At 40.2% G+C, this 144,179-nt stretch overlaps 2 protein-coding genes across 8 annotated transcripts; both read right to left on the bottom strand.

The window, feature by feature from the left end:
• Positions 1–5,711: 5,711 nt before the first annotated feature.
• Positions 5,712–38,203, bottom strand: mtnr1aa (melatonin receptor 1A a). The gene is made up of 2 exons (XM_010729290.3): positions 37,702–38,203; positions 5,712–7,255 (listed from the first exon to the last, which is right to left on the bottom strand). The coding sequence occupies exons 1-2, from the start codon at positions 37,883–37,885 to the stop codon at positions 6,387–6,389; spliced, it is 1,053 nt and encodes a 350-aa protein (XP_010727592.1). The 5' UTR covers positions 37,886–38,203; the 3' UTR covers positions 5,712–6,386.
• Positions 38,204–47,193: 8,990 nt separating this feature from the next.
• fat1a (FAT atypical cadherin 1a) lies at positions 47,194–118,385 on the bottom strand. Of its 7 annotated transcripts, XR_002042903.2 has the most exons (31): positions 116,373–116,573; positions 111,577–114,866; positions 100,360–100,674; positions 89,389–89,450; positions 83,716–84,045; positions 82,406–82,622; positions 81,225–81,293; positions 80,480–80,619; positions 73,292–73,567; positions 72,844–73,054; positions 68,149–72,222; positions 67,326–67,522; positions 67,062–67,215; positions 65,628–65,861; positions 62,021–62,407; positions 61,364–61,578; positions 60,227–60,364; positions 59,888–60,031; positions 58,189–58,386; positions 56,966–57,562; positions 56,541–56,763; positions 56,325–56,456; positions 56,060–56,217; positions 54,788–55,256; positions 54,015–54,168; positions 53,552–53,662; positions 52,768–53,408; positions 51,648–51,785; positions 51,299–51,361; positions 49,793–49,828; positions 48,796–48,831 (listed from the first exon to the last, which is right to left on the bottom strand). XR_002042903.2 is itself a non-coding variant. In XM_019274902.2 (30 exons), the coding sequence occupies exons 2-30, from the start codon at positions 114,836–114,838 to the stop codon at positions 48,152–48,154; spliced, it is 13,962 nt and encodes a 4,653-aa protein (XP_019130447.2). In that variant the 5' UTR covers positions 114,839–114,866; positions 118,022–118,385; the 3' UTR covers positions 47,194–48,151. The 7 variants fall into 7 exon arrangements, 6 of the variants coding, with proteins under 6 accessions (XP_019130447.2, XP_019130446.2, XP_010727561.3 ...); XM_019274902.2 differs by lacking the exons at positions 51,299–51,361; positions 116,373–116,573 and adding an exon at positions 118,022–118,385 and having other exon boundaries at positions 47,194–48,831; XM_019274901.2 differs by lacking the exon at positions 51,299–51,361 and having other exon boundaries at positions 47,194–48,831; positions 116,373–116,566.
• Positions 118,386–144,179: the final 25,794 nt, after the last annotated feature.

Here is a 144,179-nt window from a genome sequence, read left to right on the forward strand (position 1 = left end):
GAATCCTGCATTGGACGGCTAATTTACTGCGTGTCGCTCCCCCTCTCTCTTCCCCCTGCTTCCTGTCTATCTTCAGCTGTACTATCAATAAATAATCTTTAAAATATATATATATATGATCCACTTCCACCAAAATAATTGAAGTAGTTGGTGGCGTGGGACTTAGTGCTGTCATGCGTTTCTCATGTGAGGTCGTAGCCAGAGCATAAAGTTAGTGTGAGAATAGACATACACGGTGCAAAGTAGGAATGGTAGAAGCACTGCTCACCCAATTTAACATAAGTGTAGCAATAAATGATTTAAAATCTGTTGTTTTATGGTAGAAACCTGACATAATTTTGCTTTAAGCTGCTAAATGCTGCAATGTGTTCATCAACTAGTTTCTAATTTTGTCAGGAAAGATGATTGATGAGAGTGATGTGAGTGAACCAAACCAATAAAGCTATACGCTGTGCTATTAGGGTGACTGGCTAACTTCCCATTTTTTAATTTTAGTTCAGAGTTTGGGTTAAATTCTGACCTCCTGACATCTTGATGTAAATATCAAAATATAGAAAAAATTAGATGTTGTTTATTAAGAGAGCAGGTTTACATGTGCTTACATTTGTGCTACAAATGTAAGCAACAACAGAAGTGGACCCATAAAGAGGTCAGAAAATAATTGAACAGTGAAAAACATATGCTCTTTAGAATAATCATTCATCCAAAGCACTTCACTCTGCCATGGATGTATACATGTTTAATTCTTGCAGTGTTGTTGAAAAGCTGTGGCTGTTTATCTATACAAAGCCGCAAAATACATATGTACTGAAGAAGTGTTTGTGTTGTCAGCCTAAAATTAAATCTTTGTTTACATTTACACAGCCTTTGTTTTGTTATGGCTTTAATAGTAATTACAATGCTGAAACATTAATTGATTAATTAATCTTTGTCATTTGCTCTCACGATCATAGGCTGAGTGTCTCAGTTGAGTTGCTCTTTTTTCCCCGTCATAAAAATGTTCCACTTAAAGCAACATTATGTAACTTTACTACCTTAAAATAACTGTTTCACAATCATTGTGATGCTACACAGGGTGAAGGGTGACTGTGATTCCCACTCTGTGCTCTGCACATCTGTTTTGGGAAGTATGGCACTAAGTTACACACCACCACCAACTGTGAGACAGAGGGAGACGTCAAACAAGTGGTGTATATCGAGAAGAGAAGGAGACCAAAAACCGATCATTAAAGTACACAAGAGGAATGGGAGTCATGCTCGGTGACCTCTCCTTGTCATGACACTTTTAACACACACATTTGGGGTAGGATTCTAACCAAAGGAGCATTGTACTTGAGATAAAAGATGACCGGAAGGAATTGATTGGGTTAAAAAAAGTAATGCATTTTGTAGAAGGTAACCGGAAACCTCAATATGTTCTGAATAATCGATCATTATTTCAGCTGAAATGTGCTGTGAGTGGTGAAGTAAAAAAAAAAATCATTTTCAGCATGCATTTGTTATTCTCTTTGTCTTTCTTCTTCTTCTATTGGTCCTCTCAATTCACCTCTTTTTCTCCCTCTACGTTCTGAAGAAGTCCACACCATTCTTGTGTGGTCAAGCAGAAACCAGAGTTGACATGCTCCACTGGGAAATGTGGTAAAAGGTAGGTGAAAACAACTTCCATTATTGGATGAAAGCTGGAGATAGCAAGAGGAAACGACCAAGATAAAATGACTGAATGAGGTGGGAAGCGAAGCTGCTGCTCTTGGCAGGTAGAATGGAATAGATATACAGTCACAAAGAAGTGAAAAAGTAATTGTTCGCACACTGTGTGGATTGTTGTCGTGCTGCTGAATATTTTGAAAAGAATTTAGCATAAAAGTGGAGGATGGATGGTTTAAGTGCAATATGAAAATTCTTCTCAGTGATGTTACATCCTTTGTATGGTCTCATTCTATATGGAACTCTCCATCTCTTTTCAACACATACATTTATCATGCCATTTTATGTAACTCCACCGATAGTGGGCTCATTATGATCTTCTTTCTGCTGTCTTTCTCAAACTATGGATTGCAGTGTTTCCTATAGCAGGCTTCAAGGGCTCTGTGGAAATTTCAGGGGCAGCTCTGAATCCCTGGTGCATTATGTCTCTGTGAGAGGAAAATGGCAGGACAGAGCTGCATTATCCACCATCTTTGCAATTTTAGTCATATTTCATTGAGACTTAGAGCCAACTAAAACAAACAATGAAGACAGAGTGGCACCGCCCAGGCCAAGATGATAGCAAGCTCCTTTACAGAATATCCATTACAGTGTGACTGAGTTGCAAGACAATGTTCACCAGTGACAGAAAATTCAGACAAATTAAACAATAAATGTACAAAAAATGTTCAATGTTTATTCCTAACATGGAAAACAAGAATGTGCTGGATTTGTGTTATATTTTCTTGTATTGTTTTTTTCATTTATCCATTAAATTCCATAAAGGTCTACTAATCCGTATTTTTAGATTATATATATATAAGATAGCTCTAGATAATATATAAGATACTATCGATCTACTTATATATTCTAGCTATAATCTTATCTCTACTAGATGCAGAGAATTCTATATATTCCGCTTATTTTTGTTGTTTCTGCTGTTCACCTGTTGGTTCGGGGTGTGTCTTACTGGGTCACTTTTATCAGTCTTGTGTCCAACAGGAGCAAGCAGCTTGAGTGATTAATGAATTTACATTCATCAGGTGGACAGAAATAGGACTCTAAATAATGGTGCTCTGTGTCTGCTGGATGTGTACATAGGCAACTGCTTGCTATCACATTCACTTCCTAAGATTATGCAATGTTGTGTTTGTTTGTTGCACTGCCCCCCAGTGCCATATCCAGAAATCTAAAATCCCAGTGTGTAATAGTATTAATAAGCATGTTTTCATCAGTTTTTGTTAGCTTGGAACAAAAACTTAAATCTACAGAGGAAGTGGGTCCTTTCCCACGAAATCCTCTATGTTGCACCACCATGTTTCTTTGGATCGTGCCTTTCACATTTTCACAAGTTTCGTGGCTACCGTAGCTTCTCCTACATGCTTTGAAGGAAAGGGTCAGGCGAAGGGTATTCAGCTGGTTGCTATCTGAAACACCAAATGCTAGCTGCGAGTCAATCCTACACAATAGACATTTAATGTAGTTTTAAAGTTTAAAATTTGAACAATTAGACGGAGAACTGATTGTAACATTAAGCAATTCACATGCAACACTGTCTCTGTCCAGTTTGTGGCAAGTGGGCAAATTTATTGGCTAGTAGACTTGATTTTGATTTTACATCGATGACCTTGGTGTCTAGCTGGCTTTAGCCATCGCATTGGTAAGCATTGGCTATATCGCTACATGGCCTAGCTATGGCAAAATGCTTCTGGAGAAAGCCCAATAAGTGTGATGTGGTTGATAAATAAGGTCAAAAAAGGGGGATTGATGCGGTGGAGGATGAAGGACAAGCAAGTAATAAAGATAACGTTTATCAGCCAGTGGCAGCTAACGTTTTCGTGAGAAACAAGTGGAAGCAAGGAGGTAAAGATCATTCATCATCTTCGTGGGGTGTTGACATGAAAAGTGACCGCACACTCGGTGTCTGTTCATCTTTTCTTTCAATGGCCTTATAAATGTATAATCTATCGTATTATTGTGATTGAGTTGTTTTTGTTTCAGTGTGTTCAGTTGAAAATACAAATATGAAATGATTTTTGTCGTGACAAAAATGTTACAAGGAAAGGTTCAGAAAAGTTTCACTCACAAAGATTCACTCCCTAGGCTTTTCTAAAACCTTTTAACCACATCCCATGGCGTTCTTCTGCAAATGGAACTTGCTCAGGTATCCTTAGGTGACCTACATTTAAGTATGAAACTTACATTGTTTGGATAGACGTTGTTGTGTATGCCTGGAAACAGCAACAATCCCCATAATTACCAAGTAAATCTTGAGCTCAGAATATTTTTTTTTTTCAAAAGCACTGTATGTGTTCTCAAAGCCAAGTAGATATAAAAACATATTTTTCACTCACTCTTGTGTATGTAGTCATGAAGCGTACACTTTCTATACGGTTCAACAAGACTCCCCTCCAGGGGTGAAATTTACTTGTCTGAAAGCCTAGTGAATAGATATTCTGTAGACGTGTTCAGTGTATGAGAGAGTGAGTCTTTTATTTTTCTGCCAACACCATTTTCCAAGAAATTGATATTTGTCCTGCAAAAGTTCACATTGCAGAACATTGCTGAAGCTATTGTGGGCTTTGCTGTGTTTTGCTTTTTCGGAGAATATGCTCTGCTGGAACTTTGATCTATGGCGTCGTGGGAGTGAAGGACACATTCTATTTTCTTTTCTTGGTATTTAATTAATAATGGAACAAAAGGCCATTGGTCATATAACACCTGACGTTTCTCTTCTATTGTGTGGTTTATCCTTGCTTATAAAAATCTTTGGGCACAGATTACAGTATAACTCTGTTTGGGGGCAGTGCAAATCCCTGGGATTTTTACATTTGCTCATCCCCAACCCATTCAGTCCTTTCCTACCACACACAGCTCTTGGGATTAAACAGATAGAGAAGGGGGCAGGGAGTGTGCTGGGAGCTGGCTCTTTCAGCTCTTGCTTTGAGGATGATGGTCAGTGGCCGTTATGTAAGTGGATTTCAAATGCATAGTTGAGCCATTCCTCTTTGATACCATGATGTCTTTGTGTTCCACTAACCCATGTATGCAACATACAAGCAAATGCTAATGTACTGTCTGCTATACAATGTCTGCCTCCTATGCGCTGCAGAGTCCTTCACATCTTGTCCTGCCTACATACACTTTTTATACGCTTTTAAATTTGTCAGCCATACAGACATAGGATACAGATAGAAAATGCCTGACAGAGAGTATAAACCATATCATATTCATTGGTTGTGTTCCTCTTTGGATAAAATCTAATTACTCAGGTAGATTTGTAGCAGAGCTGTTATAGCTGATCCTTGGCAAACATGAATCCAGAGCTTCGTCCAAACATAATTTAAATGTGCTCACAATCATTCTCTTAAACAAATGGGGAAAAAAAAGAAAAAGAAAAACTATTCAAATACGCTTTGTTGCCAGTTTATTAGGTACACCCAGTGTACACCTAGTGGATAGACTTTAAACCCCAAGATAACACCACAAATACTACACACCCAGAATTAGTCAAAGAGAATGTCTTTACTCATGGAGGTGTTATTGTCAGCATATTCTAGTCTGGAGACACAGATGCCTGTTTACACAGATTGCAACGTCAACGGCAATCTATCTATTATATCTATGAAGGCAGCAATAGGTCTCTTCCACCCTGGCCACCACAGTGTTGAGATAGACTTGCACCTAGTCAAAGACAAACAACTAATACTGCTGAGGACCTCAAGGCCCACACGTCATCTCGTGTAACCTAAGGATAGAAAATTCCATAACACATAGATTTGGATTTCATCCCTGTTAAGCTTCTGTATAATACTAAGATCTCAGCAATTGCTCTGGGGGAGTTCATTGTTATGATAATAGGAAGGAATGATGTTCACGAAAAAGTTCTATAGCAGAGGTATTGAATACATTTACAGAATGCATTACAGAAACTTGCATTTGTGAGTAAATTGGACACAGGACTAGAAGAGATTCTCCATCAATATCAGTTTTTATTTTGCATATTAACAATTCCTGATATCCATGCATACAGTATAATGAGCTCACAATGTGAGACAGCGAGAGAGAGACAGCGAGAGAGAGAGAAAGAGAGAGAGAGAGAGAGAGAGACTAAAATATATATTCCACTTAATGTATTGCAGGATATAATAAGACAGCAGCATCCCACGTTGCTTGCACTCAATTAGTGTTACAGTGTCACAAATGAGGCTATTAAAATTAATTTAGACTTCATTTATAAACTTCTGGTTATACTTTAAACCCGAGTTTTGTAGAAATTTTTTATTGGCCTGATAAAATTTTGTCTTCATTTAACTGGAACCTGATATTTCTTACTATATAACTACATGACATTTCATACAAAATAAATACTTTACCTATATAATGCATGATACATTTATATAATCACTGTAAACATGAAAACAAAACAGACATCATATATTTACTGTACTACAAGTACTGCAGAGTCAAACAAAAGTGCATGATAAAAGACAAAGATAATATGCACCCCTGGTTTTACTGTGATTGTTCAGAGGTAAGATAGCACCATATGACAGTCTGTGGACAGGTCTGAGAATAGAAGCTGTTTTAATATTTATATTTGGTATTTTTCTGACTCAGCTCTTTTTTCCTTTTTCTTGTTTTTTAACTCTCGGTCACAGCATATCCGTTCATGTCCATTCTCTATTCCTCTGAGTTCTGGTTCAGACAGAGTCCACCTTAACCTGGTTATTGTTGGTCATGAGTGGTGACGGTTTACTCTTGAGCCTCTCCCCTGCATCGTTGGAGCTGTCCTGGAAGAAGATGCGTGCCGTGCACACTGACACTACAATGCGCTTGTATTCACGCCGGAAGTTCTGGTTCAGCACACCATACACAATGGCATTAAGGCAGCTGTTGAAGTAGGCCATGAAGTAGCTGGCCACAAATAACCACTCTGGGATGAGGGGAACCACCACCTCTGGTTTGATCGCTACAGCCAGACCAATGAAGTTGAGCGGTGCCCAGCAAACAGCAAAGAGCACAAACACCACAAACATGGTGACAAAGTTTCTAACGTCATGTGGCGTTAGCTTGGGACGATTGTCTGGCTTCACTCGTCTCCTCACCTGTATGACCAGTATCCAAATGCGCAGGTAGCAGTAGGTGACAATCATAATTGGTAGAATAAAGTGAAAGAAAACCACTGCGATAGTGTACGCTGAGCTGGCTGACTGTTCAAATGTGCAGGAATAGACTCGTGGGTCATACTGAAGTGAACCCACAAACAGGTTAGGCACGATGGCCACCACAGTCAGTGCCCAGATAAGCATCACATAGCAGACAGAGTTTTTGTCACTGTATAGTTTATCATACTTGAGGCTGTGACAGATATAACAGTATCTGTTGATGGCTATGCCGGTGATGTTGAAGATGGAGCCGATGACGCTGACACCCATGAGGAAGCCGCTGATCTGGCAGTGAGCATAACCCAGGTTCCAGCCATTGTGGAAGATGGACGTGAGGACCAGAGGGTACGGGTAGATGGCCACAACAAGGTCTGCCACAGCCAGGCTTACCACAAAGATGTTCCCTACAGACAAAACACACACCCACAGAAGAGACAAAGGAGGACACATGAGTCATTGACGCAGAGCAGATTGGTCATCCAAATGAACAAGAGAAAGAGCGTGAGTGAAAAAAATTCAGAAACATTTTGGAATTGTCTAAAAAAGTCTTTATATTTTTGCTCCAGTTCCAGTTTTGTTCCAGTATGGAGAAATCTATCGTTTAAAAAAGCACAGAATAAGTAACAACTTACAAAAGACAGAAAAACATTATGCAATGTCACCCAGGTCACTGCCATCCATCATCCTTTATTCAAGACAGAAACTCCTAATTGGGCAATGAAGTGGAGTTGTAAGCAGAGAACAATAACATAACCTTTACAAATATACAAACTTTCATACCATTCCATGTGATGAATCAATGTTCAAGGCTCTTCATTCTCACAAAGCAGTAACATTCAAGCAAAAGCCGGCTGGTAGGAAGGACAATTCTTTTGAAAATCCAAAATTCGATGGTATTCTTTGAAAAATGCCAGTAAAAAATGCCAGTAATTTAAGTGTGCACGATCTGTAAATATGCTAAAAACATGCAAAAACACCCACAAGTCCTTCAGAGACATCCATTTGTTTTCGTCGCTACTTTGTTGCATAACCTGCGGGGAAAGAGCCTCAAGGCTCAAGGACGAGAGAACGCATGTGCAAAATGTTTTTATCGTTTGTGTGTTCGTGCAGATATGCGCTTGTGTGAATGTAAACATAGTGTTCAGCTCGCATTCAATTGTCACCTTTTTATGTTGGTGGATAATGAAAGGGGGGTGTTTCCTGTCATAAAATAATGCATATTCTAATTGCCAGCAAGGTCACCACATTGCGTGTTCAAAGCAAACATGATCTGCAGCCTGGGCGGTAATGAAGGGCACACAAATGTATTCTTTGTCCTCAAACTCTTGGGAAAATTAGCCATGGCCTGTTTGAGAACACATGTTGCATGCAAAGAGGCGATAGTCAGTGACTGTGATCTTCAGGCTCTTAATTGAAATACATGACATGCGGTCAAAAGAGCCAAAAGAACAAATATCTCACTGTTTTATGTCTCCAGTTTTCCTAAAATATGCCTTTTAACATTACTGTTGAGTGGCCTGTCATGGGAGTGTTGGTGTCTCATGCATCTAGCCACACACACACAGCATTTTCACAGCTGTCACTTACATATTAGTGGAATGTGTTGTTTATATAGTAGTAAGCACCACATCATGATACCTAATGACAAGTCCAGACTCAGTTTTGCTTGTGTGACAACACTCTGTCACAGATGATAAAATACATTTAGTGCATGTCAGATGGCGACTAAGCGCATCGTATATCTCTACAATCACTGCAGTGCAAGAGGCAATTTCATTTCAGCGCTGACGTTTGCTCTGTCAGTATCAGACACACTCCCCAGACCTGCAGGCAGACCTGTCAGTCTCACCTGAGCATTAGACGTACACTACTAAACAGCCCAGTGGGCTGTTATCTCCAGTAGAACATACCAACCATTCCACTGCCAGGGATCATATGTGGCTATTAATTAAGTTTCGTCCTTGTATATCCGTCATTCAGCCGCCCTCTATATGGAATTAGTTGCACCTGCTGCTGTCACAAGATCCCATGGCCGCTAGAGAGCTAGCTTAGTGTGTGAGTGATTGTGTGTGTGCTGAGGACCTTGAGAGCCCTTTTCAACAGGAACATCTTTAAGAGTTATGATTTTATGATTAGATTAAGGTTAGTATGATTCATGCTAGGTAAAGGTTCTGAAGTGTTTTTAACATCCAGCAGATACATAGTAACAATATAACAAGTATCCATGTGTTTTCATCCACTTGAAAGAAATCCAAATTTTTTTGCTACTTTTTACTATGTTTATGATCTCCACAAACTTCAGAAAAGAACATGTTTGGGACACTATTTTCCCCAGCTAGTTGCACACTCTGTCTGCCATATATTACTAAATACGTAGAGTAAAGCAAGTTTCTGAAAAAAGCTTCTTGCTGTGATAGGAAAGAGAATGCTGAGTAAAGTAGCAGCCAGAACCAAAACAACAAGCTCAAAAATGTTAAAATACACCACAGAGCTTACCTGCAGAGTCAGGTAATCATTTGGGTGTGACCCCTTATTATAGCACTAATAATAATTGTTAACAAATACTAATTTATATTAGTTAAATAATATATTAGTGTAGCAAATGTGTTCAGTATGTCAGAGGTGGCATCAAACTTTCTCGTTGTCAAAACCTTTTATTACTCGTCGAAAACAACTCGATCACTCTGTATAAGGGCATGAAGATCAACAGAGATACTGTATGGACAATTCTCATGCCACACGAAAGCAGATGAATGATTTTTACGTCCTTGCTACTACATACCTCCCCCATAACATTAGCTGCCTCTGGCTGATAAACGTTATCAGTATTACTTGCTTGTCCTTCATCGCCGACCGCATAATTCCCTCATTTTTCACCTCGCTTATCAACCACAATATCAATTATTGAAATTTCTAAAGAAAAAAACAACAACTTTGGATACACTCAACTGCTGTGACGGTTTGCAATAGCTGGGCTATATAGTGATGTAGCCTACCAATGTGATGGCTAAAGCCAGCTAGACAACAAGGTCATGCATGTGAGATCATCTCGCCACCAACTGGACAGAGAGGTCTACTGTTACCGTCAGCGTTATGTGAATCACTTAATGTTACGGTAGACTGTCCTCAGTGATAATTCATGACAAGGATGGACAGCACTCAGATTTTTCCATCATTGTTAAAGAAATTCAGTCAATGATGGAAAATATTCAGTTAATCCAACCTCTGGTGTCTACTTGTGTTAAGTGTATTGTGGGGACTTGCCTCTCATTTGATCCCCACAAGATAAACCTTGGGGTTGGGGGTGTAGTGATTATAGTTAAGGCTAGACTAGGTCCTCCTAAGTGACAAAAACAAGTGGATATGTGGCTGCAGTTAGTCAGGCTCCATGCAGAGTGCAAAATGAGAACATGTTTTCCATGTTCAAAGAAGGTGTTGAGACAATGTGTAAACATTCATCTTTAAAGGGGCTCGGTTTTGCTCCCTTGGCTATTCTTTACTGTAACAACCCTGCTACAAGATTTTAAACTCAAGTCACTCAGTATTAACAGCCTTGACCTTGACAAGGTCATGTGGTGAAAGGCCTGAAGGCAGCTGGCTCTTTTGGCTGTTAGACTCTCTCACTCACTGTCTCTGTCACTGTGACTTGTGGTGTGATTGACGTGTCACTCGGAGTTTTCATTTTGCTTGAGGAGAGATATGGCCTGCTGCCATGTCCCTTTTTTGCGATCCCACACTTTAAACCAATTTCTTTTAGGATTTAGGTAGTTAGTAAAGCCCGTCCGAGCATGTTTTGCCACCGTAGCGCACAATGAATTTTGACACACACTGACAAGCTGAAAACATACACAGTTCATTGTGACAACTCAGTACAGCTCAACTTTTTTTCACAATTGATGGTTTGCCAATGATTGGTTGGCGACTATCACAAACAAATGTTTTAGGATTGTTTTTCAGGCATGCAGGCATCCCATCCAAGTCAAAATGTTGGCGGTAATAACACCTCTGAGTCTGTAACATGAATTAGGATTTTGTCCAGTTGTATAGAGCGCAGTTACTCTGGGTTCAGTCAAACTGAAAGTGAAGCATCTGTGAGTGGCTATGGTGAAGTCTTCCCACAGATTTTCCAAAGGGATTTAAGACCTGGCCTTTACTGGGTCACTTTTTTTCCTGAAGCCACTTCAGTGATATGGAAGGGCTGTGATTTGATATGCAGCTTAGTTTCAAGTGCAGTCAGAGGAGACTATGTTATTCTTAAATCATTTGCTTGTACTTCTTCATTGACTACTTCCACCTAATTAATTAAGCTCACCCCTCTTGAACCTTCTCCATTCACAAAGTTAGCTATTTCTATTTAATTAAAATCAGGTAAAATTCAAGAGGTTACCCCTATTGGTTTACTTCCAATCAAATAAGTGTAATACTTTTCACTCATTATATGCATGCAGAAGCCCCCCACTCCCACACCCACTCAGCTGCTCCAGCAACTCTATCTCACAATGCTGACCTCCCCCAACAGACACCAACATAAACACTGACCAATTACATGGTTATTCCCCATGATTGGAGGATTGAAGCCCTGAATTAAGTCTAAGCCAAGAACTGATCTATGCTTAATCAGTGACTCTTTGGGTTCATATATATATAGCAAAGTCAGGAGGGATTGTCTATCACTGTCACCATAGCAAAATGTTTCACATTTGGCTGCATTCATTTTTCCTCCAACCTCACAAGTCCCCTGTTCCTCTGTGCTAAAATGAACACCCACAGCATGAGACTGCCACCTTCATGCTTTACAGAAGGGATGTTGTTGGACTGCTGGTGAGCTGTCTCCAGATTGTTTTGGATTAAAGCCAAACAGTTACATTCTTCATTGCATCAGACCGATGATTTGCTCTTGGCATCACGCTGTTTTTCCACCAGCGACGTCTTTCAGTACCCTGACATGTCACCCAACAACACTCTTGTCATTCAAAATGTGCTCTCGCAGCAAAGAAAGCTCTGTCAGTGGTCCTTGAATGCATTGTCACCTCTCTGACCGAGGCCCTCGTTGATCAGTTGTTCAGTTTGATTGCAGGTAAACAACTTGCAGATTAATATAGAATATGGTATGGTAAATCTTTTTTTGATGTTTTAACACAGAAATGTTCATATATTGTTGAACTACTACTATATTTTCCTGAAAGCCCACCACACAAAACGTTGTTTGATATCACATCCCAGATCTATACAATTCTCTGAATTCTCCCAGTTACTATATATATATATATATATATATATGTATATATATTCTGAAGGTCTTTTTACAATCTTTATGAATTCAGTCAAAATGTATTCATTTTCACATGTTCCACTTTCCTACAAAAAATAATCAAATTCAGAACCTGTATATCAAGATGAGATGAACTTAAATAAAATGACAAGCACAACAAATCATTCCTAGATAATGTGTAATCAATTTAATTTTCAGCAACTCACTCTAAAACTAATACTTTAACCTAACCATTGACCTGACTAAACGTGTTTTGAGTGCCTTATTGGTTTATTTCTGGCAGAATATCAGAAAACCCACTGGCAGTCTGTCTACCAACTGTTACAGGTTATTGCACTGTTGAATGTTCAGTAAGATTATGACGCCTTTCTTAAACAGGAACAAACAGGTTCAGCCTAGACACACTGTGTCCCCACTGCTCTAATCAGCTACTGTAGGCATTCATTACCCTGCAGTCAAAAGTCAAGTCTAACTACATACCTTGTCAGGGGAAGTTACTGAGGTCAGAGCTGAATGTGCAGAAAAAGCATGTGAAGACCTTTTGTCCACCGCCCTTGGCAGAGAAGCGTTTATTTTAATGTATGTTAATGTGTGAAAAACCACCCCAGGAATATGAATACATTTCAATACGTCAAGTATATATGTTAATTCGGATAATAATGACACTACATGTAAAATTAAATGCATATCGCATGTTATAAATTTCAATTATAAACTCTATTTTCATGGTATGCAAAGATGTGTGGGTACTTCCCTGACTCTGAAAGGAAAGTTGTTGATATTTGCCTGAAAAGTTGTTGAAATCCTAATTCTGATTTTAGTGCAAACGCATGAAGTCATTCCCTCTGTCTCCATCAGTAAGGACAAACTAAACACAAACTAAGAATGTAAAATGTACAACAATTACAAAATAATGTTAAAAAAAAGGAAATCAATACTTTTAACTGCTCAGTTTCCAAACAGAAGATGCAATTAGCTGCTAAAGTTCATCAAATCTCTACAGCCTTCAAAAGGCGGAAGGGCAGATATGGATTTTACACCCGTGTAAACTGCATAACCCGATATCACACAGTGAAAAATCAAAGATTCAAAACTCACCATTTTCTCATTCTGGTTCCCATCCACTCTCCCTTCCTCTTCTATGAAACTATTTTTAGCATATAGGAAACTTAATCAATCTTTAAAATGTAACTTTTAGATCTCTACAAACATAAATTCATCTTTACTTGGTAATTTGGGAGGTTTATTTGTAATGCTACATATTCACATATTGCCTCTCTGAACCTTGAAGAAGAAAATTATTTTCCTACTTGGACATTTATCTCCATTTGGTAAGCCATTTTCATCATGCACCACTGTGACTGACAGTCGTTTAAATGATACCACACCCATCGGATTTTGAGTTCGCTTTGTTGGAGCATCTTTCGCATACTGCCACACATTTTTGAACAAAAATTGCAGATACACTTGGTTACACATTTGATAACCTTCCCCCATGATCCAGCGCTTCGCGTTGGTCTTTGCCACCATTTATCTTTAAAATGCTTCACCTTTTCGCACCTTTTCTTTCCCTCTAAAAGAAAATCATTCTTCTTGTGAATTTTCTCTCATCATTACTGCACTCCTGACCGCTCATGCATGATTCAGTGATCAGTAACTGTGCCAACAAATTTAAAAATGTCTTGAATAAAGATGAATGAGAGGATTTTTTTTGTGTGTCCATGTGTTAGTGAGGTCTTGTGGAAATCTCTCAAAATATCTCCACTATGACAGGGAAGAGAAAAAAAATAGGATTATTATGGCACTCCATCCAGAGCTAGAATGACAGCACCCGGGTATACACACAGATATGTGACAAAATGCACGCAAAACAACAGTGATGTTGGTACTTTACTTGAACTATATTAGTAATAATCCAAAGAGAAGGAGAAACAGAGAGAGAGAGTGGTAGAGAAAGGAAGAGACCAATAAAAACAGAGAGAGAAAAAGAGAGAGATAGAGGCAGCCCCATGAAGAAGCGGAGTGATTATGTCCCAGGGTCACTATTGGATTTGCGGATATTGTGTTTATGAATGAAGTCCATGACAAGCGTGGATGATGAGATTCTCGGCAGGTTTAATCTCCTCACTTCTCTTACTGAAGCTATTTCAAGGGTCTTGGATGAGTACAAAACCATACCAACCGTATAGTACATTAATAATAAAACATGGATGCTGCAAGACAAAATCTGTCAACAGCTTTCGCCGTTACTTTATAGAGAATTTGTTTTCATCTGCTGAGAGGACAGTGATAAAGGAAGTGCTTTCGACATGGATTTAGGTAGAAGTGGTTTATTCCTACCCTGGTGTGGCAAAGGAAAGAAGGGATTTACAAACTGACCTCAAATGTCCTCTCTGCTAGGGAAGTACCAACCAAAAACCACAGAGTGAAAAGCAGCATTATGCACTGCCAAGCTGATTCTAGCATCACAAAAACAGCCTGGTACAAGTAGCCTGAAGCCTATTTAAATGTCAGAATCAAGTTTTAATCACAACAGTTAACACAAACACTGGCAGTTGCTTAAAATGCTTGAATGGCCATGGCCACACAATGTTTTTTTTGTGTGTTTGTAATTCAAGGTTACTTCCTGACTCATGACGTCCACGAATGTTTCTTACTATGGGTCCCGTGTAATTTCCTTATCAGATTGGGAAAATTTCCCATTGGGTAGGAGATTTATTGGAGATACTCTCAGTTTAATACACAATGTCCTTTGTCCAGTATAAATTTTGAAACAGTGGTCCATATTCTTTTATCAACAAGAGAAGAATTTTGCTAAAAGCTACACATTTCAGATCTTAAGTAGTCTTTTGTCTGTGTTTTACTTAAGGAAAGATTAATGAATCCCTGTTCTTCTACGCAGTGTCCTGATGTCCTGAGGGATATTTTAACATCTGAGATCCACTGTGGTTTGACGCCTAACCGGCCAACCTCATCAAACGTTTAAAAAAAAGAAAAAAGAAAAAACAGTCTCAATCTCAAATTTCTGTGGCCTCTTTCTTCCACTGCCATGGTAATTTTTGAGGATCATGTGTTGTGAAAATACCTGTCCGCCACATTTACTTTCTGTAGTTAGGGAGCAGAGATGACAAAACACCACGGGTGGTGTCACACTGGATGTCAGCCAGGCCCCCACAGCTGGTGGCCTGACACAGTCTGACAGGTCCAGTCACGTCTTCCAGATAAAGCCCCCTAGACAAGTTGTCCAATGTCATGTTGTCAATCTGATTACACAGTCTTCATGTGTCATAAACTTGTGGCAAAACAGGATGAAAAAATTAACCTGTTTGTCAGACCAGGCAAAAAAAAAAAGAAAAAAAGAAACTACATTTGCAACTGTGTAGAAACACCAGTATTGTCATCTTTAGTGATAGATGTACAAACATTTATTTTTTCATCACACTAATCTCGATGAGCATCAGGTCAATGTGTGGGGGATACTGTACTTTTAGATTCCCCGAGGAGCTGGGGGTTGGGTGAACCATGTGGCCACAGCTCTTGTAGCTGCTGGTGCTGCAAAGATTTACAGTACTCCAGCTGCTCCCCACTGAGCCACACTGTGTGGTTTAGCTACAGCATCTGTTATGAACTAGAGACATTTTGTATGAGTTATATGCAATATTGCATATTCATCCAAGATTACAAGAGGACATAAACTAGGACAAAGCCTATAAATCCCCATCTGAAGCTAAGTGCTAAGGTATTTCTGTCATTCGGGTTAGGTTTAGGGTTACGTGGCAGGTGCAGGTTATTTTGCTGACACAAGTATTCAGAGTGACTTTCACCCCTTTCATACCAAGGTGAATGACGTAGAACTCGTATTTCCCCCATTTCTATAAGACTGCCATTGCAGATTAATCCCTGGTCGTCACTGTTCAGAGAGACTGTGACGTATTAGTTACGTAATTAAACCGTAACCCAGTAATTCTACTCCTTTTGTACATCTGTCTGAAGTTGTAATCTAAACAGATGAGCTATATGGCATTTTGCACTCCTCTTGTGTGCTGATGGGCATTTTGATTATTGGAATATAAGTTAATCAAAGTAAAAGCTGCCTCAATTTTTATCTGCTGTAAACAGGAATCTACAGCCATGCTTATCTGTGAGCTAAATGCCAATGTCAGCATGCTAACATGAACCACTGACAATGCTAACATACTGATATTAAGCAGGTAGAACCATGTTCACAATCCATCCAATAAACATTTAGTTCAAACCCCCCAAATGTCAAACTAAGAAAGGTCAAAAGATCACTAAAGTAATAAGGACTCTTCCCCCGGGGCATCAGGAGTGTCTGCACCAGATTTTACGACAATCCATCTGATATTTGTTGAAATATTTCTGTCTGGACCACAGTGGTGCACAGTGTCTTCCCAAAGTAATGCCGCTAAAACCTTCTAAGAAGCGAGGAAGCATATTAGATTCAACAGCACAGATGGAAGTATTCCTGAAAGGGATGAGGCTGGTTGTTAGTTTTGTAAACTTTAGCTGCTTTAAGGTAATATAGAATAGAATAGAATAGAATAGAATAGAATAGAATAGAATAGAATAGAATAGAATAGATGCTTTATTGATCCCTCAAGGGAAATTATTTTTTTCACTCAGGTTTTTTACATGCATTTTTTTCCCTGAAGTCCCCAAGGACTGAGCTACTGCCGCCCCACCACAAATTACTATGAAACTATGGAACTGAGGCAGCAGAAGAACTATGAATTAATTTTACCACATTACCACCAAGTTTAGGATTAGTGCAACTAAGGCTGCATATAAAATAAAATAAAAAAAATAAAATAATTACAACAAATTACATATTAGGTCTAATATGTAAGAACTTAAATTTTTTGGAAACAACCCTACTGGTGTTGGCTGATTACAGGGTAATATGACTATAACTGGGTCATCCACAGCAATTTTCCACATTTTCATAAAATGACTACATTTTACAGAGTCAGTATTGTGTTTGTGAGGCTTAGCTTCTATTTGGAGGCATGTTTTTTTTAACATATCACGACAGAGCACCATTTCTGAAAGCTAAATTCTAAAAAGATGATTGTTGCAAAACAGACCTTTACACATACAAACACAAAAACATGTACACAACATTGCAACCGCCAAAATAAAGCAGTTCTGTATGATTTTTTATTTTTTTTATTTTTTACCTGTGCTTCAAAAATACAAAGAACAAAACCAAAGCACAGCACGTTTGAACACAACGCAGACAAATGATCTGCTGAAAACTGAAAAATCTGTTCTTACCCCACCTGTCCTCCTTGCAAAAAGGTACCTTTTAACCCCCCTTCCACCTGCCTCAGTGTTCAACAGGTGATTCTAGTCTGAGTGTAGCTGTCTGAAAGGCAGACCAGTGCAGAGCACAGCAGGGGACTGATGGGTTGACCCAGATAATGGGAGACAGACTTAAAAGTCCAGGCACAGGATAGGTTTGTATAGTGTTATGGTGACCACAGCTTCTCTCTCCTATTATCTCTCTCGAACACACACACACGCACACACAAACCCACAACCATTACCAGTGTTCCACGTGTCTCTTTAAAAACCCCAGCGCTGTGACAATTTAATCTACAGTTCATACAGCAACACATCTAAAATTTGCAGCGTTGATTATCTCGCCTGCTCTCGCCACCGTAATTGTTTTTTCCTAATGTTCTTCAACAGATTGAATCTGAAGCAGTGTCTTCATTTCACACTGCTTCATTTCCTGAAGACAAAGTGAAAATAGGTGATCAAGACAACAAAGGTCTTGTCAGTTGTGGAAGAAAACACACTCAGCTCTGCAGACAGAAGGCTACTGTATACATGAACAGAAGTACTGTTTGCACTCGGTCACATGGAGAGTGTTAAAACATAAGATTCTGCTCCAAGTTGTGCCAAAACTCCAGCAGGTTAGTGGATGAAAAAGACATTAAGTCAAGAACACAGTAAGAGCGCTGTTTAAAGTGTAAATAGTTTAAGGAATGGAACAATTTATCAATTACAGCAAAGAAAACTATTCATTTATGTCTATATTTGTTTATCACTTAGTCCATGACGTGAAATGAAACAGTAACTTCTTTCAACAGAGTGATAAAACATGATGTTTATCATACCAGAAAATGATTTAGCAAAATTTATCTGTGGTTCTGCAAAAAAATAGGCTGCGCTTTAATTTTTATGATGTAGGAGCATCGAGTCTCAGGACCACCGTATCATTGTTGATTTAAATATCAAAAATAGAGATAAATGTATCAATCGTACTGTGATAAGCCATCATTGACAGTGTTAAGGCACAACTCAGCATTATACAATTTTCAAATACACTGACAATCAAATGACCACATTTTGACTGAAATTAATAAATTATAAATAATAATTAATAAATAATACTCAACAATTGACGGGATGTACGTACTATTTTAGAGAGGAGCGCTTGAAGAGTAGGCAAGGACTTGATCATGTTGGGACTTGAAGAACCTTTGTGTCCTCGGGTTTGATGAGTTACACTGTGAGCCATTGACGATATCCTTTGTCATGCGCCTTCTCACAATTTTTGCTATTTGAGGAAACCTTATATAACTTTTCAACCATAAAATAAAATCACCCTGGTGCCATACTGACTTGCAATTTAGTTGAATGTTGCCTCTGCACCTGTTCTCACATGCAAGTTTTGGATTGGGTACCATTTCCCGCGAGAAGTGTGTAACGTTTTACAGCACTAAATCACACTAAAAACACTAGATCATATTTTATGGAATTCAGGATTTTTCCCTCTGAGTTCCTTCGGCTCTTCTGTCTCAGGCCTCTGTGGGTGCAAGGCGGGTAGCGATGCTGGAACAGGCACCAGAACCAAAGCCAGGCGAGCGGGCAACATAGCTGGTCTTGGCAGAGCATGGCAGAGGCATAGAGACAGAAGAGGATGATGGGGGAAGTTTAGAAGAGAAACAGAGAGACTGAGTGAGAGGTCGCCAGACAAGAGTAAATCTGGGACTGGCTTTTAGTCGTTGGCGAGAGCTTGGTGAAATGAAAGGCTGAAAGACAGACGCCGAGCTGGGCTTCTTGCTGTTGGAATAGGGTAATATTAGCTGGCTGCTATGTGTTGTGTTGTTGCACTTGCTTGATGTTTGGCTGTTAACAAAGTTGTTGACTCATTAGCTTTTGATCAGAAGTAATATCATCATAGAAGAAAGTGTACAACTGTCCAACTCTAAGACAGCGGTATTGTACTCTGAAACTGGGAATGCTCAAAAATCCAAGTTTGGCCCAGATATGCTCTACACATTTGGTTGTGAATGAAACCTGAGTTTGAGATGAGTAAGAAAACAGAGGGAGAGGGGTCTCATCAGAAGGACTGTGTTTTACAGCCCTAATGAGCAGTTTGGGAGCCCCTGTGTGCATCTGCATTTTTTTTTTAATACTTCCCTTGCAGGATTCGATCTCACAACCTTTCCATCTACAAGAGGCACAGGAGTGACAATATGTTGAACTCTGGACTACACAGATATACGGTCACTCGCATTTTTGGTGCCCCCTAGCAGCAGAATATCCCAGGACTATGCAGTGAACTCAGACCTAACGTCTGAAGATGTGCACCAAGTTAGGTTACAATAGTTGAAGCTGATTTTGATTAGTCAAGTGGTTATGTAAAATTGAACTTAGTGTTAAAAATTTGTGATTTCAAAACTCTATTGACTGAAAACATAGAACAAGTTCAAATGTGCGTGACTTATATAGATGGATTTGTCTGGACCAGAATCCAGGAAACAGAGATTTGTTTCTGAGACTTAGTATGAGTCAGTAGTGGGGGAGTTTTCACTCCTTTGCCAGATACTTTGAGGCTACAAGAATAATCCAAACAGAAACAACAAGAAAATCCAGTGCCACATTTTTTATATATTGGGCTTTTTCAAGCTTTTATTTTTGATAGAGACAGCTGAAGAGTGACAGGAATGTGGGGAGAGAGATGGGGAATGACATGCAGGAAAGAGCCACATGTCAGATTCGAACCTTGGCCGCCGCAGCACGGGCCGAGCCTTCGTACATGGGGCGGTTGCCCAACCAACTGGGCTAAACGACACTCCCAGTGCCACAGTTTACACTGGCACACAGTCGTCACATGTGTTCCAGCATTTACAAATCACCACGTCACATACACACACAAATGCAATACACACACAAACCCACAGCAACCAATTACAGGAAGTCGTGGATTCCCACTTGCAATTACCAAGCAGCTTGATCCTGTCGGAAGATTGGATTGATCCCATTTATGTCATTTAGGTCCCTGGAAAGCAACTATTTAATGAGGAGTTACTGCCACTCATTACACTTCAAGGTTACTTGAGTTATTCTACATCTAAAAACCCATGCAGCTTCTGTTAAAAATTAAAATGTTGAAAACATAATAAATAATACTCAACAATTGACGGGATGTACGTACAATTTTAGAGAGGAGAGCTTGAAGAGTAGGCAAGGACTTGATCACCTTGGGACTTGAAGAACCTTTGTGTCCTCAGGTTTGATGAGTTACACTGTGAGCCATTGACGATATCCTTTGTCATGCGCCTTCTCACAATTTGCAGGAAGAAAATGACACAGGCCAAACAGGATTGCTATTTTAGGATTTGCTATTTAGTTTGTATTTATATGGTATATGTCTTTTAAACATATACTATATAGAGGAATTATAAACAAACCTCCACTAGCCATCCAAGTAATATAAGCAACTGACTGTGAAATGCTTTTAGCAACTTCTAAACTGCACTGCGAGAATATGCCCTCTTTCCTGCACGTCTTCACATTACCAAGGGTTTTAAACAATTCTTGTTGCGGATTTAACTTTTAAAGTAATCAGTGAGAACAAAATGAAAGGAAACATCTTGGTTAAATTGAAATAAAAAGAACATTAAAGAGCCATAAAGAAATAAAAAGCAGGGGAGTCTCCCTGAATTGCATAGAAACTGTGGTTTTAAATACTGGTAAGAGACAGGATGGGAACCTGCAATGACATCAAAGGCAAAATGTTTGTACAGCTTATGAACATCCATCAACCTCCATAACCTCCACACCCTTACACTGTGTTGTCTGAGCCTCACACTACTTCCTGAGCTGACAGTGAACATAGTCACATAATGAAAACACTGTTGCTGGGTAGTTGCATGTAGGGCTGGGAAGTATGAGCTAAAAGTTCTATCACCATATATTTTATAAATATTTTCCCCAGATAATTTAAATAAAATTTAATTTAAATAAAGTGTGAGACTCTGTGATAGTAAACACTTTTGCCTGGAGTACAAGTTATTTTCAGTTAACTATTAATATACATTACAGGGGTAGTGGAGGCAGTTTTATACATGGTGGAGCTTATCACATTGCACAACTGATGCTAAGTGTGTGTTTGTGTGTGGGTGGGTGTGTGTATATGTGTGGTGTTTGCTCCACTTTCTCACAACAGCTGCTGTACAATTTCAGGATCTTGTTTTGGGTAAAATATTTGCAGCTTGATATTAGAAATCATGAATTCAGTGTTTTTACCAGTAGAACCTAAAAGCCATCTGTCACAGCTTGGACGGCCACCGTGTTTCTAAATACAGTAGATGATGCGTTTGATGACCTTTTATTTTGGCTTTTTGTACGTTATAGCAGCTCTAATCAAGATTTTGTTTAATGGTGTTGCTCGTTTTGACAACCCCACAGGGAATTTTTACCCATACCTGCATTTTCCCTCAACGTTTTAGCATCTTTCAGCTATTTGTTTATCTTTCTAGAGCCATTAACCTTTCTGTTTTGGTTTACTCCCATTGTTCTGATCAATGCGGGTCCATGCAGAAAAATTGGCAACCCAACCCTCTGTGCTACCTACAGTCAAGGACCAGCCAAGGACCAGTCACGGCCCCGTCACGGAAACACGGGAACTTTTGAGTTGCTACATCTGTACCCAGCACCGAGTGACTAGTGGCAACTAGCTGGTGAACACAGTAGAGCATTTACAAGTTGGTGGAGACCAAAACAGAGGTTATACATACATCCATCAGATGGACACACAAACAAGACATGTGGCCACAATGAATGAATGCTAGCATTGCTTCTTGTCTGTTGTATTTGGAAATGGCAACTGTTTGCTAACAGGTTCACCACAAGAACCTATGTGTCGTGTTACAACTTGTACCGCTGCCCCCTAATGGCCAAAAAGAAATCACAGGCACTGCATAGCATTTACTGTTAGCGTCAACTGTATCTGGGTCTGAGACATTCCTAGTGCTCACTGACATGTTACATTCTCAGGTGATTAAAGAGGTTACTGCAGCGTTGCCCTGCATAGTCTTTAGATTCTTTTTTTTTTCTGCTCAACATCCTAATCATTTTAGAGGAACTGTCCTGCTTTGTTTCTCCATTTCTCCATTTGCATACTGTATCTCTACTATTGTGCCAGATATCAGAATGATTTGCAGCAGACAGGATTGCATGTTATTTTTAGTGATGAATCTGTAATGTAATCAGTTTTGTGATGTTCCAAAGCTTTTGTATATTTTGATATATTGTTGTTGTTCCCATGGAAAATTGAGGTCAGACTGGAGCTTTAGCATCTGTTGAGCTTTATTATATATGATTAGTTTGGGCAGTAGTTATTCCCATCATTCTATCTGACCCCAATTGACCTGAAAGAGCTCAATGTAATCTCCTTATACCATAGTTGGGATTCTTTCTGCATTTTTTGAATGTCATCTTTTTACTGTGTTTCCAGACTAACGGACCATATATTTGAGGGCTTTGAACAGATGAGCCACATTTAATTGCTGTGGTTAATGGCTTATCTTACCATTTTATTTTGATTGTCACTCTGAGCATAAGCTTTGGACATAGTCTCTAATTTCCTATTTACTGCATGTAACAGCTCTGCTTCAAAGTCACATACAGAGTAGCCAGAATGTCATATTCTCACTAATCCCCATATTAAAAACCCACTATCTCTTTCTGCATCACCACATTCACTGGTATCTCAACCTTGCATTACATCCTGTGCAGCCAGTCCCATTTTAATCAAGATGACAAGATCAAAAGTTTACTTAAACATACAGTAAGTATGTACACAGTCACGTAATAACATAGAAGCTGTACGTGTGGAAAAAAAACTTCATGGGCCAACAATAAATGCACAGAAAAATAAGCACCATGAGAAAACACGCTCACACACACATAGCTGCAGCTGGGAGACAATCACCGACCCACGCTTGACATACAAAAGTGCTCTCTTCCAGCCTGTGAGTACTCACCAATATAAATACTATTCTGCAACAGTCACATCAACAAGCTGGTGGTAGAACGTGGGACCCAAAAAAACCAATCCTATGACATTAGTCCACAATAAATATATTTCTAATTTAGATTTAGATTAGATTGTTTTTCAAGCATGGAACAAATGAACCCTGATACATCTGAGGGGTTTTTTTGTGTTTGTTGTTGTCGTCCGTATGAGGAGCCAAAGCTAATGGAGTTAGAGAAATAAACTAGGGGAATAAACTAGGGCCGCTAACTAATACATATTTTGATTATAAAATAATCAAACAACTGTTTAGTCTAGAAAAAGTGACATCTTTAAATTAATGTCAAGACGAAACAGTCCAAACACTGAAGTTATTCAATTTGACAATTTCACTGTTTTGGTATCATGGTTTTATTGTATTGATTTTTGATTTCACAGCCTTCTTTATTGTTTTAGTCCACATCGTTTTTATCAGCCTTGCTTCCATCTTAAGCAGGCAGCTGTTTTCAGCTAAAATAGCTCTGATAAACTCACTGTGCACTTACTGCCCAACACCACACTGCAGACAGACAGTTAGTGACTAGTTGGTGAGCATGGTAGATCATTAGCAGCCAGATATTTTCCTCAGGAGTTGGTAAAGAGCTAATCTAAACTACACAGAAATAAACCCATACAGTAGCTCACCTGGTGTGATTATGCCCTCTGTGTACCAAGGCTAAATTCCTTACTGCAGCTGTCCAGGTTTAAATCAAATCTGTTTCCCTTTGCTGCATGACACCTAGCCCTCTTGCTCCTACGTTCCTGACTGCCTTCAGCTGTGCTGTCAAACAAAGGTGAAAATGTCCCCAAAAATAGGAAAGAATAAGCATATTCTTCCAAGACAGAGTGCAGACATATGTGTATGCACAAATGGCCCTGTTTATTCTTTAGCCCCTAATCCTACCCTTAACCCTCAGCCCTTACATGTCTAACCTCAACCCTCCACCTGAGGTTCACCTAAATCCACTTCTTATTCTTATTAGTCTAACCTCAACTCTGCAGATGCAAGGCTCAGTCAAAATGACCTAATTTTGCAAAAATGTTCTGAGTCTGAATCTCTACGTGGTCCTAACAGGGACAGACAAACACACACACACACACACACACACACGCTTAACTGGCCTAAAATTACAGCACAGGGCAGTTTTGGACTCTTGACAGGATGATTTAGCTTATGTGGAATTCATGTAAACAGATGATGAATGGATGATCGATTACTTCTGTTGGATCTGATGATACTGTATTTAAGCCTCTGATTGGAAGAGTTGACAGCATCTGCTGAATCCCTTTCCAAAGCATAATTGAATTACAGAGGAAGGGGAGGACGGATTCTCACATTCTGCTTTCACAATAATTTGACGCACAGCTCTCCAAACATTTTTCACCCCTCAGCAGGAAAGATGTTCACATCCCCTGACAGCATCATCACCACTCTCCCTAAGGGCACATTGCTACTATGCATCTCTCTGCACTAGTTCAGTTCCTATCCTTGCAAAACACTCTGGGCCAAGTCTGATGTAACCATTTGATGTAACTAAGGTCTCCACTTTGGCTACATCAAATCCAGATTATTTTATAATGTTGTGAAAACACCAACTTAACAGCTTGCCTCACTCCTGTCACGATTCCATTCATAATAATGATGATCTCTTGTTATAGTTGCCAGTTTAGTCTGACTTTGCTTTGTGCTTTTGACACATTTTCTGATTCACAACTACAAGTTTCTTAAAATGATTATTAATTTGGTTGGCAGGTAAGTTTGTAAATTAGTTAAAACTGTTGGTAGGATAAATCAAGCAAATTTGAATGTCACACACTGTCTGTGTGACATGAAATAATTATTTGAAGCCCTACAGATACGTTTCTTTGCTTTCCTGAACAAAAAGTACAGATGTAGTATGTAAAAGCTGCACTGAACATCCATAACAAATAAAAATAAGCTGCAACAATTACAAAATTATAATGTTACGCCAACTCCTGAAGGTACAGGCATGAAAAGAATGAATCGATTCTGATCTCTAATTGTCACTTCCATTAAAATTCAGACATGCTTTTATAAAAAATATTATTATGACTACTATGTTAATAAAAATGTTTCATTAAATTTTCCTCCCTATTCATCGCTATGTGCCTGGGGAAATTGTTGACAGTCATAAGACTCCTTTGATACACTTAATTTACTATCTTTTCCCTTCCCCTCCCTACAGTCGGGATGTTTTTTTTATTTTCCACCATCCATGTGCCTCCACCATCACATTTCATCATTAGTTATCAAAAGATCCAGCTCTTTTCCAGTCCAGTTTGGCGAAACGTACCCAAAGGCATTCTTACCGCAGCTACTACTACAACAATTACAACTACAACAAACTCACAGTTAATCAGGTCTTAGCCAAGTTATCCCATCGTTTTGGTTTGTCACAGCAGAGAGTTGAAGTAAACAACCGGCTGGTAAATAAAGTCAAGAATCGTGAGAAGTTTGTGGACTTAAAAGACCTAAAAGATAAGTGAATATTGGGCTTTGATTCATCAGGGGGGCAGAAACAAGACTCCAGTTATATAAAATGATAATGCTGCTTTGTGCTTTGTGCTGGATGTTCAAGGAGGCAGTTAGATGTTAACATGATTTTCTCAGGCACTGTGTTTCTGTGTTCTGTTGTTTTGAAGTCTCTCTGCCCAAATAATGATCAAAAAATCCCTTAATACAACTTTAAGACTTTTGGGGAAATACATAGGCCTCGATAGAGCAGCTGATAGCGTCAGAGCTAAACATTTCTCAGAAACCAGACAATTTGGAACCAGCTCTAATCAAATGGAATCAAATATTCAAATCTTATCCGTAATGACCTCATCCTTAACATGCGCTCATTGAGCACTACAATCAATAAAAACACCATCCTCTCATTAGAGCTCAGCACAGATACAGAGGATGATTCTGTGCTGAAAATATTTGGTTGAAAAATGAGAAAAACTTTTTTTCTCAGAAACTAGTTTACAAAACAAACCTAAAACACTGTAATGTGCCACATTTAGCACCAGAAATGATTGAATCTGTTTACACAGTCAGTTAGTGTAATTTATTATATCAGTGTAATTTAATATTTTAAATGGATTTGTGTGGATTATGACTGAAAGTGGATATGAATGGCTTTTTTGTTATATTCTTTGGAAATGGTTGTAATCGCGTGCAGGTGATTCTGAGCCACGTCCACCTCAGCTGGCGATCTGTCAATAACAAAGCTGTCCTACATGTTACAACATAGCACCTAATCAAATATATTTCACTATTTATATGCTGAAATTAGCATAATCTAGGTTAATGGCATTGAATGCATCAGTCTGACTCGGTTCATTATTACATTACATTACATTACATTTGATCAGAGAGATCACAGAGCTTGTCGTCTATCCTTAGCTCAAAAATCTAAATGTTATTTATCTAAAGTTATTCTTGTTCTATATGGATGATGCAACAAAACTTCTTTTGCATATATATATATATATATATATATATATTATATATATATATAATATATATATATCTATATTATATATATATATATATATATATATATATAATATGAACATTTCATATATAGAAAAAAGCATTTTTATCAGACAGCTGTGATATTATTGATGAAGAAAAGGTGCATCTTGATAAGTGAAATAACCATTCAGTCCACTAAATGTCATCTTTTATTCACACAATAGAACAATACAAAATCTGTCTTATACCAACGTGTCATCATAACTGTGATTTGTCGTCTATGACTTTTCTGATGTGACCACTTAACTCCCCCTTAGTTTGCCATATTTACTTCTTCTGCTTGAACAGCAGCCACAGCAAAAAGAGAAATGGCTAATCTGGTACGGAATCACACTTCTAGATTGGATTTCATAAGATATTAGATCGACTGTGGTAGCAGAGTCAGCAAAAAGTGTTTTAATAAATGTCCCCAAGCAAGATGATATCACACCAAATCATATCATACATATCCACAGTGCAATATTTTCCATATATCAGATTATTTCTTCATAATACTACTACTCTCAGAGAAATTGAGGCTTAGACTAGTTCACTGAGCGCTGAACAGCATGAACAACTTCCTGCTGCATAATTTCCTATTACTTTTGGATTGCGCCCAACAAACACTGGCGTGAACCCAAGGAAATGTGTCTGAAAGTGTGACAAAATACACTAATTTAGACAATAATCACAGGGAGCATGTTTATGGGTCATTAAACGAAAGCATACTGTGATGAGGAAATCTAACACACTAAGCTCCTGCTCATTAGAGAGATGCGTAGGACCCAACTAATTACTTTATAAACGTGACAGGCCATGAAGAATGTGTCATAATCTTCCCCTATGAGAATTAGTCCACACCTCTGCACTGCTAACTGTGACTCGTATCATCAGAAAATGGCTGTTTCAGATTTTCACTGTTCTCTCCTAAGTCTGCAGGTAAAACAAAGTGTATCAATACAAGCCCTTAACAAGACAGTTCTTTACAATGGAGTCAGTTATATATAAAGGGGATAGTGAGTTAAGTGATCTTAAGTGATGCAACACAGAGACAAAAAGAAAATGAATTGGACTCTGGCTGCATAATAGAGATATAATTATGGAAATATTCATTGGTGATTAGACTGAATTAAATGAATGAGTGACTGTTTTCTCAAACGAGCAGTTAATGATATGATTGGCTGCTGGATAACAACAAATCATTACACAACCATTAGTATTGAATATGTGGAGTGTTGAGCACAGAACCTGATCAATATATACTATTGATATACACACACACACACATACACACGCACACACACACACTGTATATATATAGAGAGAGAGAGACAGGCACAGCAACAAGGGATCATTTGGTTTATTGATTGCTGTTGGGATGTAAAGATATTTTGAACAAGCGTACCAAAAACTGAAATACATACTGTAACCTACGCTAGCTTTTCTGGCCACTTAGGGAGCAATGTGTTGCAAACACAACACTCCCATATTATTACATTTGGAAGGAGTTGGTATGATGATCTTGTGAGCACAAAACTGTTTATGTACACATAGAGATAATACGGAGGAACATGAGAATTCATCTGCGTCTGCCTTACATCAGCGGCTTAATGCTCCACTGTGTTTACCTGTCTGGTTACAGTGAGTTTATCAGAGCCTTTTCACAGGGAAACAGCTGTTTGCTGCTGGAAAGGAGACTGCAGAGTCAGGTGAGAGGGTTTGTCGCTACAGGTGACACACTTTCACATTACACACAGACATTTGATCCATTATTAATAAAAAAAAAAGATTGATTGGAGCAGTTTTAATAACCTACTTAACAAGATGCTCATAAGAAAAAAAAACAAATATCGATCAATATGTTTCATCATGTGTTCGCTACAGCATTGACTTCAAAAGTCTTGCTTAAGCAATTAAAAACTGGTATTACTATTAAGTTAACAAATGAGAAAAAAATCAACTTTTTTTACAGTGAGTTTGTCTTCAGTTAAGACAAACTAGAAATTATTTCTCTAAGATTTTATTGAAGATTGTTTAATCTTCTACTGACTTCAAAACGAGTAACAGATTGCGTGCTTTACTTTTCGTGGACTGATTAGAGAGTCACTTCCTGATAAGCTTGAGCAGTGATACTTTGTTTCAGTCTGTTCCACAGTGAGTCTAACAGAAAACATCTCTTGCTTCTGGCTATTAAATAACGCAAAGGTTCACAGAAGTTTTCAGAGGAAAATTCAGGATGAATCTTGTCTTGTGCAGACTTAAGGAACAAATATGCATCTCCATTCGTGTCTAAAAGAAAATGAAATAAAGGAAATGCAGATTTCCGTGGTCAGACTCAGGGCAATCCTTTTTCTGTATCTCTTAACATCAAAACATCATCTTAGCATTTAAACATCCTCTTTTTTCAACACTGACATCTCTACTCCAAAATTAGGACCTGGGGCAAGCAAAAAACTTGACTAAAACTGTGAGTACAGCCAAAAATGTATCCATGAATGGGTGAAGAAATGCTCTTAAACATTCATTTTCAATCCTGGCTTTGTTTGAACCTTGTTAACTAATTCAACAAAGTCAACATGCATCTCTCTGACCTCAGAACAACGTTATACCCTCACTTCTCAGCTTTGTAGTTTCCAAAATTGTTAGTTTTTATAATGTTGCAGTAATCTCAAGTGTGTAGGCAGAACAGTGCTGTGTCTGTCTATCTGTCTGTCTGTCTGTGAGTGGTCTGATAAGGCTGAATGGCTGAAAGTGTTCATAGGGTTACATTAAATGGCATTCATGTGTCTGCCATAATGATCATCATTACATGCCATTCAACTCACAGAGAGTGACAAGGCTTTCTGACTGAGCTGTTTGCTTGTTAGTGCGCTGGGTGAGCCGTGCCTTGTTTTCAGACCCTTTAATGATTAAATAACAATAAGGGCAGAGATAGTGGGAATACAAGGAGGTCGGTTTTGTGTGAGTGTTTTAAAGTTCTGTCTGAGGAGGATTGACTGACCCTCCATATTTTTTCTTTTTCCCCATCAGTTATTTAACAGTCATGCAATCTGACACATTCACAGCTGGAAGCTGCTGAGTCCGTCCACGGTATTCCACTCTTGGCCACTGAGTAGCAACGGTGAACTAAGTGCTTCGTTCAAGGGCACCTTGAACACGGTGGAGAGTGTTTCCCGCTTCCCTGTTCTGGTTCTTTCAACTGGGATTCAGACCGGCACCGTCCTCATCATCAGCCAACATCTCGAAACCTCTGAGCTCCTGCTACCTCATGTATGTGCGTATAATCAAATAGCTGCTGCTCTACAGTAAGCACTCTACGCTATGCATGTGTTATGCACAGTTCCCCTCGGATGAGCATTAGGTTTTACTTGATCTCACTGCCTAAAGCTTCCCCTGTGCGTCATCCCAAGCTCCTATCAAGCAGAAAGAAGTTTTCACTGTATAATATTGTAAATGATTAAAAATAGCACGGGGGAAAGCATGGGAAGAGGAAGGGAGGCTAGTGGGAGTGGGAGGGATGGAATCTTAAATGGCTGCACATATTCTATGTAAGTATGAATTGGTATTTATAGACTCATTATGTCTTCCTTTGGAAGAGAAGACACACTCTCCTCTGCGAGCGTGTGAGACGGAGCGACAGACCGAGACAGAATGAGAGCAAGAGAAAAAGGAAACACAGGAAGCACAAGGGGGGTCGCAACAAAGAAGACCAGATGCCAAACGCCTGCTCTTGTTAAACTCCACCATGTCAGGCCGGTCATTGTTAAACACTTAGCAAAATAACGAGCTTGATTGATTTTGCCCACTTGGCCATTATATAATCTCCAGTCCACAGGGTTAGCATGATAACCGTCTTATTGCTTGACTGGCTTGACGCAAAGTGCTATTGGCAGAATTCCTCTACAGGTATGCGGCCTGACAACATAACGTCCTTAGAGAACGGTGGGGGTGTTGGATCAAAGTGATGCAAACAGACAGGGTGTCATGGAATATGAAGCCTGCAAGGTCAAATTTAAGTAAAATATAAAAAAACAAAAAAAAAAACAATCGAGTGTTCGTGTGTGAGGGTGAGTAAGCCTTTGAGGAAGAGGAGTAGAGTAAAGAAGGCGGGAGACTGAGATGAAGCGCAAAACTTGGCGAGAGGAATGCAAAGCGCAACTCGGAATGTAAACCAGAAAAAAAAAGAAAAGCAGAAAGGTGTTTTCTCGGGGGAGAAATCTGGAAAAGCACCGCCTGAATTCTTATCATACAGCGGATGCAAACCATATATACAAAATGGATTACTGCAGGCGAGCTTTGTGTGTACAGATAATCCGGCAAATATTGGAAAATCATGGAATCGTCTGGAAGCTGAGGTACCTACAGAAAAAGTGTAGACGGTAAAGAGTAGACTGAGATAAATGAGCACTCGCTGGGTCAATTTTTCTTTCTCAGATGACCCTGAAAGGAAGCCTAAACCCAGCAGGCAAAGGTGGCACCTACCAAGATTGAAATGCTGTGTTCAAACACTGTTTGTTGTAGTGATTTTCCCATGATTGTTGCTATTAATATTACAAAAACATGTCAAAATGCAGTCCCCCACAGTGGAAGCAACCAACTAAAATAGTGATTCAGTGTCTTTCTCATGATAAAAACATTTGGCCTGTCTCTTTCACTGTACGCCTGCTTTGTGTGACAGGCTCGCACCAATCTGCTGCTCTTTATCTCCACTATCATCGACTGTTGTGAACCCTTTTCTCTCTCTCTCTCGCTCTCTCTCTCCCATGCTGCGTCTAAGAGTAAAAGGCAGCATCAAACAAGCTGGACGAGGTTGGCAGCACAAACAATGATAACATCATGCACACAATCCCAACAGCGGAACCACAGCCGCGCATATATCTTCTACCTAATTAGATCTGTGTGATCTCATGTTTGAGTTTTAATCCTTATGAGAGCCAAAAAGCCCTCTGACAGGAAATCTGTACAAAGTAGATATGCAAGTCGGGCGTAATTAATGAAAACGTATTAAGTCTTTTACATGTTTGAGGACACACAGGAATACTGAAAGAAACGGTTAATGCTGACTGCAAGTTATCAGGTGCAAAGCAGCCTTGGGGGTCGCTAGCAGGTGCTCCTTTTTTTCGTGTCTTGGCTGACAGCAGGGGCATTAACTAATCTTTAGCTGAGAGTTAAGTGCCTCATGAGTAAAATAAGGAGATCCTTATCCTCTCCCACTCAATGTTCATTTATTCAGCTTGGGCAAACTATAAATTAATTGCAAAGTCTTGACCTGCTGGCTCTTGTGGGTCTCAATTAGTCCGTGTTTTCTAGCCAATGAGCCCTTTTTCTTCCAGGTGTGATACGGTTAAGCTGCTCCACCATACTGTGCCGCTCTGATACTTATCACAGCAATCGCCACAGAAACTGACAAGCCCAATGAGCACCTATCAACCCACACCTTCAAATACCTGTTAGAAGACAGCAGGAGTGTTTGGGCACCATCAGCCAAATATGGGCTTTAATTAAATAACGGTGCTTTATTACATTCATGGTTGCATTACGTTGTGTTTTTCTTTGAATTATAATGAAATCTGGGATAAATACTCACGATGGTATCGAATTTAAGGCGGATTCTTCACTCATGATTGAAAGCACAAAATATGAGACTGCTCCGAGGTTGTGTTTATTTTATTACGAGGATAATCTGATAACGTCTTGGCAAAAAACATATAGTAGATACAGCAAAGAACCTCTTACGTCAACCTCAGCATGCAGGCCAACTCTCTAACCTGTGCCCTTCAATTATCGAGGGCCCCTTTCAAAACTTTAGCTTTGAGGCCCACTTGAACTCTTTAAAAATACTCTTGTACTTTACAGAAATTATGACTCTGTCTCACAAAATCAGGAGAAACTTAACTCAACTCCACTAAGTGGTTTGTGACATTTAAAGACTTTGCGTTGATTCATAATTTGTATCTAATATGGTTTTCTAACAAAAAAAGGTTCAATTAGCTGATTCAAAATCAATTCACCATTGAAAAATCGAGTCTGAATCTAGTATACAAATGTTTTCATTTCAAAAATATAAGCTTGAAGACCATTTTTGATGCATTTATGGATAGGATTTTTGTGTGTTCAAGGCAGTCAATGTATTTATATTCTGCAGTTACTGCTTTATTTGTTAGTGGCGGACCCCGACATTACCATACTGGATGAAGGACGCATGCATGTAATCAAGTGTTACCATAATTTTATTTCACTGATACAAACCTCCCAATTTACTGTTCACTCGATTTGCACAAGTTACTGCTCATGAAAATAGAACATCCTACTGCTGCTGCTTCAAATTAAAAGCTTTCAACTGGCACCAAATCAACCAGGACTGAAATCTTGAGGATTAATATGTAAGCACAAAAAAATGTTCTGCCTTAAGTAGAATGTGCATGTGAAAACAGACTTCTAGTAGTAGCAAACTCAGAAGTGTGACATAATGTGGTGAAGTTCACCATCTTTTGCTTGATACGTCCACAACAATGTGGGAAATAAACCAGAACAGCAAAATAAGAAAAGTTGGTATGCACGCTACACTCCTGTCCGTCAGCCGCTGTGGGTGAAACTGTAGTGGTGTGAGCCAAGGGGGCCACAGCAGGGTTCAGAAAGAGGCAGCCCTGTCATAGGAGGTGGAAACACATGATACAGCAGCCCGATATTGATACCGCTGCTGAAAGGATACATTATGAACCGTCGCTTGACAATGCCTGCCACCTTTTCGAACGCGCATCCTCTCTGTGAATCCATCTAGGCAAAGTTTTTTGAACTGGTGTTTGGTCATGTGGAAACACACAATTTCAGATAGTACAATGAGTAGTAAACACAGCCATTCAGGCATATGGTGGTGCAGATGGTTCCTGAGCACATGAATTGAGAAAATGATATTGTGTGAGAGCTAAAATCTGAGCGGCAAAGTATTTCAGATACTGTAAGTTAAACATTATCAGCAAAGAGATCTTAAACCAAATGTTTAAAATAAATACAGTAATCTTTAAGAGAATCAAATGCATTCTTTCTTTAACCAGAGAAAACTCCCATCATTCCCATCACGCTACTGCGCTCTTGATATGTGTGGCCCTCTAAAAGCCAGATCTAAAGGATTAGAGTTTCTCACAAAACAAGTCTTTCAAATGGCTTTCCTCATGATGAAAATAAAACAGGATACTGCGAAATCAACATCTAGTGTACAACATCCACAGAAGGGGATTTGTTTTCTTTTCACAGTCGCCTCTTTATTAAGCTCCACAGTGCTGAGCCAATTTCCATTTAGAATCTCCAAACAAAGCCAATGGATATTTAGAAACCTAAAACGCTCATTTTAATTGGAGACACACGCAAATAGCATTTAATTCTGCATAAATGCCTCAAAGTATTCATTACACTGAGAGCAAAAATACTGTAACAGATACTAGAGGTGTAATGAACGATCGGAAATAACATTCTGCTGGCACACGGCCAAGCCATGCAGTGCTGAAAAAGGGATAAACTGTATGTCACACTCAAAAACAGGCAGCCCCGCTCCAAAGTGGAGCTCTTTGCTTTGTTTTGCAACAGGAGAACTCAGCGCACCAAGGTATGAGTCTGTCACTTCAGACTGTAAATGGAACAATAGTAGGTAAGTCGCTGTTTAAACCTCCTCTGCTGTTGAACCTGTCAAGCTTTCTGCCTCGAGAACAATCAGCAGAGATGGTGTGACACAGATCAAATAAAAAATACACCTCTCTTTTGTTCTCACTCACTAACTCAAGCTGACAGCACATGAGTGGAAAAGAGCATGATGCCATTGTTGTCCTGTGAAGACCGTTGACTGTTTTTTGGGCCATCCATGACTGTTCAGATTTTCCATTTGCCACCATGCCACTTTAAAATTCAACCCCTTTTTTTTTCCACAGCATTTCAAATCAGCATATTGTCTTCTCTGAGATATATGGATCTGGTTTACACACATAGCTGAGAAGCTAAGAGTGTTTCTGTACCAGAAAAAAAGACAAACTAGAGAATGGAAAAGCATAGAGCCGCCAGGTTTGGTATTTAAAAAGCTACTTAAAACAATTTCACGCATTAATCCATGAGCTAATGTCCCACAATAACAGGTTGAAACAGTTGTGGCTATTCCTCGTTGGCATCTTTTGTTTGTTTTTTCTTTTTCTATTGAAAAATTCCTTTATCTACAACAGAACAGGTACGTTTAAGATGATTTATTGCCATTGAGCTAAGCTCACAGCACTGATTCTGTGTCCAACCGTGCAGCTCAAACTGCTCACCATGTGTTGCTGGCTTCAAGCTCACTCCTTCAATGGCCATTTCGTGCACTGACGGAGGGCTTGGCTGTGCAGAGACAGCAGTGCTGCTGCTGCTGCTGCTGCCTGCAATATGAGTCCACAACGCCTGCCAGGTTCGTCACTGAGTATATTTCATTACCCATTATTTAATTTATCTCCTTGTCTTTGGACTGCTGTGCAATTTCTAACAGTGTTAAGCTCATGCCAAGAAAATTCATGCCCATTTGTTTTTTTTTTTTCCATAAAGGTGGTTCGATCTGTACAGGAAATTTAATTCTTTGTGGACAGAAAAATGTGGCAGTTAAAAAACCCAAAGGTTTCGACAGGTGCTCGCTCCAAGTCAAACTTGTGGTTCAAATAATCATCCATGGCATCAAATTCCCACAGATAAGGGCCAGTAAAACAAACTGTAACAGCCAAGCCATCATCAAAACATTCCAACGGTGATGAAAGTATGAATGGAAAAGTTTTCGTATCAATCAATATGTCTGCCAATTTGCATAAGATTTGCCAATGGCTTTTTGAAAAGAAAATTGTAAGAGCCCTAAGTTAGGCATGCACGTCTTCAGAGCTTGAATGGAAAGTAGCAAATTGCTTCAAAGGCATGGAGTTGATGCGTGAAAACACGTCATCAGCCTATGCTGGACTTGTTAGTATTCACAGACAGCTTCTCAAAATGCAATTAAGCTGATGTTTTTTTTTTTTTTCATCAGCTCTGTTTGATCCTCAACCGTTGGACTTTTTCTCATGATGCCTGGTTGGAAAAGAAAAATGAATTGTCCAATGGTCTGAATAAATAAATTGGTATTACAAGGCGGTAATGCTCAACCATAATGGAACATTAAAGCGTTGCATATGCAGATAATATAAGTTAACTACATGCTTGATTAAATTCCTGCTGCTGCTGCATTATGACCTCCTTACATGTGATTAGCAATAATTAAAAGGGGAACAACTTCAAAGATGCAGTTCCTCAAACTGATCTCTCCTCTTGTCTCATGCTCTACAATTTAACACCACGACTTATAAAATCACACAGGTACGTTCGCAGCTCCTGAGACTAGTTGAAGACAGTTAGACTGGAGCTGTTTAGTGAGCATCTCTATCAAAATACACAAATCCCGGGCAGCTATTACAGAGCACGCTATATCAAATGCAGATTATCATAAAGCAATGGGAGCTCACAGGAATCTCAGTAAGAGGCAATCATATCCTCGTACAGCCTAGATAACGTTTAATATTCCTCGCTGGGGTTCTCTCGGCTCTCTAGCCACATGATGGAAATCTATTCTGACCCTAACATTTCTGTGGTGAGTGAAATGGTAATGTCAGGAGTGTATTTAGCAAATCACCCCACTACAACCTCCAAATGATGACAGCAGAAATACTGTGTAGCTGCCAGTTAGTGTGTGTATACCTCAGCACGACACGAGCCTCTTGGGTTTTTCTCTGACTATTAAATTATAAGCTCTGGAGGTAAGGGGGTGGGGGTTGCTGAATTTAATCTACATCCCATAACACACACGTTTCATCATGGACCTGGTAATACCATAAAAATTCTTTTGTCATTATTGTTATGAAATTAAATCTCCATGGCTGGAGTAACATCAAAAGTGGTAAAAGCCCGGGAAGCATTAATCTAAGCAGTGGTGGGATGAGCGCCGGGCTTTCCCTGTGGCTTCAGACTGTGTCAATAATTGCTATAGTGTTTCTCTTTCGCCGCTTTGCTCTCCTCTGAGCCTGCTTAGCTGCCCTTGTACTTGGCGTAGGTCAGTGAAATTATGTCTGCTTCAGAAGTAGGTTAGAGCAAGCGGAGGTCTATTTTGATCTGTCAGTTACCATCAGCAGCTGTGCTGAAGAACTCTACTTATACATGTTATGGAGTTCAGAGCAAAGATATACAAGTTTGTGTAGTGATAAGAAAAGTTTGAACTACTCTGTGCTCCTTTACACCTTTGTCAGCTTATGTCCTCCTCTGTAAGTCGCTTTGGATAAAAGCGTCTGCTAAATGCAATGTAATGTAATGTAATGTAATGCAATGTAATGTAATGTAATGTAATGTAATGAGGGGGAAACAATTTTAAAAAACAACAACAACCTGGCATGGTTGTGTGTTCTCGCGAGAGGAGCAGGAGGTTCAAATTTGTAACAAACTCGACATAAAACGAAATATTTATATTTTATCACTTACAATAATACTTTGTTATGACAACAGGACGCACTTTCACTTCATAAAACTAAATTTGTGTCGACCTACAATTAAAAAAAAAAACGTGACAGGAGTTTTTGTTTTGTTTTTAAGCACAGGAGTTGAGTTTAATCACGCGCGCGCCGCTCCGTCGCCATACACGTACAGACGCACGCACGCACGCACGCACGCACACTTCACCCCCCCTCTGACTTTGACTCACCTGCGTTCCTCAGCTTCTTGTTCCGATACACGGAGAAGATGACCAAAAGGTTGCCCAGGATGTCAACAACTATAGTGAAGATGAGGAAGCACCCCAAAGTTGTGGTAACCCACGGCGGGCGGTTCAGGACGGTGTCAGTGGGGTCCGGCGAGGAGCTGTTCAGGTGAGACCCATTTATAACCATTGTATACAGTCGCTGAACTTTCACGACGGACCCAAATTTCAACGTGCCGTGACTCCCAGTGCGTCCTTAAAGCCTGGATCTCGGAGGCGCCGGTGTTGGGATACTACAGCCTCCCGTGCCTTTCATCTTCATCTTCTCTCCTTCTTCTCCTTCTTCTTCTTCTTCTTCTTCCCCCCTTCGTGGACTTTCTCCAGCTGTCTCGAATCAGCTCTGGTTGTCTTCTCCTTCCTCTGGTTTCCTCTGGTGTCACTTATGCGCCCGTGTGCCATTCACTTTGTCGGTACGCATGTGTGACATGAAGCCGCAGCATGTGATGCATGTTGAGTCCGGAGAGGAGCGGAGCGCTTTTTATTTTGAGGGAGAAACACTGTCACCTGGTGGCCGACAGGTGGAAAAGCAAATGAAAATGGCTCGGAAAGCGTCCTACTTCTTTGAGTTTGCCGGATGCGTGTTCATTCATGGCTTTGTGGTGGCTCGCTTTGGTTTATTTCAGCAGCCCCATTCATTATCATTTTGAAGAATCATTCATGTTTTCTCATGTTAATGTTTCAGGGGAGGGGAAAAGCCCACAACAACTCTTCTTTGAGCCACATCAATGTTGAAACATAATAATGAGTCTTTAAATTCACAGATTGATGTAGCTAGGTTGTTTTGCCCACATAAAAAATTTTTTTTTATATGATATAACACTGAATCATTTTTTTTTATAACTTAAAATGATAACAATAGCTTCACTCAAATGACTGAAATACTAATAAAATTGTTTTGTTTGAGCACAATGGGTGGAGTTTCTATACAAAGCATTTCCATAATTCTGTTGTTATTTAACGATGTTCACATTAAATGGGTCACCCCCACCCCCTCTACACACACACACACACACACACGCACGCACACACACACACACACATGGACACACTTCTGCAGCCTATTGAGCGGTCTCAGGAAATGACAGTTTGTCATAATAAATGATGAAAACTCACATTTACAGTTTTTTTTTATTGCAAATTGGAGGATGCTGCAGAAATATCACATTTGAGAGAGACTATCGATTAACCTGTCTAATGTGACAGAACTCAAGTCATCCTAATGAGTTAGCTCTGTTGCCCTTTTTATTACAGGATGAATTAAAAATGAAGCAGTGCATAGTTGTGAAGCCTCATCAGTGATTGGGAAGTACTTTGGGTTATAGTTGCAAGTTAGCCAAAAAGTGATTATCTGAATCATTTTTAGATCTATTTTCAGATCTATTATCTATTTTTTTATTTTTAGATCTTGAGATCTAAAGCTGAAGTATTATCTGAAAAAATAAATAAATAAATAAATCACGGATACAAAACTGCCTCGTCGCTCAATCCTGATCGATTTTTACACAAATTTATTTTTTATATTTGTGCAATTTGTGAAAATGTGAAGTTTCAGTCGATGACCTGAGTCACACTGTGTGCTTTGAGCTTATTTACAACAATCATCATATTTCACAGCCACTGCAAAGGACATTATCTATGTGCAGTCACTCTGTAGTCGTGACACATACACAGAAAGTATAGTACAGAAGTATACAAAGAGACTGCGGCCTTATTATTATAAGGCATTCATTTCATTCAGAGCTGTTTTGTGTTGCCAAACAAAAAAACAAAAAAAAAAAACACTTGGCCTTGTTACATTCATACATTCATTCAAAAATACGTCTGCAGCTGTCAATTCTAAGCTTGTAATTTCTGAAAAGCTCTGACCTATTTGGATTTTTTCCAAAACAAATCCCTAAATAAATATTACGATATGAAATATCATCAGATAATACGAGGAGCTGTGGCTCTCAGTAATGCAACTTTGGAATAAAAAAAAAAAAAGAATAGTTCAAAAATATCTTCTGAACTTCCCTTTGAACATCTCTCTCTATCATTTCACTTATTTGGATGTGCAGCATATTGATCGAGCTCCGACTTTTATTCTGAGGAGACTCAATTTATTATGTTCCTACTCAACAACAGCACAAAATTATTAGCCATAATAGTCCAGAGCTGCCTTTTTGAACTCTTCCTTCATCCTCCACATCATTGCTTTTTGTCATATAATTTGAAGCTACAAATATGATCATTATTTATCACAGTTCGTCCATATTACATTTTAGGTTCTTCACACTGAACCGCTCTGCTGATTGATCAACAAACGCTGTCATCTTCAGTACGTTTCAAACACATTATAGAAAGCCCTGCCGCACATTTAAATAACTTGGCAGAAAAAAAAATGACTACTTTGGAATAATTATTGCATTTAGTGAGACAGTATGCAGCAAGCATATTGTAAGTAATGAGCACTGGGAGAGGACGAGAGGAAAGGGTGCACTGAATCTTTGTCATTTAATGATGTTCAATCATTTCTGTGTGGTTTGATCATTAAAAAGAGCTTTAGCAGCATCAGTAGAACAAGTGGAACATTTTAGATACTTAATTAAAGCTGCACAAATGCATAAATTGCCTGTGACTCGACATGTACAGTTGGGGAATGTATTGGAGAGAGTATTTTGTGGCTTACATGACTAACTGAAAGTGAAATGTTGATCTGCTGAAATTAAACCCCCTTTCACTCCCACTGCAAGTCAGGGATTGTGGTCTTTACCAACACGTGACTCATGAATACCGTAATCTTTATAAACAGATGAATGCAGAACGAATTTTGGTTTTCCATGTTTGAGCAGGCTTTTGGTGCGTACAGGTAAACAGTCCAGGTGGAGAGAAAAAGAGGTGACACACACAGGTTGAAATACAACGTAAACCTCACTGACGTCATCAAGTTTGTCGTCGTGGACGCTTCCTCTCTCGGTTTTGCAGAGTCAGAAATGACCATAGTTTGACAGTTTGATGACTATGTCCGAAAACATACCCAAACTCTTAATCTTCATATATAAACCAGAATTTACAAAATGAACATCATGCTTTGTTGCAGCAAATGAACGGAACCAATCAGCTATCATCCGACGATCAACGTTTTCACATTTATATGCAGATATCTGTCTATAGCCATTCCCGTGTATCAGTTTGGTGCACAGAAGAGGAAATTTTAGCCCAGAAATCTGTTAAAAAGTTTCAGTTTATTGATTTTTAAGCATTTGAATTGGGATTTTTGGGATTCTGTGTAATTAGAGGACGCAGGTGAAACTGCTCAGCTTGCTCCAAGTTTGAGAGTAAGGTAGATAAATAATAATGATCACATGCATGACAGCGAAGAGTCGTTGCTATTATTCGATAACCTTTTATAAATAAACTGCTAATAAATGAACAATTAATAAACTAGTAGTCCACATTCTGAAGGTTTATATATCATCATTTTATGAGAAATATTTTTGAGTAATAGCATAATAGTAGTTTTTGTAATCCAGATGACTTCACATCCCCTTGAGAATAAACCTTTAATAAAGCTTGTGTTTCTTCCTTTTGGTAAATACAGTTTTGACGATATAAATGAGTGCTCAGGTCAAACCAAAACCCAATAATTTATCCACTGATTTCTCAGTAATGATGATTTCACTTTAATCATACATGTCACATTATTTCTTCTTGTAAATCAGTAGCTGAGAGTTCCTGGATCTACTTTCTATCCCATGTTGCAGCCCACGATTCACCGTTTTCCCTGCTGTGCCTTTATAAGCATCCAGAGCAACGAGACTTTTATCTAATAGATAATTGAAGCCCGTTTATAAATCAGTAATTCCAGCGGTGGAGGAGCGAGCGTAGCACATGTAACCCAAGACAAGTAATGAAGAGGCATCTGAGCGGGAGAGGGACAGATCTGCAGGGGATACTGTGTTTTGTTTCCACTCTCTTTGCTTTTAGGAAGCACACTGGTGCTACAAGGGTTTACTTTAGCTGAAGTGGTCTTAAAGAGTAAACGAGATAATGCACCTAAGAACGCCCGCTCCTTGTCACATTGCCACTTTCTTCTTGAGTAGAAAAACATCCGAGGTAAGAGATTACGACAGAAGCACTTTTTGTATTTTATGCCAATTAAGCTTCTTTTGATTTTTAAAGTGAATTGAACTCAGAGAGAGAGAGAGAGGGAGAGAGACGAACAAAGACAGCTCTTAATTTCACTGGCAAAAGAAAAGAGAGAAAATTAAAAAAAAAAGACAGTGAAGATGTAGAGCGTTCAGCGTGGTTTCAGCAAACCAATCAGTGGAACGGGTTCAAGAGTGCGGTTATGAGTTTTGTGGGGGAAGGAGGGGATGCAGAGGGAAAGGGTGAAAGAGAGTGGGAGAGAAGTGCTGTGTGTGGGGGAGGGAAAGGGCAGATTCACCCATGATGAGGACAGGAGGGTGCCGAGAGGACTGTCAGCAAAATGAAGGAGAGGAGACAGAAGTAATGTAATGAGTGCGGTCTCGACACAGCCCCGGCATGTCTCTGCTGCTTCACTGGTCATCGCTACATCCCACAGAGAAACAAGAGTGTTTGCTTTTATCTGCTGTTGCCCCCACCTCCATCCTCCATCCTCCATCCTCCACCCTCCATCCTCCTCCTCCACCACCACCACCACTTGGCCCGTTGCCATGACAACAGCGGAGCTCCACCCAGGAAAGAGATGTGTACGCTGGTAGAAAGAGGATTATTGGGGTCAGTGGTCTCTGCGTGTGTGTGTGTCTCTTCTCTCTCTCTCTGTCTCTCACGCACATACACACATGTTTTCTCACAGTGAATGCACAAACACATGCCAATACAGGAACTGATTTACTCTAATGTGAATGGAGACAGAGAGAGAGAGAGTTTTAGAGAGTTTATTTTCCACTGACTTCCGCTGCATTTGACATGTTTTATTATTTGATCAAATTAAAAACTTAAGGTAATGTTTTTTTTTTTTCCATATAGCCTATTTTAAAGGGCTACCCCTGAACTTTTATGAAGTCGGAGGACTTAAAAGATACAAATGAAATAATCAACAAATAATAGAGGCTGTGATACGTCCACCGACGTCCACCTAAATCCTACTTTTCCTCTAACTTTTAGACCTCCAGTTTGTAACACAAGCTTTATATTCAAATTAGATGATGCCATGAACTAGCTCACGTCTCAGTCCTGCGAAAAGCATATTTTTATGAAAACATAATCCCCTGTTTTCAGCTTTGTGGCAATCGCTGTTCAAGCTTAACAAGTAGAGGAATTAACACATATAAACACGCTTCACTTTATCTGAAAAATTAAAAAAATTGAGATAAATGCTTTTGACTGGACATTAACTACACATGATATCATTACACACAGAGATCTGCTCATGAATAAAATATTGAAATTTCCCCAAAATCCACCATGTATTCATCATATATTATTATTGCTATGCTTGCGTTGGCTAGGCTATAGATCACTGAATAACTCTTGGACATGAACACATCAAGTGAAAAAAAAAAGTAAAGCAACTGAAATAGTTATTTCAGTTAGAACAAATATTAGGGAGTTTCCTCAAGCTAGCAGCGGGGATTAATGTTTGGTCATTAGGAGCTCCATTAGACACATTCACTGCTCAGTCATTGTCTGGCTGATGACTGCCGATTAACGAGCTGCCGCTCTGTCCGACTCACTGAACACGGTCAATTCATTAACAAATATCAGCAACTGGCCCTTAAAAATAGCTTGGGAAAAAAAAATGTTGCTAAAGGGATGTTTAAAAGTTGCCAAATCTGAAATGGATAAATTGACAACAGTGTCAAAGTCTAAGCTGATGACTCCTGATGACATCACTCATTATGTGAATTATTTTCTCAGATTTGACGAACCTCCCCTGAAGTCACCAACGACGAGTGTTTTCACAGCCGGGAGGAGTTCTCCTCGTGACTAATGTTCCTTTAAGAAATGACAGTTTCCTTCCTTTGTATGTCTTTCTGAACATTTATTGTTACATCTCAGCTGAAATATAGACATGATTCTATTAACACTCATTTGGTATGTTGTTGTAAACAAACAACAACTCAGCCAGAATGTTTCCTCAACAATGAAACATGTCATCAGGACGTTTAATGCAGCTCAAATTGGCATAGCAGGAATGTTCGCCTTTAGTTTTCACGCCTGCTGCTTCTGCTGTGACCCGGCCACCTCAAACAAACGTTTTTTTGCCATGTCTGCTTTGTCTGTGGAGAATAAATGTTGACGGCTGAGGTGGCTCGGTGTTAATATCAGCTTAGAGTCTCTTTGTACACATCCGGGTGCTCTCGTTGTAATTCCCATGAATGACTGTGCACACATTCATTCGTTCATTCTGTTTGATTTGACTTGATATTTGAGGTATTTGATATTTGCATATTGTACAAGGAACCTCGACCTGCATTTAAAAACTGTCTTGTGCACCCATCCTGTGCAAACAGCGGATCAGAACTTGAGCTGTCTGGATTATACACTGATTGTTTTAACTTTATGCGAGAAGACAAATTGTATGAAGTGCGTGAATGGCATATATGAGTGGGTATCACTGGCAGTCAGAGCAGTGTGTGGGGGGTAAAAGTTTGAGTTTCTGTGCAGTTTTTCATCCAAACAGATCCTGGAAGCATCCGGTTTGGCACTTTGTGTCCTTCCTTCAGCCAGATGGATCCCTTGAGCGAAATAATTTGATGGGAGTGCATATGTTTCTCATTGTTGTTTCTATTTCTTGCTCACTCGACCGCCCTGTCCGCCCGCAGAATATATGAGTTGTCATATACAGCCATCTTGTGGTTATCATGCAGTATTACAGACAAACAGTTTGGCAAGCGATCGCTAAATAACCACAGCCCTTGAGGCATAACACCTTCATCTTCACAGACCTGCGCGTGGTCCCATAATATGAATAATGCATTAACAGGTATAAAAATCTTAATTTATTTAAGGGGAAAAACACCTGGTGCCATTTACAGAGTTAATTGGATCCACCAAGCATGAGATTAAGCAGCACATGAGTGACTGCAAAGTAGGTTCAGTTACCGACCACTTCTAGACACACTTCTACACATTATATCTCACAGACTGCAGAGCTGTTTCGTTCCACGTGTGAATTGTCCATTCCTACTAATATGTCTCAGCAACAGCCTCATTTTAAGGTAATAAAGGGTGGTAATAAAGTCCATTAACACTGTAAAGAAATGTAAAGACGGACCGAAGAGCTATTCTCATTCACAGAAGCACCACAGTTGAAGTGCCACTTATGTGTTCCACCTATGTGCAAGCAGCTCTAGAATTACTGAATACATTGTTTATTGAATGCACACTGAATTTTTGGAAAAATCAAATCGGAAAACAACAGAAGACAAATGTTGTGATGCTTTGCATATGACTTTTATTCTCAATGAGCCCCAAACTGGTGAAATAAAGGGTCATGTATGTAAAATTCTGTTATACGTAATGTAAAATGAATCTATAGCCAGGATGTGTTGTATTTCTAAAATTGACTAACACGCAAGGAGGAGTGGTTTGTTTTGTTGAGAAATGAGGAGTTCATTTACAACATGACCTTTGAACTTGGTACTACTTTCTAACGAGACCCGCTTTATAAAATATTCACGTAACCCACGGCTCTGTTCTTGCTTAATAAATCATTCATTAAAACTTCATAGGTGAGTTAATAACGAGGATACTGTTACCAGGGTATGGAAAAATCCATCTGCCTCCTGTTTATCATCCTCCAGCAAACGTTTCTTTGTACTTTTAACCTTTTAACTAACTCTTAAATTCATTACAGGTGTATTAGAGTTATAGAAGAAGATTAATACCAGTCTCACTGCCTAGCTCTCTATAAAGCTCAATTAACACATTATATCTGGTTTGTTTATTTTGTGCAAAAACCAACACGTGAAACAGTTCACCATTTTATGGGGGATGTGTGCCATGTGCATGTGTAACTTCTGGAGTGTCCGGTGGTTGTTGTTGAAAGTGAATAAGTGTATTTACCCCCGCCGGCTTGACAGATGATTAAAAAATAGAAATCTATGGCCATTAATGACTTCAGCCCTCAGGTCTGTGGTTATAAATGTGAGAGTGGGTTCTACGATAACAGTAATCCATCAAGTCTGCCGAAAACGTCCAACTTTGTTGTCCCCCAGTAGCGCGATCACCAAAGCCAACAGAACCGCCAGTTACAGTATGTGATTGTAGTATAATCCGTCAGACTGACTCAAGGTCAAAAGGTCACCTTCCACCGCAGAGCCCAGCAGGAAGAACAGTCAGTCCTGTGGTGGAGTTCTGACCAGGTCAGCACAGTGCACAGAGCCAAAAAACACAGACCAACTGTAGTCCTGGACCGGGCCGGGAGGTATTAGGGCCATGTTAGTTTATCAGCCTCGTGTGACTGTGAGACAGCCACGATTTATTGATACAAGCAGCCACAGGGAGTCAGAGGAGGGAGGTGGCACGAAGCTGTCAGACTGTGGGGAGGCCTGAAACAAGATGTGATGCAGAGTTCATGATTTTAACTCCAACCAACACTTTTGACGCTGTTAAAATCATCTTATCCCACACCGTCTCTCTATATTTATTGAAGTTTGATGCTTACACTTAGTGAAATATTTAAAACCAAGACTCCGTGTTGTTTGTTGCTTCAGGACTTCATCCAAATCAAAATATTCAAGATGTCTTCTGCATCATTTTATACACATTGCCACAAATTCATCCTGACATTTTTGGTATCTGTGAAAACTCTGGGACTTCCACACGAATTAGAAATAAAGTTTCATGAGTTGAAACACTGGCTGCGGTTTGTAATGACTGATCCACTGTTGGCTACTGTTTCTTAAAAGAAAGAAGAAGTTTTGTTGTTCTGATATATTTCTGAATAATTATATTACTGTATATACAATTTTATGACATTACAATGTGTCTTAGTTAATACTGCAACTAAAGGTTATTTTCCTGATTGATTAATCTGCCAATCATTTGGTCTATAAAATGAGAAATTTTCCAAATATCTTTTAATTATTGGTCTGTAAGAGAAAGATGCCCATCACAATTAACAAAATGTTAATTGTCACTTAATTAACTTGTTGTGCAGACAACCTAAGCCCCTCAAATGAGACCAAGAGACCAGCACATTTTCACACTTTACAAGTCAGAGCAGGTGATTTTACATGTAAGGAGTTGTGAAAATGACAAATCGATTATCAGAATTGTTGCAGACGTTTTAATTGTAGTGAAACAGAAATTTCGAGGGTCAATGGTTTAAGCTTGGAAATACTATTATTTTAAACAACTATTGATAAATAAGGCTGAGCGTTGTTGTGTAATTCACCTTTTGAACAAGATTACTGCTTGGTTCTATTCATAAATCTTATTAAAAATAATTGCACCCCAGACAGCAAATATTTTTTAGGAATAATTTATTGCCAGTAGGAAAGCGTGAGCTTGTGGCAGTATTCAATAAAAACCTTAACAAGACCATAGCATTGCTCACACACACACAGACACCTGAAAAAGTCACGTGTCCATGGATAACTCTGCACTATAAATATATTGGGTCCCATTTTCTTGGTGGAAAAATAAAGAGGTTCCAAAGTCAAAATTTACAAACAAATAATAAAAAAAACAAAAACAAAAAAAAAAACACAAGAATATGCAGTCGTTCATTGAAGACCCTTTTTAAAATGAGCAGGAGACAATAAACTTTACGAGTACACTGTGATCGGAAAAGCCACGCTTCTTTTCTTCTCTTTTTTAATGTTTCTTTTTCGTGAATGTAAGCACAGTAAGGCTGATAATGTCACACCATTTAACTCTTTTTTTTTTGTTGAAAATAAAAGCATAGAATATCTACAAAACCTAGTAAACTTTGAAATCAAAACTGTACATTTAAATTTACATTGAAAATGAGGATTTGTATAAAAACATTTTGCTTGGTTTTATTTATAGAAACAAAGATATTGTGGTGAAATTTTCTTTCTTATCTTTTTTCTTTCTTTTTTTCTTTTTTTTTTTTTTAACCATGATGCATTTCCTGTTGTACATTGAAATGTCGATCCTTCAGACAATCCACTTCCTGTGTATGATGACAGTCACTTAAAGCAATGACACCGCCAACTCAAAGGGGCAGGAGTTGGACTGAGCAGATGTTAAAATGCTACAGAGTCTCAGCCATAGCTTCATCAGATCTTCTCAGTCTTCACGACCAGTCTCAACAACCCCGGTGTTTTGACTCAATTCATTGTGTGTGTGTGTGTGTGTATGTATAGGTGTGTGTGTGTGTGTGCACTGTGTGGGTGGTGTGTGAAGGGCTATCATAAGGTGTAGCTGTGGGTTCAGGCACTTTTGTTTGGATCCAGTGTCAGACTTCAGTGTGCTGTTGGGAGTCCAGCCCTGGGATGACCAGACGCTCAAAGTGGCCCTCATCGCCGCTCTCGTAGTCGCTTATCATCACCTCGGACTCCTCGCAGCACGCCGACATGTCCGAGCAAGAGGCTGTGGATGTGTACAGAGACATGGACATGTTGTCCATAGCTGAGGAGTCAAAGTCCCGACTACAACCTAAAGGGTATCCCCCTCTGTAGCCACCGGTGCCCAAGGTAGAAGCCGGGGTGGTGGTGGCTGAGGTGGAAGTAGCGCCTTGGCCCTCGGTGTCACCTGTGTCGCTTGCGTAGGAGTGTTGTGGCAGGTACTGGTTAAGGCTGTAGAGCTGGGGGAGGGCCGGGCGTTGGCGGACCCCAGGCGAGCTGCCCGGGCTTGCTGTAGCCGGGTCTAAATCTCTGCCCAGGGGTCGCAGCGTGTCACAGCGGTCACTGTACTCTGGCAATGGTGGCGGCGGCAGGTCATCGTTTGCAGGGAAGTCCTCCGGCGGCGGAGGGAAGTCGCTCTCAATGTCGAAGCCGCCGGGATAGTAGTCGGTGTCGATTGCACTCGGGTCACTGTACAGAGTGGGGGGTGACTCCACAACCTCATACTGTGGAAACTCCTGGATTCCAGGAAGTTGAACACTTGGCATCCAATCAGATGTGTCCCAGTGATATCCTGTTGGATAAGGAAAAGCCCAAAGCACAAACACAGTCATTAGTATTCTGCACCAGAACTCAGTGCATCATTACCATTCATCATCATGTTAATATTAAAACCCCACACCATGCAACAATAACACAATGCAACAATCACACCAACACAATGAGTTGAGCATTAATAAACACTTTTTTAAACACACACTGCAGACACATTCACCGAATTAAAAACACAAAACACAAGATCTTTTTCTGCCTCCATGTTTTGTTCGGTTAGCTCGTTATGCCAAAAATATGTGAAAACAAACACGTTTTATAGCAAAATGTAAATGTAAATGTAAATGTATATCTCTACAGCTATATTCACTAAGTCATGCCCATTTCTGAGCGATCCAATCAATTTTATAGAGTAGGATTTAAATACCTCTGGTCGTTACACACCACACACACATTAAATATGTAAACACGTCAAACTGCAGAAGATAAAAAAAGGTCTAACTTCCATTTCACCGTGACTCGAAGGCACCGATTTATCATCTTCATAGAATCAGTTTAATATATTTAAATATATATTTTATTATATATTTGATTCAAACCACTTAATTGAGTACATTTTCAGTGACGGTAGTAACACAGACACACAAACACACACGACTTCCATCCAGTAGTTAGTTACTGAGCAAATTTTGATCATATGATGCTCGGATTAACATTTTCTTTAATATCACAGCATCAAAACCATGCATGGGAATAATTTTGGGGTGATAGATAATCTTAATCATCAACAGAGGCCGACAAAACACCTTATAAAGCCACTGATGCACAAAGCGCACCAGTGTCACACCAGCTTGGCCTTACATACAGAGGTTTAACCCTCTCCTCGTTAAGCTCCGGGGTTAGTGGTTACAAGTTAAAGGGTGGGACGGATGAGGGGGGGGAACACCAGTGAACACCAGGCAAACAAAGATGTAAAAAGTCACCTCTTGGGTTCTTGAGATCATGAGCCAAAAAAGACTCTTTACATGAGGCGAGGAGGAGGAGAAAGAGAGAAAGAACAAGTCACGTTAAAACCTGAGAGGAAAGAACCGTCGGCTAAGAACACGAATGAAATGAGGACAATGAAACAGTGAAATAATGATCAATAGAGTGACAGGTTAATTAATGGGCAACAGCTTTGCCATTGTCTTAAAAAGACGTGTGTAATCAAAAGTTGGTGAAGATCAATACTGAGGCTTGAAGGCATCACTTCTGCTTCTTTTTAATTTAGTATTTGCATATCTTTTTAATTAGCAGCTGGTTCGAAAAAGGACCACGTCAGGGTTGGATGAGGTTTGTCAAAGTAAGATAATGGCAGCTCCATAACCTGCACCCTCACATCCCAAACACCAAGGACAGAACTACTGGCAGATGGAAGCAATAAAAGAGTACCTTCTCCTTCCACCATGTCAACAACAGGGTTGACAAGGTGGATTACTGTCACTATGGAGGCTTGTGAGAGGGAGGGGAGAGGAGAGTGGGTGGAAAAGATCTAGCATTAGTACAAATGCTTTTCAAATCTGAAAAATAATAATAATAAAAACACATATGGAGTTCATGATGGTGGGAGTGATGCCAACACAAGCGACACTTCCCACAAACGTCGCTGTCGTTGGAGACTTTTTTTTTTTTCATTTCCATGTCAAGGAGGGGTTCATGGTTTGGCACAAGACAATGGTGAAAGGAGGTGGGGAGGTGTGTGTGTGTGTGGAAGGAGTGGGGGGGTGGTGGTGTCTGGTTTTGTTTGTGCAAGATAACACACAACAACATACTGAGATGCTACGGGGTGCCATTGACAGTACAGATGGAAGAATCATGTGAAATTCCCCGGAGATATAAAGCATTACCAACCCCAAACACATTTTGTATTTAGACAACGGACTGAGAAAATAAGGAAACACAAATGAGCTGTTTAGGAAATATTCAATTTGTAGTTCAATTTAGGATTCAGTCTAACTTCCGAGGTAAGAGATGAAGGATTTGATGACTTATGAGAAGCACAATTCCCATGATGATATCCCAATGATGGCATGAGGTAATAAAAATGATACAGAAAGGAAATGGCAGAACATAACATACATGTGTATACCCTTGTGATATATTCCTCGATGTTTGCTTCAAACATCCGTTTGTAGCTATGTTTTCGAGAAAAAAAAAGACGACAACAAAAGAACAGACAAACAAAAAAAAGAAGAAAAGGCATGCGTGTAAATAAAAAAAAATGCAGACATCTGTCAAAGTGAAATGACCTTGTGAGTGAGTTTCAAACTGCCTTCTGAGTAAGTCATCAAAGTCTTTTTGAACACAGGTAAACTGAGACCTGTCAGGATATAAAACAAAGGGTCAGAATGCTTCTTCTGTTTTTATGTAAGTATAGAATCCCGGGAGAATTACAGAGTTCGAGTTGTTATGATTTCTTCCGTCTGTACCGGTAGTGATTGAGGACTTACAGGCAGGACCCCCTATTTAAAACCTTGTTCTGGATCTGTGGACCGATTTGATCCATATGGGAGCTGATGCCCCGCAGCAAAAAGAAAGAGAAAAGCACACGTGACTCCAGAGCCACCATTCTTTCTGAGCATGCAGAGAAACAAGTGTTAGCATAAAAATCAACAGCTGTTGCAAAAAACCCTGCAGGCTGATCAGACAAAAGAAAGAAAAGTAAAAGAGCAATAACTCATCACAGGTGCAAAATCACATCTCATACATGTTATTAAATATTTGAAACTACGCTGCCGTTAGTTTTGTCTCCAGTGACTAAGAGGGATAGATTTAACATCATGCTGGATGGTAGCATACCGTTGTCATCGCAGGACTCTGACTGGAAGGAGCTGAGGGACTGGACCTCAGACATGCTGCCCCTGGTGCCGTAGTGGTGACAGGCACTGTCCTCCACAGGCTTCTTGGTCAGGCATGGGTCCAAGTCCACCACTTTAGCTGAAAGAAAAAGCACCGTTTGATTTTAGTGTTTGCCTGGATGAAATATAAAGTGTAAGGGGTAGCAGTGTGGTTCAAATCCACTAGTACAGGGATGTGCAACACATTTTGAATGAGCAGTCATCGAGTATCAAGTGTATTGGATTGCTGCTGCTATTTTTTTATTAAATTTTTTTTTTAATGGGATTTTTCTGCAAAATTTATGTTCAATGAACCGTGCTCCACTGTTATGCCCCGGGGCAAAGCTCTCTACATGTAAAACCACCATTTTCTTAAAATTTAGATTGGAATCAACTCAGTAACACTTCTTTTTTTACAGGGTCATTATTCCTAACGACTTCCTGGCAAGTTTCCTGTGAAGAATTACATCATTTGGTACAAATTATTGAGAAAAAAAGGAGACAAAGTTTTGTTATTTTCATTATATGGACTTTCTTTTAAACAGTTTCCAAAGGAGAAGAAAAGATTGCTCCATTTAAACGCTAAAGCTATTTTTGGAAACTTTTGTCCATATATGTTGAATTGTATGCATGCCTGTAGAAAGACTTTCAGGTTAAATTAGCAAATAATTGGAATTATTTAACTGGAAATGTACCAATTAAACAATGGTTTCATTTTGTCTCTAATGACTACCAAATGACAATGTGCCCAGGAAACCTCCAAGAAAATTATTGGAAAGTTACGGACCCGTATAAATAGTGTTACCCATAATTTCACTAAATATCATCAAGATAGGATTACACTGAGAGCCAATGATCATTTTGATTTATCCTGTCCTACTTATGTGGAAGTTTATGTCCAGGAATAGGAGACTGCTCAGCACTAAGGCCACCCACAATAAAAATGTGTTCATCTACAATAAAAAGAACATGCTATGAATGATGGTGGATGCCTTTAATGTCCCAATAGAAGTAATATGGAACTCAATGCAACCCCTGCATGGACACAGGTAAGTAAATATGTCACCCCGAAACAAACTTACTGTCATAATCATAATCCCAGTTCGGCTTCTGAATGGAGTCACTGTCTGAGACTGAGTTGGAGGGAGGTGGAGGGGGAAGATTTGGTGCTACGCTGCACACGGCGACGGTCTTGCGGTGTCCATGCACAGAGTCTGGGTTGAAGGTGCTGAACTCTGGATGCTCCGGGATGGCTGAGCCCTCAAAAGAATTCCTGTCCAGGTTGTTTCTTGAGTCACTCGGAATGCTGGGAGTGTAGGAGATGGGCCTCACGGGGACCTGAGGCGGGATGTCGGAGTAGATGTTCTTGTTGAGTTTGGCGTCAAAATAAGGTCTCTGGAGGAAGGAGTGAGGCACGTTTGAACCTCCGATGTGTTTGTCGTCATCTGTCTTTGACTTTCTGCGACAGGCCTTCTTGCGGATGATGATGAAGAGGAGGACCAGGATGAAGATGCTGGACACGAAGACCACAATTCCAATCACCTCCTCCAGGCCGATGTTCCAAGAGGTGGAGACGAATTCGTTGCGGATCTCGGCAGGGACATCACACATCTGCCCGGTGAAACCCAGCGAGCAGTTACACTTGTAAGACCCGTACGTGTTCTGGCACTGGCCTCCGTTGGCACAGGGGTTCTTGATGCACTCATCAACATCACTCAAGCACCTGGACAAAAACATTGGAACTTAGTGAGATGTGTTTGAGGCTGAAATGTTGGATGTTACAAACTGCTGATGCAAGAGATCAGACTTGTCTACTGTGAGATATTAATAATTTAGTTTATGGTTTTGAACTCATATTTGACATACCTGTCTCCTTGGAAGCCTGCTTCACACTCACATACTGGACCATCCAGACTGTCGATACACTTCCCGCTGTTTTTACAGGGGTTATCTCTGCAGTATGGACCCAACTGGCACCTGAATTCAAAAGAAGTTTACTTAAGCAACCCAGAATATATATACATATATATAAAAAACGAAGCACGTCTTTGCATTTCAGATTTGTATTCGGTGCTGAATTAAAAATTAAAAATGTATTATATTGCTGCATTGTGTTGCTGCAGGATGTACTTCAATGTAAAGTAATGGGTAACACATAATTCATGCAGAGCGCAGATTAATGGTCAAATATCCTCAGACTTGAAAAATGCAAGGTAAAACTGAAACTATGAATATTTAACAATGTTAAATGTAAAATGATGGGTATAAAGTGTAGAGACAATCATTCTGCCAACATGACATCAATGCTTTATAATCCAAGTTAAAATACCTTTGTCCTGAATACTGCCCTCTGCACTGGCAGTAGAAGTCATCTGCACGAGGTACGCAGGTACCCCCGTACAGGCAGGGGTTGGAGGCGCAAGGGCTTATGCCAATCTCACAGTGAGTGCCCATGAAAGAGGCAGGACACTTACAGAAGTAGCCTGTGGAATTCAGGGGGAAAAAAACGACTGATGAAGACAAAGACAGTGAGCAAGTGGACATTATTAAACTACTGTTAAATTCTCTAATCAAAGGCAATTTAGAAATAATCGCAACTGGGGGCATGTTAAACAGGTAAAGGTCAGTCAGGCATGAAGGCCAGGGAGGAAAAAAAATGACTGGGACTTGTTCACTAAAAAAAAAGTCAAAACTCAACACATCCTGCAGATGTTTTACAAAGAAGCCTTCAGGGGGATGGTGAGGCATTATGCCCCCTGAACCTCTGGCAGGTTTTTAATGTGAAACAGACTCAGGAGTGTTGAGTTTGCATTAATAGGAAATTGCATTAACTGCAAGTTCGCGCAGCACAGGAACACAGTTTTAACAAAACGAAGATAAAAGATGCTTGTCTCAAATAAAAGACAGTTGCGAACTGTGTTGAACTGCAGCTAAGGCATCATTCATGATCAGGTAAGGAATTTAGGGACCACGTAATCTCTCTCAGACCCAAGGAAATATTATAGGCACTCAAATACCATAGAATACAAGAAAGAACAACTTAACTTAAGCAACTCCAGTGAATATCTGAGTGAATGCAATGAGCTGAGGAACATTATCTACCTCCATTAGGCAGAGAGGTGCAGCTCCCTCCGTTGGTGCAGGGGTTGCTGGAACAACTCTCAGCAGGTGTGAGTGCACAGCCCGGAGCCACGTCCACGATGTCTTCCAGCACAGCATGGGCACGGTGGGCTTTGGTGTTCAGAGGCAGCTCCTGGCCATTCAGTGTGATGGCCTCTATGCAACCACGGAGACCGTTGGTGATGGGCAGGCTGCGTCCGTGGCGAGCCGAGGCGTGCTGGCGTACGTGACCGCCAAAGTAAATACTGTTGTCGAGGTTGAGGGTTCGCAGGGTGCCCGGTGCGGTGCCTGAGGCGGTGTGCACCCGGTCTAGCACAAGCTTTGCATAATTACCATCAACCTCAAGTGAGACGGTGTGCCACTCTCCGTCGTTAACCTGAGCACTGTGGACCGACACAAGGCCGGGACCGCTGCCGCAGTCGAACTTGTACTGCAGACGGCCGTTCACAATCTGTTTTTGAATTTGAACACACAGTTAGAACATGATAAACATTCTGCAAAGATCAGACTTGAGGTGGTTCATCTCATCTCTGTTTTCTCTTTTTGATGAACACTCCAAAAGATTAAAACATGGGCGGAGAAATTATAATCAAATCATCAAGTCACTGTTATAAATCAACGTCTGACTCTCACTCCCCATCATAAAATATAATGTGCATCAATTTATTGCCACGCCATGAGATAATTTATCTTGATGAAACACGATGAGCCAATGAATTCCTCCAAACAATATCACACAATACTTAACAGGGAAACCTGATAACTTCTGTTCATGGCTCCAAATAAAACATGCAACAGTTTGGAGATATTAAAAGCCTTACACTGCCTAAAACCTGAATCCTGGCCAGCCAGGTTTTTGTCTAAAGTCTGGCATGCGACTGCTGTACCAGACAGACTCTAAAAGGAATGTGTGGAAAACTGCTTTCTGTTTCCCTCCCAGTACTAAAATAGCTTGTGTGTGTGATTTTTTTCAAGCCACCACCACATTCCCATAGTCCCTCATGTGAAACAAGTATTAAAAACGGCTTTTTGAACCCTTCATCATAGTTGGTTGGCACACATGGCTGGAGGGTCTCATGAGAGGGGGTCCGTTATGTGTTTTATTCTGATATGGAAATGCTTGGGTGGTAATTCGAAGACAAACTGCAGAGGGTCAGTCAGTCTAGACTTAATTACAATAAGCAAGGTTTTCATTTCAGTTTTAAAAGCAATAAATATACTGTTATGTCATGAGTAATAAGTGCAGACACAAACCTCAAGGATGCTGTAGTCGGTTCCTTTAGCGTACATGACAGTAGCATGGCTGGAGAAGGTCCTGAGCCGCAGAGACAGCTTCATCAACTCCTTGTTCTCATTCTCCATCAGATGGTATTTCACGTAGCCGCTGCCGCTGAACGTGAATGAGTGACCATCTGTCATGAAATAACAGACATGTATTAAGAAGAGCTGGGACTGAAGTAAAAATGTTCATTAAGGACTACAAGTAGAAGGAGTTGAGTGAAGGGCAAAGATATCTTACCGGAGCATTTGCCCTTTTTGCCCTCTGGACACACACAACTGTATGTGGTTTCTCTAGGATCTGCCACACACTCCATACCCTCAGGACAGGGGTTGGTCTCACACAGGTTGTTCAACACCGGACATCTGCCACCTAAATTTCAACACACTTCGCTTTAGAATGGGAGTTTATAACAGACGTGTGTGTGTATATGTGTGTGTGGTATGATCATTCTACCTTCACACTGGCAGGTTGCAGTCCTCAAGTGTCGTGGGGTCACGAAACTGAGGCGAGCTGTGCTGTGAGTGGACATGGCGGTCTTATCCAGGGAGATGACCTCATCGCAGAAGCGCAACGGGCAGTCCAGACCCGCACACAGCTTCTGCACCACCCGCACTATCCGAACCCCTGTCATCTCCTCGATCACAGCTGCAGAGGAGTTGAGCTTACGGAAGACGACCTGAGGACGATAGAAATGTGAACACCAAAAGACTCAATAAAGGGGATGAATCCATTAATCAAATGACAGAAAAATGGAGCTAAACCATTTCTCTAACTGTAAAGTAACCAAAATATCTTATCAATCTCTTCATAAAAATATTGATGTTTCACAAATGAAGATCTACATAATATACATAACATATAATCATGGATGCTCTTACCTCCTGAGATTGGTAGGGGCTACCAGATCTCTCTAGAGTCAACAGCACATCCAGATCTCCTTGCTCTGTAGGCTGGAGGCTCACTAACTGCACTTCACTCCTCCGAACTCCGGCGATGTTTCTCAGCGCCCGTTGGAAGTTGCGCCAGTAGTCTCCGATAAACTCCTCGGGGGCAATATTTGCGAAACGCACAGCAATAGAGTTGTCCAGAGCCTGAGGAGCCGCCTGCCTGACATGCACAGTGACATCGGCAGCTGTGGTGAAGCGTCCGTCAGTCACTGTCACGTTGAGCGGGTAGTGACCCACGTCCAAGGGTCGCAAAGCGATAACTTTGCCATCAGAGGCGGAAACAGAGAACATGGCACCGCTCTCATCTGAGGATGAGGAAGAAGAGGGCGCAAGGCTGTAGGTCAGGGTGTCGTAGATGTCTTGGTCAGTGGCGTGGATCTTGCCCAAGACGCCTCCGGGGTATTCATCGCTGGTGGTGGTTACGAAGATGTCCAGAGGAAGGATCGCAGGAGGGAAGACACTCTCCTCGATTATGCGTACACTAATGAAAGCAGTGGAAAAAAGCTGAGGTTTCCCACTGTCTGACACCTAAACACGAGAAAGGAGGAGACACATGTATGAGGAAATGATGTACACTGTGAGGTTTTTCCAACAGCAGAGGGCAATGAAGCTCTTCCACTGAGTTGGCAGCATCTACATGCAGCGGCTGCACTGGATATTAAAACCAACAAATACATCTACAGATTATGCATTTTAATCACTTTCACACGGATGGTCATCCGCTCTGCAAACAAAAAACAACAACTCTGACTCAAATCTGAGTGTGCATCCCATGTGCAACAAGACATCACACTTACACTTCATATCCCATCTGCCCACTCATTTTTTTTTTTTCCTCTGTTCGTTCCTCTAAGGTGACACATCAACACGCAGCAACACACGTGATCCCGCCAACTCAAAGCAACTGTCTTTGATGCATTCTGGTGCCTATTTCAATACAGCAACTTATATAGAACTGTTAACAAGGTGGGAAGCTTAATTTAGAATACATATACGCGGAGACGAACAAGAAGAAAAAGGAGATAGATTAAGCATGACAGAGAAAAGGTACAGAGAGGCAAAAGAGGGAAGACAAATAGATTGGGTTGCTGTGGCTTGACGGTTAAATCAATACAACCTCTCAACTGTGGTTTCACTTCGCCACTGTGACTCACCTGTGCCTGAAGTAGGTAGTGTTCTTTACTTTTCCTATTCAGCACCCCCACAGCCACTAGAGCTCCTTGCTGATTGATGCGGAAAGCATCGCCCTCATTCCCATCCACGATGGCAAAGGTGAAAGGTGGGCCGTTGTGGGAAGCATCCCGGTCGGTTACAGTGAGTTGAAGTACACTTGTACCTGTTGGCCGATTCTCCTGTGGGATATCAGAGAGGCGTATGAGGAGGTGGCTCGCGTGATACTCTTCAGTTCCATGATGTTTGATAGTGTTTTGTTTTTCTAGACATGCACCTACAGCAGAGGACACGTAGCCAGCTGTCTTTTGAAATTAAACCTGCAATAACTGAGTTTTTTTTGGCCACTTGGGGGCAGCACAAACACAATGTGAACACAACACTGACATATAATCATGGTGAAATGATGAATGTAGGTCCAATATTCATGTTCTTTTGTGAACAAACTCCTGAGGGAAATATCTCTTTCATAGCGAAAAACTCTCACTATGTAGCCACTCACTTTGCCTGCCATTTGGTGCTGGGCAGGTAGTGGACAGAAGGTTTTTAGTGCATTATGGTGCAGTGAAAACTGCTGCCTGCTGCAGCCAAAAAATTGCTTTATGAGTTCGATTGGAATGAAACTAATTAGTAAAGCAGAGGGCCAGAAAAATAAACGCTCAGAGAATTACTAAGTATAAATACTGGTTACAGTGCTTTAAAGGTTGGGGGTAAGTTACGGCTGACTTAATCTTCTTCTAATGTTATTAATTTGTTGCTGGTATTGTGTCAGGTGTTGCTAAGTTGTGGCTGGGCTTTTGATGAGTTACAGTTGAAGGCAACATGTCAGTTTCACAGGCTTTGTCTTTTGTTTGTGTAGTTCCTGAATGGGTCTCGGATATGTCTCTTTTGTTGACTCTTTCAAGTCCTGACTCAGAAAAACTCACTTTTATTCTCTAGTGTTGATATTTATATAACTCTTGATATATATGGTGGTGTATACAGTACTGTTTTTCTTGTTGTGTTTTAGTGTAATTTTTTCTTGCTTCACTTTGATCAAGGCTTTTCAGTGAGTAAAATAAAGCCAGTACATTTTTTAAGAGGAAAAATAATATTTCATTCTGACGTACTTGAGCTGTGGGCAAGGTGTACGGTACCTCCTCACTGTACATTTTAAATAGTGATTTTCAGTTTTCTAAATGGACAAGAAAATTGGTAGAGAATTATCTTGCCTCTTCCCTTTGGAATCATTATTTTTATTAGTGCTACAGTGAAATACAGGTGCATCTTCTTCTCATTCTTACACATATTACTTTCCTCAAGGGAACCATCCATTATCAGCTTTGTACCTTGCACATTCCCACTCCTATCAGTCCTGCCTTACACTCTTTCCCTTCCACCCCTTATCTGCATTCTTATACTTAAGATGCAGCCTCTGTCTTAAGATTCCCTCACCCGCCCACCCCTCCTTCTTCCTCCCATCCTTACCTCTGTTCTTCCTCTATCCTTCTACTTGCTTCTTGACATTCTAGTCGCACAGTCCCCCATTATTTCTCCCTGTAAATCCCTCTCTTTCTCTGTCCACTGCAATCCCTGCAATCTGCACATTTCTCTCCCCCCTTTTCCTGTTCCATCTACCTTGTTCTCATCCTCTACACTTCTAATCAGCCATCTACACTGACCCTTCTCTCCACCTTCACTCACCTGGATGATGAGGCTGTAGTTGGCCTGGGAGAAGAGCGGTGGGTTGTCGTTGACATCTGAGATGTCGATGTTGATCTTGGCATTGCTGGAAAGAGGGGGCACCCCGTTGTCTGAGGCTACCACCATCAGAGTGTACCCTGAAGTCTGAGAAAGAGAGAGAGTATTACCATACACTGGCAAAGCTGCTTTTGTAAGCTATAATGCCGCAGGAGATCAGTAAACAAGCTTCCCTATTAGGCCTGACATGACTCTGATTGGATTCTGCATAGAGTGCAATTAGTTGCTCAGTGGATTAAACTCTATGTGTACAGTCAGCATTGTATCTGCTGTTTCTCTTACTCTCTCTCTGTCCAGCTGGCGAGCGACTTTCAGCTCTCCTCTGACTGGATCGATGGTGAAGGGGCTGCCTTGGTTGCCATCCACAATGGAGTACCGCACGTGATCGAAAGAGGGCCCGTCAAAATCTTCAGCAATCACCTTTGAATCAATCAGACAATCAGGACAACAATCAATCAACAATCCTTGATGGTGCTCTTCACTGAATGGGTAGGTGAGTCCGGAAAAAAAAAGCCTGACGTCTTATATAAATACTTGCACCAAGTAGGATTGAGCAACATTTGAATTGGAATCTGATGACAGAGTCCTGATGAAGCAAAATGGACTCAGAGAGAAACAGGAATCTGTTATTTTCTTACATTTTATAGACAGAACAAAAAAGCGATTCATCAAGAAAATAATAATCCTTTGTTGTAGCCGACTACTAAAATCATACAGATGCATATGACCTTTTCTTTCTCTTGTGCAATATCCAACACAGACACAAAGACACGCGCACTCCTAAAACCCACTAACCATCACATATTGAAAGGGATCCCCAGGGAAATCAGCAGACAGGGAAGATTTACAAGTATAAGACGATGGCAGGTATTAAGATCTAATTTTCCGATGGATAATTTATATTCAGGTACATTAGACACACAGATAAATGACCATAAGCACGGGTCTTATTTTTTAATGGCTTTTATGGCTTTATGAGAGTTAGGGCAGACAGAAAATAGATGGAGTGAAAATTGAACATGCGAAAGGTAGAAAAGGCTGTATCTTGGATGGAGGCTTAATGAGTCGAATGCCTTCCAATTAACCAGTTTGAGCATGTGTGTCAGATAATGCACGAGAACAACAGTGCAGTGAGCATGAAGAGCACTGGTCCTAATTTAGCCGTCCCACCAGATGGTGATTTGCCACAGGTGCAGATATGTGATAGTGTATGCAGTGAGTAATGGGCAGAGAGGAAAGCTGTGAGGGAGTAAATGAACGTCTGAGTGAGAAGGTGAATGAACGAAGGAACGTTAAGAGCGAGGGCTGAAAAATGTCTTTCACCCTGCATGGTGTGTTACAGTAATTAGGAGTTATTGCCCCACAACAAGCACCTACTGCATGTAAACACGTCTCTGTAGTTAGTTTGTATATTCTTACCGCCAACACAGTCTTTCCCAGTTCGGTGTCCTCGCTGATTACGGCTGTGTAGACGTCCTGGCTGAATGCAGGTTTGTTGTCATTGACATCAGTCAGGTTGATGTTCACAGTGGCCATGTCGCTGAGCGGTGGTGAGCCACCATCTGTAGCCTCTATGGTGATGTAGTATTCATGGGAGACTTCATAGTCCAACGGCTCAATCACAAAGATGTCGCCTGAGGACAAAGAGACAGCAGAAAATCAGAGAGGCAGTGGGAGTTGGTGGACAAGAATTTACACTTCAGTACCTCCGTGCTATCTAAATATAAAAACCCATACACCACTGTGCGTCTTTAATGTATTTGCAGCTTTTTTTTGTAGAAAGAAAAGTCTGCTCCAGTTTTAACCTCTGTCAACTGGCTGAAATGCACCGTAAACCAGAAGTCAAAGCGTCATCCATCATTGACTCTCATTTGAAAGTCAAAATTTTTATGCTTGCCTCAGCTGCTTTAACTCGTTTTACTGCTTGCAGCTAGACAACAGAGCACTATCCTACTTGTTGGTGTCGATTGTTTAATGATGCCGCAGTTTATTTGGTTGTTTGTTCTCATGGCAATTCAGTATGATGTCATTATCAAAAGTATTCAAAACAAATATAATTGGATTAGAAGAGCATACCTGTGTGTGGGTCCACGCTAAACATGCCATGCTCATTCCCGCTGATGATGCTGTAAGAGATTTCTCCGTTGGCCTCTGCGTCTCGGCTGGCTGCCTGCACTCTGAGCAACTGTGTGCCCACTGCCACATCCTCAGACACGGTAGCCGTGTATTCACGGTGCTCAAACACTGGCGGATTGTCGTTGATGTCCAGGACAGAAATTACCACCTGGCACAGCGAGGAGAGATGTGGGGAGCCCTGGTCACTGGCGCGGGCCTTCAGCTCATATGTCGATTGAACCTCGCGGTCCAGTGGACGCTCCAGGCTTATTACACCGGTGTGCTCGTCAATTGAGAAAAATCCATCAGCGGAATCGAGCAATGAGTAGAGGATTTCGCTGTTAAGACCTGGAAGCACAGAGCAAAGGACAATTCAGTTTATTTTCTCGTTATAGTTTTGACAATTATTCCTTTAAATTATGATATGACTTTTCTGATTGACTACTACTACTATCTCTGCCACTGAGATGGTGAGTAAAATGCTATCCTCACCAATACTCTTGACACTCTAATCCACAGAAATATTCCTTTAAATCGAAGCTTATTGATTCTTCTACTGATGTATTGATTCTTGAACGATTACAATCATCACCCTTTGTTCTCATTCCAAAAGAAACCATCTTTCACACAGCCTCTGATAAACAGGAGCTGTAAACGTCTAATCCATGCCGTCCTCATAACTCATGTCCTCCCACTAGCAAGACGCTCCCAGCAACAAGACAAAGACGGATCACAATAATAATCATAATGCTTTTCCGCAGGTGGACCCCATTTGGAAGACGCTATTATATACCCATTTATCAGGTAAGTTCCGCCATCCTCCGTGGATCTCATTATCGTGCTGGAGAGACTACCACAGGGAGCCCGGCTTATATGGTTTCCCATCACTTTCATCTGGTGTGATCATTCGTGAAACAATTGCTTAATGCTGGTTAAGTGAACTGTGCTCGATCTCAATTGGCTATATTGCCTCACACACAGATGTTTCATGGTTGTATGCTCATTACAGACCTGTAGCTGGAATGATTAATCAGTTGATAGATAATTAATCAGCAACTTTTTTGTGATAGTTAACTATCTTTGGGTTTGGGACTAAAACAAGAGATTTAATTTAAGTTACCTTTGGCTGGTTGAAAGTTAGGGCAGGCATTTTTTGATACTTAAAATATCTAAACAATCTAGAAAATAACCAGTAGATTAATCGATCAAAAGTTAGTTGCAACGCTGTATTAAAAACAATGCTCTACAGCCCCTTTATTTGTGTAAATCTCTCATATACTGCTAAAAGCAAACATACCAATTGCACAATGTTCTTTGAAGCAAGACAGGACAGCTGGTACTTTAAGACAGTATTGGAGGCAAGATTGTCACACTGGCAGAGGACCAAGGTGGACAAAACAGAAAATGATTAAATTCCTCCACACTGGAGCAACATGAGAAATCTAATGAAGAAAATAACATCGGCATGGCGGTATAAAGGGCAAAGAGAGACACTCGGGTCCAGCTAGAGGGATAAAGGACGAGGCGGAATCAGAGAGGGAATGTAAACTGCAAGTGCATTACTTTAGTTTATCAAAGATCAAGGGCACCGGTTTAGGTCTATTTGTTTGTCTGGTTCATAACCATTCTACACTGGTAAGTGTTGCTTTTCAGAGACTGTAACAGCAGGCTGAACTGAGGAGCAGCAATGTGGGCAAGTATCAAAGCATCTTCCAGCCAAATGGACAGGCGGATCATAGAGGCTGTGGCACACAGCAGCTACTGCCAAGAATGAGTCCTTGCAGAGTTATGCAGTCAAATATCGATAGAAGATAAGGCAACTGTTTTCTCTTAGGAGACGGGTTACATTAGGCTTCACATTTTTGATGGTTGGCTGCAAAGAGAGTTCATTGAAGCCTCAGTGAACTGGGTCAATGCTACAACTCCTATTTTTCCTTGTACACTATACATGTTGCCTGGGACTTGCCAGTTGTGCTTTAAGCTTGCGCCTAAATCAAAAAATACAAGACGCCAGAAAGGAACTCTGGATGTGTGCGATACCCCACATATGTGAGGGAAATACTAATCAAATGACTCTCTTCTTTCGATCAGTGTAACTCTAAATAATTATTGCCGCTGGCTAAACTGCGGGGAGCACCTTCCTCCACCTCTCCTTCAAGTTGATATTCAAGATTTGAAGCGAATTTTATGCCAGCAAAGCCTCAGGGAAGAAATGTCTTAATACCAGCACTTTTCTTTCACCATTTAACGTTATACTCTGAGGGACCCAATTCTGCCATCCCTTTCATTCTGTCAAGCTGTCAGTCCAGCCAAAATGAGGGACTGGAAAAGGGAAATAGAAACAGAGAACAGGCTGAAATGGTTCTTCAAGCTAAACTGTCCTGCTCCACTAAACTAAAGGTGTTATCTGGAAAGGCAGATCAAATATCTGCCTGGATCGTGTCTCTAGGAGCTTAAATGACTCTTTAACTGCATGGTTTACGTTCTCCGTCTCTTGGTGGTTGGCAAAGCTTTCCGAAAGGTGAAGACGCCTCAGATAAATATGTGGCCCTGTGGCTTTGCACCAGGCAAATGGAAAATTACAATCATCCCTTTTGAGAATTCAGCTTGAAGAAAAAAGAATTTCATTAGAGTGTAATGGAGCTTTTAATTTGAGGGGTTGATCATTCATGAAATTCCACATTTGTTATCCCTCCCTCTTGCCATTTAGTGTAGGACAGTTGCGTAAAGGAAAAATAATAACCTGTGCACTGTAAGTCAGCATTTAGCCAAGATGCATATGCAAACTCTATATGTTGATGCTGAAACCCCTTTCAAAAGGTATATTTTGGAATCACAAGTGCTGTTTATTTAGTGTGTCCTTGAGTAATGCCTTTGTTTTCCTTGTTTGTTTGCCATTAATTGCATTTTAAGCGTAATGCACAGGCAGTGGTGAATGTACTTCCTCCCAATTAACTTTCTATTGCCTCAGCAAGAGACTTATCTATAACATAGTTTTAATATTTCATTATTCATTCACTTCACTGTGGCAACAATGTTGTGGCTCCTAGTACTGAAATATTTCAAACAGGGAATATGCAATTTAAATTCTCACAAGGTAAAACATTTCTAGCGATGTGATGTTAGTCTGAGGTTCATGTCACTTCTCAGGGCTCACAGTTTTAGGGACCCAATCATACAGATCTGTTCATATTGTTAATGAGAATTGATTTTATCAGTAAGAACTGAGGTGGCTATGAAATAATTTCAATAATAATTATGGCTTAATAGCAGCATACAATGGGCTGTAGTATACTCAATGTTTAAAGAGTTTGATGGGTGGTGGAGTGTCTTTGGCCTTTCCAAAACCAAATCTGTAAAGATGATGAAGTGATGAGGATGCAGACTTTTTGATGAGAACATATTCAAGAATATTTGAGACCCTTTTTTTATTGGCATTGGCTTGAAATGTGAGTCAGTCCTTAGTCCACGGGTAATGCCATTTTGGCAAAAACCTTAAAACATATAATTAAATGCAGTTGTGTTTAACAAATAGTTGAGTATGTGGCCGTGGAATAATTGCACTCACCAATATCAACATCAGTGGCCAGCAGTTTTGCCACATATGTGCCCATCTCCGTGTTCTCGAACACTGTAATGGTGTAGGGATCAGATGAGAACTGTGGCGGGTTGTCGTTGACGTCTTCCACAGTGATGTAGATGTCAGCCTCGCAGTACCGCCCTCCACCGTCCACCGCCCGCATTTTGAACCTGTGCTCGCCTTGCTCCTCTCGGTCCAGGGGCTGTAAGGTCTTTAACTCGCCTGGAGATAAGATGGAATAATCACATATAATTAAATACACAAACACACAAGGCACATACTCTTTGGGGAGCAGAAGGATGTCATTTCTATTAACCAACTACAAGGCATCCAAACAACTAATAGCTTTCGCGAGCGAGAGGAGGGGAATAAATAAGTAACTGAAGCACAACAAGAGGGAGAAAATGGCAAAGAGAGTGGGCTGATGAAGGAACCCATCAGAGTTGGCAGCTAAGAGCAGCTTGGAAGTGTCCTGGGATGTGAGGCAGCCAACATTACCACAACCTCTCTGGAAAACTCCAGAGCCACTTGGCAGTCCTCATCTGCAATAATCCAACTTCTCTGCAGAAAAAAAAATAAATTGCATACCCTCTCCATAACAGTAGCACTGCTGCTGGAAACTCGATATCAAGGGTTGCCAAAAGACAGCTGGATAGTATTGTTGCCTTATTGTCTGCCTTGGTGTCAGTCTCTCAGTATATTAAGGCTGAATTTCATTACTTATGCATTCTACAGAGCAGCCGATGTGTTGTATAGCTGTTTAAATCTACCTGCTTAGTTTGTTTTGTTCTTTTACACTTTTACTTTGCTTTTATTTTAAAATCAGTTTGGTGGTGATTAACTGCTGTTGTTTTTCTTTGGGTTTTTTTCTCCCTTCTTTCTTTTTTCATCCCAGCAGCCAGATGGAATGTCTGATTTAAGAGGGTCTGGGTCTCCCAGAAGAAATTATTTGCAGGCAAGAAGTATAGCAGTCATAAATTCAATTTAAGTGTGCAACTCTGTATTTTAGTGCCACTGCGGGTCTTTCAGTTGCCCTGCAGGGAAATGTACTTGGCTCTTTTAAAAATGAATAAGTAAATAACAACTGTGCGCAAGAAAACACGCTTGCCTTCTCCATCGCTGATAATGATTCACACATGCACACACACACAAAGACACAAATAAAAAACACAAACATTTTGCAGAGGGGTCACAATTGTCAAATCTTAAGAGTGTAGAATGTCAGGTGCTGTCAAGTTGAACTGCTTTTTTGAATTTGTGGCTTGAAACAGAGGGCCAAAAGTGTTTCATGAGAGACTTTAACATGAGTGTCTCACATCCTGTCCAATATTCAGACCTGCAACACAGCTGGACCACAATGTGTTTCAATAAAAAAATGTTTTAAGTATTTGCATCCATTCCCAGTAACACACAGATACACACCTGTATCAGAGTCAATGATGAACAATTCAGATCCAACTCCCTGGAGCTCATAAGAGATTTGGGCGTTTGAGCGGATGTCAGCATCTGTGGCAGAGACCTGCAAGATGAGCCTGCCAGCAGGGGAGTCCTCTGGGACACTCTCACTGTAGAGGGCCTGAGGGACAGATAAAGTCAGAAGAAAATGGAGGAGAAAAAGCAATTAAAGTTAATTCCAAGAAAAAGGCACAACAAACAAATTAAATGCTGAAAAAGAAATGACTTTACCTTTTCGCATACTGGGTTGTTGTCATTGGCATCCAGCACCTTAACCTCCACAGTGGCTTTGGCAGTGAAGATACCATCACTGGCGGTAATGTTAAGAAGATAATTGTCCTTCTCTTCGCGGTCCAAGGGCTTTCTGACAGAGACCTTCCATTCATTCTGAATGTGTTCGATGGCAAATTGGCCAAGCGGGTCTCCCCCTGTTAAGTGTTAAAAAGAAATATACCACTTTAGAATGATTAACAACTCTGACACAGACAACAACTCAGACACATAAAAGCAGGAAACGGCAGTCATTGAAATGACACAAGGATAAGGATCTGTCCTGAATATTAAACTACAATCTACTGAATATATAATAACAATTATTAATAAGCATTCATCACTTCTTCACAAAGCAAATCCTTACTTGTAAACCAAATACATTTGGTACACAACCAAACCAATAACCCAAGAAACTACAGAAAATGTACATGAATTAATGCTGGTTTCCAGACTTGGCACAGTTATTCACATTTTCTAATTAGCACCAGAGGACATATTTTCCCTAGTCTATTTCAAAGTATTGTTTAGATAATTATACATTTCTGTATTTTGATGGCCTACATATTTGCCTTGAGCTTCAGCAGATTAGGTGATAACGCAGACTCCTAACAGATAATAGGACTGTGTAATGTTTCAAAGATGAGATATTATCATCATATTAAGTGGCATAAATGGATAATCCCCCCTAAGCTCTGTTTATGAAAAACTGTTACACAAAGGAGTACAGAGTAAACTCTCTGGGCTTACTAATTATCTGTTTTGCAAAATAGTAAATGCCCACCTGTGATGAAGTAGTTCACTTGTTTGTTGATGTACTCAGAATCCTCATCGGTGGTGCTAAGGATAGCGATAACCCCACTGGGAGGAGGGTCATCCTCGCTGACTGTGCCTTTGTAGATCTCTGCGGTGAAACGAGGCGGGTTGTCGTTTACGTCAGCGACTGTTACCTCCACTCTGGTGCCAGTAACATGCTGGACTTTGTCGCCTTGGTCTGTGGCTAGGACATTAATGGTGTATTTCTCCTTCTTTTCGCGATCTAGCTCTTTTAAGGTGGTCACCCATCCGGTTTCACTATTAACAGCAAACAGTTCGGAAATCTCCTGTAAGTTCTGCTTGGGGTCGAGGCTGTACACAACGTGGCCGTTGGTTCCAGAGTCTTGGTCGTTGGCTTTGACTTGGATCACTTGAGTCCCGCTTGGAAGGTTTTCCACAATGACAGCCTTGTAAGGGTCTGACTCAAAGACAGGTTTGTTGTCATTAAGATCTATCACTTGGATGTTTACATTTACAGATGCCACCACATCATAGTTCTCATGTTTGGTTTGGGAAAGCAAAGTCAGTTGGTACCATTTGGTCATCTCATGGTCAAGGCTTTTCTGAAGCTTCAAGGTTCCACTGTCTCTGTCTACAACAAACACTTCGTCTTCATTGCTCTCGGGAGTGTTGCCCTTCACAAGGCTGTAAACAACTGGTTGCTCACTCTCAGCCTGAATTACATCGATCTCAGTGCCAATGGAAAGGTCTTCGACAATTGTATAGCGGTAATGTGCCTCTGTGAATTTGGGAATTGGGATCTCTGGTGCAACAATCCTTATGTAAACCTGTACAACAGAATGTTTGGGTGGATTCCCGGTATCCTTTGCCCTAACAAAGAATGCATAGAGCTCATTTTCAAGTCCAATGAGACTCTCTTTGGTTACAATGACCCCAGAGGTTGGGTGGATTTCAAAGTTCTCCTCCACGTTTTCAATGTCTGCTTCGATTGAATATTCAATGTCGGCGTTGCTTCCCTCATCCATGTCAGAAGCAGCAATTTTAACCACGGAGGTTCCCCTTGGGACATCTGATGCAATAGTGGCTTTGTACTCAGCTGCCCTGAATTGTGGGGCATTGTCATTGACGTCTGTAAGAATGACATTGACTATACAAAAGCCTACTTTTCCACCGCCATCTATTGCTATGAGAGAAATAGGAATAACCTTTTCTGCGGTATTCTCACGATCAAGGCTCTCTAGAGTGAAAATCTCTCCATTTTCATTGACATTGAATTTGTCTTTTGCAAAGTCATTCACAATCTGGTATGTTATTTGCCCATAAATGCCTTCGTCGTCATCTGTTGCCTTTGCTTCTGCCACCAAAGTACCAACAGGTGAGTTTTCAACAAGCTCTACCACATACTCCACCTGAGAGAAAGTGGGGTTGTGGAAGTTGGCACCAATAACTGTTATCATGACAAGGGCTGAGCTTCTGAATACACCATCTGATACTGACACATTGAGGTTGTAAACAGGCTGCATATGTGGCCTACGGTGGTTGGAAATGACAATGGCGCCTGTGTGTTTGTCAATGGCAAAGTTCAGATCCTCATTGCCGGATATAATAGAGAACTCCAAATTATCTGAGTCCGAGCTATCAGCATCAGATGCCTGGACTTGGGTTATGAAGTGTCCACGTGGTGCCAATTCACTGACAGTAGTTTTGTAAGTGTGCTCTGTAAATATCGGAGCGTTGTCATTCAGGTCGGTAACGTCTATTGTCACAATAACATCACTAGAGAGGGCTGGAACTCCTCCGTCCACAACGCGGACTCTCAACTTGTGCTGATGGATGTCCTCATGGTCAAGTACTTGAGCTGTAGAGATTATTCCTGTGTCACGGTCAATAGTGAAATAATCTGAACTCTTCCCCTTTTCCTCAACCAACTGAAAGAATATTTCTTGGTTATTGCCAGTATCAGAATCTTTGGCATCAACTTGTAAAATGGATGTACCAATGACAGAGGCCTCAGAAATATTAGCATAATATGCCTTTGACAGGAACACAGGGGCATTGTTATTTACATCTTCCAGTATGATATCAACAAACACTTCAGAGTGTGCTCCAGTCAAGGAATCTGTGGCTCTAACGTTTAACTTGTAGGCGGGATGTGTTTCAAAGTACAAAGGCTGAATCACATGAATTACCCCTGTGTTGAAATCAATTGAGAACTGTTTGAAAGGATCACCCTCAGAGATTGTGTACACAATACGAGGGCCTTCAGAATCATTGGCTTGTACATGAAGCACAGGTGTGTGTAGCTGAATGTTTTCAGGGATTTCAATGCTGTAAAAAGCCTTCTCAAACACAGGCATTGCTTTGTTCACTACTGTTATTGGCACTTCTACTTCTGCTGAGAGTGAAGTCTCTCCATTATCCTTTGCCATAACAACGATGACAAAGTCTGTGTTCAGTGACTCCTTCTCAAATTTCTTTTTGAGGGAGATTTCACCAGAGGGGCTAATTTGAAAGTGCTCCTGGTGCTCCTTCAGGTGATAATGGATATCCGCATTTGGGCCAATGTCTTTGTCCACTGCTGTGACTTGTCGGATGACTTGACCTTCCTCTGCATCCATCTGGACCAGGGCATGATAGGGAAGGTTTACAAACGTAGGTTTGTTGTCATTCACATCCTCCACTGTCACCGTTACTAGAACATGAGCACCATCTTCAGTGTTGTCCTCTCTGGTGACTTCAACAACTATATCGAAGGTGTCCTGTACCTCGCGATCAAATGGGATCCCAGTAGTTGAGATTACTCCAGAAGTGCGGCTGATTTCAAACTTGCTGTCAGGGTTCAAAATTTTGTAAAACAAAGGCTCATTCACTTGGTTCCCAACAGCAGCAATGACTGCAAGTGTTTTCTTCTCAGAGGAGTTTTCTTGGACGTAGGCTTTGTAGGACTCACTAGTGAACTTCAGCTTACTCTCCTTGTTTTCTTTCACATTTATCTTTACTGTAGCTACAGTGGCAAATCTACCATCAGAAACCCTAACCTTTAATTCATATCTGCTCCTGAGTTGTGTGACATTCTGAATAGAGATTATGCCTGTGATAGGATCCATTTTAAATTTATCTCCAATATTTCCCTCAGAGATGGAGAAGAGAAGTTTGGAGTTAGGCCCGGAGTCTGAATCTGTAGCATTGACCTTAAGAACTTCCACTCCTTTGTATGTTGGCACTATGACGGTTGTCTCGTACAGTTCTTGGCTAAAAACTGGGGAACAGTCATTAACATCAATTACTTCAATGGTCACGTTGGCTGCTGTCTCTGCAAACAGGCGTGGCATTCCTAGATCATGGACCTGGACTGTGAAGCGGAAAACACTCCTCTGTTCATAATCCAAAGCTGTTGTTATTCTGATGGCTCCAGTGCTTGAATCAATGGCGAAGTAGTTATGTGCAAAAGGTTCAACAATTTGGTAGATGAGCATGGCATTCTGATCACAATCAGCATCAGAGGCACGGATGACAAAGGGGGTGTTCTGATGGGTCAGAACAACACTGTTGACCGGGGCAGACTCGCTGATTACGCCTTTGAATTCCCTCTGGTGAAAGATTGGAGCATTGTCATTCTCATCCTTGAGATGAATCAGAAGTGTCGTGTTGCTGGCAAGTCCAGCCATGTTAGTGCCCTGTATGATGAGCGTGTATTGAGGGATGGTCTCATAATCTAAAGCTTTCTGTGTTACAACCACTCCTGAGTTTGGATTTATATCAAATGCGTTGTTGATGTTGCCACCTTTTATTTGATAGAAAATAGACGACTGGCTGACAGCAGTCACCAAGCTGACAAAACTTCCTGGATTGGCTGATTCACTGACTTCTGCAGAGAACTCCTTTTCGGTGAATCTAGGGGCTGCATTGTCAGAAACTGTTACCATAATGTGTACAGTGGCTGTAGTAGAGAGTGGAGATATTCCATTATCAGATGCCTTGACAGTGAGTTCAAACAGAGTCTTCCTGCTGCGATCGAGCTCTTTGGCTACTGTAATTGTCCCAAGAACAGGGTCAATGGCAAATGAGTTTGCAAAATTTCCTGTAAAAAAGAGAAGACAAATGAATTATACATTTATTTGGAAGTATTAGAAATGTTTTTCATTCTAACCTGTGATATGTTCCTCGCAATTAATGCAAAACAAATGTGGTAAAAAAATAAATACCACATTTTGTACCAGGAAGATGAACTGAGTTGATAAGCATTTGTAATGCAAATGTTTTTCCCCTTTAACATTAGTCCATGTCCTTACCAAGCTAGTCATTCGAAGAGCTCAGTTTGACTCAAAACAAAGCAAGCTACAATTCAATTACATGAAGTTATCCCAACTATTTCAAATATGCACGTATTCAACTAAAAAGCTAATAGCTCATGTTTCTTGTTCTCATATAACAGCTTATTGTAGGAGAAACCCATCGTGGGAAATTCTGAGGGGTGATCTGCCCATCTACCCACGTATTTGGAGATCCTCTAACAAAGTCTTCAATATTCTCCTACTCTTTGTAAAGTATTCCATTCATGATGAAGATCCAGTGGGCAGCAGGACTCAAGATGACTCATACATTTTTACGAGCTGATTTCATTTGCATTATTTTACAGTGAAAGCTCTCTGTGATGAGAAAAATCCTAGAGAAACTCTGGGACAACTTTTTGTGCATTTACCTGATTCGATGCTGTAGGTAATCTCCGCATTCTGGCCCTTGTCTTTGTCAAGAGCTGTGACCTGGAACACAGCTGAGCCTATGGCTGCAGACTCAAACACACGGCCAGAGTAAGGTGTGCCTATAAACCAGGGTGCATTATCATTGGTGTCACCCACATTGACAATAACACGCACAAGGTTCCTCTTTACTGGGATGTCCTGGTCTCGAACCTAGAGAAGAGAAATGACAGTCGGCAGAGACAAGCAAGAGTGTTAGAGCTGTCAAGGGACAATTCATTCCTGAACAGTTACACACTAAAACAGTAAGAATTCATAGTTTGAAAGCACAGAAACAAACAAGGGTTATCTTAATGTTTCATTTTATAACAAAACAAACAAATAAAATAACTAAATTCCATAAAGTATATGTAGTATTCATCACTATTAAAATTAATTATTATTTCATACCATGACAGTGAGGATGTGGCGGTGCATAGTCTCATGATCTAGTCGCTCAGCAGTGTACAGAGTGCCTGTTCCTGGGTCTAGTCTGAACTTCCTCAGGCTGAAGGGATCAGTGCTGCTGAGAAGTGTAAAGGTCAGTTTGTTCTTCTCGTCTCTGTCCACAGCGCTGATCTGTAGGACCTCAGTCCCTGCTGGTTGGTCTTCAGAGACATTAACCTCATACCACTTCTTAGAGAACTGTGGCCGATGGTTGTTGGTGTCAATGACACGGATGAGCACCTGTCAGAAAAAAAAGAAATTAAGAAGAATATTCTCTTTTTTTTTTTAAATACCTGTTTTAAATCATCTCCCAAAAGCAAGAGAACTGAGAGAAAAAAAATATTATCTGAGCCTTTTCTAATTTTTGTCATTGTGTACTAAGGACAGTCAAATTTCAGAGGATAATTGGATGGTTGAATGAGTAAAAATGTGTTACAAGTCACTGTTAAACATTTATTTGATAAAAAGCTTGACAAGGGTTATTAAGAAAAGGTCCTGAAACTTGGTCAGGGTTCTGTAAGGGTCCAGGGTACATAAGGCTTAAGGGCTGAAAATGACTCTTAATCTAAAATCCCATTTATAACTAGAATACTAGCCTGAATGCACTTCATAATTTTAACAGAATAGCGACTCACAAAAATGTTCCAGTAAATTAGTAAAAAATAAAAATAAAAATCCTCCCTATATCCACACACAGTCACTAAACTTTTTGAGACCTTCTCCCACGCTCTGCAGCAATAAGCAGCCTTGTGTCGACATAAACCAGATCAATATATAAAATGGCAAAAGCAATATTTTAACTGAATGGCCACTTGATGCAGCTACCAGTGAAAGAAATCAATGCTGTATAACCACAATGCATCCAAATGAGCTCCGAACAACGCAATGGAGCAGGTGATTAAATTGAGAGTACATGTGTGATAAACCATTTGACAGTGAGCTGTCAACTGTGGAAAATGATGAGTCCTGTTTAGAGATATAATAATAATAATAATAATAATATAAACAGGTCTAAAACTAATTGAACTTTTAGGATGGTAATCATGTTTTAGTGCTGCTGTTTTAACGGCTATATTCTGTTAATGTATTTACAAACTTGTTCAGACTCAAATCCATGAAACAAATTTCTACATATATGTGCCTCATGCTTTGGGAAGCAAAAAGTGCAGACACCGTGGGTTTCTTTTCCCCGCACACAACAAAGACAACATCCCCAAACTGTAAAATTCCACTGGGAGCATGTTTTATCAACACCAGCCACTCGTCTACTGGACTTCCGACAGAGGATTATGGAGAGCTGCTGGAATGCCATCTCTGCTTCCCAGACCAGCGAGGGGCTTCTACCGTTGCCAAACATGGGGAACAAAGGGATCAGCCCAGATTAGACACCTGCATACCAGACACAAGGGGGTGATGTCCCGTAAGGAAACAGACAGAGGCCGAGCTGTTTCGTGTAGGAACGGTGAAGGGGACTGTAGTTGAAAAGCTCTGACCAGTTGACAGCTCACTAGCTGACCAGAATTTGTCAGATCTCTGGTCAACACAACTGCCCACTGTTGTTTTTTGTCATAATACTGTTTGCTGAACTGTGCGAGCTTATATCAGAGACAAATATAGACTCAACCTGACAGCACTGATAACATTTACAATCTGCTGTGTGCTGTGATGTTGGCAATGCTGCTGAGGCTCACAGATGTCATCTTGCAGGGGGACCGTTGGGCTGCATGCTATCTGTCAGGGCTGTGAGCTGGCTGTTTGCCAAAAGTCACGTGTCATGAGCGACCCAAGTCATACGGCTAATCAGGATATGTAATGGTAAATAAATACACTTCTTTTCTAATCAGACATTAACCCTGAAAAGGCTCACGAAATTATACCCCTGGTGTGCATAGCACCCTCAGCAGGCAGACAATCTATCTCATTCCAAGCATGTCTTCTCATGTCATGCCAGACATCATATAGCACCAGATCCTTGATGTCTCACAATCCACCTTTTACACACACAGATGCACATGCATGCACCCAGCACACAGACAAACATACACACACACACAGGCTCATAAAATGTGCACATCCACACATACATCCACACAAAGAGGCTGTCCAATGTGTCTCAATCTGGCCAACGTCAGATAACACGTCTTGTGAATAGTGAGGAAGGTGGCGAGAGCTGATAGTGCTGTCAAGAAGCAGAAAGGAATGGAACCTGGTCAGTAGTATCCACGTTTATCCACAATGTACTATTTCAAGCACACAAAAGGCTATTCAGCAGACCCCCCATCCCCCATATACACACAAACTTGCCTTTCCCTTTTTCGAGGAGGTTCTACAACACTTCAAAGGAACTTTGCCCCCAAAACATCACAAACCAGCATGATACAGCCTGACTGCAGCAGAAATGTTGGTAAGGAAGAAAAGTCTGTAGTCTTTGTATATGGCTTCCTCTGGGAATGCTGGAGAGGGAAAAAGATTGGGACTGAGACACAGACGTGACAGATGGAGATACTAAAGAAAAAGAAGTGCTACGAGGGTGATATGAGAGTAAGAAAGACAAGTGACAGTGAAAAAAGTGAAGAAATCTACGGGAAATGGTCACATTTAGAAAACCCGGGTTGTGGGAGAGAAAGAATGAAACATACAACCAAAAAAAGACGTAGCTGAGAATACTATGCAAAAGTCCTAGATACAATAGTGAGCTTTGGTACTGAAGGCAACAAAACATATAAGTATGCGTGAATAAGATGAACCTCCGAGCAAGATATAAAGAGCGTCTTTGTAATGTGGACTGAGATAACACGAGAAACAGGAGACCAGGAACAGATTGTGAGCAGAACAGCTTGAGGTACTTCTGCACAGCCAAGGAAGGATGTCATATAGCTGGAGATGGGGGGAAGGGAGGCTGGGCTACATGCCGAGGCTGCCTTGTTGGCGCAGCTTTTGGCCATGAGGTGCCCGTGCTAGAATGCAGCACCCCTTGACTACATCAGCTGATCCTTCAGAGACGCCTTCATACAAATACAACAGTCGAATGGAAAACACAGAACAGAAAGGCTGACTGTTTCTCACAGACCTCCCACAGACCAAGAGCTTTATGCCGAAATCCACACAGGAGTCACAGAAAGGGTGGGATTTTAAATTATTTTCAATTTTCAGCTAATAGTTTGACACCGTTTTTCTGAAAATAAATTTCAAAAACAAAAGTGTGCTTAGGAGACCACAAAGGAAACAGAGCCTTCTGAGTAACAAAACACCTTTTTGCCTCTATCCAGAACAGGACACGGGGGAGCTTTCATTGTCCTCCTGCGTAATGTGTAGGAGAGGAAGCCTCCCTGCCAGGTGGCAGGTTCTGGGCAAAGGCAGGGCACTGGCACTGGGCACTCCAACATGTTCCCAAAACAGGATTAACACAACCCACTACCCACAGAGATCCAGCGCTCTTGTTTGCTCTTCATTCTACCCAAACAGAATAATCACTATCTCTGCATGCCTGGCCAATAAACGTGGAGCTTTTTGGAAAAAGAAAAAACGGAGCGCAAGAAAATCCAAAGGAAAGACAAAGAGGGATAGAGAGAGAGCGAGAACAAAAAGGGGGAGAAAAAAAAAACATTCCAAGGAGAGAAAAAATAGGCCAGCCTGTCTGGCAGCACAGCTTCCACATGACTTTGATTTGAGGAATAGATAAGTCTAACTCTGAGCTTTCACGAGGTGCACTGCATGTGTCTGATCGGGTAGATCTAATTTGCGGAGAAATGTATGACTTGTTGTAAAGATAAACACACTCCCCAAAGAAAACAAATTTATACTCCATAGCTAACAATTAACAACTCTTTTTCCATATGATTTCTCATTTTGTGTTACGAAAATGGAGAAAACGGATTACTCAACATCTGTCTTTTATTCCATAATCAAAAATGGTTAATCCTAATACTCTACTGGTGGATTAACTAATGTTTTTTGATTTATTGGCAGCTCTGAATAGGTCAAGATTGAACAAGAAGTAAGTGTGTCGTTTGACACAACCTTAGGCCGACTGGTTACTCACTGTTAAAAAAAACACACACACTTATCAGCAAAAGGTGCATTCACAGTATCTGTTTAAAACCCTTGCTAACAGAGCAAACACTGTCATCGCTGAACAATGTTATCGGATAAACAAGTTAGTAGCCAAAACACTCAGATGGGTTTCCTGAAACATGAGGCACTCAGTATGCTGCTGACATTTAAGGCCTCCCTTTTACTGGCACAATGTAATATATCAAATATGCAGGTAATATGAAGGCCACGTATAGAGGCAAAGATGGTTCTTTCTCACCAGAACAGCACAGGTTTGTTTTTTTCCCCACACATCTTTATGGAAAATAAACTTTAAATAAATACATTTTTACTTTCCAGGGTATATTTATTATATGCCTACAAAATTTGGGTAATTATTACTGCGTCGGCTTTTACTGTATCCCTCTTTCAATCACCTATTTGCTCAGCGTATCTGAGGCAGCTGGCCTAAATCTCAAAGTGTGGTTTATGGAGCACACAAATTCAGTAAATCTCTTCCTTCTACAAAATAACAGCTGACCCATAGTGGTCATCTGAGTATGCGGGACTGTATCTTACACACAAGCATTCATCTGCAAGAAAGCCTATCGGTCACAGCTCAAATAATATGTTCAAAATGTGTAGGCAGTGAGTGCACGGAGAGCACAGGTACTTTTCTTTGACCGATTCCTTATGTGAAGGGATGGTTCAATTAAGCTGTGATGACGTGTAGAGATGGAATTCATGATGCGGATCATCAAGCAGAACTTATAGTAAACCTTAGCAGCACACTATCACATCATACACGGATAAAACATTTTAAACATTCACTACAGGATACACATATTTACTGCCAAAGTTACCAAAATGAAATGCATGTTTTCTATAACTCTAGAAATATTTGCACAGAATGTTTGCATCTGTTGTCTCTGATGGAGCTTCATTGCTTTTCTCTGCACACTTCTCTGTGTGAAGTTAAAAAAGTTTTTAAATCCATTAAGCGACCCTATATTTTTATATGAACGCTGAATTAGACCATTCCCTGTAATGTGAAGGGGTTGATAGTGCTGCCGGTCCCACTGAGAATCAAGGGCCATTGAGAATTAGACCTTTTGAATAGATTAACCTTTAAGTGTGATTAATTTGACTTAAAATGTCACTGCATGCAGTATTGCTGAGAGGCTTTTAAATAAGTGTCTGTTGCCAGGGATTTTTTTTAAAAAGTGCTTTATGGGGAGAGAAAATCACGGCTGAGAAAACAGGCACTCTGTGGCTGTTTTTTAAGGTTCTGCACTAAACTAAAGGACGTGCTGCTTCCTCGGATGAGCTGCAAAATGCCAGTGAAGGCGGCGCTTCATCCGAAGCTCAGTGGAGCACAGCAGCCAGATGATGAAAGGCTTTATTCATACGGAGTGACAACAAATAGATTCTTTTCCAGCTACAGTGCTCTGAAGCTCCCCTTTGAGGACAAAGGACAAAACATTTTGAATGCCACTATCCCATATGACCCAAACTATCATGTACAAATGTTCAAAATCTCATCGACAAGGCATGACCATCTGAACAAAAACCAAAGACAACTTGCATGTTTAAGAGCTTTTATCATGGCGGTTCAGCTTTGGTATCAGCTGGGGAGCAAAATATATGCATGTAGGAATAAATCAGCATATTAATATATCAAAAAGCAAGTATGCGACTGCTTTGGAAGTTTGGTAGCAGGTTTTAGTTTTATCTTTCATCAAAACGGCTCACATAAGGTCATATGGTCTGCAGGAACAAATACTTTTTTCCTCTTCTGCATGAAAGCATCTTCCCAAATAATTCTGCAGCTTATAAATGTGTGAGTGTATTATAATATATTTAGTTATTTAGAGTCCGTTCAGAAAAGGCTGAGGCAATCTGTTTCCATTCAGACAAAAGTAAGAGAAGGTTCGCAGGTTCAGAAAGATATGGCGGAGGGGCTGTGGGGGTGAGGGGCTTAAGAATGTACACTCGTGAAAAAGAAAAAAAAAAAAAAAAAACTTCTGGCTAAACCATCATCACAGCAGCCCTGCGTCAGGAATGAGACAATGGAAGATTCCTAGAGTTTAATGCTCAACTGGGATGGCAGAGTACAGAGGAGGTGGAACAATGGCCATATTATACTTTGGAAAACTGTAAAAGAAAAAGTCTTGATTAAGTCTGCCATATTTTTTTTTTTACTCTTTACTCTACTCTTTACTCTTCTATTTAAGTAAACTGGAGCTTGACTTAAAATAATAGTCCTATCTGAAGGGTATGTATGAATCTATAGTGAGGAAATGGTTAATTCAGCTCAGCATGGAGGCTAGAAAAAGGGGAAAAACATCAGAACCAGCCTACCAGCACCTCTACAATCCTGGGAGTGTTGTTGTTGCTGCAAGGGTGCCAAGCAATCAGCAAAGACTCCGGGAAGTCTCAAGATATAGTCCAGCACATAACAATCATAAAACCCCAACTTGTTATTTCTACACTATGTTTTTTGTGTATTAGAGACAAACAAAATGTGTTAAATCGTGAGCTTAAAACACGGTGTAACACTCCAGTCTTTTTTGCTATGCTAAACTAACTAGCTTGCTGGTTGTGAGGCAGCCTTATCATGATATTTTGATGTGGGAGTGTTATCAATCTTCTCATCTAAATCTCATCAAGAAAGCGAATGAGCATATTTCCCAAAATGTCAAACTAGTGAGCTGATAAGTGAAAATGCAGAAGTAAATCTAGCAGTAAATCACAGTACAATCACAACCCACAGCCGGCACGAGAAAATATAAGATCATTCGTAATACAGCTCAGCCTTACCGTATCATATTCCATATTTTCCGTATTATCTGTTTATGTTTTTTCAAGGCAGCATTATACAGTTAGAAGTCAGGTCATGGAGGGATGTAATGAGACTCTAAACTATAAACTGTCATTTTCTCTGGCCAGTTGAGAGCAATGATAGCATCACAACATAAACACACCCCGACAACCAGGACAGTTTGGCCGTTGCTTCACTCGTTACCTGTCCCTCTCCTCCCGCTATTCCTCACATGAGACAAACAGAACCATGACAACTGCCTCATCAGCTTCCAACCGTTTCATTAGTGTTTCAATTACCTGGGTGCTGACAGTTCGTGTCCCATCTGTGGCTTCCACCGTCAGGTTGTAATTTGATTTCTGCTCTGTGTCCAGGGGCCGTGCTACAATCAAGGTTCCACTGGCTTTGCCCACGTCAAAGCGGCTGTCATAATTACCACCTGTGGAATATTTTTTTTTTTTAACAAACAACAAGGAAGGACAAAAGATTAGCGACAAATCATCACTTAGTTGTCTGCATGTAGCAAGGTCACACAAACGCTAAATGGGATGGTGCTGAGATGGAAATGCAAACATCAATTTTCCGATGATGACGATAATAAAGAATAGATACAGTAATGTTGATGTCGTTAACTGTGAGCATATATTTGTTGTTTATCTAAACATTATTCACATAATAGCTATTTCATGCAATTAACCCTGACACCCAGGGATGGGTATATAAAAACAAAGTGATGAATGTATAACAACACATGCTTTTTAGCATCCTTTTATATACTGTATAAAAGGGAGCTAAACTCTCACGGATGAAGCATTATAACAGCGGATATAAAATGGAGCTCTAATTCACACAAGGTGAAGAGAGGGGGATTTCCTGGCTCTCTTGAGAATCTTAATCAGGTCACAGGTTTAAAGGGGGAGAATGTGGCACAACATCAATAGGGTAGCACGACACAATTCAACCACAGCCAACAGGCACCACCAAAACACAATGTAGGATGATGTCTTAATACAGCACAGCCTGTTATGAGATCCCTGCAGCTACCTTCTGCTGTACAGTTGTGGTCACAAGCCATCTGAAGGATGTAAAACATCTCAGTATCCTCTATGCCGTCTTGCAAAAAAATCCAACCAAACAGAACATTCCAGAGAAAAAGGGGGAAAGCAAAAGCAGAGCACAGAAAAGGGAGAAGAGAGAAGAAAAGAGACGTGTCAGTCAGACATTGATTAGAAGGAGGACGGGCTGGGACGAGGAGGCGAGTATGTTTTTTTTAAAGAAGTCAGTTTAAGTGTTCTCATGCATACAGTGCCTATCACGAGTTATAAAGAAAAACATATTTAAGAAACTACAAGTTAAGTTTTAACGCTTCAAAACAGAGTTGCCAATTAGAATTGCCCGTTCGCTCACGCTGAGAAGAGTGTCATTATTGTTTGTGATCTGTTATGATACGGTTCCGTTATGTAAACTCTTCTACAAAGGCGGAGAGCAGGAATACATAAAAACAGAGAAACTGAGAAAAAAATGAAACTTTTTGAAGCTTGCCTTCATTTTATGCATTTTGATGTTGATTAAGAACCTACATATAGTAACCGCCATAACTGCATAACACCTACAAATGCAATTTAAGAGACGAAACTTTTGACTGATTACAGTCCATAATGATAGGGAATAAATACACTGTCTACTACTATATGTACACTACATTTAAATCAATACATGACTATGCAATTTAATATATTTAAACATCCACAACAGGAGTTTCGTCTTCATATATAGACTGCATTCAGTTACATGATGTTGGTTTATCAAAATTAATATTTTTTTTATATTGATAAAAATGAGCTAAGGCTAGTTTGGAGCTAGCATTGGAGTCTCTCTGTGACAATTTCATCAGCAACAATTATACATTTCTGTGGCACAATATTTCTGTATGTGGTAAAACAAATTGTGACCAAACATGTTCCTGTGTTTCAGCTTCGTAAGGCAGCTAACATGGCTGCCAGCTGAAAATGGCTCTTCAGATTTGACTTCTCGCTGACATGCAGCCAATGTGGCCACAGCTTAAAATCTTGCTTCATTATGCCACAAATGTCCTGATATCCCAGTCATATCACACACAAACATTATGTTAGTCCTAGTCCTAGACAAAGAATGAAGTGAAAGAGTTTTTCTACCTCTGAGGCGTTTCTACAGTATGCATGCACATACACAACAGAGATGCATACCTGTGATTTCAAACCACACGGGAACATCAGATGATTCGGTGGCCACGACGCCCACCATGTGCGCCACAGGGTCGCTTTCCATGACAGAGAAAGTGAAGGGGGACTCCTCGAAAAGCAAAGGAGCCGCATCGGCCGGCAACTCTGGTTTGGGAATCCACTCGATATGCAGACGACAAGAAGAGGATTTCTGAGGACGTCCATTGTCGACGGCTTTAATCTGAGAGAGAGACAGAGAATGAAAGACTGTGTTATACAGCATTACGCAACATTTTGTTGCAAATGAGTTTCTGCACAGCTCTCTGATGGATCCCAAAATTCTTTAGAAATAAATACACAACAAAGTTTGCTCATATAGCTCGCTTGTTAATGCTTGCAGATAAAAACACACCAGTGAATGATATTACATTTTTTACGCAGCGCCTACCTACTTTTATGAGAAACCTCTGATTTAAGGTACAAAATCCTGGGTACCATGGGTTGTGTTTCAATCGTAAAAGCTCTTCCGTACTCTGAGCTGTCCACACGGAGGAATAACCTTGCGTTCTCAGTCACAAAACACCTTTTGTGTGGTATTCTTTTGTGCTTCAACCTTTTGTGGGGACTTCAATTACTGTAAACTGTGGTGAGCAGTGTCTTCTTGCAGCTGAAAACACAACTTTGCATGTGTGGGGACATATAATCTGGGTGAAAATCAGTTTAAACCAAAAAAAAAAACAACAACAACAAAAAAAGAGTATTAAGTATCAGCACAACAGTTTTCACAGCTAACTGTGATGAATAAACTAGAGCTAAATTCTTTGTCTCACAGGTAGATGATTGGCAGATAATGTTAATTTTTCACACATCTATTACCAAGGAATTCTGATAAAAAGAGTGCTGTAAAGTGGAAGTGTCATGTAGATGATTGACAAATTTGCCACCATACTAATAGGACCATGGAAATAAAGCAAGCACACTGTACACCACTGCAACAATTAGATCCTAATTGGATGTTGTGGGCTGGTGTTTGGAGTGTGCTCCTTCAAATCTGGAGTATGCTTTTTGCAAGTAATATTCTTCTACACTTGCGGACCAACATGATGTGAGTGGCCTAATTAGCATTTGGGCTGTTGTACAGAGGCTTTTACTGCATTTTTAAACACAAAAACTGTTAAAGGGAGGGCAGCGAAACACAGGGGATTAGAAAACTTGAGAGGAAGAGGAGAACGCAACAATAAAACAATAAACAAGCATCTGTTGTAAAATATTTACTGCTCTCTCAGAGACTATCAGGCTGAGGACAGGATGAAGCCCTGGCTTGAAATACTCACTGTAAGAATGTCGTATTCTCCAGCAGAAGAGAACTTTTTAGAAGACACCAGTCCAGTCTTGGGCTCGATAAAGAACTTTCCGTTTTCATCTCCTTCCTCGATGCTGTAAGAGATCTCGGCATTAGGTCCCTCGTCACGGTCTGAAGCAATGACCCGATACACCGGGTCTCTCTTCATGGCTCGCTCTTTCTCCGGCCTCTCCCGCTCTGGGAGTTTGATCTTGTAGATCTTCTCCAAGAACAACGGCCTGTTGTCGTTCTCGTCGAGGACTTTGACGATGACGCGGACAGTGGTGGATTTGGCTGGAACGCCGTGGTCAGTGACTGTGACCTGCGTGGCAAAAATACAAAAACTTCAGACCAAGAAGTGTGTAGACTCACAGATTTGAGGTTGAATACAAGCAAGCAGCTATTATCTCATGTAGTGACCTTTAAAACATTCAATACCTCTTATCTCGTAATGTCACAATGCCCCTATTGTTTTCATTTATGATATGATAGATACATACACACGGGAATGCCTTCCAGAGTAACAATGTCAGAGTTTTGGAACAAGAGGCAGCAAATAATTTGTTCATGTTGAACTCCAGCAGTTTGTAAAGACAGCTGTGTTAGAAAATCAACATGCAAAAGTCCATATTGAATCAAAGATGAGATGAAAAGGGGATGTGTGAAAAAAAATTAAAAGGCAAGTCCCTCTGAGATTTGCTGTCAGGTTTTTTTTTTCTTTCTAATACACGTTCTTTACTTGAAAAAACAAGTGCACATCAAAAACATGCTGTTATACACTCATCTATTGCTGGAGACAAGCTGTTTTCTTTTTATTTTAATAATCTCTACAGTATAATAAACACTTAGTCATGAAGTACTCCATGGAGAATTGTTCTCCCCTGACAAAAGATCTTTTTTAGAACTACAAATACAGCGTTCTCCAGCAGAATTACAAAACAGATTAAATAGATTTTCAGATATTTTCATTCATGCAAGACTTTAATAGCAGCCATTTCGATCCCTTAGTTTTGTGATTCTTTAGTGGTCAAACCATGTTTGTTTTGTTGGATGTAGTGAGTACTACGATGGGCTTTCAGACTCTTGAGCCACTATTTTAGGCTAATAATACAAATTTAGTAACCTAATTTTAAGCATAAAGGTACACAGATCTGGTGGTTTGGTGGGCACTTTGAGGCACAATAACAAATTTGGTGAGTGTACCTTTAAGTATCCACTCTTAAACATAAGGTAATGTGATTAACAGAACACAGAGAAGTGGAAAAAGGTGAAAGAGCTCAATTAAATTAGCTGGAGGGAAACTTTCTTGCTACTAGTCATCAGCTAAGGTTGGTGCGTTCCGGTAAACATGATTTGTTTCATCTGGAAGCTGCTAGGGTGAACAAAAGAAAAAAAACTTACCTAATCTAAAATAGCATTTAAGATGTTTGCCTGTGATCATGAACAGTTGCTTGTATGGCTGGTACACGAATAACCCACCAGAGATAATTATTTTTAATTAGCTGCACCTCATCATTCTGATAGCACCAGCTGTACCGACTCTGTGGCTGTGTCAAACTTGCAAACAAAGATTTTGCACTGCTAATAAACATTAACGCTTACTGCCCTCCACTGAAAGGCCGGGGGCTTTGTTAAACTCCAGAGGAACTCTGTATAAAAGACAGTGTCGCACAACTGAATCATTAATGGAGCCTTAATTTAAGTCATGACATCAAGTGTTACTGGCGGCATGCTAACGCTTTGTAATTTGTGCCATGTCTTCAGACGTTTTGAGAGCACAGTTTGAGGAGTTTAATCAAAAGCAAAGAGCCACAGGCTGACCTATACAAACGCAATTTTCTATTTTCAATCTAGTCCCAGAAAGATGTGCTCGAGGGGTCTGTGTCTGAGCTTTGCCAGAGATGTAAGTATTTCAAACTTCAAGCCCGCAAAATACTGTAGAGGTACAGAACAAATGTCACGGGCATTTAAAACCATCTACTAAGTGCTCCACTAAAAACAGTCAGGAGTCCAGGATGAGGTGCACACCATTTGGTACTATAGTTTCAATTAGTGAAGTAATGTGTTTTTTTGTTTTTCTCACAGTGTCTGCAGCTGTCCGTGCTATTCACATGAGCCAAATTAATTAAATGGGGTGACAAGAAACCTGGGTTTGAATGTCTCTCTCTGGGAGGATATGTTGGTGCCCATTCTGTGCTGTGTAATGAACATTTCCATTATGAACACATGAGCTAGATAGGTATAATGTCTGATGTCCCCGATTACAAAATATCTTGAGGCACTTTTGAAAGGAGTAAAGTACTGAAATGAACCGTCCCAGCGTGGTACCTCAACAACACTGCTATGTGTGTAACTGTGTGTCTGCACGTTCGAGCTACTATCCATCACCCTGTGCCTCTCTTTGGAAGATTTTCATTAAAAGTCTTTGTTTGATAATTAGGAAAACTACACAAAACACAGAGAGGTTTCACCAGAGGGAGTGTGTCTCATTACATCAGTATAGCACTGCTGTGAAGTGAAGTGAACTCAGTCAGCCCATTATCCTTGATTATCTATTGCAAAACTTTTCTGACTGACCATATGTAAGTTACGCTGTTTTAATGCCTCTAATGTTAATTAAAATAACCTGAAAATCCAGATAAACCGTGATTCGGGATTTTTTTAAAGTAAGTTACTATAAAAATGGAGCTTGGCTGTAACAATGTGGAGACTTAACTGAAACTGATGTTCCACACTAGTTGTTTAAATAGAGCAACTCATTCTTCTTTTAATTATCGTACTCGCATTGTAGAGGAGATACGAATGTCTGCTGTAATAACTGTTGAATTAAACAGAGAGAAAAAAAAAAACAATATCTCATTGTTAGAAGATTGCTACTCTCGGGGTGTTTCTGCTCCAGGAACTTTCCCCGGGGGATCAAGAACCTTTTGATGAACTCATGCTGCTGAGGAGTTTAATCAAAAGTGTTCCAACCAGAGGAAACAGACAATTTTGTTCCTACTCCAGAAGTAGTATTTCCTAATTCAACAGGAAACCAGGGCTTGAGGTTAGTCCCTTTGGCTTCATAGTACCTGGAACTATTTAGTCAAGAAGTATCTCGTCCTCTTTACATTAAAAACAGAGAGCCTAAGATACGAGTTGAGAAAACAGTAAGGAAAGAAACAATACTTGATTAAAAAACAAACAAAAAAAGTAACTGTTGGGTGACATTCCTAATTCAACAGGACACCAGCGCTTGAGTTTAGTCTCTTTGGCTTCAGTCAAGAAGGGCTTTCAGAACTTAATAAAGAACTTAATCTATCTGAAGTGTTTTTGTGTCTTAGCTGTCACTTAATATAGTGTGGTTAAATGTTGTGTCAGTTCATTAATCAACAGAAGATTAAGCAACAACTCTTTTGATAAGAGGCCAACAATAATAGACTCATCGCTGAAGGTATCAGCTTCTCATATGTGAGGATCTGCTGGTTTATATTTTGTAGACTGAATATGTTTGGATTCATTTTATCGATTAAATAATTAATCAGAAGGGAAAACAAACAGTAGGACCCAATATCCTATTCAAATAGGCCAGACTAACAACCTGTTCAAAATGAAGCCAACTGCATGTTGGGAAAGGCTCCAGACAACAGATGTGAACAGCCACATTCACCTCTGCTTTTCCATTATAATGTTCTGTCTAACAGTCCCAGGCTTGAATCCTAAGCATGTCCCGGCATGTCCCACTTTAGCTTAGTTTACCAACCCCCATCTCATCCTGCCACTAGAGCCCACACTAGACCATCAGGAGCAGCTTTGCCTTTTTCTCAAATTCCCCCACTGCCTTTCTGCCTTTAGCTCTCTCTCTCTCTCTCTCTCTCTCTCTCTCTCTCTCTCCCCCTCACAAACACACACACACAGCACACGACTACCGCCTACCAACCCCCCCCAGCCATCTCATCATAAAAGCTGAAGGCCCCCTGTGCTCCCTCCACCTCCTCTCGGCATTTGGTGCAAACAATGCTGACACAGCCCCCACCCTAATTGCTCCACATGTTCCACATGGCCCCACGTTCCGTTTCTTCTCCTACAACAAGCTCGTACAAAAACTTTAACACTGGCTAGGGCCGCAACTTGATTTGCACTGCCAGCACCCATTTCGCACACAAAGGCATGTGCGCACACATGTATTCTTCTTAGTCATGATTAACCCTCGATTAGCTGCCCTGAGGATACACTTAGGTGTGTGTGTGGGAGTGTATGTGTTTGGGGAGGGCAAATTGTAGGCTGTAGAGGGTCTGGTGTGCTGCCCCACAAATGTTTAGCCCAATAAAGAGCTTCCTGCTGGATTCCCAGTGACCAACAAACTTCTTAAGTTGCCATGGTTACACAGCTCTTCCCAGGCTGTGTTCATTCAGCCACTTTATACCTATTTAGGTCAAAAGTTCCTTGCTTTAAATTATCCCTCCAACTCAGTCACATTAAAGAGGAATGTGCAAGAGAAACTTTTAATTAGCTACCTTTCAGAAAAATGTTGGTTCTTAGTGGACTGGGGTTATATAGTATCTGATATCATTGAGAGCTTAAGTTATAAACAATACAAAGAAAAGCAAGAGTATTAGCATGAGGAGAATAGGCGTGTTGAATTTGGCATAACATTAAAGTGTAACAGAGTTTGAGTTGAGTGTTTAATGTGGTTATTAAAAGTCTGTCTGGAGGCATTTTGTCAAATGAGACAAATGAACAACATTCGTGAACTCAGGCGGAGTTTAGGCGGCAGTTTTTTTCAGTTCTTTGAATCAGACACTAGTTCGAAAGTAGTCATTCAACAGCTTTCCACCACATGTTGGAGGTAGCAATTCTACGTCTACAGCAAACCGCTAGATGGAGGAGTTTTGGGTTTGCATGGGAACCTTTTTTTCTGAGCTTCATACCCAATAGTCTTCACAAATTCAGTTCACAAAAGATTTGGACTTTTTTAAAGAAAAACCTTGTTAATCAGTTTTAATCGTTTGCTAAACATTTTACTAAAGCAATACAGTTTTAGTTTTACTTTTAGTCCTGTAATGCAATTAGTGCAGTGTAATGTACAATCAGAGTATGAAATACAACGCTGCTCTCGCACCAGATGCACATGCTTTAATTGTCACCCAGTGATCACTGAATTGTGTAACTTCTAACAATAATTAAAAGGCATCCAATCTGCTCCCCGTCAGCACCGGAAACACAATTAAAACGGCTATTATCAACCTCGGTTCTGTGGTGAGAAAGAGGGAGGGAAGCATCGGGAGAGAACAGAGCCCGGCTCAATTAAAACCCACAAGTTTAGACATTGGCTTGTTGGGTTGAGAACAGTTTCCTGTCCCAGCTTGCTCCATCCACAAGACGGAACAGTGGGAAAGAACAAAGGAACAGTCACCAGGATCTCCTACACACCTCCCACCTCTCCCCCCTACCCCATCCGGAAATCAGCACAGGGAGAAATTATTCCAAAAGGACGCTTCTTGCATATACAAGAAGACTTGTTTTTCGTTGGCGATATGTGCCAGCTCAAGTTGGCTGGAAATGCCAAATCTCTAATTATCATGTAACTAATTTATATTCACATGAATAAAAGATACTATGACACTGAGCCGATCTTCACCTTTGTCTTTAGTGAGTTGAAAAGTTACCAAAATAAAGTGCTTACCTCAAGAATGTGTTCATCTTGTTGCTCCCTGTCCAGTCTTCTTGAAGTAGTTGTAACTAAACCTGTTTGAGACAATCAGAGATAATAATGTTAAGTATACAGATATAAAATTATATCAAGCAGCAAACTTGAATCATTGTACTTTTTCCCTAATAAAGCCATCATAAAATGGCAAACTAAATATTTCTGAAAATGGTGTGAGCACTAAGTTTGTTTTTCTTTATTAAAATGTACTACTCAGTTCAAATCTTGGTCATAGTTTTTGAATAACCAAGTAAATTAGGGATCTTTGTCAGAAATGTTTATGTTACATGATATATGAGTATTAGTAGGCTAGCTAAATTTGTATCTCCTCCTCTTTAAATTAAAAACAGAGAACCTAAGGTAGGTATTGAGAAAACAGTAAATGAATAGCATGCAGGTAAGAAACAATACTTCATTATTAAAACAAACAAAAAACGTAATCCTCCCACTCACTGTTGGGTGACATAATCTGAACCCTGCTGGTTATCTCATCAGTCACCCATGAGTTAAGAGTTTGCATATGGAGGAGCTTCTATGCACTGTTTTTGGTCAAATCAGGCACCAGACGGCCCACCACACTGCCTCACATACGTGAAATATCACAAAGGTCTGCAAATCGTGCCCAAACAGCAGCGCAATCCTGACACCCCGCTTTTAATTCTTCCGCAAGCTGAATAAACAGACAGGCAGTCAGGCATCACCCGCAGTCTTGAGCTCTTTTTGAAACAGAGAAAAGGAAACTTCATAAAAAGATCCTGCTGATGGCTGAAGTGTTTCAAGGGTCTTTTGGAGCTCTATCATTCATTTCAAGTGGGAGAATTGATGTCGTGTGACATCAGTCGCACAGAAAGGACTTTGTTCAACCAGGCTTTGACAAAAGTAAAAATAAAACAAGCTTGAGTCTTGAGTTACCCGTCTAATCCAATTTTGAATCAAATTCGCGAACGAAGAGAAGAAAGAGAAGAAAACGGGGGAAAGGAGCTCGCTACATGGCTACATTATAAGCAGCTTTCTGTTCTCACTACCAATGTAATTGCAACTTTGCAGAGACACTGAGTGTAGAGTAGACATGCCAGGTTCGACCGCACCAGAACTGTCTGCTTGCCACACTGCGCCTGATTAGCATAAAGCAAAGGATTTCCGAAACCCAAACCCATCAATGGCACATATGCCTGCAACGAGAATAGCAGGCCACAACTTACAAGTCCTGAAATAGGCCTCCCTCAGCACTGCAATTGAGGCATATGAGCGAGGCACTTTAGCTCCCCCTTTTTTATCCTCTCCTTCTTAGGCTTTATTTAATCTTCACAGTGTACTGCGAAGATATCGGACTACTGATCCTCGTTCAGAAAACATTTCCTGTATGGCTACACATTCACAGGCTGCAAATTTAAAATAAAATATAGCACCCACTGTAGTCATGGAAAAGAGGTGTTTTATAACTGACAGCACAAATTAAGTTTAGTGAATTTATACGACCCGCAGAAATTACTCTTTGCGGTGTTCCGTGATGTCTGCAAGAAAGTTTGCAGAGGATCAGCATGGGTTGCATGAGCTAGTGAGTTGTAGATTATTACCATCAAAGTTAATAGTTCTGCTGTGCCACATCAAAACAGACCACGCTGACTAATTATTCATGTGCTTTAGCGAGGCTGGAGCTGATGGATGATAATGTTTTTAAGCTCCACTGTGTGCTGTGTTAGGTAGCTCCTTTTTGTATTATAGAGCCGAATGCAGATGACAGTATTAACAACAACGAGTCTACATCTCTGATTTATAATTCCTCTGCAAATCACCTGCCTAATCGGAGCTTGACTGTGTGTCATAACAGATACAGTGCTTGTTAAAGGTAGACAGTATCCTCTCTGTGCAGAATCACAGCACTGCAACAAACGTAACATTGGCGAAGCCAATGAAATAACAAAATGACTGGCTTTTATTCAAAACCCACACTGGAGAACAGAAATTTAGTTTCAGTCCTGCCTTGCAAAGACTGCAGAAAAAGTCCCATTTCACAAACATAATTTAGACCTTGATGCTGCAACAGCAGGCACACTGGAAAATGAGTTAATGACACAGGGTAACGAATTACTTGATGCCTTTTGTATGTGTGAACACGTGCTTGTTAAAAAAAAATGTGTATATTTAGTTTCGGGGGTAATCTCTCTCTCCCATAATTCTCCACCTGACGCACAAATTAGCACAGCTACCTCCAGCTGGAAATAGGAATGGAACATTTGTTTTATAAAATGAGCTGGAGAGAGTGCACGGGCAATTAAGAGTGAAAAACTAAAAAGGAAGTGAAAAGTTATTTGGTCGTTATTTCACTGTGGTTTCTTGCTGAAGTAAAAATAGCCAAGTTCAGTGAGTGAGCACAATCAGATTTCATGTACTATTCTCTGGTGAAATTCCATTGTCCAGGGAGGCAATACTATTGGCGTGGTGTCATAGATATCAAGCGTGTTTGATAAATATGGGATTCTTTCCAGATACTATTGTGCTTTTGGCAACAGCGGGGTGCCGACCTTCTCACAGCAGGGTGTCGACGCCTTCTGCCAAACCGTGTATCCTTAATACACATCTCAAATATAACAGACAATCCTGTCATATCAGGAGCGCCTGCCTTTAATCCTATGGTCTGTCCAGGGATCTTCTTTTCAGATCCAATCCATGTTTTCTTCAGTGGTACCAAGGAGACTATGGTTGCAATTATTCTTGTCTTTTTTCTCAATTCTCAAGATGAATTGTTTGGTCTTCAAAATGTGAGAAAATACTACAAAAATGTCAAACTCTCTTTTCTAAAACGCAATGTGACATCTTTAAATGTCAAGAGATAATCAGTTTACAATCACACTGGACAAAGGAGCATAATTTTCTGCCCATAAACTGATCAACAATAGTAATGACAACGATAATTCACTAACTGTTTCAGCTCTCCAATAGTCAGCTAAGTGGTTCTGGTGAAATGGTTAAAACCACAAGCTCAATTTTACTGCTTTCTCACATTTTTAAAGTTAAAGTATTTAAGAATTTTGATGGAGCGTGAAACCGGCATCCACTTCAAGATGTAGAGATGTCTGGGCGGAGAATCAGATCTGAAATGCAAAAAATATGTTGCATCTAGTGTTTATGAGCCAAGCTATTTGTGTTGAGGCTTAAAATGCTTTTGTTTTGCTTCCGTTCCATTTTTGTCTGACATGCTGCTAGATCCGTGACCTCAGGACATGCTGCCCACGCTAATATCTGAGCACCGATATCACTTTCACAACAAAATTTAAGACTTGTTTCCAAAATATATCAAACATCTAAATCTATTTAAACTCATAGAGGCTAGTACAGTACATGCTCACCAGGAATGTCCCCTTTATGTAGGACCTTGCTGGCACTAGTGTTGCAGCAAATAAAGGTGCATACCTTTCTATCGCTACCTAAACGTTAAGGAACTGTAAAATGATTGGTTGGTTAGCCAGAGCTCGCCAGAGAAGTCTGCACTTCCAACCCGCAGCCTTTGTCACAACACACACTAACACACACACACACACACACACACATACGTACGTACAAAAGCCATCCTCAGGCGTGGGCTGAGCTGGGCCGACAGTAATTATAGCCATGCTGTTTTCAGAGGGAGAGAAAAACAACAGCAAAGCAGCAGTGGCACTCTCAACCATGTCCTTGAGCGCTACAACCGCTGCTCCAAAATGGAGGCCTGGAGGGAGTTAAGGAGTCCAGGACATTGTTGGGCCGGTTCATACCCGGGCACTGCTGCTGTGATTAGCAGTCTCGAGAGTGACACACATATTTATCTGACACACATTTAGCTGTAACACCAGACAAACAGGAATGTTCTTGGTGTCTGTAGCGGCCGGACATGTGCAGTCTTTGAGATATTTAGTTTTGTTGTTGATGAACTGACACTAAGCAATAAAAATTCATTATTTAAACCCTTGTCATTTCTCTGTGTGAGGAAAAGAATGAGCACAGACTGCAACATTTCTTATCCTGAAACCCAGTGTTTAACCCCAGACAACTATATCAATATTCCCAGCTTCATTATGCGTTAAGTGTCTGCCACATGAGCCTAAAACAATACTGTGAAGACGATCTGTTTTCACTGCTCATGATGCCATCTATACTGTGAAATGAAAACTGTGGGACACAAAAACCCAAAGGACTGTGGGAGTTTAAGAAGGGATTGTACATCAAAGTAGGAGCTGCTTGTCGCTTCCTTTATAACTGAGTTTTCAAAATGCTGCTGAACAAGAGCTGGCTCTTCTCTTTTATTGAGAAGGAAAGCACTGCTTGGCATGCCAGTTAAAAAGGCAGTGTAGCCCAACCAAAGTCCTGGTCTGATGTCCACAAACATGCAGAATTTAACAAATGCAACAAAGAGAGGCCATATAAGCTATAATGCAAACACATATGCAGACGTATGGTCTTTGCGAAAATGAGTAAAAGATATTTAGTGGGGGGTCATTGTTTACATTAGGATTGAGATATCTCACCACCTCACAGCTGCAAGGCTTATTTGTAATCTGAAAAGATAACCATGCCATGGAAGACTTGGGGCTATAGGGGATTCAGGTTCTCAAGTGCTTGTGAAAGTGAATGTTATGGGGACTAGTGTAAATATATGGGAAACTTGGAAGCAGTGGAGCAGCTGAAGAAAGGCATTACAGATAGTAACAGTATGAGACCGTGTGGGCACTTTGGCTGTACAAGACAGACATTTATGCATGTTGAGATTTAAGACAGATTATTTGGTGTCGATAAATATTGCTTGCTTGGCGTGTACACTCAAAGACAGTCTCGTTTAATGATCGTCCCTTCTCTCCCTCATAGATACTGGTGGATTTCACATTGGTCATGAGGCATCTGTCAAATTTACACATAAAACCAACAAAGTATTATTGCGGCCAATAATAAATCTGCCAATCTGCCATGGCCATGTAGGCTCTTGACCACCTGTCAATCAAATGCTAGATGTTGAAAAGAAAAATGTTTAAGTAGAGCTACTGAGTTACCGGAAGGCGTATAATTAAACGCAATTCAACTGCAGAATTCAAGTGGACCACATAGGGACAATTTTTATTGGATGATGATATCCTCTGTGTTCATACATTAATGCCTAGTTCTTCTTCGAATGCATGGAGTCGGGTTTAGTCTGTTTCAAAGCGTGCACGGTCCCACCAGTGTAAAACACTGAATACATTTCGTGTCAAAGTCGATTGAGTCCAAACAGTGTGACAGATGGATTCACTTTTGGTCGACTTTATCCTACAAATTTGTTGTGCTGTTGAGTAATAGCAATGTGTCCTTTGAGGGAACAGAGTCCAAAACGGAGAATGTTATTGTAGCTTAACAGCTGTGTGTAGCCACTTTTATTTAACATCCACTATAAAGAGTATAAAGTATATAGCGTCCCACAAAAGAGGAATGGTTTAAAGACAGAGAGTCAATGGTACAAATCTATTCCTTTGAATTAACTTTGTGGTCCTGTCCCATTAGCGGCAGAGCTAATAGGCCTTCTAACTGACCATTAGCAAGCTCGTTAGCTTGGGCAGCTTAATTCTCCTCTTTGAAAACACCCTTTGTTGAATTAAATGACGTTCAACCCTAAGAACCAAATGCTTTTGGAGGGAAATAGAAATAAGCTTCGGGATAGCATGGTACAAGCCGGTTAGTGTGTAAGCAGATAGCCTAGCAGCTACAGCATGAACTGGCCTTGTGCGTATAAATCACGCTTTGCAAACCTTAATAGTTCATGAGCTCTAAAGGCAACAGTACACTAAAAATGAAGATCAGTCAAATGTGTTGCTGCTTACCAATGTACATTCAGTAGTCTACCCACTGTAGCTTCCTAACTGTTTTTAAATAATAATAGTAATAACTTTATTCATATAGCACCTTTAAAAAACAGAGTTTACAAAGTGCTTTACAGAGCGCACAATGCAAATTCAAGGCATTTAACACTTTCCCCATTTAAAGTGACTGCCTGTATGGTTCACTTGTGTATGTGAGGCATCCTGATGTGCACTAATAACAGCGACCTGGTCTATTTAACAGAGATGTCTCACAGCAGTTCTACATTAACCCTTGAGCAGGAAAATTTGAAGTGATAAAACATTTTAACTAAAACACTGCACATTGTAATTTCACTGTGTAGTGATAGCATAATGTCAGTAACAGCGTCTAATGTCCTCACCTCTTTGGTTTACCTCATTTACCCTTTGTAGGTTGGTCATCCTGCACATAATCCATTTCTACAATAATCTGTCCAGCTTCACTATGTACAGAATAAATCATGTTTCTCCTGTAGTGTTTTTGTGAAGCCAAGAGGTGAATAAAGGTTAAATTATTCTTTCTTTTTGCAGAAAATCTTTGTCGAGTTTATGTGTGAATTTTCTTCCATTTAATTTTAATGTTTAAAGAAATAAGTCATATAAAGATAAAATGAAAATGACACGCACAATGATAAGTTTTTTTGGAAATAAAGAACCAATGTCACATCTTTAAAAAAAATATATTGTGCCACAGAGGTCTCAGGTTGGATTTGTTTCAAAGATCCTGTGGTTAAAATGAATCCTAGCTAACTAAGCTACCATGACCACTCTCTTAACTTTTAAGAGCACGATCAGCCATTTTTCATTTCCACATTTTGTTCTCACAATCTCTTTTGAAGGCTGTGACAATAGTTTGGCCTCAAATCACCGGAAACGCAAGGAAGTTGTTGGAAGTATCCATTTCCTATCTCGCTTCCCCTGATAGTCGTTGGGGCTTTGGTAAACCACTGATAGCACCACTGTGTGTGTGTGTGTGTGTGTGTGTGTGTGTGTGTGTGTGTTTTCACCCTCAAACAGAGAGGGTGTCACTGAAAGTTGATATGAGTAGCACGAAAAGTGGATGTTTCGCAGATACAGTCCCTGTGGCTGTTTTCCCTTACTTTTTCATTCAGCCCCAGGGATGACAAATGCACATAAAACCTGTCGAAGGTATCCAAGCTTGCCAAAGCATTACCCACGGCATTCCTTTTCAATTGATGACAATGAGCTGCTGGCTGGAGGCAGAGAAAAAGGATGGGGCCAAAATTGTTTAATAAGAACCATAAGAATTCACCTGGGTGTATCTTTCTCCGTTTGGGTTTAACCACCGGAATGAAACCTGCCATTAAAAGGCAAACACAATCAGGTACAGACAGCCATATCCTATTAAAGGCGTGCGCGTCAGCTCTAACTACACCATTGTCTGGTGACGAATACAGATAGGCGCCATCATTATAGGGTGGAGTTTTCAACAGGCTTTACGTGCTCTAAGCACAAATCTCATATGTCAGATCACCATACACTAATGACAGTATGTTCTAAAAAGTCAATGGACAACACTGGCACAATTAGAGAAGCTTTAGAAAGTACTAATACTGCACATAGAAAAGTAGAATAGGTACAACAGGAAGTAGAGTAATGAGCATTCAGAAAGATAAGATCGCTATCGTAGTGATCTTTGCTCTCCAGCTCGCTCTCCTTAGCTTAGATATGAAAAACTTCCTGTGTGTGTGTGGCGTGCGGGGGCGTGTGTGTTCTGACTACACGTTCTGCCTGGTTGCCCTTTCCTAATACATACATGTTCTGGCATAAGAGCTCTGTTCAAAGTCCAGGAAGTCACAGCACAGTAACAGCATTTCATGGACGAGAGAAAGAGCGAGAGACATTCACCAGGTAATAAACGCTGCTCACTCTTCCTCAGAAAAGGTGGGCGACTTGTGTTAACAACCTCACATGAACTAGCTCAGAGATCTGACAATTTCTTTATAAAGAAAAAATCTAACTAGACAGCTAGTGGGCTGGCTGTCTCAAGTGCTGCATGTGTGGACAAAGCATCCTTATTCTAAATCTACACCCAAGTGATAAAAAAACTTTGATTACTCTACAATGCAATGTGATTTTTTTTTTTACGCATTAAATTATGCATCTGCCTGTCTCACACAGCCCATATCCTATTGTGATCTGTTGACAACAAGCCTATGAGACTATACCCAGGAAATACAATTCTCTTCAGCTGCCAAATCAAGGCTTAGGAAGGCCGGAACAACCATAGTCATGTTTGTGGGTGGGATGAGATCTGTGCCACCAGACAACTGAGCACTGGTTCATCTTTCAAAATTTCACACCGTACATCGTTATTCAAATTCACCGATCTCTCACTGATTTAGAACACATAATTCATATCCAGCTGACTGGCCCAATTTTCACCCCACACGGCTCTGACTCCCTTTTTTCCCCTTCCTTGTTTTTTTTTTCTCTCCCTGTTCCAATCCCTTCCAAAGCGAGGCTATATCAAACCGTTAAGTTCTGAACTCTCAGACGTTGGAATTGCAATAGACTCTGCTAAGAGAAGAGCTGGCCTTGCACTTTAATGACAAACTAAAGTCAGAGAACAGCCAAAACAGCAGGACTTGTTTACTTGGCAGAAATAAAGGAGCCTTTCATCCTGGACTTTACTGAGCCAATGTGGGTCTGTGTGGGAAAAAGGGCAACCGACGCCACCCAAGGCGTCAAGCGAAGCCTTCATATGTGTCTGAAGCTTAACAGGCTGCTTGGAAAGCTGCACAAGGCTGCAACCCATGATAGAGGGCTAGCTAGTTAGCATGGGACACATGCCTACGTAGTGCCAAAACCCACAAACAAAACATAGGCCTTAACGTCTTTTCCTTTTTCCCACCCCTTTGTAGAGCTTTGTAGATATGCCAAGACAGGCCCTATGCTTCCAATGCAATTTTAGAACATGTAATTACAGAGACTTACATGTTGTAAATTTAAACATTTTCAAAAACCTGTAATATGCGGTGAGAAGGCCATATTGAGTTGATAATGCGCAGAGATATCAGGCCTATTTTGATCTCATTTAACGAAATAAAACAGGATTTGTGATCATTCTATTCTGTCTGATCAACTTAATATTGTGTAACACATTGCTGTTGCTTTAACTGGCAATCTGCATAAATCACTGTCTTCTCTGGTAGTCAGCTACATTTGGCTCCCTGTTTTCTCTCTCCACCTACTTCTCTACCGCCACTCTCTGCTGCAATCTTTAAAAACGAACGAGAGAAAATCAAAGCAACAAAGCAGTGATTTAAAGAAGTTTCCTTTGTCCAGGCCATTCTTTGTTGAACCTGACACAAGGGGCTCTGGTGTCCCACTGATAAAAGTTTTAACATGATTTGATATGCATGAATGGGTGTTATCCTTATGCTTCGGTGCCCTCCACATAACCGTTTTTTTTTTTAAAGAGCTCTTCTGACACTTAAAAAATAAACAGCCAAACCTCTGTAAAGAGGTTCAGCTCACAGTGGACTTGACCTTTCTTCATAGAAACTCTGTAATCCTAGGAGTAGGAAATAATTACTTCAGATATGTGGGCTAAGAAGACTGTACTGTATGTTTACTGTACAATCTTGTGTGGGACATTATATACCAAAAATGCCATTCAATTCAAGATCAGCTGGTTCAGTGTAAACATACCTTTCCAGCTACGCTGACATATCATCACAGGATACTCATCCATTTAAAGGCAAAGAATACAAGACAAATATAAACTACATGCCGAAGACTTAAATGATGGCAAAGATATTTTCTTTGCAGCTCAAGGTCTGCCTTTGTTGTTATGTATGACTGCTTTGTTGAGCTGAAATTTCACAGCGCTTTCCTGTTTCAGCCTCCCAGACCTCTTATCATTATTATCATTATACGTAAGCTAATCTTGTCATGCATGCAGACGAAACAACGACCTTATGTGACCTAAGGTTTCCCCTTTTTTTCTCATCATTTATTTGTCCTTTCTTTTCCTGTCCATCGGGGAGTGCCCAGCGTTACTCCGAGGCTTGTTTGAGAGGCACGCTGCGTGATCAATCCTTATTTGGTCAGAAAATTCACATTGCCACTTCCAACAAAAATAACTCCAGTTTGTTGATGAGACAACCTCAGGAAACAGGACCACACACATCAGTGAGGACAAACTGGAGCAACTGCTTCACTCTGCATTCCTCATTTCAGTTTAATGAGCACTTGCATTCATAGCAAAAAGACACCTGTGTGTAAGCTATGCAAAAAAATAAAAAATAAATTCAGTAATTGGCACTTTCCGAGACGGATACAGAGTAAAACCGTTTCATGTTGCTACTGTGATCTATATTAGTCATTTAAATCCACACTAACTGATCTTCTTTATTTGTTTGTTTTTTTATATTTGTATCCCTCAGGTTAACTTAGGTAAAATAGCTTGTGTAGAACAAATTATTAAATTCAGCCTAACAAGAATAAATCTGTACATTTACAGTGTGGCCGTGTGCATTACACAGAGCTTCACTTTGCACCTATTACAAGTATTTTCTCTGCTATTCAACTAAACATAGCCCTGCTCCTGCAACTTTAAAAGAGCCCAATAAAATATTAATCATCACACCATTTCCAGAGTACCATATGAGAACACACTTTAGAGTGTTAGAGAGGGAAAAACCCCTGTAGGCTCAACCCACTCCTGTCCTGGGTTAAAATTTTGTGTTCACGCCACTCTTGCTTTTCACAAGAAAGGGAGGCTCACCAGAATGTCAGCCGTGCACTATATTGCATCTCAAAGCCTGGTACAAAGTCCCTAAAGATACAACTCGATATAAATGATTCCTGTCCATGTAATTTGAAGTAGATGATGGCTTTAGATGACATTTATACATTGTGGCATTTCAGGCAATATTTCTGTTTATCTTTTGTGTGTATGTATCAGTCAGGATATCCTATTTGATCCCTGCTTACGTGAAAAGTATAAGGTGTAACCATAGCGATGTAAGGCTGTCCTGGAATGCAATATCAGCTCATGACATAGAGCAGGGACTTCCTGCTCTGAGGATGCAGTTTACAGTGACATGAATTGCCTTCAGAGTAACAGAAATCTTACCTGTCTTGGCGTTAATGGCAAAGAAACCCTGGGGATTGCCGCTGGTGATTCTGTATGTGAGTTTATCACTGGCCTTGGCATCTGGATCAACTGCATTTATCTGGATGATGGACACGTCTTTAAGGGAGTTCTCCATTACAGAAGGGTAGTAGACAGGTTCGGAGGTTTGCGGTGCGTTGTCATTGACGTCCTGCACTTCAATGTAGACCTCGACAAAGGCAGAGAGCGGCACCACGCCTCGATCCATCGCGTACACTGTGAGCCAGTAGTGAGGTGTCGTCTCGTGATCAAGCAGCCCTTGTGTTCGGATAACACCTAAAAGATGAGAGAGACGTAAACAAACTCTTTAGTCATGTTAGGGAACATTTTTATATTCAACACATGCTCTGCATCTCACATCAGAGTCTGAACTATCAGTGATCTCTAAAATCGATGCAGAGAACAGAAGTTTGAGCACCAGCTGCCACTGAGCAGACGGGTTTGCTTGACGGCACCTCGACTGAAACATGTCAAGGTAGGATATTAACAACGACCAGCCAGCTCTACTGTTTACATTCACTAGCAGGAAAGTTTTTTTACTGCCATGTGGGGGCTGTAGCCTTCAGCTGAACAAACAAAAGAGCTTTCAGAGGTCTGTGGATTGTATAGGTTGACAATGGTTAAATGGAAGTGTGGAGGATGGGTAGGTTTCTCTTTTAAAATATGCAGCATGCAACAAGGTTAAATAACACAAAGGTGTTTTGTCTAAATGTGCTACTATACATTTAAGCTGTAGTATTAAGCTGCTGTGGTGTTTTGCATCAACAACAAGATTTCTTTTTTAAAGCCATAAAACTTAAATGTAATTGTTTCACTAGAACAATAGGCTAAAAACAAACAGATGGACATGCTTGACCTTGTAAATATGAAATCTGTCAGCACTACTTTAGATGTTGAAATGACTGAAACTTGGCCAGCAGCGTGAACTTCCCTGCAAATCTTTTCTGAGGAAAAGCTAACAGCAAAGTTCATGGGACTGACTTTGCTTTAGTGCTTTTCATTTCCACCTGACCCCACTTACAAGCACTCACCAGGTGCTCAGTATGTACATCCGGACTATAGGACAGGGACATGTGTGTGTATGTAGGTGTAGGGTTGTTTCAGACACATGCTTATATGTTTGTTTAAGTGTGTTTTCATGCACAACTGTTGTATTGTGACTATAAACAAACTGATTGATAGTTAATAATTAAAAAAAACGTCCTAGTAGGGCAGGAAACAATCATGAAAGAGCTGCTGATAGTAAGACAATATTATATTATTTAAATAACTTGTATAAGTGAGGTCTCATTATTTCAACAAGCACAAAATATAAGCACACATCGGAAGTAACATAAACACACTAATATCTTCCAGAAAATGGAAACCATGACAACCTTTATAATAAGAGACATTTTTATGTGTGTTATTTCCAGTACCTGTATAACCTTGACGAGTATAATGGAAATGTACAGCTATATATATATTCAATTTTATTATTATCTGAAACTAATAAAAGTGAATCATGGGTGTTGTCTATGTGCTACAATGAGTCTCAATCTATAACACACTTGCAGTTACTGGTGGCCCAGATAAGGGAGCCTCCATGAAACTAAAGACATAAGGGCACATTTCAAAAGTCCAAATAGTTAGTGTAGACTATCTCTTTGCCGCTGCTGCCTTTGTTCGCTCACTGTAACTTGATGAAGGGGTGTAAATGAGTGCAGCCAAACAACTTGCCTTAGGTTATGACAGATTTTGCAGAAAAGAGATAACACTCCAAATGACTTGTCATAAAATTCTCAATTTTTACACGGCATGGGAGTTTGGAGGTACAGCTCATTTATTTCTCTCGCCCTGCTTTACTTCAGTGTCCCCCTTCATTTTGGGCCCGGGATCCTCTCTTGTCATTAGTCATCATTATAGCTCTCTCAACTTAGCTTGAGGCATATAATAAGAAGGGTAGTCAGGCAAGAGAAAATAGGTAGCTCCCCATTGTTTCCTAAAGCCAAGACTCCCACGGCAAAGACAACATCGACCATCATAGCGAGAATGCAAATTAGATGGCTCTGTATAATCTAACTGATGGCTTGAAGCGGACAATACACAGAAAGAAACACAACTAAACATCAGGAGAAGTCATAAAGAAGGAGTAACAGATATAACACGATCATTTTCTTACAATAATTCTGAAACTAAATAACATTAAAATGACTAATTTATGATATTACTGAAGCTGGCAACTTATAGTAGACAATAAAGATGGTAAACAAGTATGGGAAACTGCAAATGTTACACATAAATAAGAAATGAAGATGTTTATGAGGCATCCTGAGCACAGACGCAAAGTATAGTAGAATAAATGTTTTATCCGCAGAGAGGGAATTAGTAGAAAAGAGGACGTTGAAGGAAAATCGTGATGAGAATGGTTAGAGGTTGGTGTAAGGAAAGGACTTACAAGAGAGCAAAGGTGGTTATGTGTGCACAGGCACATGTGTTAATACGACAAAGTACAAGACAAAAGAAGAAGAAAGTATGAGACATCTTTTGTGCCTCTGCCAAGGAGATGCCCATGCTTGAGTACTCCTCTGTTTGACTGGCAGACACCGGCGTAGCGGAACAATTCCACTTTCACCAGGGTCATGCTTTTTGCTCACAGTTCTTCGCCTTGCATCTATCAGAATACGGGAGATAACTTCATATTAACTGGAGCCACAAGAGGAATGTCACTGTCCATACTTGCTTCATGTGCTTTACTTTTGGTGCAACTTTTGTTCACATTTAACTGTGACTTCACCTCAGATGTGTAAAGCAGCACAGAATACAAAAAGCTATCTGCTTTTGGCTGAATAGTTACTAACAAAGCACATGAAAGGTGAATCGAAAGAATTTAGCTGCCACACCCTTCCCATATACCTAACCTACCCACTAAGGCAGAAGCAAAACCTGCCCTTAGGCCACAAGAAGAAAAAAAAAAACAGACCGTGCTCCAGCCTCTGCCAGATTTGCTTTCCGCTTTTTTTCCCCCTTGCTCTTTTCTTTTCCCTCTGGCTTTGTTCTTCAAAGTTACTTGAGCACAGTGGCTGTGCGGTGAAGTCTTCAGACAGTCAAAGGATTTGGAATTATCAAGGCCAGCAGGTATTTTACGTGTGAGCATACTTGAAGCAAACGTCCTGTGCAGACACACAATGAGTTCATTCTCTACAAACTTGCAGAGAGCACAGTTTGAAGAGGGTGAAATTTGCTTTCGAAAAGCTACTTAAAACTGTTCACTGGATGTCACAAGTTGCCCTAGTGAAACAAAGTAGAATACTAAATATAGTATATGCTGTCAGTGCAAGATTAAGACAAAATCCTGATTGCCTCTCGTGCAGATTCTCTAATTTCTGCCCCGAGTCTGGAAACTTTAATGATTAACAATTCACTCGTGCTGTGATTATGTGCTGCTAGTTCAAGGTGCACGAGAACTTCCTTGTTCATCCTGCCGTTGAAAAGTCGGGGCTTGCTTTGAACTGCCTCCGTTAATTCCGCTCACCCCTACCCCACATTCCTCAGCCTTCTCAGGCCTCTAGCTCACATGCTTGCATAAACTTTCTCAGTGCCCCCCTCCTCTTCTCCTCTCTCTCTTTCCACAGCTCTGGCAAAATGCTTCAAATTCCACTACCACGTTGTAGGGCCTAGTGTAATGGAGTCCTAAACTAAGCTTTTCTGTTACCCAGCAACTTAATATCACATCATCCCGAAAGTTCCCAGACATCTGTACCCGAGATCCATGCTTCAAAGATAATAAGCCTGTTGGTATTAATGCCTGAAACCTTTGAAAAAGTCAAAGATCTAAAGTATGGGCTAGGGCAAAAATATGTTTTGTTGTTGTATATTAAACGTATTGCCTGAAGCAGTTTGATTTCACCACTTCGGTGCAATATGATGCAGTAGTTATTAATCAAAGGCAAAGAAAGCTTAGAACCTTTAGTCAATATAAATATTCTTTTGTTCTTGAATTCAAAGACCTTTTCTGAGAGTTATGAGAGAAAAATCCACTGAGTTGCGGGGGCTAGTTTCAAACTAGTGATTTACGAAATTGCTTAAATGTTTATTTATCTCTGCAAGGATAGAGTTGTTTTTTTAAGCATCTTTTTTTGTAAAATCTACTTCCCAGTTCACATCTCTAAAAAAACATTTGAAGTGTATCTCTTTTACTTTTCACTTCAGTTAGATATTCATTTAATTAAACTAACTGTGCAATCATGCGCTGCTATAGTTTGTGTAGTGCAGCCCATTTTAACCCAGTGATGTGTAAATCTTCACTTTGGAAACACTTCCGTTGTAACTAAGCTTACATTGAGCTGATTATTTTAGCAATACATTTTACAAGAGTTCTTTGTTAAGCTGATCTTTTTATCTGTTTCAGTATTGACTTGCATGCATAAAATACTGCATGTACTATGAACAGGATTACAGCAAATACCATGGTTCTTTAACTCGCACTAATTCTTCTGTTTTGTTTCAAGGGCACACAGGGGTCATAATAAATTAGGATAGCACTCTGAGATAATCATAATGATGATAAAGTATCACACAAAAACCATGTCTATCTTATCTACTTCAACACCCCGGCCTATTGAGCTAGTGAGCCATTTCCTCTTCATGCAACACTGTGCACACAGTCAGTCAGTACTGGCAGAAATATCGCTGTCAACAGCTGGCTTAAGGGAAAATCGTACTTAAGACACGGTCCATCATTTCACCAGCCTAACAATGGAGAGCACTGATTCTCTGGGTGATTTTTCTTGGGTGTAATCCTATATTTGTTTGTTTGTTTTAGTGGGCTATAAGACTTTTTCACAGCCAGTACTGATAATGAGTTCAGGGTTTTTTTTTATCATCCATGTATGTAAAACTCCATATCTCAACTATATCTAAAGAAAACATAAAAATCTTTCAATGATTTGTGTACTGAGTGCGAGTTGGAAAGAGAAAAAATATTTTAACACAGATGTTACATTTCTGTGTTGTATGATTGAATGGGTTTTTCTTTCCTTGTACTTTTTTTTTAAATTGCCTGTTAATTCCAGTCGAGATAGCTTTTGGGACTTAGCTGACGATACAAAGCTTCCATTGTTATTGGGAACAGCGTTATTTCAAAGGCCTTTGAAGAGGCCTCAAAGCAATACTCTCTGATTCAATATCACAGTATTATTTAGGAGCAGTTACTATACCTCCTAGCCCTGAAGAGCTCTACGCTTGTGCCTCTGATAACAATGAAGGAAACACAGGGTCTGTCTTCATTCATTTCTGTAACCCCACCCCTCTGAATATGTTTCTACCTTCCAACACTGTAGCTCTCTGTGTATTCTCATTGTATCTTGAAACCCCGGCTAGCCAAAGGAGCATGTTGACTTTCAGCTGACAGTAAACAATTCCCCCAAGAGAGCATAATATGAGATTCATGCCATCTCCCCAGGTAACACTCTAGCGACCTGAAGGCTCCCCATCCATGAAGCCAAGCCAAACATTGTAGCACTGCAGATCGATACCTCTTACAGTCACAGTTTTATCAACCAACACAGAAATAGTTTGGGAAATACACGTAATCTTGAAGATAGATACCAATTTCATGTTAGGTCAGCTTAGCATAAAGGCTGGAAACATAGGAAAACATCCACAAAATCCATTTCCAGCACTTCTCAAGCTCACTAATTAATACGTTATATAACTTGAGTCTACACCTCACAGGTAACAAACAAGTCTTGGCGTTTTTACACTTTTTTTCTACATATTAAACAAGTGTGTTAATTAGTGAGCTTTAGATGCGTATTGATCTTCTCATCTAAGTGTAAGTAAATGAGTACATTTCCCTTTTGATTTAACTTATTGTAAAGGCGGTTATGTTGTTGTTTCCAACCCCTAGACTTCTAAATATGTCTGCACTGTCCTTGTTTGGCATGAATGAATGTACGCCTACTGACACTGGTCTCATGGGAGTGCTGTGGTGGCTTGCTTGGTAAGACGTGTACCATATACTCTGCAGTCCCCAATTAGATTTTTGGCTGGGGACCTTTGCTGAATGTCATTTGCCCTCTCTCGCTCTCTGTCTTTCTCTCTCTCTCTCCTATTACTTCTTTACTGTGTATCTTGAAATAAAAGCAAAAAGGCCCTTAAAAAGTGGTAAAAATAGGACAGAATTAATCAATAAAAATGTATGTGATGGCTTAAATTGATAGATTTTGGTAACTGCCAACATGGCCACAACAATTATCAGTTGACAGACAGGCAAATGTTTTTGCTACATTCACTTCATTGCATTTCAGTGTGTTTGTGGTCAGGGCTGTCACTTGTCAAGTATCAGACAGCATGGAATTGACTATAAATGCCTGAAACAGTCACTAAATTCTGAATAAAAAGCATAAAAGCATAGCAGTATCTCTTATATCGCTGCCATAATTTAATGGAGAGAGCTCCTGGTGAAGTTGCTCAGATGTGTCTATAGGGAAAATGATAAAGTTTTCAAAACATAATTTCTGTTACTACTTAATGCTATAAACTGGCGTTTAGGGCAGTGGTTGTGTTTTGTATCAGTCGCTTTATGTTTATTGAAGCCAGATTTGAGCATTGGATAAGCAAATGTACATAACATCATTACGGACTTCTGAATATTCCCTGAAAGACTTTAACTCTGCAGGTTTAAAAGAAAAAAAAACTCCATCTACACTACACTTACAGGAATAAAATGTATAAATCTAATTCTTAGCATGACAGCAATTAACACACAATGAAACACAACCTCTGCACAAGACAGCCTTAAGTTTCTTTAAAAAGATTTAATGGACTGAGAAAACAACATACTTTTAACTAGGGAAAGTGTGTTTTTCATTTAGCAACCTACAATCAACTTTGTCCCGCTGCACATTCCTGGTCCCGTCTCTACAGTAACAGCACTCAAGCAAAGACTATTTGGAATCATGTGCCACTTTGCAATCCCACTTTTATCTCAAACATATAGGCAGTGAATGGAAAATTGGGGACAGAGGGGAACAGTTTTCACTTTAAGCAAACTATACTTGATGTCAAAACACAGACCGCAAACAAATACACCATACGTCTTTTCATTATTGTCAAGAATCTGTTTACTTTAACAAGAGGACAGTGGAAAACGAAGTGAAACACTAACAAGAGTTTTTTTTTTTTTTGGTGAAAATGGAAAACACACGAACAGGACTTTGTCATTATGCATCAAACTGTTTCATTTGCTTTCAAAAAGGGATGCATTTACAGCACAGGCTGCAAACAGCTTCAAGTGAAAGGGCAATGCATATATTATCCAACAAGAAAGGGCATTGCATACATTATACAATCAGCATCTGCGTCTCATCTAAACTGAACGCACTCTACCGCTCTGGTCACCTTGTATACTGGATGATTTTCACACGACTCGCTTTCAGCGCATTTTCAAAGCAGGTTTTGCCTAGTTCCATATTACCACCTCCACTGCAATATGGCATTCACTTTCAAGTGGCGAAGCACAAACTAATTGTCCTGTAATCTCCACTAGTTGATAATCACTCATGGATTGGGCATATTGATCTCAATTGATCTAAGACACACTGATCCATCTGGGCATCTGCATATCTAACAGACACAAATGTATGTATGTGATGAAAATCAATATCTGCAGTAGTGTGGTAGAATAATATAGATAAAGATAAACTGGGTTTAAAAGCAGTCTACCTTTACTCTTCCTTTATTTTCATTTAAGCACAGCCCATCATCCCTCCCTGCCTCTTCAACACATTGTTTTTTACTGTCCTGGGGCTAATTTAGTAGCAGTGTTTGGCTGCAAACACTCTTGACTGCAGATTCTTGACTAGAGAGACACAGGTCAATGTCCTAAATCCTTCCATTCAAACCCTCAAGGCATTTTTCACTGAAAATGACTCCCATCCTGCAGCGTAAGATGAAGTCATACCAGAGTGCTGAAAAAGACCTTCTGTCAGTCTACCTGAGCTTGTGATCAATTGCGGCTTAGCTTCCTGATTTGCACAATCTTCTTTAATCATCCCAGACGATAGGAAATGAATAGACAGTTACTCATTCACTCAGAAAAAATAAACTTTTATGTCTTTATATCCAGCAGCTGTTGCCTGTAAGGTGTGTCAGAATGAATGTGTGGAGACATGCTTGGGTTTGGCCAGATAAGGATCGTTTTATTGCTCATTTGTTTGGACTAACAATTTGAAAATGACATCAAATGGGTTCAGCATTTAGCTGACCTTACTTCTTTGGCTATATTGCACGAGGAGTTATAATCCTTCCTCACTCCTGACCCACATACATGGGCTGCTCTACAGCCACACTGTCAGCTGAGGGAGTGTGTTCAGTGTGAGTGCTAGCATCTTTTAAAAATGCCATGGTTTTAGAGCACCAGCTGAAAAACATTTTTGAAAAGGAAATGTTTTTTAAAAAGGGTCTGCCACTACATCTGCTACTTGGCACAGAGAATTGGCATGACCCCTTGAAAATCCATATTGGTTGACCTCTATGGCCCCAACATGTAAAGCTGTAGCCAGCCACTTATGGCCTACAAGCCCTCACAAGTACAGAGCATGCTTCCTTCCCAGCACAAAATGGTGGAGAAACAAACCACAGTGGTGGCTGGTGAAGGAACTCTCATAAGCTATGAGATGAAGGTATAGAGTATTAAACAGCAGAATATCCAGCCCACTCTGTTTCTGATGAATCTCTGAGTTGATTAATATGTTAAAACTTGGAAAGCTTTTAGTATATCAAAGTTCAGTTTTGTCGTTCCAGGTCTTTTAGTTCCTTATCAGTCAAAAATCACTTGACTTTTAGCATTTTTTTCCGATTAAAGCCAGGAATGGTACATTTGGTCTATGGCAGGAGAAGGGGGCCCAGAAAATAAAGAGTCTTGATAAGAGTAAATTAAGATGGCACAGAGCCAGTAACCACAGAGCTTTTAATAACACGGAGAATGTCTGGGCAAACAGTTGCCATGGACTCCCTGAGCAGTCTGTCAGTAAAGGAACCATATCTGGAGAGGAAGATGTGGCTTGCGTACAAGAGTTTTGCTCAAAATTGGTGTAAATGAGAGCGGGGTTGCATTCAATAAACTGAAATCACAGACAGCCCTTTTAACATAATTGCTATTTCTTACAAACAAGTAACTTGCTTGTTTCTTGTGTGCTTTGGGAACTTTTAGTCAAGTGGGCAGCAAGCATGGCCTTTTTGCCTGTTACAAAATACAACATTTGTTCAGATTTGTTAGATACACCTACTCAATGAGAATCACTCACTGTCTTCTTACAACCACCAGCGAGCCTGATGCTTTCCACAGCAACACTATGTTACCCACAAAGTAGTATTTGGTTGTTAGTGGTTGTTATGGATGTCACTGTAGGAGGAATACACTACAACACAGATAAAACCATGCCATAGACTGATGTGCTCTTAACAAACACAACTGCACGGGTTTACAGTTACAAGCGTCAAGTTAAACACGAAAAGACTTGAGCGGTCTTCCCTTACTACTTCCCACAATTTCCATAACTGAAGGTGTGTGGCTCCTGGCATATTTCCTCACACCACTTTTTCATTTGTTTTCTAATTTTAAAGATTCTGGTTAAGATTCACAACATGCAGCTGCAGCACTGAGTATATAGCGGGGTGTGCACCAGTGCTTATATTTCCTTTTAGAAGCAAAATATTCTAAATGCATATGGTACTCTTAAAGACCGCACCCTTCATCTAGTGAAATCATAGGAGGGGCATTACCACCTTGGCTGTATTTAGTTGTCTACTGACCTCAGATGTAATCCATAATAACAGGACCCAACCCAGGACAATCCTATCATTGCACCTCTTGATAATTACTTAATATAGGCCTCTGGGATTAAGTAGAAGATCAGACTTGGTTCCCTGAGTCTGTACCCTACACCGGATTTTGAGTTGGAAATGGGCTAGTCACTATCCTGCATGTGGCATATCAAGACACTATCATGCTGCAGTTCATCTTAAATCTACACTATGCCATTACAGTCAGTTTAGTACATAAATAACTTAAACAACATAGAACATTGCTTGTAATTCTTGCACAATAGCAAACGGTCACTAGTTCAAGCTATAAAAATCACCGCAACTCTGTTCATAAAACAAAATCATATTACAAATCAAATATCCCACCACACTACCCCAGAAACAATCACAAACACACCACAGTTGTCACACAGCCCTGGAGGACAGATCCTTCATAAAGGCTCATCACCTCATGCTAAATTTACCAAGCCAAAGAATGTATTTCCCAACAGGTTCACTGAGGAGAGACTTTCTGTCACCTTATTGAATAATTCACATATTTGATTTGTAATAAACATTAAACTAAATATATAAACCACTTTTACAACAGTGAAAGCAGTACACTAATAAACAGCATTTTCCACCAGCTTTCTTATGTAGATGTGAATCTCCGAGGTTACACGTACCGACAGAAATATATGTATTATGCATTAAGTTTCGCTGCCTCATTTAGACATAAAATATGTAGAATTCAGAGAGAAATTAAATTTCAAATAGGGAAAGAAAGTTGCATTAGGCCACTCGAGAATGGGGGTACCAAGTTTTAAAAAAGGAGAGGCAGCCAGCCAAATCCAGAACAGCCAAATCAGGTGACTGCTAGGTTTTTGGGCAGGAACTCCTGGAATTCTAGACTGCTTATTTTGAGCTAATTTGAGTCAGCTGTTAAATTCATTCTGGGCAGCTGAGTAAGTATTAACATATTTTCTTCAAAGATAATAAGCACACAAATCTGACTTCAGTACAGTGCCGTTCAAAAAAATGTTAAAAAGAGTATTTTTACAGCAAGAGCATGACTGAAGAAAGAGGAGGTGAAACCACTATAGAAACTTCTTTGTACTGCAGTAACTACTCAGGAATGTCCACACAGGTCTAAGAGACAGCTGGTCCATCTGTTCCTGCCGTCAGCTCTCCCAAAGAAGAAAAATGCCTGGAATCAGGAACCTTTCCCATCTCCCTTTACCTGATTGTTCCACACAGTGACATCATGACGGAAGAAACTTAAGCTGCATTAAACTTTCCTTATACAAATTATTTCAAGCTGATGCACTCTGATGCAAATTAACACAAGCTGCACATTGCTCTATAGTGGCACAGAGAAAAGAGACTCACCAGTTTCCTCATCAATGGTGAAAACCCCCAGGCCGGATCCATCTCGAATGGAGTATCGAATCTCTCCATCTCGTCCTTTGTCTTCATCTTCAGCTGTTACAGTCATCACAGAAGTCCCAACAAGTGCATCCTCTTTTATAAATCCCTTTTCCACAAACGATCGGAAAAAAGGCCTGTATAGATTCTCATTCACGTCCACCACATCCACCTCAATGAAACAGGTCGACGACAAGGACATGGGTTTCCCTTTGTCTTTAGCTTTCGCCGTCAGATTGTACACCTGTTTGGTCTCGTAATCTAGATTTTGCACGATTCGCAGAGCTCCGCTGAGTTTGTCGACTTCAAAATTCCCGTCTCCGTTATCAATAAGGCTGTACCGTACTTGACTGGAAGGTCCAATGTCAGCATCATGAGCCTCCAGCCACATGATTACAGTACCGACAGGAAGGTCTTCCCTCACCTTCACGCGATAGTTAGGGGGGACAAATTTAGGTGGATTATCATTCACATCTTCCAAGGTGATTTTAAGTGGTACTGTAGACACTAACTGAGGCTCGCTCACGGCCTGGTCACGTGCGGCGATCTTCAACATATAAACTGGATGGAGTTCGCGGTCCAATGGTTTGGTCACAGTCACCACACCGGTCTCCTCATTGATCGTGAAATGATTTGTGCCTCCCAAAATTGAATACTTCACGACTCCATGATCTCCTTGGTCCTTGTCTGTTGAATCCACTTGGATAATTTCCGTCCCAACCGGTGTGCTCTCACTTATTTCAACTGAATACGAATCTTGCAAAAACTGCGGGCTATTGTCATTGGCGTCTAGGATCTTAACACCCAAAAGACGGGATGAGGATTTCTGCGGTATGCCAAGATCATAAACTGTGATGTTGAGGGTGTAATAGTCTGTTGTTTCTCTGTCAAGAGGAGAATAAACCAAAAGCCAACCTGTCTCCATATCTACTATAAAGCGACTTTCTGTGTCTCCTCCGGAAATAACGTACACAAGTTTCCCATTGAAGCCGCTATCTGAGTCCGTGGCACTTAAATGGACAATCCGGGCGCCAACAGGGAGGTCCTCTTTGACTTCAATAACACTGGGAAAAGATTCTGCAAACTGGGGAGCGTACCGGTTGACTGAGTGAATGTCCATTAAGTTGTCATCTGGCTCAGTCTGCGTGTGGATTTTGCTGCCTTGAAGAAGCTTTTCAGCCAACATGGTAGCGACGCCAGTTTCAACACATTTTAACTGGACAGGCTTGCGTGCCGTGATGACAGTTATGTTCATGATCATTGGCCGAGTCTCGTGTTCGCCATCCGTCGCAATGATTTGTAAACTATGAAGGGACACTTTAGCTGCCTCTCCCTCACTCAGTGTGTGCTTCAGAGAAAGCACGCCAGAGTTTGGGTTCAGTTCAAACAGATCAAGATCATTCCCAGCTTTAATATTGTACCGTACTAGCTGCAGTTCATCAGCGTCTATGGCAGACACTGTTGTTATCTGCTCTCCCACACCGTGATCTCTCGGCACAGTCACTTCACAGTCTACATTTTCAAACAGAGGCTTATTGTCATTCAGGTTATTTAATGTTATGGTGACTGATGCCTCCACCTCCCTCCGGAAAGGGGACCCCCAATCTGATGCCCTGACTTTGAGACTGTAAATCCTTGGCATGAGCTCATAATCTAGGACCTCAGAGGTACTGATGACACCCGAGAAGTAGTCGATGACAAATGGCTGAGGGCTCAGATTGGTAATGCTGTAGGTCACGTAACCATTCTCGCCTTTGTCGAGATCTGTGGCTTTAACCGTTACCACGCTGGTCCCTGTGGGTACATTTTCATCAACAGTAGCCTTGTAAGATGTCTGCTGGAACTCAGGTGCATTGTTATTCACATCAATAACGTCAATGAGCACTTTTGTTGCTGCTTTTTTGTCAGTGGTGATGACGTCTAGCTCAAAACGGGGAGTGAAATCAGCATTGATTGGTCCGGCAGTGCTGATTAAGCCAGTATCTGGATTTATAGTAAATCTGTTCTTGTCAGATTTGTGTCTAAAAGCATATTTTAGCTGTGGATACTTTGGCACAGCTGTTACCATAGTGACAGGTGTATGAAGAGGGGCAAATTCACTCAGATTGACTCTGTAAATGGCCTTTTCAAATATAGGAGGGCCCACTTTGAACTGTGCTGAAGTGACATGTACCAGTTTAACAGATGAAAATTGAGGGGGGCTTCCTTTGTCCTTTGCCTGTAAAGTGAGGTTATATCCAAAAGGCTGACTATCCCAGTCCACATCTTTGACTGCTTTGATTTTATACTCCTTGCTCCCAGGGCTGGTTCTCACAGCTTTGAACTGCTGAAGAGGATCACCAGCCACAATGCTCAATGATGCTATCTCTCCATTTGGTCCGTGGTCGCCGTCTTCCACCGTCACGATAGCATAAGTGGGGTCATGGTCTGCATCTGAGGGCGCCAATGTTACAGCAGTGATTACAGGTGCATGCTCATTGGCCTGCTCCACTCTCACTGTGAGCTTGGCCATGCTACTGAAGCCGCTGCTGCCGTAAAGCTTCATCCCTCTATCCACCGCGAGGATCTCCAGTTCGTACAGCTTCGTCTCAGAGAAGTCAAGTTTGCCAGTCAGCGTCACCACACCACTTGTTGGATGAACTGCAAACATGTCCGTCCACTCTCTGAAACTGTAGTAGTATTCGCCATTCGTACCGATATCTGCATCCGTGGCCGTGACCTTGGCCACGCTGGTGCGTATGGCCGTGTTCTCAGGTAGAGAGATGCTATAGGATGTTGGGGAGAAGAGAGGCCTCAGATCATTGGTGTCCAGTACCTGCACCTTAACTCTGGTGCGACATTCCACATTAGTGCTCCTCTCTGAAGCTTTAACAGTCAGCACGTAGTGGTCTTTAACCTCCCGGTTCAGAATGGCAGTGCTGCCTCCTTTGGTCCTTATTCGCAAAAAACTGAAATCTCCCAGCAGGTAGTCCTCTGCTTTGAACAAGTTCTCATTGTCTCCAGAGATGATTTTGTACCGTATCTCCCAGGCTGGATCTGAAATATGGATCCCCATCTTGGTGTGACTCTCTAAGTAAGTCTTAGCAGCAGAGTTCTCATATATGGTGGCATTGTAAACTGGGTGGGTGAATTGCATGGAGGCGGCCCTCCCCGTCCTTTGGTTCCCTGCGCAGCCACAGAGGAGCTGCAGGAGCAGCACGAGCAGTGAAACCAAGTGCTTCCCCATTATCGTACCGTGATCTTCACAGAACCACCTGGAAACAAACAAAATGTCTTCATTAGTATTAGAACATTTAATCATGCAGATACATAAAATAACTGCAATTACAATTAATACAATAAAAATAGCATATAACCGCAAGAAAACATCTTTTTTTTACACTATCATCCCCCATGGAAAGAGCGTAAAACCATACTCCTTTCTTCACTGTCTGTGCACTTTCCAGACGCCTGTAAATGTCATGACAAGTGATGCCTGGGCTGATAAATGGCTAAATAGGTTCCATGTGGAAATAAGATATAGCAGAGCAGTCAGTCAGGTGATGAGATCTAAGCCTCCACTGCTCCAATGTCTGCACAATGCCAGATGCCAACTCTCTTTATAACAGAGGAGCCTCATTCATTTAGCCACAGCATCAGCCTAATGAGCTCAGAGAGAGGAGGAAGCGGCAATATGAAAACATGTACATTTTTAATTTCCTTACTGGTGCAAAAAAAGTGCACATTTAATACAGCAAACCATGCAGTGCAATTTGATTTCTGCTCACCCACCCATTTAAAAAAAATCTAATTTAAACAAGCGGCTACAACTATGTAACAGAATAACTTGCAAAGGATGCAGGACTTTTCTGCTTGTAATATAAGCAGGTACACAAATCAGCTCCTTTCTATCTCATCAAGCTGTTAAACCCACCGAGGAGATGACTCTGTGACTGCTTTCAAATTGCAGATTCATTCGTTTACAGCCAGCTTTACAACATCTCGGGCTGCGTGGGAGTCCGTACAAAGACAAATAAAAAAATAAAAAACCCAAGACGTTGCTATGTCTGCGAAGGGAGTGCTCATCATAAAACAAAGATTATTTACTTTTGGCGTGGTCAAAATTACCCCGGTCTGGGTTTAGTTATTAATGCTTTACGTGGGGTTAATAAGTGACAAGAGTCAAGCTGAAGTCACCTTAAATCAGATTCCCAGCAGGTACAAAAGGACCATCTGCTTGTGGGCGACCATTGTAAAAAAAAAAAAAAAAAAATCAAAGTACAACTAAAACTTGTAGTTCTTTTTTTTTTTTAATGAGACAACAAAAAACACATTTAGCATTAGACAAACTCTGCATATGTGCAGCAGCTGACCGGTGCTTTCATAAGAAGAAAATATTACACAGTTTGAAAAAAAAAAAAAAGTCAGGAGCTTCCCAGACTGTTTCATTTCTAACCCCATCCCCCAACTCAAAGCCATTCACTTCAGCCGAAGAAAAAAAAAAGCTTGGAAAGACAACGACACGCACTCCTGCAACACGAAACAACGTGTAAACTAAAAGCAGAACGAGTAACAAACACGGAGACTTAAAAACTATAGTTTTGTTAAACTTAGGGTAAGAGAAAGCAGCAGCAGCAGCAGCGGCGGCTGGTTTCTTTCACAAGCTCACAATAGCACGGACCTAACCTATCTCAACTTTTTTTGAATCGTTCACAAAGAGCTCAACCGTCGACGACTTCAAAACAAAACAACAACAACAACAAAAGCAGCCGCTCACATACCTCTTCTCTTATTCGTCTCGTATATTTGGAGGTTTTGCATGTAGTTTATGTAGTCCAAATCTCGGCATGGTAATACGTGGACTCTGTCTCCTCTCTCCGTTACTCCATCTACCACCACCAGCACCACCAGGCAGCAGGCAGCCTCTCTCTCTCTTTCTCCCCCCTCCTTCACTCACTGCCTCCCTCTCTCTCTCTCTCCCTCTCTCGCTCTCCCACACTGGAGCTGCCCGGTATCTCTCCGCGCTGCGCACGTCCGGATCTACTTTACCGGCTGGCAGCAGGATAAATAAAAAAAAATAAAAAAAACACCTTTCCTGCTCTGAACCTGAACCCAGTACCCAAAGAGTTTGCTTTGATTTACTGTGTCCGCATTCTACATTCATATATAAAATATTATTTTTTTAAAAGAGCCAAAAGGCTGTGCTCAATTAAGTCACATTCATCTTAAATCTCATAGCCACCATTTCACCTAGAGCCCCAAAGGTAACCTTTTTCTTTAACAGAATTATTCCCTACTAAAATTTTAATGTGTCATGTTGATTGTGGTTATACCACCAACATGTTAGGTGTTTTATTCTGCTTAAATTGTTCATTTCTGGTTATCTGTGCGCATTAGGATGTAGGGCAAATTTCCCCCTTCATGCATTAATTATAGTTCCATTTGATTGGTTATAAATACAAAAAAAAATTGCATAAAGTCATCTTAAGGTTAGATCAAAGCACGTGAGATACTCTCATCCTGCCCAAATGGTACTAACCAGGGGAAAATATGTTCAGTATGACCTCAGGCTGTTGGTAAGCAAACACTATAAATATAGTTTCAATGAGATAATAATTTATTCTCCCTGTGTTGAAAAATTACCCATGGATTCATTCACATCATAATTTTGTTGTCAGCTTTAAAAAAAAAAAAAAAAAAGGTGGATAAACTTTCATTTGGCGAATGAAATCCCAGTTCAGCGCATCCCTGATGATGATAAATAGGCTAATAATATTTGAAAACGCAAAGTTCCTCGCCCGTGTTGCTGCATTTTGTGTGTTTTAACATTAATTCTGGAGATTATCTTCTTCTACTACTTTCTCATTATTCTTTCTAATGTAATTGTTTTTCAATAGCTTGGCTTTAGGCTGGAAATATAGTGCCTAGCAGTGCGTCCTAGGGTGTGTGTTTTGGCATTAGAGCAGGGTGACTGATGGTGGAGGTACACTCGCCATGAAGGCGCTGATCCCATCAACCCCCCACTCCTCACACAGCCATGCCGACTGCTTCTCAGACCAAAAAGCTGCACCGCATTCCCTCTACAGGAACTCAGGAGTGTGGCTGCTATGCGATTGATGGCGCTGTCTCACTGCTCTTGCCCGGACTGCAGCGATACAGCTGGTGCGCCTGCAGAAAAAGCCTGTGCTGCATGCAGGCTTGACAACTTGTCAACTTGTACTGCTCGTTGTCTATGCACGCGTGTGCGCGCTAAGCCGTGCGTATTTGTGCGTTTTGGTTGTTTGGCACAGGCAGAAACACTCGCTTTTTTTTTTCTTCTTCCAACGTTTCTCTCCAAGATGTTTTCGAGTTGCACACAAAGTTTTAAAGAGTCATTTTTAGAATCAAAACCGTGAGCCCGACGCTTCTAATTTTACTTAAAGCTACTCACCAGACCAGCTGGATGCGCGCCGGCTGCCGCTCCAAACTTCACTTCACATAAATCCTGGCAGTTTTTGGTAAATATGTATATATATATATATTTGCAAGCATCCCTCAGACGAGGCAAGGCTTCTGTTGTGAGGGAATCCGTCACCTTCCTCCTCTCCAGTTCCTCGCAGTCTTTAAGAGCCCGCTGTTCCGATCCGCTCAAAGAGTCATCACACTTGGTGGCTCGATACAGTAGAGCTGTAGGCTATGGTTTGCCTCGCTCCTCTCCTCCACAACGGCTCAGGTGGAGTTGCATAGTGTTGCTGCCTTCAGGTGATATCGGAAATATCGCAACCCTGATAGGAGCGCACAAGAAGACAAAAAAATAAATAAATAAATGAATGAATGAAGAAATAGCTAAGTCGTTGTTTTTCTTGCTTGCATTAGTCCCAGTCGGAAAAGTGACAGAGCTACAGAGAGAGGGGCGGAGAGAAAGAAAGTCACATCAACAACTGAAGGAGAAAGTGATGTCTTAGATTATTAGCCCATGTGTTTTTGTTTTGGCTTTCTACTTATTCTCATTATTTTGAATGAATTCAGCTGTGAATTGTAAGTCTGATGCACACTGATGGTCTAATTTGAGACATTTATTTCAAGAAAAACAGCCATGCAGCACATGTTTCCTTCAAGGATCGATTTTTATATCATTTATTTACTATAAACACTTCAAAGTCATTTGAAAACCCACAAAGATTGAAAGTTTGAGCATATCAGATCTCCTTGAAGGCATCCAGGATCTGACACCTTCAGCTTGAGACATGGCTCTGACGTCATGGATTCCTCCCTCATGCCATGCATGCACAGCTCAGTGTGCTGTCTGCAGCTTAGTTGTGTTTATTCTCTCCAAAATCTGAATCACATCACAGTATTTACATTTTTCTTTTCTTACACTTTCTCACATCACTACGTTTATATGCGCAGAGTCTCTCGCAAAGCCAGCCGTGTCCTTTCTGTGAATGCACTTGAGCATCAGAGAGGCAAATGTCTTCATTCAGCTCCTTGAACATGTGGTTAACAGCTAAACTCGACACCGTGCTGTGAAGTGGCTGCCAAAAAATGCCAGAGCAGAGAGAGGGGCTGTTTGAGCCGGCGGTCCAGCGTGAGAATCTCTGCCTAATGTCCATTCAGCACTGGCTCATTAAAGTCACATTTGCCCACAGGCTGAGTAAACGAATGAGACCTATGGGTTTGGTGTGTGTGCGTGCGTGTGTGTGTGTGTGTGTGAGTGTGAGAGAGAAAGGAGGGAGGGAAAGATTGAGCTTGTGTGTCAGAGAGCAAGTGTGTAATGTTTCATCTCTCTCCTCTCTTGGTCTCTCCTCTATCCCGTTCCCAGTTTTGTTCTAGACAATGTTAGGTATCTGAAACAGCTTTCTCTCTCTCCCCCCCTCCTCTCTTAGCCTCCCCTCTGATCTCCCTGTAAAGCTTTAATTGAATTCAGGTCAGGTGATGCCGAGGGCTGGTTCCACTGCTTTGATCTCACCAAGTGTTTGCAGTCCTGGCTGCTGGGGGTCAGGTCCTTGTGCTGTATAGACCTTATGGATGTATAGTGTTTGCATTGGGGAACATCTCCAGCCTAATAACAAGTTAAATCAACTCTGGCAGTGGTGGAGGAAGTATGCAGATCCTTTACTTTAGTAAAAGTAGCCCTAAAACTGTAAAAATACTCAAGTACAAGGTAAAGTTCTGCATTAAAAACTTAATAAGTATAATGGACAACGTAAAACATTCAACTGTGACTCTTATAGATTATTATTACTCATCTATTATGTAAAAGTGGAATTTTACTGTTAGTTGAGTTGGAGCCATTTTTTTTACCCATTTTGTGTAGGACTGAGATTTTCATCATGGATTCATCTGCTGATAATTTTTTCCAGTAATTGACCAGCTTGTAAAAATTCATTCATAAATTACCCAGAGCTCAAGTGACACCTTCAGAATATAGTGTCAGTGGTTGTCCAACCAAAACAAACCTCAAAATAATACAGTAATCATAATAGTTGTCATTTAAAAGTACGTATTTCCTTGGTAATGTCACGTGAAGCGTGACAGGAAGGCAGGGAATGAGAGACGGAAGTGACATGCAGCAGGGGGCCACAGATCAGAATGGAGCCCTGGGCCGCTGCAGCGAGGACTGAGCCTTTGTACATGGGTTACGTACTCTGACTGAGTTAAACGCTGCCCCCCTGAGATGAGCTAATAAGAGAATAAAACTGAACTGCATTCAATACATTTTCTGTCAGTTGACTAATTCATTAATGGATTATTAATAATTCATTTCAGTTGTGAATAAATTATTGTAGCTGTACCTGTGTATATATAAACGGTCAGGTAGTTTAATTAATAACAAAACGTTTTTTTTATAAGCGTTTCATATGTTTCGTATTGCTTTGTAATTTAATGAAGCAGAAATCGAAAGCACTGTGATAAGACTTAAGTAAAGTAGCTCAAAATATTACCGGAGTACAGTACTTGAGTAAATACTTGATGACTGATGACTGACACATCAGTTATGTTTCTGCATCATGTGCCATGTTGGTGTGAAAGTCAGTCAGTGTGAGTGCCTCATTATGACAGAGTCTGTAGTATGCTGCATATTTTCTCTCATGTAACACTGCAGGCTCAATTTCCTCTTAAAATCATACTAATCCGCTACAGATTGTCCTCATGTTGTTGAGAGATGTTGGGAAGGGGCAAGGACCGGCGTGCTGAGTGAGTTACTTCTCCCTTCCCCGTGACTAATGTCTTAAGCTGAAGGTTCTCCCTGCAACTTGAAACTGGATAGAGATCAGGAAAAGATACAGATGATTTGTAGTGTGCCTGCAGCTATAGAGCACCCAGGTATCTGTTTCTCCCACCATCCAATCTGTGTAGAATCTGAATCCCGAGGCAGAGCTTAACTGTAAGAAAGATTAGAATAATTTAATATCCACCCTGCTGTGGTGTCCTAAAGTAAAGACACTGACCCTCTCGGAGCTTGTGCCACTGTTAGAGAAGAGAATACATTCAATACAATGCATCACAAAATGAACTACAACCCAAAGAAGTAATATTTTGGGCATAAGCATTATTTTGTCACACAATATGCCTACATCTTTGGGGGGAAATAATGAAAGAATTGTGCGGGAAATAATAATAAACAATTGACATTTCCCCTGCAGCTGGAGACAAACTGCTGTGCTCTGAAAAAATAAAGTCTGCTGCCTCGAGCAAAGCAGGAGATTATCTTAGCAAAGCCCCTTGGTTGTAGAAGCTTCCGTAATTACCTAAAAAAAAAAAAAAGACAAAAGAATACACTATGCTATATCTGGAGCGACCTGTTTGGAGAGTTAACATGACTGCATTATTTATTTGGCGTTGTTACTTTAAGAGAGCGTGCAAGTGAAAAATAAAATGTGTGAAATAGATTAGTGCACTTCTCTCTGCATGCAAGACCATCATGAAAACCTGTACCGTGCCCTCAGGGAAATCAATAACCCCGTTTTTTTTTTCCTGTTTATAAACTCTGCGTTTGACTCAGACGTGGGTTACATTTCAGGGCTCTTTGTTATTCACTGGTTCATCATCCAAATAAGATGGCCGTCCCTGGAGACGTCCTCAGGTGGAGCACAGTAGGACATCCAAAATGTATTTCAAACAGACTGTTCACCTTATTAGCCCTGAGAACAGGACTTTTCTGTTCTAAAAAAACAGTATAAAACTGTTAAAATACAGCAATATTTAGAGGAATACTTAAACATTTTGGGAAATTCACTTCTTTGTTGAGCGTTTCATGAGAATATTGATCCCGCTGTCATTACTATTTGTTAAATATGAAGCTATAGCCAGTTATCTTAGCTTATAAAGGCTGGAAACAGGGAAACAGCAAGCCTAACTCTGTCCAAAGGAAGACAAAATCTATCAATCATCACCTCTGAAGATTACTAATGTTGTCTGTTTAACCATTAGAGATGCTGGCAGGTGGATTCTGTCTTCTTATTCAACTCTTGGCAAAGCAACTGTTCTGAATCTCTGAATTCAAACAAAGTGCGGGCTAGATGAGAAGACTGATACCTCGCATACAAATACAGGTTAAATACGTACAGTAGCTGGAATCAGCAGCTGGTTGGCTTAGCTTGCATATTGATTGGAAACAGGGGGGGAAATTATAGGATTATACCTTGTTTGTATAATCGTTCAATAATATACCTGCAAATACAACAATCTGTGTTCATTAGTGAGGTTTAGAGGTGCTGCTAAGCAGAGCAAGGTCGGAACAAGCTGGGGATAGTTTCATACAGACAAACATGAGAGTGTATCGCATCTAACTCTCGACTCGTATCATATTTTTAAATTAATTAAATTAAATTAAATTAATATTTTTTAATTTAAATTTGCCTTTACTTTTTATATTTTATATTATATATATAGATATATATATATATGATATATTATATATATATATATAGAATAATATATATTATATTTGATATTGGGCTGCTCCGGGACCAGGGGAAACCAATTTTCGTTTCATCCCATGTTTACATGTGTTGTTATGACAATAAAAACTCCTTGAATCCTTGAATCCTTGAATATTTCCCAAAATGTGGAAGTGTTCCTTTAAGCTTATCAGAAACGTATTGTAATAGTCACGTGAAGCTCAGATGCATTAAAACATATTAGATTTCTCTCTTCTTGTTGAATCACTCTTCCCCCTCTCCGGAGACTCCGGAGTGATGATTGACTGGTTGGTACAGTAGGTGGCTTGGGAAGATAATGTCTTTGAAGAGTGTATGCTGAACATACCATGACAGCTTAACATATGCAGTGCAGTTTCTCTGTGCAAGTGCAAGCTAAAGTAGAATAAATTGTTATGACTGAGGATAAAGTCATTTAATCTGCTCTAACATGCAGACTAGCTCTCTGGTTCTGCAGTCTATACTGTATATTATTGTCCCACATAATCAGCGTTTGTCAAATTTGGGTCTACTTTTTTCTGAAGCACACCTCCTTCATCTTTCTCTCTTGAGAGGCTGGCTCTTTGATGTGATGTAATATGTAAAGGCGGTTTGGGATAGAAAAAAAAACAAATTAAACACAACACGGACTGATATTTTTTGATGTACTATATTCCACCAGTCATTTTTTTTTCTCTTGCTAAATCCTAATCCCACATAAATTGTGTCGGGATTATACACAAAAGGCGCATTTTGGACATGGATTTGCATGGATGGATTAGTAAAGCCTTGTAATGGAGGCTCGTGTTTGTAGAGAAACCTCCATCTTCTTGTTGTTGCACATTTAAATGAAGCGGCGCTCCACTTTATGTTAACACACACATTACTCATCTCCCACCCTGGGAGCACATCATTTCTCATTGCCTTAAAAGTTGTGAATTTGTATATATCAGAAAGAAACAGATACCCAAGTCAGAATGTGTCTGCTTTACAAGGACAGTTTCACATGTCAACAAGCCACTCAAAACAACAAATACCCAATGCTGCATGTTCATTTACAGCTCAGGGCTTTAAGACAGTGATACGGAGGATTGGGAGTGCTTTGAACCCCTGTGGATGATGTCGCCTTTCACTCTCCCCCAGCCCACATTTCCCCGTCAACAAACTGCTGCTCAGAAAATAGCAAATTCTAAATTAAATGAAACTATTAAGCACTTTACAGTGTATTCATTTAGGTCTCCACAAGACGCTGCCTTGCTTTTCAAGCGCATTCTTTGTGCAAAAACAAGCCAATCACAGTCCTCTGGCAAACATGTATTATGTATTTACAGACACATTTGCTTATCTAATAGGAGCCATATCGCGTCTCAGATTTAGACAGCTTAGGGAATGCCCTGAGGCCCTCGCACTGCTTCCTAATCCTCAGATCTGGGGGATGTTATATCCCTCCTGGGAGTGAATAAAAGGACCTAAAACGACCAAAGTTTCCCTGTTTTTTTCTTTGTTTCTTTCCATCTTGTGTACAAAACAGAGACACATTTGTGTGACTAAGTGCTGGAATAATGTGTGTTCGTCCTTGGCGCAGTCACAGCAGAGGATGGGTCCTTGCCTGCAGACAATATTTTGTGTGATCACATCTGCAGCAAACAGACAGGCCACCATGTTCAGACCATATCCCTTTTCATAGCAGGTACAAATTAAACTTGTGTAATTGCAGGTGTCTCGTTCTCTGTGAATCACCAGTTCTTTGCCAAAGGTAACCCAAAACTATGAATCACTTTCACACTCAATTAACTAATTTGCTAAAATCCTTCCCTGAATAGTGACTATCAAATTCTAGCTTAGCAACCGTGACTAGGCGCGTCTAGTGGCGTAAGTCTTTTTATTTGGTCTTCCCGAAAACCAAAACAAAAGGATATATAAGGAATGTATTAAACTTTGCCTTTTTTTCCCTGTTGTACTAGCCTACTACCCAAACCAAGACCAAGGTGTATATCACTCACTTAGGGTTATGTTAGAAAAACCTCCCTTTAGGACTTGGACATCCACTTAGGGTTAGGATTAGGGTTTACCCAGTATGTGTGAGCCAGTTCTGGATGTATCAAGTTCAACAATTCTGTCCTGATTAAGGGAAGTTGACACTATAGCTCAATCATTAGTTAGATAGCAAATCTCATTACCGTAACTTTGGTGTTGCAGGTTCAAATACATTTTTCTGTAAGGTAAGCATCCAAATATAACTATGTCAGAATGAAATAACGAATCTTAAAGAGAATTCAAATCTTAAATATGCCTCTCTGTCTTACCTGGATTATCAGCTGTCAAGTCAACAATAACATTTGTAGACAGAATAAGAATTAGACAATAGTGCAATAGTGCAGAGTGCAAAGGATGCTGAAATAAATATGGTTAATGAAGCAGGTTGTTTTAATGTACAGTGTATGATATATACAATATGAACTGTATTTGTGTTATGCACGTGTACAGGATAAAACCTGAATGTAAACAGCTAGAGTAAATAATTTATAGGTGTGGTGAATGTTTGAGACACAAGGTTATTACACAGGGAGTACAGCTGACACTATTTATCTGGTATTAACTGTTAATCACAGTGATAACCTGCAGGGGAGAAGATTGTTTGACTGCAAAAAATAAAACATATGTACAACTTACATTTGTATATTGCAGAATTTACGTCTACTTTTCTACTTACCTTATTGACCATCAGGGTGCTCACAGTACATTACATTTTGCCTTAACTGACACTTTGAATGTACTTATGTACTCAAATTAGCACGTGAAGTGTAAGTATGGAATTGAGACACAGCAAGAGTTGACAACCAACGTATTAAGTTAATGATAAGCAGGTAGTTAGCTGACTATGATAAAATCTGTTGCGAACGGTTAACAATTATAGTCACTTAGAATTGACAAGATCGCTTTTGTCGACCTCCTGTCAGTATTTTGAGTGATAAATCTGCCCGTTATTTTTGTAAATTGCCGACGTGCATGAACAGAGAGCTTGACAGGTGTAACAACAGTGATTAAGGCAGGAGGGGCTTAGCAGAGAGTCTGTTGCATGTGTTTTCCTGTCGATTTGGTTGCCAGATTGTCAGTCAATAATATTGTTTCATGCCTTTCTCTTGCTTTCCATTGTTGCTAACATTCATTGGACATGAAAGATATATTCTCATGGTGCATTATGTGCAAGAAACTGACATTGTGTGATGGACATGAGCTCCGTGTCTTCTCCTCACAGACTCTCAGCAGGAAAAATAGCAAAGTGCTTCGGTGGCAAATAATCTGCCCTCAGGGCATGTTCAGAGAAGGCTGTGCTGATGGCCCCAACAGTGTTGTCATTGTAATAAGGCAATATGTTCCTCTGTGTGTGCCTGTGTGTCATGCACGACGCTTTATATAAATGAACTGGCTCTAGGATGCCGATTTTAATTGACGTGCATCTGCGTGTCAAAGTCCCCCCCTGCAAGACCCAGAGCTAGAAATCAGTGCCAGGACAGAGATGCAAATTAGTTGAGCAGCAGGTGGAGAATGGCATTCATCAATGTTTGATGGGATTCATTCTTTCTTAGTGGCAGTCTGGCAAACTCAGAGTCAGGGCAGCGCGAGGAGATGAGCAAGAGGCAAGCACACACAGCCAAACCGCAGCGCAAGAGGGTCATTATCACGTCATATTTTGTCTAAATCAATCGTTCGTATGTAAACATTTCAAAAGAATTAAAAAAAGACCCTGAAAGAACAACTCGCTTGTCTCTGTGGGAGTTTGTCAGCTGCTCTATGAATGAAAGCCCTTTCTTCACTGTCAATTCAATATAATAGGGTAAAATGTGTTTGCAGTGCTCAGGGTTATTTATAATACATTGGTTTCCACCCTCTGCTCCTCAAAGAATGACATCACACACAATACTTGGTGACATTTTGATATTTGTTGCTGTGTGGCCTTTGGAGTACGTTTACTCAGTTTGCTGGAGGGTCTTGCATGTTCTTCCCGTGTTTGCGTGGGTTCTCTCTGGGAACTTCCTCCCACAGTCCAAAGACGTGCAGGTTAATTGGTGATTCTAAATTGCCCGTAGGTGTGAATGTGATCATGAATAGTTGTTTGTCTCTATGTGACATCACAGGGCTAATGAGCTGGCGACTCCAGGGTGTACCCCGCCTCTCGCCTCTCTGATCCTGATAAGGATAAACGGTTACAGAAAGAAGTTCAAGCAGCTGCACACATCACACTCAAGTCACTCAACTATCGATACAGAGTCATAAGTCGTGCTCATGTTTTACATTTTGTATAGCACTTTAAGCTGTGAACAATGGTTTATGGCTATATAATGTGTAATGCATAATCATATACAAAGGTGACTTTATGTGGGATTAAAGATGAAAGTTTCCAAGGCCCTCTGATGTTGCGTATCTAGATTATGTTTAAATCCATTTGGGGGAGACAGCTGTTCACATCTGGCATCAGAATACGTTTCATGTCACAGGAAAACAGTTTAGTTAAATACTTTATTTGACAGGGGTATAGCATATTAATCACATTTCTGAAAGCATGCCAGAGTTTGCCAGAAAAACTAACTTTCATCCATAGTCCCCAGGCAGGCAGTAGTTGAAACCACAGACGGTAAGAACAAAAACATTAAAACCGCAATCAACAATAAAAGCGGTGAAAACATGCAGGTGCAAAGAGAGCCCTGCACTGCATAGAAAAGAGAGAGACGGCACAGAATCAACAGGGATATTGCATCTGCGATGTCACATGTGACTTTCTGAACAGATTTATATGAAGTCTGGAGTCGAGTTTGATTTGCTTGCTGTCATCCTTGCAGTTGAAGCCTGCAAATTCAAATTTGGAAATTGGAGCAAACAAGCAACAAGCGGCAGCTGAAAGTAATAACCTGAGATGCCTGTCAATCATAGCAAAGACGCCTCGATACATACCCCTTAATATGCTCTTTTTGAAACTATCATTCTCATAATAATCACTATGTTGAATCAGTTAAATTTTAATTATAGAGCGCAGGTCTAAGATTGTAGTCTTTGTAATATTATTTACAGAGACATCAACAGTGCCCACCATGAGCAAGCACATTTTTGACCCACGTTTGCATCTAACGGTTAACAAGCAGAAACCTTGAGTTAAAGAGAAAAACTCCAGGAAGGAAGGTAAGTTTGTTATTGATGGGACCATAATGTGTTCAGATGGACAGAGAGAGAGAGAGAGAGAGAGAGAGAGAGAAATCAGCTGTTAGGTTCAATTAATTGTACCCAAATTGAATTAAATCCATGTTATCTTCATGTTTTGGTGTCAGCGTCATGCCAGCATTTCCTAATTTTATGTATACTCACTTGTGATTGGCTCACCCATACATTTTAGTACAAAGATAGAACAGCCCCTGTGGGGTGTCCCTCCCTGCAGAGAAAATACAGTGGAACAGAAGGTACCTTTATGCTCATTGAGCAATTCTGTAATCATGATTTATTCATGGGTTTTTTTTAGCTCTGGGACCAAAAGGAAACCGTAGACATAGAGATAGAGATAGATAGATGAACTATCAACTTCCTGACTGAACTTCCAATAAAAAAAAAGCAAAGCTACATTGATAACCCGATCACCAAATAAGAATTATAGACATTAAACGCACCACTGTGAGACTGCTGAGAGTACATTCATCCTCGTTTCTGGTTCTCGTTAGCTAATGATCTGCCACACACACACACACAACTCAGCTGCTGATTCAGCAGAGATGTACCGTACATAACACAACAACGTGTATTAAAATGAAAAATAAAACTTCCACTTTCGCTCATATAATAACAGAGCTAATGCAATTAAATGTCATTGTCTGCATTTGCGCTGGCAAAACTGAAAAGTTCATGGTCTGTTTTTTTGCTTATCTAATAACAATCACCTCTCAAGTGCATGACCTTTTCTGAGAACGGGGATCAATACAGCTTGCCATGATGCTGCAAGCAAACCACTGTTTACTTTACCTTAGCGTATCTTTCACTCATTTAAAAAGGTCAACAGACTCTGTTATTCTGATAGGGGGAGAACTATGCCCTTTCCCTTTTGGATTGATCTGAAGGTTGCTGCGAAATGGACTGTACTAGCTCCTGCTATCCATCTTCTCCCTGCGTTATTTTGTATGAATGCCTGTGTGTGTGTGTGTGTGTGTGTGTGTGTGTGTGTGTGTGTGTGTGTGTGTGTGTGTGTGTGTGTGTGTGTGTGGATAAGAGAGTTTGTACAGCACATGTGTGCTCAGGCTTTTGGTACAGTTCGTGTATTGTAACACTCTTCAAAGAGACGGGTCAAAACAGTGTTTTATCATCAAGCAGGTTCGGCTCTCCTTTGAAGGTCTAACGAATGCTTCTTGCAGCCCGGGTCCCTCTTTGGGTTTGTGTGCAAAACATTACAGAGGCAGTTGTTGTGGGGGGGAAGTGGCAACAGCGGTGGCTATTGAAGTTTGGGAATGAATGAAGGCTGAGGATTAGAGTGTTCAAACATCGCTGTCCTGTGCAAGCCTTGATATGACTGCACCTGGGAACAGGATGTTCTATACAGTGGCAGTTTCCCAGAGTCCGAGTACTGTCAGTGCAACAAGACAGTCTCTAAAGAGTAAGCGAAATGAGCACAAACAAGTTTTAAAGATGTTACTCCTTCTGCCACTAAATCTCTTACAAGTCATGAAATAGATGCACTACGTTACCTGTATGATTAGCTCAGGTTTTTGTAAAAATACAAACTTCGCACGCAAAGAAATTGCAAGCTTATGTCCGACACCATGACAAACTATTGCTTTTCTCTGAGTTGCATTGCTGCCAACCTGTAATCTTGTTAGGAATGTAAAATATAAGTCTGTCATTTTTTCTTACGCAGGGAAGGTAAGCGTTTTACAAAATTGTGCTCATTTCATGAAATTGCTGGAGGCCAGGCTAGTCTTTGTGATGTCAAGAGACAAAGGCTGCTGCCAGAAGGAAGCTGGCATCTTGAAATTGTGGTTGTGACATGCAGTATTATTATAGGAACGGTAACAAGATCTGTAAAGCAAGCAGATGTATTAGTCGAGAATTTGGGAATAGATGTCTGTCCTGGTTTGTGCTGGGCTACTACATGTACTAGTCACATATTATTTATTAAAAGAGAAAAAAGTAACAATACATTACTTCAGTTATTATGGAACAGAAGAAAAAGTAATCAGTTACTCTTGTTATTACATAGCTCAGTAAAAGATGCCAAAGCCTCCACATAATCACGTCAGATATTCTTTATTTACCGTAATACATGTAGAAATAGCACTCCATTGCTCCTCAAATGAAATTAAGAATAATCCTCTAAATGTATGCAAAGACACAACACACATACAACTTCTGAGCTACCAGGAGGTGCATTTCTCTTCTTTTGGTCGAAAGCTAACTGCCTCCCACACCTTCTGCTCCGGTGTCAAGCTAACACATCCCACAGAGGTCTGTCTTCTGAATACACAGAGAGATAATTAATATCAACCCACGATTCAATTTCAAACAAATTGTCAAAAAAAAGTATTAATGGGCTTAGGTGTGATGCAATTACTGAATCAAAAGTTGGTTGTGAAAAAGGAAAGTACTACGATGTACCCACACCTGGCCTTGAGATATTTACCCACAGAAGAGGTGAGGACAGAGCCTGAGTGACGTTCCCCGTAAGTTTCTGAAGCCTTGTTTTGAAGATGAAAATATGCAAGGCTGGCCATCATCATGTTGGATGTACTGCTTCTTCCACCACTGGCTTCATCTAAATATCAGCAAAGATGTGGCTGATTGGCAGACCTGAATGATGCCATGGTGCTCAAATCCGTGCCACCTGTGACAGCACTTACCTGTCAATCAAGTGCCGATGCTGTTAAAAAATAATCAAGGAATTACAGTTTTTTAGCACTTCCGCATTGGTTTCATTTCCCAGCACTGGAGGTTGCCGCTTGCAGGGGACATAGAACCATTTAAACCTCCTCATAAAAACCACGTCAGACAAGAGTTAATAGAAGAAAAGAGAGAATAATGATATAACAATATCAATTTTGATTTGGTGGTACAGTACATGCATTAAATATTTTCAGATGGGATCAGTTATTAATACGTTATGATCAGGGAGGATTCAGGATTCAGTGATGAAGGTAACATGACTACAATTGACAGACTGCTGCGACTAATCTCCAGGAAAGCTTTCATCTACTATTTCAAACTTGCAGCATCAGTGAACACAGGAGGGGACTATATATATATATATATATATATATACATCTATATTTTTAAGTCACACAGTCCATTTTCCACCTAAAAGAAGTCCCTTAAAGAGTGGGTTTGTCAAAAATTCCTTTGGAGATTTCATGATTTATGTCCCTGTCTAAACACAACACATTACACAGTATGCTATTATACTCTGATATGGATACACAAACACGCCAGCTAGCTGAACTGACAGAGTGTTCCCATGAGAGTCAATAAGCCTGCATGTTTAGTCTCTGAGCATAATTGATGAAGTGCCGTTGTACTTGTGGATCTAACAGTTTGATATGGTGCTCTGTAATGCTACCTATATCAAAATGCTGTCGACAATTGACTCCCTGCAGAGAGAGGCAGCTTCTTATTTCTGTCAATGTAACAAAACCCCCCTTTTTTTCTGTCTTTCATGCTGGCTGAAAATAACAAGAGGAATATTCCCTCACTTGTCTCATTTTCTTGGTATGCCCCGTGCTCTTCACTGACAGGAAAATGCCAATATGAGAATATTGAACCAGATAACAGACAATGACCGTGTTGCTTTAGTGAGGTGTCAGTGACATTACAGAGGATTGCTCCTGAAAGTGGAAAATCCAATCAGGCTGTGACTCTCCCTGGAGGTAAAGGCCCACAGACTACAGAATGATTCATTCAAATTCTTTGATCAGACCGAGTTATCTTCCAACTCCTCTGGGATTGAAGACAAACTGAGAAGATCTGGACCGTGAGGAGCGAGGCACAAAGTCTCCTTTATAGTGCGATAATGTAGTGTGAATGTAACGTGGTGCAGCACTGAGTCGTTGCGGTCAGCTGTTACGAAATCGTCAGAATTAACAAATGGATTTTATTTCACATCCACATGATGTTCTCAGCTTTAAAAAAAAGAAAGAAATTCCTATAATAGTGTGTGCAGCATGTCTTTGTGAGAAGCATGAAAGCCATCAGGATTGGAGTTAAAATATTGATAAAGAATAATATAACTATTTTATCATAAGCAGTAAAGAACTTATGAAAATTCCAGTGCCTTTGCAACGTTAGAGAAATTGAAGTGAATATTTCATTCTTTCATTTCATCACAGCCTGACAATATACAGCAAACTGGGCACCAGTGACTGGAGAGCCTTTGAACATGGCTGATACTGGAGAATCAAAAATACATTAGATAGGGCAGAAATATTTCACAGATCTGCAGGGGTGACCTGGGATGTTATTATCATCATCATTCATTTAGTTCCACCCTGAAATTGCCCTTGGCTAGTGAGACATGCAGTCCAATCTTCAACCTTTTAAAATCTCTGGCATGTTTATGCCTTTAGTCTTTTTTTTTTCAGTGTGTGAATGACCACGGCTCAGGCATCAAGGGATATTTTAAAAGATCATGACCAACGCTTGCGGGTTTGTGTATAAGACACAGAACAAATTGCATGTGCATTTATTCTCTTCACAGATGCTGATGTTTTGACCCACAAGTCAAGTGGAGAGCAGCACCTCTGCAGCATACTTATGCATACTTAGCCTTATGTTCTTTTATTCAGGTTCCTTCTAAAAATAAGAACCTATTTAAATACTAAGTATGGGTTGGGTTTGGGAATATTTTTATATCTAATAAAAATGTATTTAATACAATTTGGAGTAGACTGAGGTCTGGAACGTTCACCTTTTTCTCAGTTCACAATAAAACCCACTCCGTGTTTCTCCATTTTAATGTAAACTAGAAGCATTAGGAAATGTTCAGTTGGCATTGGCAGTACTCTGTATTACAGACAGAAGGTAAACAGTGCGGCATGCATAGTTTCATGTCAGACTCCACCACCACCAACAAAAACTGCTACACGGAGAGTTAACTACACAATGTATACACAATGTAATACATTTAATCGCTGAAAAATGCTGAGCATAAATAGTTTCAAACTGATTTAATAAGCAACCATTATATCACAGAAAGCACTCCTTTATTAGTATTTTTGTGTAACAAATTATTCTTTTATTTATTTATTTATTATTATTTTTATTGTCAGCTGGTCCCTTTGGGAAATAATAGTAATCTATATAAGTGAAGACATCTGTGTTTCTATCAGTATTAGTGGCCCACTGGCCACTAAATAAGTAGTAATGCTAAATCTTGATATACTTTACACCAGTAATGTGCTTTTCACACAAGCTGTTTATCTCTAAAACTAGATTTCCTTGTCAAGGTTTATCAAGATTACATCAGCTAAACGCTGTCTGAGCTTTATCTACAGAGTAAAAAAATAAATAAAAATCAAACAATTAGAGTCTCCAATTCAGCCATATCGGTGATAAGAATCTGAAATTACAACTTTCTATTTCCACTGAGACAAGACAAATTGGAGCTGTTTGCTTGCGGTAGAAAATTGCCACAATACAATTATACTGTCACCGACAACTTATACAGTATATTTCCCACGTATTGATCGGATCCTGTGAACAAAAGGTACACACTCCCTTTGTTCCTCCGACTCATTTATTCCTAAGATGGTGCGTCCAGCATAAACCTTTGTCAGGCTTTTATTTTCTATTGATCAGTGAAGTTGCTAAGTAGCATGTTGGTGCTGGGACCATCCTAGCAGTGGAAGGAGACAAATGATGTGAATTGATTTCGTGAATTAGAGTTAGGCATTTATCTTTTGGAGGCCATAGTGCGATATTTGCAATTCTCAGTGGCTTCCTAGGTTGTCACCTTTATCGGCTATGGTGATCATACACTGACCAAATCGTGTTTTCTTCAGTTTGATGTAATGCAGATGTTCTACTGTGAATGAATTTGCAATGGAAAAACCCCCCCCCCCCCCAAAAAAAAAAACTTATTTGGAGGATATATCTGTTTATCATTCCCAAGACTAAAGTTTTAGATTGCTCAGATTTTCGTCTTTCTTTACCAACTTAATTTGCCTGCTGTTTGGTTCGGCTTATCAGATAGATGGAGTCAGTTTATCAGAGCTTGTTTGTTGAAAAAAAGCTGCGGGACTGCTGCTGGAAATTGGTTTGATGAGAACACTGTGACCCAACAATACAGTCAAAGCAAACCAATGAGCTTGAAAACGACTCCCTCCATATTACGCATAGCCATTTGATGAATTGTTAATATAAAATATACGGATTCATTAAGCTGTAAATTATGACTAAAACAAGAACAGAACATTTAGGGTCTCTGGTGGCCATTACTCTTTAAACAGTGACTCTGTTTGCTTTTGCCTCAGCAGCTATGTTTATTGATAAAAGCTATGTTGAAATAGCTCTTTTTCCTGCCATTTCATTGAGCTCATTACGCTTCCACTACAGCTAAATGGAAATGCCCTTCACTTGAGGCAGCAGACCACCCAATCTGGCCCCTAGTGAATTTATGACAGTCCCCCCCCACCCCCACCCACCCCTCCCCCCAAACTTCCGAGCAGTTGTACCCTGAGGTGACAGGCACGTCACCATTATTTACTCTCATGCCACCACCCGCAGAATCAGCAACTGGCTCAAAGGTCAGCAGGCCGTGTCTGTCTGTGCCTCAGACACCAGACGCTCACTCTTTTCTCAGCCCGCCCGCGCCTCACGGACACTCTGGGGAAATCTGATACCCCCACAGCTGCAGCTACCAGAATCAACAAGTACAGATTCAGTGCACTCCCACGACACGTTTGTGGCAATGACAAATAGACCTAATTAATTTACAATTCATTCTAATGTGATCTCTGCTCTCTGGATCCCTTGATCAGCTGCTTTAATCTATCCTATAGAGAATATTGTGTCATCAACTCACATAGCTTGTTAGATAACATTAACAACTGAACCATTAGGAAACATACTAATAGTATGACACAGTTTTAGAGACTCCATGCTTGTTCAACAGTGTGCCATGTTAAAAATACCGGTCTTACAGTCGGAAAGAAATGAAGCTTTAGAGCTTAAGCATCACTACTTCCAATAGTAATAATATTAATGGTAATGTAATTTTATTAAAGTAATTCAAGTTTTATGTAAAGTAAAAAATAAAAAAAAGTAATTTGTGTAATGTTTAATAATGTAGCATTTATTAATATAGGTTTTATCATGTCAAGCTGTCCATTGGGGACCATAATAATTGCCCAATTATATCTTGACAACCGTAACAAGGCGTTCATGTGATAAATGGACTGCTTTTACAACACTTCAGGTCACGTCACATTTAGCCATTCACACACGCTCACATTCATAAACTGATGGCAGAGGCGATGCAAGATACCTCATCAGGAGCGGTACAGCACTTCCTATTGAAAGCGTTTACGATAATAATAAGCTCACCCATACGTACACACACACTTACATGCTGACGGCACAGCCATCAGGAGCAATTTGGGATTCAGTATCTTGTCCAAGGACATTTCAACTTGGACTGGGGTGGGAATCGAACATCAGATTATCACTGTCAGGCTTTAGATTTCTCTACATGTTAACGTGTGTGCATGGAGCTGTAGTAATTCAAATACTCAAAGAGTTTAGAGGGTGATATCCTCTCCTCAGTCTTCCCAAAAGGGTAAAAAATACATGCCCAAAAATAAATAACTGAAGTGTTTCTGCTTTAATGTATGGTGCAAATGTTAGTACGCCAGCTAACCAGCTACCTACAATAGAATCTTAAAATACCTCGAGGTTAAGAGTTATGTTAAGCTTATTATTGGCTAACTATGTAGGACAGCCAAGAGAAGATTACCGCCCAAACAGACTTCTCTCTCAGCTTCTCTCAAAATATGTAAAACCACACAGATTTTGTTTAGACAGTGTTTGTCTTCAAAGTGAAGCTGGCATCACATTCAAAAAACATTAAAAGATTTGAGTTAAGATCGTGAAAATGTCAGCTTTTCCCATCCAGAGATTTGACGTGCTTTCTAAATGGGGTTACATTCTGCTCACATCCATCTTCTACAAGCCTGGAGGGAGTGCATAAGGCAGCTGTTCAGTATGTATGTGTGATGTCTTAATTTGTATACACTATATATGTCTGTGTGTGTGTGTGTGTGTGTATGTGTGTGTGTGTGTGTGTGTGTGTGTGTGGATGTGTCACAGTCTGATCATTGATATGACATAGATGCTGGAAGCTATGTGAGAGAAAATGAAGCATCGGCCATTGGTAACACATATAAACTGCATTACACTATGGTTTGGTAAGAGAAGTGATGTTACACTCCATTGCACTTGATTACAGCTGTAACACTGCTGCTCATGGCCACCTACATGTGTATGTGATCACTGTAATCTTGTATATCCCACAGTTATACTATTATCAACACAAGCCTTCGCTTTTTGAACCGATTCCAGTCCTGGGCTGCGCCTTGGGCCATTATTTTTACAATGCAGCCTGATAGGCCTGATCTTAGCTTGCCATGCAGACACAGAAAATTAGCCCTGTTGCCTTATGCCTGAAGGCAGGTAGCCAGAGTAAAAGTTTGTAATGGTGGTGGCCAAGGATGACGGGCAATATAAAAAGAAATTTGAATCTGAGAAGTGAGAATGATATTCAACTTCCAAGTGCACAACAAGGACAGAGTATAAGTCACAATGCCACAACCGACATCCAGCTTTTATGATTTTAAACGTAGTCTACCTCTACAAAGGCTGCACCATCCTCTGAATTCATTACTGTGATAAGACAAAACTGTTTCTTTTAAATCTACATCCGGTTCAGATTTGTATACTAAAAACAGTTCTAGACCATCACTGATGTCTAGCAAAACCAACACTGTTATCGTCAGAAATAGTGTCAGCAATTTGCGACTTTCTATACATGCATGTGGCAATCAGCCCCAAGCCCATTGGTTGCCACAGAAGACATAAAACTAAAAAAAACAAAAACAAATATGTACTTTCACTGTTTAAAAGGGCTCTGTAATTTCTTTAAACAGCTGGTCACTCTATTTAGCAAATGTTACTGAAACAGAAGGAAATAGTAAGTTTGTGGGGGCACTATTTTCAGCTGTGGACGAAAACAAAACCGCTTATTATTTAAGGAATCGGGAGGTTGTATGGCGTTGAGCCAAAATAAACGAGAGCTGTTATTTTCATTGTGATTTAGGAACGTGTCACCCAGTCATCACTGTGGTTCATTGATGTGGTTTTAAGTTGAGGTCCATGCGATTCGTTAAAATCTTGACAGGGATTTCAGTATGTATGTTTTTTTATTTAATAAAAAAGAAGAGATCCCACAAACATGTCACTCACTCTTGTCCAGAGTTACTGTGCTTTAGCTCAAAAGGAGGTACACATACTCAATATTTAAACTTTTCACCCACGGTACAAATTATTTTTAGTGCTTTCAACAGTGAAGTTCACAAGAAACAAGTATCAAGTCATCAAAAAGCTGCATTTGTTCCAATAATATATATCTAGTGAATTATGGTGCTAGCTGAGCCATAAATATTATAGAATCACAGCTGCAAGGCACAAAATCAAAAGGATAGTCCAAATGTGTAAGCTAACGTCGACAGTTTGGAGATACACAAGGGCAGCTTGTCGTCTAATTCATTTCCAGAACTGGCAAGCTGCCTTGTAATATTCAGAATTAATACTTCACACAAGCAGCGAATTTGTGTAAGTTGTTTAAACAGTAATTTCTGCCAACATTTTTTATTTTTTTAACTATTCAATTTCCTTTTGTAATACAGCCAATCAGGACGAGGAGATTTATATGTTGTTCCTCTCGGACACAAACACGCAGCAAAGACCCACATGATGTAAACCACTGGAAATATAAATCTGGAAATGTTATAATATTGAGATAAATTTAATGATATACTTGTTTACTGCTAACCTTGCACTACATGTATTGCACACACAGACAGACAGACAGACAGACATACAGACAGACAGACACACACACACACACACACACACACTAAAAGCAGATAGCAGCTGGCGTTGCTTGTCAGCATGTGTATGCAAAAGAGGGCAAAAAACAATCAGAGGGCATTGCTGCTGACCTGTCTGCATCTGCACTTCCAATGGCCCATTAAACACACAGCATCCACATTGCACTAGTTAGTGTGAAGCATTAGACAAAAATACACAGGCAGTGCATTTTACCAAAAGAGCATCAAAGCCTTGACTCTGTAACACTGTATTATTGCAGTTTGGAAATATTTGCATGAAAGTAATAGCCAGTTTTTTTGTTTTGTTTTGTTTTTTGTTTTTCAATAGATGTTAATTAATTAATTTAAAAATGTATCTTGTGTGGAAGTGTTGAAATGAAATATCAGAAATATACAGAAATGTGCCATCTTATCTATTCAAAAATAATGAGATCAGAGAAATGTGTGTGGCCATCCTCTTATAGCTCGTAGGTTGTTTTATTATACAGAAAGCCCTCTCGCATTCATGCGGCATGTGAGACCGCAAAGCTTTACTCTGTGTGGTGAGACACTCATCCACAGAGACTCCTCTTCATCCTCCCTGTGAGCTTAGTTAGCTGCATAATCACTTGTTTGCCTCTGAAGAAGAGAAAGGAGAGATACAATGGTACTCATGGGGCAACAGCCATACACACACACACACACACACACACACACACACACACACACAAATGGCACTTTCATTTCTTCATCACTATTGTTTTCAGTGTGACTTAGTTTCAGTAAGTCACTGTAACTGATGCCTGTCTCTAACCGAGATAAAGAGGATTACTGCATCCATCCACCCATCTGCCATCCATCATTAATGATACAACCAATAGTTCAATCCTGTTATGCATCTGTCTGTCCATCCATCCTCCATTCATTCATTTGTTGATCAGTTCATTAATCTGTCAGGTCACTTCATCCATTCATCCGTTCTTCCATCTAACCATCTTCCTGTTTGTCTGTTATCCATTCAGTAAATCATTCATCCATCCTTGTACCCATCCATCCACCTACCACCAGTCCTTTTATCCTTCTTTCCTACCATCCAGCTGAACTTCCATCCTTACACATCCATCCATATCTATCCTTCTATCTGTCCATCCATCCACTCAAAACATCCATTCATTCTGGGACCTATCCTTGTACACTGGGCAAAAGGCAGTGAAACCCAGGATGTTATTTTATCACAGTGCTACAGAGAGGTTTATTTTCAGTATAACATCCTCACTCTGGCAATCTGATCTTAAATCACATCAGGGGTAAATGGATCCTTTGAGTTGTATGCAGAGAGAGTGGTCATTGTGGGCTAGGATGCAGTACAATGTAATGAGGCAAGAAAAAAGGCAGAGGTCTCTGTCCTTTATTACAGCGACACCACGCTATTACACAAGGGACAAAGTGTCATATAGATTTTATCTGTAAATGTCACATCTGTATTCCATCCTGTTTTACAGATACGTTTACATTTCAAATTTCTATATATCATTGTTTATTGTTTCAGACCTAAAGACCTATGAGCTCCTCTCAGACAGGTCACAGTTGAATATACATGACTCACCAAACAAACACGCAGGACATACAAATACATTTACATGGATTGTTTGTGAAAATATGTGCAGCATATGCTGGCATGGGTAGAGAGCAGTTGCCTATTCTTTTTTTTTCATTTGTAATTTTGTATCCGATCAAACTAACGTGATGTGTGGCATTCCCCAAGGCTCATTCCTTGGGCGTCTTTCATTCAACACTACATACTTCAGTTGTGCCACCAACAGATTCTTTCCACAAGTGAATTTAAAAAAAATAGTGATTGAATGTGCCTAGGCTTGCTTGAGCAAAATAAAGACCAAACTGAGAACTGTTGATGCAAAAGGAGAAAACTTGCCAACAAGTTTTTTGTATTGAGTCTGTCTTTGAAAACCAAAAAGCAAGCAGAAATCTTTCTTTAGTTTTAGACACAGAAATCAGACAGAATCATCTTTAAAACATGGAAAGAATCAGAGGATTCATATCCAGGCCTGATGTTTTTATTTCAAGTAAGCTGAACTACTAAGTCTTTTCTTATGTCTCCCTATGAAACTCTCTCTCTCTCTTTTTTTCTCTCTCTCTCTCTCTCTCTCTCTCTCTCTGTCCCTAAACAACTTAAGTCATTCAGAAAGCTTCTGCAAGGATTGTAACAGAGATGAAGAAAACGAACACAACACAAATACTATCTGTGCATTGGTCTCTCATCTCTAAATCTCTCAATGGTTTGGGACAAAACACATCTCGGACTGTGTAGTACATCTCAAGTCTGCTAAGTTAAGAGTTTCCTTGGTTTATAGTCAACAGAGCTTTAAAAACAAACTTTTACTTTTAAAATTGCATTTATGTTCTTCACTACCATTGAAAGAACTGGAGTATTCACCATTACTAAACTTGCTCTTACAGAAAGTACCTTTGATTTAATAAAATGTTCTTTATCCTTTTAATGCTTAATCTCATATTGAATTTTTAATGCACTTCTAATTGCCGTTTGAAATGTTCTTTGGACAAACTGGAAAAAATCTGAACATGCAAAAGGAAGAAAGTAGGAACATTAGTATAACATGCAAACAATATTAATATATTCATCTACTGTTTAATAGTCTGTTTCTTGTGTTAATTACTTATTCAAAGATAAGGAAATAGACATGCAACCTTACATTATGCTTTATTTGAATGAATATATATATATATGAATTAAATAGACTATTGCTTCTTTGTAGCACAGTGTTATGCAAGTCTCTCAATTATTCAGTCCATGAGATCTTTACATCTGTTTTCTTAAAACATTACATTCACATGCTTCACTCATGTTTCTTTAAAATTTCCTACAAGGTATTGCATGTCTTCTGTGCATCATATGTTTGTATTTTTGTTTGGCTGCACTGAGGCACTGCTACAGGATCTGTATGGCTGTAATAAAATATGGTCTCCAAGGTTGCAGGCTTGCAGCCACCGTTATAATAGTATATGTGGAATGAGTGAAGAATCTATTTCCTCGCTGTTTCTTGCTTGTAGGGACAGATTTGTGGTTAGCAAAATCTGAGCAGAGTCCCAGAGCAGCATGCTGTTCCACCTGCTAAGGGAATGTCATCCACACACTACAGAGCTGCAGACAGACAGGGAAATAGGAAAACACACACACATAAATTCATTTTCAAACAGTATAGGGATTTATTAAATAAACAATACCACGCAGCAGAGAGCAGAGAATGTTTAATGTGTCTATAAAGTGCCCACATATTCCCTTTCTTCCAAAAGAAAAACAACACTATGAAATAATAATTCAGTACCCCTCTGATCATATCTATAAGCTGCAATGGACTTTCACAAAGGGCAGATCACATGGCGCACATTGAGTTCACTTACTGTTGGAAATAGACTTCCACTATGGTCTGAATTGGCTGTGCTTGCGCTCTAAACAAAGGCTTGTTTCTCTTCTAATAATGAAGTCTCCATCTGCTGTGAAGGTGTGCGCCCATGTGTGTTATGTGTGTGTGTGTACTACCCAGCTGCTGACTTATGTAAGAGGGGGGGTGGGTTTGTATAAACACATTTCAATGGTCAAAAAGGTGTCAATCCCTCTCTTTTCTTGCCTCACCTTCACAGCTCATTTACTCCTTCCCCAGAAATCAAATAACAGTACGAGTCTGCTATGAGAAAAGCTTCAGAGTTTCCTCTCTTCTCTGATAAGAATCGGGCCTCACCTTTTTGGGCAGGAATGTTTGAGGAAGGTGTTGCAATTACTCACAGAGGCGATACTCTTTTATCAGACATACAAAGGAATTTTTTGCGGTTTGACGTGTTACTCACAGAGCATCCAAACTGGCATAAATCTGACCTCTGTTGTGCCAAACAAATATTAGAAATAAAACCTTTTCATTTACATATAAAATGATGTTCATACAAGCTCTTTAAGCATGGCCTTTAAAAGTTACTCAGCAACAAACCAGGAAGTATATTTACGGCCAGTGATATATGATACTGCTACTGCAGGTTTCACTTGATTAATGACTCTGAATGAACATGTTTTGTTTGTACAGCAGTGACCACAGCTGTTTCTACACCAAGGGAAGGGTTAAAGGTTCACTTGCAGTTTGTTTTTATGTACAAATACACAAATTACATAACACTAAACTACTAAGTGGAGCTTAGGTAACAAATGCTGTCTGAGGGGTTTCCGGTGTTATGTATGTTGAGTTTTAATATAGTCAAGTGTACTTGTATGTGTTATTTTTAATGTCTCATGAGTATTTTCCCACAGGTGGGTTATCATTTGTCCCTATCATATATCAAGTTAGAGCTCTAAGCCGACTCCTGATGGTGAAATGCCAGTACAGGAGGTGTAAATGCAAAGCAAAAGCTCAGGACGCAACTTCCAAATGAAGCCAAATGTCATATTGTGTGTTTGTTAAGGATAATGATAAGCACAAACTTTATTTTATTATGTTTCACGTAGTTTTTTGGTGTTTTTCCACAGACAAAATGAGTGTCTGTGAGCTAGAAAGACAGGTTGGCTTTGCTATTCTGAAGTAATGCTGCACAATTTAAGTGATACACACAACTCTCCTGCTACTATAGCTAACAGCAACAACAGCACTGTCTGAGGGCAAGTAATTTAATGTTACCTGATGCACAAATCCTGGCTGGAATAATAAGTTAGTGTTTTGTGACTCGTTCTGAGCCGTGTTGTTTATTTCCCATTTATAGAGCCAGGGCTGTGTACAACCAGTGGATGTTTTTTTTTTTTCAGCACACACACAAACACACACGGAGCAGAACACCAGCAGACCATAAGGGGATATTCACAGAATATTTTAAAAAGTGCATTGGATTAGAATCTCATTACCTAGAATCGCTTACCCCACCTTTCAATGTAAATTAAAGTGTCATGTAAGTAATACAGTAATACAATTCATTGGAGTGGGGAAGATTTTTTCAGTGTCGCATACAATTGGAATATTAAAAAATGATTTTATGTTTTGTTTTCCATCTTTAGGTGTTAAGGTGACAAATTAAAAGCAACTGCCCGAAGCGTGTAGACCCAATAACAGCCTTGCAGTATTACTACTAGTATGGCTGTTGTTATTGTGTCCATTCCCTGTGTGTGTGGCTCACATTGCTGCACTGTATAATCCCTTTACCATTAAGTACATCACCAATTAGATCATGTTTTTAAATACAAGTGTTCGGTGAATAAATTTAAAAATGGACCCTACGTTTACACACTTTGTGCGAGGCAGGTCAGTTTAATATGAAAAACATTTAGAGCTGCCACTGTGTTAATAAAGGTTTTATCCGGCACATCAGCCCTGAAGTGCTTCCATTAATCCCTTAACTGTGAAATGTTTAGTGTCATTCACTTGCTGTAATAACATTCACTGACTGTATTACATGATATAAAAAGGTGTTCCATCACTAAAAGAGGTCTGTGTTTGTTTGGAACCATTTGAAATGACTGTATTATGTGTGTCTTAAAGCACTTTGCAAGGAGTGAGAGAACTGTTATTTACTCACCTCAGTGATAAAGTAACTGCAGGCCACTAAAGATGGTTAGCATTATAATTTATCTCGACCAGACCTTTGAACTAGACTCCCATGTGGACACTACAGAGTTAGTACACTCCATCTCTATCCATTCTGAGTGCTGTGCACAGCCCACTCTGTCTGTCATACTGAGCACACAGATTTATCGCTGACAAATAAATCGGGAAGTGGAATGATGGACTCTGACTTAGTCATGACTTGTAGCCTGCCTTCCCCACTTGTCGGCCACCAATTGGCCTATCTGTCAATCAACTTGAGCCATTTTTTTCATGTGCCTCAGATTATGTATCGTTTATCATCTCAGCTCATCCAACCCCTGCAGCTGTCTATCATTTACCATAATCATTGCTCTCTCTCCCCTTAGGATGTTTGCCTGTCTCCTTCTCTATTCCGACTCCCTCTTGGATAATTTTTCCCTGTCACAGGCAAACTATAAAGTCTACCCCTGCACTTTCTCCTCTTTCCCTCATCTTCGCTCCCTTGCTGACTGCCCTGGATTTAAACCTAATGAGTCCTTTACATTTCCCCGCTGCCTCCAATAACATTCAGGACTGTCGCTGCTCCTAACTGGCACATCAAACAGGAAACTCGCTGTAAGAACTGTCTCCACTGGAAGCCACCGGCCCCACAATACGAGACAGTGTCATATGTCCTGATGGAGGACAAATTCAAACAGGAACACACTCATCAAAATGTCATTATTCACAACATGTTATGTGCTGTTGACAAATCTCAAAGGTACAGCAGAAAGTTGTTTAAAATAATACACCTGCATTACAACAGAAAGCTTTATTGATTTTTTTAATAAAGGCGGTAGAGCTGGAGCATGCAAATGCAAAGCTGGGTTTATCCTGAACTCTAAATTTCTATGTAATAAAAAAGAAAAGTAATAGTAGACCTTTATGGTTCTCTGCAGACAGATCAATATAAGTCACTTTATTCTTCTACTATTGTACTCCCATTG

The sequence above is a fragment of the Larimichthys crocea genome, chromosome X, assembly GCF_000972845.2.
Source record: "Larimichthys crocea isolate SSNF chromosome X, L_crocea_2.0, whole genome shotgun sequence".
In the NCBI taxonomy this organism is placed as follows: Eukaryota; Metazoa; Chordata; class Actinopteri; family Sciaenidae; genus Larimichthys; species Larimichthys crocea.

Bases quoted from the DNA above. Each gene is read 5' to 3' on its own strand.
- fat1a (XM_019274902.2), bottom strand. From the start codon at position 114,838: ATGGGGAAGCACTTGGTTTCACTGCTCGTGCTGCTCCTGCAGCTCCTC. The intron at 81,294-82,405 runs GTATGCATCTCT...TTTTTTTGCAAG, and splicing joins CGTGTGGTTTGAAATCACAG to ACGGCATAGAGGATACTGAG. The intron at 73,055-73,291 runs GTATGAAATAAT...TCTCTTCTCTAG, and splicing joins GCCACATCCTCACTGTCATG to GTTCGAGACCAGGACATCCC.
- mtnr1aa (XM_010729290.3), bottom strand. From the start codon at position 37,885: ATGGTTATAAATGGGTCTCACCTGAACAGCTCCTCGCCGGACCCCACT. The intron at 7,256-37,701 runs GTGAGTCAAAGT...TTTTGTCTGTAG, and splicing joins CAAGAAGCTGAGGAACGCAG to GGAACATCTTTGTGGTAAGC.